The following is a 144,179-nucleotide window of genomic DNA, read 5'->3' as shown; positions in this document are numbered from 1 at the left end:
AAAATAAAAAAAAAAAAGATCACATCAATAAAAGCTAGTACAATACTCAGTTTATTGAAATTACAAAACCAAAACAAATATTTCAAACAATATTAAGAACTTTCTCAGTTTTCACAAATCACGTTTTCAATTCATAAAATACCAAACCAAACCGAGAAATCATCCAGCAAATCACGTCTTTAATTCATAAAAATCCAATTTATTCAACATATTCTCATAAATAAATTCAATCAAAACTAAGGCCTGGTTTTGCATATCTTAAAAAAGACAAAAAAAGTCAAAAGGTTACTCAAAAAGTTAAAAATTATCATTATTCACCAAAAAAAATATTAAAAAGTTAATTTAAAACATAATTACATTTCAGACAACTCTGCTATCCCACAAGCGGAGCTGCCTTTTTTGAAAAATTGCACTTATTTAGGTGCACAAATAACACGGTGCTCTTCGGCCCGTAGGGGCCCATCACGGGCGGGTCCTGTTTTAATAATCTGAACCGTTCAATGCATAGAACTCGTCGAGTACTATATGCCTGTAAAAAATCAATTTGATCGGATATCAGTAACTATATGATCAAATCAGCTAAAATTTATAAAATGGATGGTGTTATAGTTAACGATTGAAAAAAAAACTAATTCGATCAGATAGCTATCAATATCTGATCAATATTATTTTTTATAAGCTTATAGTACTCGACGAGTTCTACATATTGAACGGTTTTAATTAGCAAAATGAGACCCTTGGTGGGCCCCACGGGCCGAACAACACCTCCAATTCAATGCCCGAAAAGTAAGGAATCATATCCTAGGCTACACTCTGCCCACGCAGTCCTGAATTATCCCACCGTATCGCCTATTCCATCCCAATCTTCTCCTATACACTAATTTATACAATTTTTTAATACATATTTTTTTCATAAAAAGTCAAAAAGTTATCCCAAGTAACCATATTTTTTTCCTCAACTTTTTAGTCTAAAAAGTCAAAAAGTGCACTTATTTAGGACACCCCAAACAACCCCTAAAGAAAATTCTAAAAACACATAACAATTCTTCAATTTATAAAATTGACACAATACATATCTATAAACCATACTGTGTGTATCAATTTCGACCACAGTGCCAATTAAGCACTCAGCTGGAGAACACTGGCAGAATAGATTAAGCCCGAACGACCTGTCACAAAAAGAAGAGATTCCGGCGGTTGTTCATCCACCCGGGGGCACTCCGACGATCAAGTTAGTTATCTCTCAAAGATAGCAAAAGTGCTTAACTCACTATTCAGAGCATAAAAAGCATGTCTTAGACCCATGAGGGTGCCTCTCTTTTATAGCCAACACAAACCTAGTCCCAACAGAAGCCTAGCTTCAATAGACTTAGGATTACTGCTAATCTTGGACTCCCAGTAGGATTGGGATAAACTCTCTAAGAGTCTTATCCTTACCCAAACTGAAGTCTTCTCCCATTCTAGGACTCTTGTCCCTTATCCGCTTATCCCAGATTCTGGTATTCTCGCAGATAACCTCGGCCTAGCAGAGATCATCTCGGCATCATGACCAGGACACGTGGCACCCCAGCTGGCACTTCGGTGACACCTCGGCCACGTGTTGTCATTTAAAAATTATGTCCCCACAACTGCCCCTAGGTTCTATTACCTCGGCAACCTGAGGTGATGGAACCTATATCATTCATTCCTTTAATCATGACCCCGGTTTAACTTCAGCTTGTAAATTTTTCTTAAAATTTCAGGAAGTGTTAAACATGACCTCGGTTTAACTTTAACTTGTAAATTTTTCTTAAATTTCAACAAGTGTTAAACATGACCTCGGTTTAACTTCGACTTGTAAATTTAAATTTCAACAAGTGTTAAATACATGCTCGGTGATAGTGCATGTTGTGCTCGTTTCGAGTTTCTGTAGTTTCGGCTGAGTACCTTGCCTCTGGGCCTCAGAACTCTTTGCGCTTTGGCTTGGTTTGTGGACCAAGCCTTGTTTCTCTTCCCTAAAGGGAGGGAGAGGTCTTGTAGACCACCTCTTTGTGGTCGTAGACCACTTTTCTCGCTTGGAGACTAGTTTCCGGTTTTCGGAGTCTTCCGTCGCGCGCCTTGACTCAGGACAGCTTAATGTTCTCCGTTTGGCGTGGTTTTTGAACCACACCTTGTTGCCTCTGCCTAGAGGGACATTGTGGTCTGGGAGACTACTTTTGTGGTCGTAAACCACTTTTGGTGCCAGTAGACTAGTTTTCGAGGCTTTCGGCCGCGTGCTTTGCCTCCCAAACTTTCGTCTCGCATCCTTTTTGGTTTGTTTTTGGTACAAACCTTCTTTTCCTTGTTTGAAAGGTGGTACAAGGGTGGGAGACCAGTTCTTCCCCTTGGAGACCACTTTTCTTCTCGCCAGCCAGTTTTCTGGTCTGCCAACTGGTCTCCTTGGTCTTTGGGCCATCTTTTCTGGTCGGCCACCATATCACTGCTTTGTTTTCATGCTTTAGACATCTCCTACCCATGGCCGACCACTTTTTGTCTTGGGAGACCACTTGTAGTGGTCGGCCGACCACTTCAATTAGCTAGCCGACCACTTTAAGTGGTCGGCTGCTTTTCCTCAGCTTTTTTGAGATATTTTTAGTCCAGTCGTGCCAGCTGGAAGGCACCAGAGCCATCCTCCATACACGTGTATGGAGGGATGGCCTTGAACCCTAAGCTTGTCCAACAAGTTTGAGCTTTGTTCTCTATAAAGGAGAACCCCTTCCCTCATGCCTTAGGTTGAGAATTTTGTGGTTGGAGCTATACATACACATTTGTATCTATCTTGCACCTTTGCTTCATTTTTGTGCCTTAAAAGTGTATATTCATCATACTTTTGCACACAAACACACACTCAAACACCATACTCTTGGAGCTGAGGTCCTTTGAAGTTGTTTTTGAAGTTTTTGGACTGGTTTTGGTTCAAAAAGAGTGTTGGAGTTACAGTCTTAAAGGTGTTCATCAAGGGTGAGTTTCTAACCCTTTAAACCCTCATCTTTGCTTAAGATTTTAGCCCTACTTGCATGCTGATTTAAGCTTAACTCTTAACTACAAAAAGTTATGATTTTTGGTCTTTAAAATGTTTGTTTGAGGTCACTTTTGTGTTGGGGGTAGTCTACCCCCTCTTAGGCCTTGTTTTGAGTCATCCCTTTTGGCTCTTGTTCTAGCCTTTGCATGACCTTTCTACCACTGAAATCCAGAGGATTTTCAGTGGTGGAAAGGTGGTTTTGGGGTCCTAAATAGGAGAGGGTCATCCCCTCTCCTTGTGTCTTGAATACTTACTTCATATACCTCATGTTTGAGCATGTTTGTTAAGCTTATGTTGGTCATATCTTAGCATGTATTTGGGGTTATTTTGGGATGGCATGCCACTATTTTTGGTTTCCCTGATCACCTCATGCATGCTTAATACACTTGTAATGTAAATTTCATAAACTAGTCTTGTATGCTTCATGAAGTAGCATGTCTTTCTAGCTTATGTTGACTCCATTTCAGTAGGTTTTTGGTGTTTTTTTAGCATGCCATGACTCTGTCTTGGGTGGGTTTGATGGCCCCTCACATGCTCCATGCACTTGTAGTGTAATTTCATGAAGTAGCCTAATATGTACCATGCTTTAGACTATCATTTTAGCATGTTTTTGGCTTAATTCTAAGAACCTTTTGTCCATGTTTTAGCATGTTTAAGCTCTGATTTGTGTTGTTTTGGTCATGCATGCCATGCTTTGTATAGCTATAGTGCATTCTAGCTTGTTAGCTTTGTGTATCAAGTCCACTAGCATGCATTGCTTGGCCTATTTGAATGATTTGGCATCATTTGAAATGTGATTTCAGTCCAAGTAGTGTGGTCATACACTTACACCTTTCACTTATTCAATGCGTTGGAGTGTTTGCCCTTTATGCCTTAAACATAAATCGTTGCGTATGCCTTCATGCCTAAGCTTGTGAGCTATCATTTCAATGTGTTTTTGGGGTTATTTTGCCATGATATAACTCTAATTTTTTTTGGTGAAGCCATCTCATGCTTGGTCTTGGTAGGTGTAGTGTAATCCACCTTATTTGCCTTGCATACTCCATGTTTTGGCCCTTCATGTTAACCTATTTTGGCTTCCTTCCATACATGTTTTAGCATCATTTAGACATTCTCTAGGACTGTTTTGGGTTGTATTTTCCATATGCTTCATGAATTGCATAGCTGTAGTGCAATTGGCCTTACTAGCCTTGTGTTTTGATGCCTCATGCATGCTATCTTTGAGCTATTTGGATGGTTTGGCATCATTTCTCATGTTATTTCAGAGCATGTAGCATTGTCATGTTCCCACTTCATTCACTCTTTAAGTGCCTTTGAGTGTTGTGCATTTGTTGCCTAGCTTATGGACCAATGTGTATGCCATCTTGCCTAGGTGTTTGAGCCCCCATCTCAGCATGTTTTGGTCTTTGTCCATGGTTGGTTCATGCCTTTGTGCCATGTATTGCATGTCTCTAGAGTAGTCCTCTTTGCTAGCTTTAATGCTTAAGGACCTTTGCATGCTATACTTGTGTTGATTGAGTGATTTGGCATCATTTCATACCTTATTAGAGAGCTTATAGTGTTGTTACACTTCCATATTTGTCACTCCTTGAGCACTCTTAAGAGTTGTGCTCTTAGGCCTAGTTGATGGGCCGATGCATGGGCATGCTTGGTTTTGCATTTCATCCCTTCGTTTCATCATTATGGCCACTGTTTTGGGCATGGCTGAGGTCTGCCCACATTCGGTTTAAGTCCATTAAGCATTGTGTATTCCACGTTACATCGCATTGTGCATGTTATGTTGTTGTTGGCATTGTGCATGCTATGTTCTTATTCGCATTGCGTATGCCATAATCACATTGCATTGAGTATGCCATGTTATTAAATTGCATTGCATTTTCATATTGCATACTTGTCCCTTGCATTGCATGTTTGTATGCTTAAGATGCATTGCCTGTTTGCATGCTTAAATTGCATTGCATTTCCATGTTGCATGTTGTTGCATTGTGTTTGGAATAGGTGTTAGTCCAAACACGAGAAACAAGGGACATTTCATACTTGAAGTGATGAAACGTGTCGCAATTCTCGGTCACCGACACTCTTGATCACACATGATAGAGTTCAAGGCTTTATGTGTTTATTTGTGTATTCATTTCAAATTGAATTGTGCAACTTCACTTCTCGGCTATCATGCATTGAAATGCGCGATTGGTGGCCCGAGGGTCGACAACCGCACTCCTTTGAGCTTATGAAATGATAGGGAGGGTGGTTGTGCACACGTATCTTGCAAATACATTGTCATGCCCTTTCTTGCTCTCTGTTGCAGTAAACTGGAGAAGTGCAGCAAAAACTGGCCGACCAGCCAGAAAAACTAGCTGGCCGACCACTTTATCTGGTCTACAGCAAAGAAAAGTGGTCGACAAGTGGTCCCCCACATCAACAACTGGTCGGCCATCCTTCCACAGGTCCCCAAGGTGAGTTAGAAGCTTTCTGGAGCTTGGTGCAAGGTTCTGAGGACAATTGCAAACAGAGGCAAGTTGGGGCATCGCGATGGATTTCCGAACGAAGCGACCGGGCATGCATACTCTTCTCCCTCTAAGGCTCCTGATTTACTGCTTTACTTAGCTAGTTTACGCTTTGGTTTAGTACTTAATTAGTTAATGCACTTAGCTATTCAATTTGTGTTGTAATAGCTTAATTAATTAACTTGTTAGTTAATTAGTTTTGTGATGTAATAATTAGTTTAATTAGCTTAGATTAGCTAGTTAGTTTCTTATTTGGACCCTCCGTCGAGAAGGCCAACTGTTGTAATATGCGTGCGTGTGTGTGATGCATGTTTTCCAACCTCCATTTCTTTCTCCCTTTTAGTTAACCGCTTACGATGGTTAGTTTTAGAGCATATTTCGATTAGCATTCCTTATGCTTGAATGCATGCATTCATTCATCTGTCTTGCATGTACCGGGCTCGGCGTATCATACTAACTGCATTGTATTTCAATTCCAAGTTAAATATATGTATCGAGTTGCATTTCATATGCCATTCTAGAATAGCCGAGCCTATTTTAGCTGCATTTTTGCATGTGTTGCATTAGCCATCTTAACATGAACTAGGATCATGCATGATTTCTAACTAGTTCTTTGTTTTGGCTCGGAGTACACTGTGAGTGTTTACGCTTTAGCATACTGCATGTGTGTTAATGTTACCATAAAAGCATGCTTGCCATGAGACTAACTGCTTATTTGATATAACTGCCTGAATGCCTACGGGTGAAGGTTGGATTGCTTGAATTGGAACAATTCATTGAAATCCACGATTTAGCCTACTTGCGAGTAGCAACTTTAAACCGTTTTCAAACAAACATACAATGTTTTGTTCCAAGTTAGACGATCTAGTCTATACTTATATGTTGTGCGCATCACATAGTAATTTTAGGTTAATATCCGGAATAAGAACACATGTGTTTTCAAAAACAAAATATCATGTTAGTAAAGGCCGATCTTTGATCAGGCGAGAGGGGGTGCTTATTGCATGACCTTCCCCTCTCGTACCCAAGTTCCCGAGCCGAGGCAACTTTGGTGATAACGGACACGTGGCCTTAGGCATGAGTCAGGGTTTCCTAAATTTCCCAAAAATAAAATATTTAGATGGTGACTCTGTATCTGGCAAAGCAATCCATGTTTGGCACTTCTTTCTAAAAATCAGTTTTCCAAAATGATTTGCTGGATTTGGACTCTTTGGTGATTTATCGGTCTCGCATTGCACTTTGTGAGATTAGATTCAGAACCGTGATACAAGTCTAAACTTGTAGTAGCCTAAAGAACAAAACAGATTTCGCGCCCTCGCAGCGCGAAGCCGGGGAGTTCTCGAGACACGTCTACACTGCCATTCCCTTCATCTCGTCGTCCCTCCGCAGACATCTATCTTTCCATACCTGGAGGTCGTCCTCGTTATAATACCCACTCCGGTCCGATTTCTTTGGTACGCCACCCTCTTAGCCGACGTTCTTTCCTCTGTGATTCTTATCACGAGTCTCTTCGTTGCAGTTGTCTTCTTCGACGTCAAGGTCAATATGTTTCCCACTCTCAGTAGGGGTGTCGTCCCCAACCTTCTCTTTCTGTCCGTCGTTGGCCATCTATTCTCTTTTCGTTCCTACAGACAGCGCCAAATTATGTGTGTCAATTTTCGACCACACTACCAATCAAGCACTCAGCTGGAGAACACTGGCAGAATAGATTAAGCCCGAACGACCTGTCACAAAAAGAAGAGATTTCGACGGTGGTTCTTCCACTCGGGGGCACTCCGACGACCAAGTCAGTTATCTCTCAAATATAGTAAAAGTGCTTAACTCACTATTCAGAGCATAAAAAGCATACCTTAGACCCATGAAGGTGCCTCTCTTTTATAGCCAACACAAACCTAGTCCCAATATAAGCCTAACTTCAATAGATTTCGGATTATTGCTAATCTTGGACTCCCAGTAGGATTGTGATAAACTCTCTAAGAGTCTCATCCTTACCCAAACTAAAGTCTTCTCTCATTTTAGGACTCTTATCACTTATCTGCTTATCTCGGATTCCGGTATTCTCGAAGATAACCTCGGCCTAGCCGAGATCATCTCAGCATCATGACCAGCACACGTGGCACTCCAGCCGGCACTTCTGTGACACATCAGCCACATGTTGTCATTCAAAAATTATATCCCCACACATACATACCTATAAAATCGAAACAATACATACCTATACAAAATTGAAACAATACATACCTACAAACCAGCAGATCAATTCTTCAATTTATAACTCCAAATCGCACATAACAAATTCCAACAGATTTCAACTCAAAAGGCCTCAATTACGAGTCTGTCAAAATTGAGAAATCACTTTACCTATAATAGTGAACCAAGCCAAGAAATCCCTCAAGATCTTTCGCGAATTCGAATCTTCATCTACTTTCATAACTGACTTGTTTCTCTTCCTGGTAAATACCGTCAATGCTATTATATATACACTTGTTTGGATTAAAGGGCAAAAATATTTTTTTACCTATAAATATGACTTATTGGTTTAAAATTTTTTTACTAAAACCTAAGTTACTATTAAATATGTCGATTGAATTTTTAAATAATTAATCAAAAAATAAATTACTCCCTCCGTCCCATAATATTAGTCCCTTATTCTATTTTTCATTGTCCCAAAATATTAGTCCCTCTTCAAAAATCAAGTACAAAAATAATATAAATTTCCCATTTTGCCCTTCTTTTAAATTCATAAACAATATAAAAAGTACAATTATGACATTGATATTCTCAAAAAAGTGTACTATCAAAGGGTAATTTTGAAAAACTAATTTTTTAAAAGTACAATAATTGTACTACTAAAAAAAATTGAATTCCCCAAAAGGGATCATTATTTTGGGACGGAGGGAGTATCAAAATAGGTGAACACCGTAGACTTTGAGAGTCTTTTCTCTCACTCTCTGAGGGTCGTGTTTAGAAGAACAGCGTCTATAAAGTTTCTCACCAAAATTACATTTTTTATTTTTTTGTTTTAATACAAAAAGAACCAACAAAGCCTTTTTCAATTTAAAAAAAAATAATCTTCTCTCTCTTGGTCCGGCTGCTGCCTCCCAGCGCTGACTTGTCCTTTTTTTTTCTCTCTCTCTCGCAACTCTCTCCTATTTTCCCTCTGAATTTTCTCGGCCATTTTCCAGGAAAATCCGTGGAATTCTGCTGTAATTCGCTGCCTGTGAAATTTCTCAGCTCCTCTTTTGCTCTTGATCATCTGATATGGCAACCAATTTCTTATTCTCAGGGGACGATCATAATCTCTTTGATTGAGGTCAGCTATTGTTGACTCAATTGGTCTTTTTACTCTATTCTTGTTTAATTATTATTATTATTATAGCTTATTTTTCTTTTTTTATCTAGACCTTCAAATTTATGAAAACTGAAAAAAATAAAGCTAGTTTCTTCACTTCATTTCTTCGATTTTGTTGCTTCTCACTTGAACCCTAGTTTACTCGATGATTTTCTCTGAAGCTCCAATAAAATTTAGGAACCTTTTATAGTCTCAATCTTGAATTTTATTTTGTTCTTTTAAACAATCAAAATGTAAACATAATGGGTACTCCACAAAATTGAGCCTAATCCATTATCTTGCCTTCTCCTTTGGCATGCCAATGTTTTAGTCTAAAAGGCCAAAAAATCATTACAAAAAATCAAAAAGTCTATAATTTATATCAAAAAGTCAAGATTTCTTTTTCTCTCTACCTTTTTCGTAAAAAGTTAAAAAATCATTTCAAATATACTAGTTTTTTTTCTCGTATTTTAACCAAAAAACTAAAAAAATTACTAAAATAGTCTGGGAACAAGGCTTAGTTGGGATTTTGATCAACCTTAATATGAAACATAACATTCAAAAGATTTCTTGGCAGCCCAATATTGGGACTGTTTGGTGCTGCTTGTAGTTTTTTTTTGTAGTTGGGGCATCGTAGTTTTTTTTTTTTTTTTAATAATTATTTTGGGAGTCTCTGCGGGCAACGTTTGCTTATAGTTTGTTAGGAAAAATAGTTTAAATAAGTTTTAAAAAAAAAAGAAAAAAAAGAGATGATTATTTGGAAGTTGAGAGACGGGTAATTTTGGGTTTTGTTTTCTGATTGTAGCTTTCATCTTACAAGTAGCTGAACCAAACGATTGTGTATGGTTATAAGTTGTATTGACTTTATTGTCCGTTTTAGTGCAGACGGAATCAAGTGTAGGTGCTGATGACAGAGAAAATGGCTGGAAATGCAAGGCTTTGAGGAGTTGAATTGGGAAAATTTGGGCACATGGGACTACCAAATTTTGGTCTTTAGAATTCTTTTGCTGATAACAGGATGGTATTGGGTGTGATTGTTGATCCCGGACTTGGGCCAGCCGCAGAATTCCTTTCGCAGATCGTTCAGGCTATTATTGATATTGTAATTACTTCCAAGAATGTCTTCATTGAGAAAGAGAGTTTTGCGGAACTTGCAAATTACTTGGAACAGATTGTTCCTTTCCTAAAAGAGATGATGAGGAAGGACATCAGTAATTCTGATGGCTTAAACAATGTTATCACAATTCTTAATCATGAGGTCAAAGTTGCAAAGCAATTAATAGAGGAATGCAGTAAGAGAAACAAAGTGTATCTCTTAGTGAATTGTCGGTCAATTGCTAAGCGCATAGAGGACACTACAAAGGAAATTAGCAGGGCACTGAGTCTCCTTCCTTTGAGCTCATTGGATATTTCTGCAGGTATAATTGAAGAGATTAGTCAGCTAAGTGACCTCATGCAGACTGCAGAGTTCAAGACAGCTTTAGCAGAGGAAGAGATTCTGGAGAAAATAGAGTCGGGAATACAGGAGAGGAATGTTGATCGTTCATATGCCAATAACTTACTGTTTTCGATTGCACAGGCTGTTGGAATTTCAACTGAGCAGTCAGTGTTGAAGAAAGAATTTGAAGAATTCAAAATGGAAATAGAAAATGCACAACTGAGAAAGGACCAGGCAGAAGCTATACAAATGGATCAAATAATTGCTTTGCTGGAAAGAGCAGATGCTACCTCTTCTCCAAACGAGAAAGAAATCAAGTATTTTAACAAGCGGAATTCTTTGGGTACTCAACCATTGGAACCACTCCAGTCTTTTATTTGCCCAATCACTAGGGAAGTTATGGTGGATCCAGTGGAGACTTCTTCAGGGCACACATTTGAGAGAAGTTCCATTGAGAAGTGGTTTGCTGATGGGAATAATTTGTGTCCGTTGACCATGATACCTTTAGACACATCAATTTTGCGGCCTAACAAAACTTTACGGCAATCAATTGAAGAGTGGAAGGATAGAAATACCATGATCACCATTGCTTCCATGAAACCAAAACTCTTGGTGGGAGAGGATGAAGAAGTACTTCATTGCCTGGAACAGCTGCAGGATCTCTGTGAGGAAAGGGACATACACCGAGAATGGGTAATATTAGAGAATTATATACCCATCCTTATTGAACTTCTTGGTGCCAAAAGTCGAGACATAAGGAACCATGCACTTGTCATCCTCTGCATCCTGGCAAAAGATAGTGATTATGCTAAGGTACCCCTCGTTGTGATTCTAACTGTGTGCATGTGTGTTCGATTTGCGCATGCGTCTTTGTGTTTGTGTTTCTTTTCTTTTTTTCTAGCCTGAAGCCCTAAATACTAAGTACATTCAATCTCTTTGTGATATGACTTCCTGTGTATCTGCACAAGAATGAAATGCAGATAGCTATCTTGTATAGGCTTGTTAAAAGGTTGAGTTTAAATTAATTATTATAATTACAAATTTGATATTCAAATAAATATATGAATTGGATGCAAAGGATCCTTCTTATGAAAAAACATTTGTTAAATGGATCTTTATAACTTAATTCAAATTGGATCTTATTAACAAGTGCCCCTTGTGTACAAGAAAAAGTCAAATGAAAAAAACAAGACACTTTTCAAAGCATTTTTCATTGATTTCAAAACTCTTTTTATAACCTTTTCATCATTTCCAAAGCACTTTTTACACAATTTCAATATTAAACAATGCCGTAGGGGCACTTTTTAGAATTTGCCATTCAAATTTATCCTTGCTGAAATAGAAATGGAAATCTTGTTTCAACCTATGCTATATGGACTCTTTTAAATGTGTGAAGTACTCATGTCAGACACTCGACACTAGGTGTCCAATAGGAGTGATGGCACATTCATCCATCAAACATGTTTAATAATTCAAGTTTACCATATGCCTATGCATAAAACTTCCATAATATGCACAAAATACTCTATGTTATGTTGTTAACACCATTTTGCCCTAGAAAACTAAAGAAGAATATTAAAAAATATTAATATTTTTCTGTATCCTCTTGTCCTCAACAAGATGAATTTGATGCTAAGACAACATATTTGTACTCGGCACCACTACCCGAGTCAGTTCAACTCACTGAAATAATCCCATTTTTCTTTAATTAGATATGCAGTAGTGACACATTCACCCAGCAGGCAGAAAGCATGTTTAGTAATTCGAGTTTACGATATTACTAAGCATATAACTCCCGTATGACCTGTTAAATGTTCTCTGTTACCTTGTAAGCACCATTTTGCCTTAAAAATTTAAGAAAATAGTACGAAATCCAAACATTTTTCATAGCCTTATGTTCTTTTGTATGATAATTAGATGAATCTGACGCTTAGACACATACTCGCACCTGATACCCATACCTAAGTCCATGAAACATCGAATTCAACTCACTCAAATAACCCAATTTTCTTGCAATAGATATGGATCGTCTTTAGCTGGAAAGGTTAGTTTATGTTCTTAGATTTGATTTTGTGAAATCGGAACATAATGCAGGAAAGAGTTGCAAACGTTGAGAATGCAATAGAATCTATTGTCCGCTCTCTTGGACGGCGTATTGCAGAAAGGAAGTTAGCAGTGGCATTACTGTTGGAACTGTCTAAAAGTGAGATAGTACAAGACTGCATTGGTAAGGTTCAGGGTTGCATCCTCCTTTTAGTGACTATGTCAAGCAGTGATGAGAGTCAAGCTGCCAAAGATGCAAGGGAGCTTCTGGAGAATCTCTCATTCTCTAATCAGAATGTTATCCAAATGGCGAAGGCAAATTATTTTAAACATTTGTTGCAGCATCTTTCTTCAGGTTCTTTCCTTAAATCAGACATTTTACCCTTCAGAAATATAATTATATTTCAGTATGTTATAATGGCATTCTACTAATTAAAACTTTACTTGGAATTTGTTGAATGCTAAAATTTCTGAAAACCTTAATGAAATAAACTTGCAGGTTGTTAACAAACTGATGTGTTCAAAAATGAGGAGTACAGCCTCAAGTGGACCCTGAATCTTTTTCTCTCTACTTTTGCTGGAAAATTAGATAATAATAATATGGCTGACAACCGCACCACAACAAACCTTTGTCCCGTATGAAGCACGGACACCTCCCCGAGGCCTACATACGTGTCCAACGCTCTCCCTTGCGTGTCCCCTTTTTTTTTTGGAATTTTTCCAGTCGGACACACGATGACACGTTTCAAACACGTGTGAGGTGGATCAAAGAAGCCCTAAACTTGTTGGGGAGAGAAAGAGAGAGAGAGAAAGATCGAGGGAAGAGATCGAAGAAACCCTAACTTGTTTCGCAACTTGGTCTTCTCTGTTCTTCTTCTTCTCTTCATCTTCTTCTCTGTCTTTTCTTCGTCGTCTGTCTTCTTCTTCTTCTCTTCGTTTTCTCCTCCTCCTCCTCCCTCTTTTGATTTCATTTCTCTCCCTTTCTGCCTCTCTCCCCCTTTCGTTTTTCTTTTCATTTTTTTCTTTTCCTTTTTTTTCTCTCTCCCCTCCCTTTTTTTTTTTTCTGAAGTCGTCTCTTTCCCTTCCTTTATTTTTATTTATTTTTTTTGATATCCATATTTTTGTTGAACCTAAAATTTATAAAACAAATTATTTTTATTTGAAAAAAAAATCAATATTTATTAAAAAAAATTAGGTAATGTGCTTATTAATTTTATTTACTGTAATTTTATAGGAACCAATGATTTTTTTAAAAAAAATTAGATATATAATAAATAAATAAATTATATATATTAAACGTATCCCTAGCGGGTCGTATCCCTCATTTTTTGAAAATTTGCTTCTCTGTTTGTCCGTGTCCGTGTCCGTGCATCATAGTTTGTCCCAATTACTTGGATTTAGCTACATGCATCCATTTCCTCCAATTGATACTATTTGCAGTCATATCCTCAATCATGACAATCGTGTCCAAGTTCTCCTAGGCCTTAATTTCTTTTACCACCCTTCATTCAGATCAAATGATTCCTTACAGGGTTGTTAATTGGTCTATGAACCACATGACTATACCATCTCAAATAGTTTTCCTCATCTTATGTTAATAGGTCTATGAACCACATACTTCTTCCAAATGGATCATTTTCTTAAATACACAGGTCCTCTATCTCAACATTCTCATTTCAGTTACATTCATTTTTTTAACATGTTTTTTCTTCACTGCTCAACATTCAATACCATATATGATAACATCTTATATAGCAATCCTATACAATTTCCCTTCAACTTAACAGAAATCTTACATTCACACAATGCTCCTAATGTACTTCTCTATTTCATCCCTCTCACCCTAATTCTATGGGTAATGACCTCCTAAGACGGGATCTTTCCCATGCATACAGAACAAGAAGCCAACTCCATCTCCTTTGGCAAGCTCAGAGGCACCCTACCCTCCACTGCCACCCTGTCTCTATCTAGGGATTTCCCTGGCTCTCTCCAGCTCCATCTAAGGTGCCACTTTGCTAGCTAAGTATCTTCCCAAGACTTCTTCACCGCAGCTACCACAACCTTGCACCTCCACATTATACTCCACTAAGAAAGAGTGATACTCACTCAGCATGGCACCTCCAAAAGGGTAGCTGTTATTGCAGCATCCTCTTGAAGACAAGATGTTGTTGTAGCCTCTCAATGACTTCCATCCTTTGATGCTTTGCCAGAGGAACTTTTCTCTGTAGTCAATAGGCTGGCCACCATGCATCATACCCAGCAACTCTTGGTAAAACTCTTCTAGCATGGCAAAGAGGTTTGGGGACCTCTTTGCCTTCCTCATTCCACAGCTACCCCTACCCTTACCCCAGCTGATTCTGGTAGGGGCGCTCACCCTTGGGATGGGTCTGAAAATGCTCACCCCAAGCAGAAGTTGTACCAAACACTTTGGTGCAGACTCCTAATATATATATATATATATAAAGAAGTTATAAGCAGCCCCTATAACCTGCACCAAACTGGGTCATTATTGGCTTTGGCAACAAAAGTCACAGAGCCCTTGGGCATGTTTGGTAGATCTGACCATGGGCCATTGATGCGAATGTGACCTAACACACACTCTTGGGATGAACCTGGTTCCACCAATATGTTGTTATCCCTACCACTTAACAATAATGTGTTAAAAGGATACACAACAACAAAGTGATTACCATCGTTGGCTCATAGAAGCCCTTTTGAGCCAACAGATCACATATGGCGGAAAGCATGTTATGGTGGGAGAAAATTATAGGATTATTTTTTCTCTATTCTTCTTGGGGTTTTGCTTGTGGGGACAATATTCAATTTAGAGAGTTTGGGTTCTTGATTTTGTTCTGTTGGGTTTGGATAGTTGATTCCAATATTGTCTTTGCCCACAGATGTAATTCCAATTGGTGTGTAACTACATCAAGTATTTGTGTTTTGTATTTGTGTTTTGTATTTGTTCTTTCTATCTTCTTCTTCTTCTTCTTCTTTTTTTTTTTTTTTTTTTTTCTCACAACAGCAATGCATCTTAGAGTTAGTTGTCCTTGGAGATTATTATTTACATCAATGAATTTTCAATCATATGTTCTCAGCATTGACCCAATCTCTACAATGCAATAGCATATATCACGTGGCCAAACATCTAACACGTGTATGAGCTGATTGATTGATTAAGTGAAAGTCATATACATGCTCATGGTATATTCTTATGCATTCATATAAAGCTGCACATGTAGTCTTAACATGAGACCTAAGGCATCTGTTTTTGCAGGACCAGAAGACGTGAAGCTAATCATGGCAAGAACTTTGGCAGAGATGGAGTTGACTGACCATAATAAATCATCTCTGCTTGAAGACGGCGTATTGGGTTCACTTCTTCAATTGGTCTCACATGGTGATACTGAGATGAAGCAAGTGGCTGTTAAAGCTCTTCAGAATCTCTCAACCTTACCAAAAAATGGGCTGCAGATGATAAGAGAAGGTGCTGTTGGCCCATTACTTGACCTTTTGTGCCATCACACATCACCACAAACTTTGCGTGAACAGGTAGCAGCCACAGTTATGAATCTTGCCATATCAACTGCGTCTCAAGATTTGAGTGAGACACAGGTGTCATTGTTGGAATCTGATGAAGATATCTGCAGACTATTCTCAGTTATTAGCTTGACGCGTCCTACTGTACAGCAAAGTATTCTTCGGGCGTTTCATGCAATGTGCCAATCTCCCTCTGCTACTACTATCAAGGCCCAGTTAACACAGGTACACATCTTTCTGCAGAAGAATGTTTTCCCCCTTTTAGAAAAGATGACGTCATTTGGGTTAATCAGGAAGGAAACAACTATGAATGTGCATGAGTAACACTCCGTTTGGATGTGGTCTAAGTGGGGCTTAATACAATAGGGTTTGGGGACTGAAACTGAGATCTGGGCTTGAGCCATGAATTAAATACTCAAAACCCTTCAAAAATGGCCAAATGGTAGAATAAAGGATGTGGGTTAAGTGGGGCTTAATAGAATAGGGTTTTTGGACTAAATTAGAGTTTGTTTAGTGGCTCAAGCAGTGCTAAATGAACAATAATTACACAAGCACTTTGACCAATATCTCAAAATAAGAAACTTTGACACTAGACCACACAAGACTACAAACTAACAAGAATCACATATTATTGACTCAATGACCTAATCTAACATGAAATGAGATCCATGGAGACATACGACAGCCCATTTCTTGAAATTTTTAAAATTCTGATGTGCTTTAACTCTTGAAACATAAGAAAACATGAATAGAATAAACCAACAGAAAACTAGATTTGAATAAACATAAATTACAACTCTAAACATTGCTATAGAAGCTTTTCATAAGACTGAAAATGCTCATGATATGGTCAGCCTTTCTTAGATGTGGCATCATGTGGATTTCGTGGGAAACTGGATGAGAAATGAGTATGCAACTGAAATGCAAAGGCATATTCAGAAGCATGGCAAAAACCTTATCAAATCCTTTCAGAAAAAGTATATACAGATTCAACTTTATTTATCAAAACAAGATATATATATACAGATTCAACTTTAGGAAGCATGTAAATGAAGATTTTTGTTTTTGATGACTGAAAAATAAAATCTACTAGAGGCCTGATCTTTTCATTGTGTTAGGAACAACAGGTTAAACATAAAATTTTGTCACGTGACATTTGAGCTGGGTAATAGTGCCTAGATGTCTTTAAGGGTGTTGTGTTGACATTTTGATAAATCAGAAGAGAAATTTTACAAAATATGGGTTTTCTTTAAAGAAGAAACATTTCAAAACTCAAAAGTAGTGTAGCAAACATGAGGATGTCAACATGCTCTCTAAGCAAAGGACTAAATTGATATGACCATTTAAGGTAAAATTCAGCCCAAAAAAAGAATATATCAAGAACTGGCTCATCTAGTTAGGTATTATGCTTCTGAGACATGTGACCTGTCAGTATTTTTACAGTGAAAATGATAGAAACCCTAAATCCAAGAAAATAGCTATAGGTCTAATCTCCATTTATGGAAGAAGCTACTGTTTAAAGCATTTTCATCTCATTTTAGCATACTTGCTCTTTCTTTGCCCTTTAGCCTGCCAATGTCTGTCACGTGAAAAGGCCAGCAAGACGGCAGCTATTGGTTCTGTTTTGATTTCCTGATATTAAGATTCCGTGAAGATATGAAATCTAAAGCATGACCTGTTTTGTACTTTCTTGATCAGCATTTACTGGTTTCAGTTATGGTTTCACTGTCCCATCCATCCCCGATATGATTATATTACCAACCCTATCAGTGCATTCTCCATATTCTCAGTGGGATATAATCATTGTGTCAAAGTATTAAGTCGTATCTCTTTGATTGCTTTTGCAGTGCTCAGCTGTGCAAGTACTGGTTCCGTTATGTGATCTTGATGGTAATATAAGGGCTAATGCTGTGAAGCTACTCTGCTGCTTGACAGAAGATGTTGATGAAGCGACCATCTTGGAACACATGACTCAGAAATCAATTGACACCTTGCTCAGGATCATCAAAACTTCTAGTGATGAGGAAGAAATCGCTTCTGCAATGGGTGTCATCTCCAACCTCCCCAAACGCCCCCAGATCACTGAGTGGCTATTGGGTGCCGAGGGTCTTCCTTTAATTTTGAGGTTTCTTCAAGCTAGTAAGAGTAAGGGTTCCCATAAAAATCAGTTGATAGAAAATGCTGTCGGAGCCATATGCCATTTTAGCAATCCAACAAATCAGCAATCACAAAAGCAAGCAGCTGAAATTGGTCTGATTCCCGCGTTGGTACAGTGGCTGGAGTTAGGTACCACGTTGACAAAAAAACAAGCAGCTTTGTCTCTCGCTCAGTTTTCCGTGAGTTCCCTTGCACTGAGTCGGCCTTTTCCAAAGCGCCATGGATTCTGGTGCTTCTCACCTCCGCCAGAAGCCGTGTGCCCAGTTCATCGAGGAATCTGTACCATAGAGTCATCGTTTTGCCTCGTGGAAGCTGGCGCTGTGGAACCTCTTGTGAGGGTTCTTGGCGAAACCAATCTTGATGTCTGTGAAGCTGCTTTAGATGCACTATTGACTTTGATTGAAGGTGAAAGATTGCAAAGTGGTAGTAAGGTGCTAGCCGAAGCAAAAGCCATACCGTCAATAATAAGACTACTTAGTATTTCGTCCCCTGGATTGCAAGAGAAAGTTCTGAGGTCTTTAGAGAGAATTTTTCGACAGGTGGAGTTCAAACAGAAGTACGGAGCCTCAGCTCAGATGCCTCTAGTTGACTTGACTCAACGAGGGAATAGTAGTACAAAGTCATTGGCAGCCAAAATTCTTGCTCACTTGAACGTTCTTCACGACCAGTCCTCTTATTTCTGATGGAAGATAATGGTTTGACGCTTATTTTTTAACAAAATTTAAACAGTTTGATAAAATCCCACTGATTCTTCTATTTTCAAGTCATGGTTCTGTGTGGGAGGAATGTACCATTGTGTCAAGGACAAAACATGTCTTTCTTGTAAGACTGCTCAGCTGCAATGGCATAGAGGCCTGAGTGACCTGAACTAAAGAAAACCGAGTTGTTGAGAGATCTTTCATGGAAACTATGCAGCACAGGATAGATGATGTTGGGTTGATAGAAGCTCTCGATATGTTTGTCTGTGGAAGGAGATGATTAATCGAGGAAAGACCACCATTGATCGACTATTTAGCTGAGCTCTGAGGTTCATGTGAATTTAAGTTTGAATTCTTTACCCTCACTGATCATTTTGATTCAGTTGTATATGTAATTCATTCGGTAGTTTAAATTGAAGTCCATAAATTCTTCTGTATTATGAACAAAATTCTATAGTAGAAACGTGGTTTATACTGGAGAGAGAGAGAGAGAGAGAGAGAGAGAGAGAGAGAGAGAGAGAGAGAGAGAGAGAGAGATTAAAGTAGTGATAATTTTATTTTTTTTCCAATTATGATTCTTTCAAGGCTGTTAATTGGAAATGAGTAGGTATCTGAACTGTTGCAATACAAGCATGTTGATTGATATTCGAGGAATCTGGTGTCAAGAAGTGACTTAGAAAATATGAGAAAGAAGAACTCCGAAAATATGAGGAAGAAGGAATATATTTCTGTTATATTCAAAACTTCTTATCTTACAAGACCAAATGACACTCCTTATATAGGAGATATTACAAACATCATTATAACCCATTATATGTCACTTACATATTATATATTACCATTTTCTACAACTATCATATTCTATACATGCCACCAACACCACTATCATATTATATACATGCCACCAACACCACTATCATATGCCACTATCTTATTATCTACCACTATCATATTCTATACATGCCACCAACACCACTATCATATTATATACATTAACACAAATTTTCAGCATTCCCCCTCAAGCTGGTTTGAAGATATCTTCCATATCCAGCTTGCTAGTCAGCTTATCAAATTGCTTCTTGTGTAGTCTCTTCGTTAGCACATCAGCTAATTGTTCACCTGTTGGAAGGTAGGTCATACAGATTATGCCAGCATTGATTTTCTCCTTGATGAAATGTTTATCCACTTCTATATGTTTTGTGCGATCATGTAGAACTGGATTATGAGCTATAGATATAGCTGTTTTGTTGTCACAATAGACCTTCATAGGTGTCGGGTGAGAAAGCTTTAATTCTTCAAGAATTCTTTTAATCCACATTACTTCATAGATTCCATGGGCAACAGCTCTGAACTCTGCTTCTGCACTACTTCTAGCTACCACATTCTGTTTTTTACTCCGCCATGTAAGTAGGTTCCCACCTACAAAGGAGCAGTATCCGGATGTTGATCTCCTGTCTGTAACACTTCCTGCCCAGTCTGCATCTGTGTATACTTCAACTTGAAGATGTCCATGTTTCTTGAACAGTAAGCCTCTCCCTGGAGTTCCTTTCAAATATCTTAAGATCTTATAAACGGCCTCAAAGTGCTCTGCCCCTGGTGAGTGCATGAACTGACTTACCATGCTGACTGCAAAGGCAATATCAGGCCGCGTATGAGACAAGTAAATCAATTTCCCTACAAGTCGCTGATATTGTTCCCTCTCTTTGACTTCTTCAGCCTTAGTAGCTTGTAACTTCAAGTTAGGCTCGATCGGAGTCTCTACCATCTTACAACCAAGCATACCTGTTTCTCCAAGGAGATCAAGAACATATTTTCTCTGATTAACGAATATACCTTCCTTGGATCTTGCAAATTCCATTCCGAGGAAATACTTGAGGGCTCGCAGATCCTTAATGTGAAATTCTTTTGCGAGTTTCTCTTTGAGGGCTGCTAACTCTGCTTCATCATTACCAGTTAAAATGATGTCATCAACATAAACAATCAAAATTGTAATTTTACTGTTTTTTGAATGTTTATAAAATATTGTGTGATCTGCTTGACTCTGCGAGAAGCCACAACTGATAACTGCCTTCCCAAAGCGTTCAAACCACGCTCTTGGTGATTGTTTGAGTCCGTATAATGACTTGTTCAATCGGCATACTCTGTCGCTTCCAAGTCTCTGCTCAAATCCCGGCGGTAGGCTCATGAACACCTCCTCTTCAAGATCACCATTGAGAAATGTATTTTTAATGTCAAGTTGATGTAGAGGCCAATCTGAATTTACTGCAAGAGATAACAGTACTCGGATGGAATTTATTTTAGCAACAGGAGCAAACGTCTCCTGATAGTCGATTCCATAAGTTTGAGTGAAGCCTTTAGCCACCAGTCTCGCCTTGTATCTCTCAACGCTTCCATCTGCGTTACATTTTATCGTAAACACCCATTTACACCCAACTGTTTTCTTGTCTTTGGGTAGATCAACTATCTCCCAAGTACCACTTCTCCTTAAAGCATTCATCTCCTCCATGACTGCTAATTTCCAATTCGGATCATCCAATGCTTCCTGTATATTCTTTGGAACAAACAAGTGTGAAATCCTAGATATGAAAGCTCTATGGGTTTTAGACAGTCTTTGATAGGAGAGGTAATTTGCAATAGGATGTTTAATGCAATTTCGGACACCTTTCCTAATTGCTATAGGAACATCAAGGTCGGAAATAGAAGGAATAGGATTACCTAAAATTTCGATGCCAGAACTCGGGTGGACATTCGGGTCATTAGGATGGACATTCGGGTCATTATTCCTCAGATGAAATCGCTTCCTAGTATAAACCTGAAGCTCAGGATTTAGATCATTTTGTAGTACTTCTCCCCCTAAACAAGAATCTTCTTGACTAGGCACCATAGAACTTGGTTCTCTTAAGTGATCATTATCAGACAGATGTGGTGTTTGTGTAGGATAAATGACATTGGGGAGCGGGATAGAAATATCCCAAAAATGGTCTTCTACTCCACTTGTCTCCCCCTGAAGAGAAGTGTTGGGGAAATAGGATTTTGTTTCCACAAATGACACATCCATACTCACATGAAATTTCTTAGTTTGAGGATCGAAACACTTATACCTCTTTTTGTTTGAGGAATAACCCAAAAAAACACATTTTATAGCACGGGGGTCAAGTTTTGAACAAAATTGACTGGGAACATGAACATAGGCAGTACATCCAAAAACTTTGGCGGGTAAATCAGAAAACAACCTCGTGTCAGGAAAAAAAGTTTTGAGACAATCAAAAGGTGTTTTGTATGTTAACACCTTTGTAGGCATCCTGTTTATCAAATAAGAGGCTGTTAAAATTGCTTCACCCCATAAATATTTAGGAACATGCATGTAAAACATTATAGCACGTGCTACTTCAAGTAGATGTTTATTTTTTCGTTCTGCAATGCCATTTTGTTGAGGGGTATCCCGACATGTAGATTGATGAAAAATCCCCTTTTTTTCCAAAAACTCACCCAACTGCTCATTGAAATATTCTGTTCCATTATCAGAATGTAAAATACCAATTTTGGTTTGAAATTGGTTTTCAATCATATTGTAAAAATTTGTGAATAAATTTTTCACGTCAAATTTTTTATTCATCAAATAAATCCAACATAAGCGGGTATAGTCATCAATAAATGTAACAAACCATCTTTTACCAAAAAGAGTAGTGATTTTAGAAGGGCCCCAAACATCACTATGAATCAAATAAAAAGGTTTGGAAGCCTGGTAATGTTTTGGCAAATAAGTAGAGCGATGAAATTTTACAAAAATGCAACTTTCACAATGAAAAGAAGAACAATCAATCTCTTGAAATAATTCTGGAAATAAATGTTTCAGATAAAGAAAACTAGGATGTCCTAGCCTATAGTGGCATAGCATTATTTTTTCTCGAACAGAGATTGAACTAGTACTATTAAAGCTCTGAGCTTTTTTATTACTAACAGGTACTTCATCAAAGTAGTAAAGACCTTCAAGCATCCTAGCACGCCCAATCATCATCCCCGAGTTCTAGTCTTGAAATTCACAATGGGATTCAAAAAATGTAACACGACAATTAGAATCCTTAGATAGTTTACTGACAGACAAAAGGTTACAGGCTAAGTTGGGGACGTGAAGAACAGCATTAAGATTAATTTTCTCAGTTAGTTGGTATCAGAGTAGCGCAGCGGAAGGGGTTGAAGTGGTTTCGGACGTGACTTCCGACATGGCTATGACGGTTTTAGGGCTGCTGTGTTTTTTGTTGCTCTGATACCAACTTAGAAAATATGCGGAAGAAGAACTCCGAAAATATGAGGAAGAAGGAATATATTTCTGTTATATTCAAAACTTCTTATCTTACAAGACCAAATGACACTCCTTATATAGGAGATATTACAAATATCATTATAACCCATTATATGCCACTTACATATTATATATTACCACTATCATATTCTATACATGCCACCAACACCACTATCATATTATATACATGCCACCAACACCACTATCATATGCCACTATCTTATTATCTACCACTATCATATTCTATACATGCCACCAACACCACTATCATATTATATACATTAACACAAATTTTCAGCAAAGTGCTATTCTTGAAACAATTGGTAATTTTTTTTTTTTTTTCTTTCTTAAAAACTCGGGATCTAGCTAGCCTATTGGATCGACTATGGAATGAAAGAGCTAGTCTGATAGCCTCAGAATGGAGATGGGTATATTACATCCTTTTTTTGTCTTGACTAAGGTCTCGTTTGGCAACAGGTTGGTTTAGTTAAAAAGTCAAAAAGTTATTAAAAAAATCAAAAAGCTAATAATTCATACTAAAAAGTTAAAGATTTTATTTTTTCTCTATTTTTTGCACATCTTTTTGTAAAAGTCATCTCAAACATATTAATTTTTTTTAGTTCATATTTTAGCTAAATAGTTAAAAAGTTACTAAATTAGCTTGTTTCCAACGAGGCCTAAATAAGATTGATTAAAAAGTCAGATTTCCTTGCTATGGTATTTGTCAACATACTATTGGTGTAATGAGTAGCTTCACTTACATACATCATATTATGATTGCACATCAATATTATGAGTCCATCATTTTTTTGGTCCCGACTCATTACACGTTTGGTAAGATGATCTAAGTGATTTTTTTTTCTTAAATTACAAATTTGAAAAATTATTACCAAATTTTTGGAAACAATTTTTATTTTCAAAAATTTTAAAACAAAAACCAAACCATACATATATTAGGAGATCCCAGCCCAAGCCGAGTTCTACCAAGTATTTTAAAATTTCAACACAACAACGTTACAAATTCATCCTACACAATTTTAGGAACCAAAAAATCCAATCTTTATAGGTAAGCTATTAAGTGTGGAGATTCAAATTGTTATGAACCAATTGAAGCAAATCCATGCCCACACTCTCAGAAACGGCATAGACTTCACCAAATTCCTCATTGTGAAACTCCTTGAAATCCCAAACATCCCATATGCCCACAACCTGTTCGACTTTATTCCTAAACCAACTCTCTTTATCTACAACAAGCTCATTCAAGCCTACTCTTCTTATGGCCCTTACCATCAATCTTTGTCTCTCTACTCCCAAATGTGCCATCAGGGCTTCTCACCAAACCAGACCTCCTTCACTTTCCTCTTTGCCGCCTGCGCTTCCCTCTCTTCCCTGCGTCACGGCCAAACGCTCCACTCCCGCTTCCTCAAATCAGGTTTTGAATTCGACATCTTCGCGTTGACAGCATTGGTTGACATGTATGCTAAATTGGGTATGTTAGCATTGGCTCGGAAACAATTTAATGAAATGAGAAAGAGAGATGTGCCCACTTGGAATTCTATGATTGCTGGCTATGCAAGGTTTGGAGATATGGAGGGAGCGTTAGAATTGTTCATGGCAATGCCTGAGAGGAACGTGATATCGTGGACAGCAATGATATCTGGGTATTCACAGAATGGGCAGTACGCTAAGGCCCTAGATATGTTTTTGGAAATGGAAAAAGGGAAAGGAGTAAGGCCGAATGAGGTGACTATAGCTAGTGTTCTTCCCGCCTGCGCAAGTCTTGGGGCGTTGGAGATTGGGGAGAGGATTGAAGATTATGCAAGGGAAAAAGGGTACTTAAACAATTTGTTTGTATGCAATGCTATCTTGGAAATGTACTCCAGGTGTGGTAGAATCGATATGGCAAAGCGGGTGTTTGATGAAATCGGTTGCAAGAGAAACGCTTGCTCTTGGAATTCAATGATCATGGGCTTGGCTGTCCATGGACAATGCAATGCAGCTCTTCAACTCTTCCAAGAAATGCTGGTAAATTGTTATCCTATCAATATTGATTTGTTGTGTAGATTGTACGTTCTTGGATGCTTGCTAACATGTTTGTCTTCGTTATGTGATTGCTAATGGCAGAGAGAAGGAACTGCACCTGATGATGTCACATTTGTGGGAGTTCTATTGGCGTGCACTCATGGAGGCATGGTTGAAAAAGGACGACAACTTTTCCAATCAATGGAACGGGAATTCTCAATCTCCCCCAAACTAGAACACTATGGATGCATGGTTGATCTTCTAGGTCGTTCAGGAGAATTGCATGAAGCGTTTGATCTTATACGAAGTATGCCCATGAAGCCCGATTCTGTTGTATGGGGAACTTTGCTAGGGGCGTGCAGTTTTCATCGCAATGTTGAGCTGGCTGAGAAAGCAGTGGAATCACTCTTTGAGCTTGAGCCATGGAATCCAGGAAACTATGTGATTCTTTCCAATATTTACGCATCAGCTGGACGATGGGATGGAGTTGCGAGACTGAGGAAGCTAATGAAATTTGGCCGGATAACGAAGGTGGCAGGGTATAGTTTCATTGAATTGGGAGGACAAATTCATAAGTTCATCGTAGAGGATAGATCACATCCACAATCTGTTGAGATATATGAGCTTTTAGATGAAGTTTCAACTAGATTGAAGTTTATTGGAAATACAACTGATTTTGATTCTATGATTGAAGAATCATGCATAATGGAGCAAGTCTGCTAATTTTCTGTGTCAGCAAATTTTGTGAAGTCCACATTCATCAAACAGTACCTATCTATTGCCAACTCTTGCTAGGTGTAGGAATTCAATGAATTTGATAGTAGGATGGATGTTTATTAAACATGATTGGTAACATTTATGTATACAATTTTTAGTTTGTGTTACAAAAATTTAAAATCTTAAACAAAAACTTGTTTAGTGCTTATTTTCGTTTTTTGAAAAATTATAAATTGTATACAAATTTACTAAATTTTTGTAACAAAAAAAAGTTTGTTTCATTTGTTTAAAAACCACTCCAACCACACCCATGGCCCGTCACCACCTCCACCAGCCACTGTCATCAGCGACCTCCAATCACCACCTTCCGCAATTGACAACCACTTTAGTTGTTGGTGACCACCTCCAACCATCACTTCTCACCACCTACACCGTCAACCAATTCCTCCTGCTGAAAACCACCTATGGCCACCACCTCCAAACAGCCAACCACCACCTTCGGCCACATCTTCGGTCATCAGCAACCACCTCCAGCCACTCCCCTCACTTACTTTTAAAACGCATGTGTACCAACTATGTTTTTTTTTTTTTTTTTTTTTAAATAAACATAAACATGTTTAGCATTTTCTACAAAAAATTAAAAAATAAATAAACAAAAAGTGTATACTAAATGTTACCAAAAGGAGCCTAAGTATTTGCAATAAGATTAGAACCCATTCCATGAAGTGAGTTTAGAGAGAAAATAACAGAACCTGGTAAAGTAGCCACTGCTGAGGTACACAGTTGAACAATATTTTTAAATTCCCATTTTCGTTTAAGCTTATCTTTGTGAACGACTTACCTTAAAAAAATCTTTGTGAACGAATTGGCATATCTTTCTGATATGGAACATGGTATTGTTAAATAGAAAAAACAAACACTATCTAATAATATTCTTAATACATCCATGACATTGTTGGCTCTAATCCCTCTCCTCCAGTGTGAAACTTGCTTTTATGCCAAAATGTAAACCGAATGACATTTTATGCCTTCTTCACCTTGGTTCTCCATCTCCTCCTCCTCCTCCTCCCCACAAATTTGAGCAATTCATCGATCAAAATCACAGGTGCCGAAACCAAGATAACCAGAAACCATTCATTCAGAGTCAGTGGAACGATACCAAACACATCGGCTAGGAAAGGTACATAAAGTATTAGGCAATGGAGCCCAAACGAGACTGACATGGCGACAAGAAGCCAAGGGTTCCTCCAAGGTGGCATTGTGACTAAGCTGTTGTCTTCAGAAAGGGCATTTAGGGAATTGAACATCTCAATGGCCACCAAGACAGAAAGTGAGAGAGTCATCGCTTTCACTTTACCAATGGTAAAATAGTCACAAGGGTTTGAAAAGGTGATCACACGGCCACCACCAACCATGAATGGAGTCACGGTGAAATTTGACCATGATGAGCATTCTCCCCAGTTCCGAAGCTCAGAAAATTCAACGAGTGAGTGACCGTCACTTACAAGATTTATACCCAAAACCGAAGCCTGAGTGTACCACAAGATGAAGATGCCAACCGTTGCAATGCCCACATAAGAACCTATTACCTGCAATGCCACGCACTCAAGGTACTGAGAGTCTGATACAATGAATATTACATGAAAACTTGTTCACTCAACATGTAATGCACAATCCTAATGCAAAAGAATAGTGATTCAATGAGTAAAGTGGCAAAGTTTGTTGCAAAGTTGATATCCAATGAAGTATTTTACTGAGGAAACCATCTTTAACTATAAAATAATACATTATGTTTTACTCTAGAAAACAATACCTTCTGAAAATTTCTGCATGTTATCAAATCTAGTCCTAGGTATATCACAAGAAAATAAACAATCTACAATGAAATACTCATCTTAACTTTCTACATGATATAGCAATAGGAAAAAAGCTTACGTACAGTTCCGTCCATGTAAGAGGTGCAAGTGACCAATTGGAGTAAACTATGTGGTCATCTTGCCCAATCGATTATTAGACTAACTTATTATGTGTCGCACACAAGTATGGACTAATTTGCAAAAATTGGAATACTTTGATTTCATGTTTGTCTGAAAAGAGGTTTTGAATATGTACCACTTAAAAAAGTGATCTCATATGTACATTACTCAAATCATCCCAATTTAAGTAATTAGCCTTCATCCACAGGCATTCAGGGTCCCACAACAATGCAGGGTTTTAAAATTTTCCTAATTGGGCAACATTACTCCTATTGTGGTCACTAGTACCACCTGCATGCATGAAGCTTACCTAATTTTTTTTCCATGGCAATAATAATACCTTGCAAGACCATCAATACTCTTGACAATGAAAACAGTAACTCATCTTTAGCAAGTTAAAAGATGAGAAACTAAAAATGTGTGCCAGCACAATAACCTTTGACATATAAAATCAAAATAAAAAATAATCACTGTGTTTGGTTTGAGCTTTCTGGATTAAGTTTTTTGAAAACTGAATTTTTTGATTTTCGTGTTTTTTTGTTTTTAGTGAATATTTTTAAAATTTTAAACATTTTTTTTACTTTTTTAGATGCACCTTACTTAGATGTGTTTAAAAAGTAAAAAAATTGTGAAAAAATATTTTAAAAAATTAAGAAATACATAAAAATATAAAAAATGTACTAAATTCTTATATTTTTGGTATTTAGTGAATTTTTAAAAGATTTTTTTTACAATTTTTTTACTTTTTAGGTGTATTTATGTTAGGTGTGTCTAAAAAGTAAAAAATTTGCATAAAATATTAAAAAAATTCAGTAAAAACAAAAAAACACGAAAAATAAGAGTGTAGAATTTTCTGAAAACTGTTTTTAAAAAATGGGAACCAAGCAAAGTAATAGTAATGAACACTAACCATGTACCGGAACAGAATCCAAGAGTTAATGAGCACATCATCACTTTTGCGTGGTGGTTTCCGCATTATATCTATGTCAGCAGGGTTGAATCCCAGAGCTGTGGCAGGTGGGCCATCAGTAACCAAATTGACCCAAAGAAGCTGCACCGGTATCATACATTCTGGAATTCCTAAAGCAGCAGTCAAGAATATGGATATAACCTCCCCAACATTAGACGATATCATGTACCTGCAGATAAAGAAAAATGATTAAGCTTTGATGTTAACTACTCAAAACAAAAATGAGAGCTCGCAAAGCGAAAATATACCTGATAAAAGCTTTCATGTTATTATAAATAGAGCGACCCTCTGCCACAGCAGAGACAATGGTGTTAAAATTATCATCTGCCAAAACCATATCTGAAGCTTCTTTTGCAACCTGGATGATTCACATAAGAATGACATATTCAACAATGTCAACCATCCAATGGACAATGTAATATGCTTACTAAGCCACATAATTTATTTTGGACTCAGGTACGAGTATCAAGTGAGAGTGTATTTCTAGCTATCAGCCCTTGCTAAACCTAAGTTAAGATATGGGGGACATGTATCCACAAGTTGAGTATGTGCGCGTAGACATGTTATAAACATTTAAATATATTGTATATCTATCATAATTTGTTATAAGATGATGTTATAATTTATTTATACTAGAAATTAAATGGGATTTAGGGAAACAATAAAGATTTTTATCCCCATCCACGTGAGAGGATGAAAATTTTTCTTTCCTATCAAACATAAGCTGTTGTTTCTTCAATCAAAGAGAGTCGGTATTACCTCTGTGCCAGTGATCCCCATGGCAATTCCAATATCAGCAAGTTTCAGTGCAGGTGCATCATTCACACCATCACCAGTCATTGCAACAATTTCTCCCATCTCCTTTAGCATCCTTACAATTTCTTGCTTGTGCCTAGGCTCCGCACGTGAGAACACTTTCCCTCCAGGTTTTGACAAAATTTCAATTTGCTCAGAAGAGGAAAGAGCCATGAATTCTTTACCCGTGAAGCTTCTCCCCCTAAGATCATCACTTTTACAAAACAATCGAACTTCTTTACAAATAGCCTCTGCAGTCAACTTATTATCGCCAGTTATCACCATGACTTTAATCCCAGCTCCTCTACAATCATCGATTGCTTTGTGAACTTCATCACGAGGAGGATCCTGTTCAACTCAGCCGTTTATTACAAGTTTCCAAAGTAACTGATTAATGTCAACAATGAAAACTGCTAGCCTGTGTACTCACCCTCAGACCGACAACCCCCACAAAAACTAGGTCACTTTCAACGGAGGAGTAGGAAGCTGGATCGAGTAACTTCTTGTGAGCGGGATGAGTGTCATTATGATAGTCTGAAAATTCTCCCAAATCGTCCTTGTATGCCATTCCCAAGCACCGCAATCCTTTTGAACTCATCTCCAAATGTCTCAACAATAGTAGTTGCCTACAAGGTTCATCAATTGGGACAAGTGATCCATCTGCAAGTTGAATGTGAGAACTGCGCTCCAATAGACTCTCAACAGCACCCTGCATATCACATGTTAATAGAAGTGCAGATCATGAGAACTCCATTCTAAGATTTGAAAGTTCATTCTGTAAATTTAAATAATAATAAAAAAATCAACTCTATGAAGTCTCGATATTAAAATGGCAATTCAAACAGGTATGGCTATAAATAGAGTCAATGGGAGAAAACAAAACCATGTAACTGACCCCTGGTAATTGCAATTAAAGTTTGTTGATTGAGTGCCAATTGAATAAATAAAGTTTCCAAATAATGCTACAGAAGGAAAAGAAAGATCTAGACATCCCAATAATCTTTTATTGGACAATTACGCTTCGTTTGGTTTGGGGGATGAAAAATTTAGAGAGGAAGGTAGGAGGACAGAAAAGGTTACCCTAGGAAAAGAAAACTGAATTCCCCACATCTGTTGGTTGAGTCAGTGACTACAAGGAAGAGAGGAAAGGAGTGTTTCTTTTTCCCGCAATAGCCTTACATACAAACAAAAAGGTGATGTTTGAAATACAATACATGATGGAAAAGGATCCTCTTTTTCCCTCCTCCATCCAATCCCTTTTGTTTGGAAGGGAAACAATGTGGCCAGATAAAACTCCCTCCCTCCTCTTTTATCTTCCTTTCTAGAAACCCAAATGCTCTCTCTATTCCCTCCAAATAAATGAAGCATTACACAGCAAAAAAAAGTAATTCCATGTGCTAAAAAAAACAAGTAAACAGAACTAACAGTTACCTTGACAAGTAATCGATTGCGTCCAGTTGGTTCCCGGACAATAACACTCATTGACTTGCGAATGCGATCAAACTCTAATGTGGCAAGCCTCTTCGATCTTTTCGTCCACCATTCACAACAACCTATATTAAACATAAATAAATAAATGCCAACAATCACAACATACCCAGAAACAGCATAAAGATCAGTCTTGTGCTCACCCAATTTAACAGTGTTGGAGTCAATCAAATAGTTCGCAGCAAGCTGTGTGTCACGGATCTTGTTCCTAGCCTTGTTATCTGGAACTCCCATCTTCTCAACCAGAACCTTAAGAGCTGCTTCAGTGGGCAAACCTGTCGCTCGAAAGAGATGGCCATTGCAAAATATACCAGCGTCATTGCAGAGAGCACATATTTCTGCCATGGCTTGCAAGTTAGCATCCATATTGTAGCAATTCCAATCAACAATCGCCCCATCTTTAGGATCATAAGTTGTGCCTTCAACACGAAAAATTCGAGATGATGTTGTCTTTCCGCCTAAAGTGAAAAATTCCATCACGGACATCTGATTTGTTGTCAGAGTCCCAGTTTTATCAGAACAAATCACAGTTGTACATCCTAAGGTCTCCACGCTAGGAAGCTTCCGTACAATCGCATTCTTCTGTGCCATTTTCCTTGTACCCAGAGCCAAACAAGTTGTGATTACAGCTGGCAAGCCTTCTGGGATGGCAGCAACTGCCAGAGCAACAGCTATCTTAAAATAATATGTGCACTTCTCGAAAGAAAATCGAAAGTTTGTAGGCCATCCATTCACAAGATCCCAAGTAAGGAAATATTTATAGTTAATAACCCACACAATGAGGCAAACAAGGCCTATAGCAGTCGTAAGCCTGTTTCCAAATTCATCGAGCTTCTTCTTCAAAGGGGTGTCAGTTTCTTCCAAAGAGGCCTCGTGGATTTGCATCTGTATCTTCCCAACTTCAGTGGTCATTCCAGTGCTCGTGACCACACAAATGCAACTACCATTCACGACTGTTGTGCCAGCAAAAACCATGTTTTCTTTGGCTTGTAATTCACAGTCATCCATGAAGATAGGATTGGTGCCTTTTAAAACAGGCATGGCCTCTCCGGTCAATGAGCTCTGCTCCACTCTTAATGTCGAGGTTGTCAGTGTTGCAACTCTCATGTCAGCAGGGACTTTGTCACCGACCCTCAATTCTACAATATCTCCAGGAACAAGTTCTCTTGCTGGCAAATCGGGAACCAAATATCCATCCCTCAAAACCTTGGCTGATTCACATTGCATCTCTCTAAGGGCTTCAAGTGCTTTCTCAGCGTTGGTCTCTTGCCAAACACCCACAATAGCATTAAGTACTAAAATCAAGACAATCACAAATGGCTCCACATAGGCTTCGAAGACAGACTCGCCAGTTTCGTTTCCGTGCAAGTAAGCTAGAATGAAAGATATGAAGGCTGCAACAAGAAGAATCTTCACAAGCATATCGTCGAACTGTTCTAGTACTAGCCGCCATAGGGGTTTTCCCTTCTCTTTCTGAAGTTCATTCCAACCATACCTCTCACGCCGCCTTTCAACCTCATAAGTGCTCAAACCCTTGTCTAGTTTCACTTTGTACTCTTTCAAACACTGCTCAACACACCATGACCACGCAGAGAACGGTTTTTCATTCATTGATGCTTCCATCTTGAGTACAAAATATCCCTCTAACTAGAACTTATGCATTAATTGCCTTAAACCCATTTCAGTCCCTACACAGGAGTTTATTATACACCAAAAAGAATTTCAGCAAAGCATGAAATATATATTAATATTTGCATAGTTTGAAATTTAATAAAAACAAAAAACCAAACAAACACAGATTCAAACAACAAATTAAACAAATACTAAAATTTTAGAGTATAAATTATGTTCAAGTCTACTTTAAAGAAATTGAAACAAAAAAAATGAGAGTCATCTATCTGATCTTAAGAACATCAAGAAATTGATGTAGACCAACAAAATAAAACAAAAAGCAAGACTTATCACAAGGCAATTTCTACATATATGAAGATAAGATATATCTCACAATCAGTACATCCAACATCTTAGTTTTAAAAAAAAAAAAATATTATTTTGTAATTTAAAAAAACCAACTCACTCAAACAAAAGGAAAGCCCTAGTAACCAATTACCTGCTAAAGACCAGCAATATCCAAAACTAACAAATCAGAAAGACCCAACAAAAGGAAAGAAAAAAAAAATTTTATTAAAAACTAAAAATTAAACAAAACCTCCAAGCCAATCACTAAGAACACCAACAAAACTGAAACTATAGAACCACAGAAGAAGCAGCATAAAGAAACAAACAACAACTACACATAGAACATAAATGAAATTCTTACAAATAGAAACCCAACTGAAAAGTATGGGCACATAGAGACAAGCCCACTTCACAATTGGCACAAATACAGAAACCCAAAATATATACTCACAATTGCGATAAAGGGTCAAAGAGAGAGAGGCTAAAACTGAAAAAGATGAGAGAAAAGATGACAATGGAGGGACATGTAGTGGGAATTGTGTACCTAAGAAGGAAGATAGAGATGGCTTTGAGACAAAGCAAAGTAAAAGAGGAAATTCTTTGGGGCCTCTGACTGGGAATTTTCTCACTTTGAATGACATTTGATTTGGAAACTGTAACTTCTTCAGTTTGTTCTCTTTCCCTCTCTCTCTCTCTTCAAACTTTTCAAAGATTGTTGTGCGCTTGTGCTTTTACTCTCGCTCTCTCTGGTTTTTTTTTTTTTTTAGGTCTTTACAAACAGAGTAGGTAGTTTTTGGAATTTTCGGATCTTGTTAGTCTATCCGGTTAGTTATTTTAAATTTTAAACATGAAATTATTGCTCAAATTACGCTTTGACCCTTACGGTTGCAGACGTTATTGGGTTTTGATTTTTAAAAAACAGTTTTTAGAAAAAATTTACTTTTTTATTTTTTGTATTTTAGGTTTTGTTTGTTATGTATTAAAAAAGTCAAAAAATTAAAAAGTCACTATCCTATTTAAAGCACATCATTTTATTTAAATCACATCACCTCCCTATCACATCACTTCAAACTCAACCCAAATTCAGCTCTTATTTCATAAAAAGTCAAAAAGTACGCTTATGTAGAACCTTCCAAACCACTCCTTAATATTTTTAATATTTTAAGAATTTTTTTAATTTTTAAACACACCTAACATAAATACACTTAAAAAATATAATATTTATGACAAAATATTTTAAAAAATTAATAAATATATAATATTTACAAAAATAAATATATTTGTATATTTATTAATTTTTTAAAATATTTTTTCGTAAATATTATATTTTTTAAATATATCTAAGTGATTTACATTTAAAAAAAATTACTTAAAATTTAAAAAATATTTACTAAAAATAAAAATATAAAAAATACAAAATTCAATTTTTCAAAAACTAAATACTCCCTCCGTCCCAAAATATTAGTCCCTTATTCCATTTTTCATTGTCCCAAAATATTAGTCCCTCTTCAAAAATCAAGTACAAAAATAATATAAATTTCCTATTTTACCCTTCTTTTAAATTAATAAACAGCATAAAAAGTACAATTATGCATTGATATTCTCAAAAAATGTTCTATCAAAAGGATAATTTTGGAAAATCAACTTTTTTCAAATGCAATAATTGTACTACCAAAAAAAGTTGGATTCCCCAAAAGGGACCATTATTTTGGGACGGAGGGAGTATAAAAAATTAAAACCAAACACTCCCAATTGAGCTTACTGTAAACATGAAAAAAATGACACTCATAATTTTGTAGAAAAATGCTTGGAGCACTAATTAGTGCTCCCACTAATTAGGTGGCAGTGGATCCCGTCATTAATGATGTGATATTTTGGTCTTGGAATTGTATTTTTTTTTTTTACTTTTTTAATGTATTAGTTCTATTAGTGGTGATATTTTTAGTGGGATAAATCATTATTGAATTTTGTATTACGTATTTAAAAATTATAAAGAAACATGAAAATTTATGATGAATAAAGAGTATCACGGCATGACGCCCCAATCGTTAAATAATTTTCCTGAATAAAGCTTTGGACCCCCAGTGGGGGTACTGGGGTCACCTCCCATTGGTCCAAAAAAAAAACAGTTTTTTTTTTTTTTTTTTGAGTTTTCAGCCAATCCCAGGCCGACACGTGACACTGGGGTCACTGGGGTTATCCCTAGTGGGGTCTGTAGCATTGCTGTAATTTTCCTTTATGGTTTTGACCTCGTACGGATTGTGACGTAATCGCACCCGACCACGCAGCCACGCAGTCCTTGTGATTTCAGACAATTTTTTTGTTTCATTTGGTTTTCAAATTTAAAATTTTAACCTTTGAAATAAAGACTAGTTTGATAAGGGATAAATTACACTAACACCTTGAAATTTTTATTTAACATAAATTCTTCTTACATTTAAAAAATTATATTTATTTTTTGATTAAATTAAAATGACATATTTGTCTTTTACACTTTATACATGTAAAATAATAAAATAATACAGATATTTTGTTTATATAATTTTAAAGAAAATAACAATTATCTTCTTTAGTTTAATTCATACAAAAAATTAAATTTTTTTATTTTTCAAGTTTTTTATTTTTACTGGTTTTTTTTCAATATTTTAAGTAATTTTTTATTTTTTAAATACACTTAATCTAAATATATTTAAGAAGTATAATATTTCATGATTTTTTTTTTGAAATTTACTAAATACAAAAAAATATAAAATATAAAAATTTAATACATTATCTTATTTTGTTGTATTCAATAAATTTTTTTTAAAAAAATTATACAAATTTTATCATTTTTAAATACATCTAGATTAAATTGATCTAATCTAGATATAATGGTGGAAATAAAAATGAAAAATCATATTCATATATAAAAATTTATACAAAAGTATCATAAAAATGTTGTGATAGTGATATTATTGTAAATGATGAGGATACTGTCCTACATCGCCTTAGAGGGACTCCTACTTCCTCCTTATAAGCGTACTGGTCCCTTCCACCTTGTACAAGGCCTTTTCCACCGAGGAGGAACAAAACCGTGAGGCTCCAGGTAAAGCAAACAATATATGCAGGGACGTGAGAGGCCAGGCACGCAAAGTTTGGCACTAGAAGGAGGGCGATTCGACAAACTATCCCGTTGTTCGTGGCCCAGTCTGCTAGGGAGCTATGACGAGGACACTGTCCCACACATTGCCTGGCTACTCACACCCCTGCAGATATTGTTCGCTTTGGCTGAAGCCTCACGATTTTGTTCCTCCTCGAGAAAAAATGCCTCGTACAAGGTGGAGGGGACCAATACGCTTTATAAAGTGGAAGTGGGAGTCTCTCTCAGGCAATGTGGGATAGTGTCTTTATCATAGCCCCCCCGTGGACTGGGCTGCGAACAGCAGGAGAGTTTGTGGACTGCCCTGCTTCTAGCGCCAAACTTTGCATGCTTGGCCTCTCACGCCCCTATAGATATTGTCTGCTTTGGCCAGAGCCTTACGGGTTTGTTCCTCATCGGGAGAAAAGGCCTCGTACAAGGTAGATGGGACCAATACGCTTATAAGGTGGAAGTGGGAGTCTCTTCCAGGCGATGTGGGAAAGTGTCCCCATCAGTAAATATAAATCATATCTATGGATTTTTTGTTTTAAAATGAAAAGACCACCATTAAGCTATATAATTGTGTTTTAAAATTCTGTATAAAATTTATATTTATATATCATCACTCAATAAGAATGTGTTCAGGTAGAATTTAATAATGGAAGATTGTAGAATGTAATCGTGATGATAGGAAGAATAAATGATAAGAAAAAGGACAAGATGGCCATTTAGAAAATTTTAGGACATGACATTAGCAATCCAAAGGGCAATTTGTAATGAGATTACAAATCTTGAGAAGAAGAATGTAATTTTTCAAATGTGAGAGAGGGAATCTGTATTAAATAAAAATCTCAAGAGGTGTCAATGTAATTTACCTTTTGATAAATAAATAAATTAGTATTATTTTCATTTTATTTTTTGTTTTGGAGGGACAAATATATTTATAATTACATTAATAAGTTTAAAATTAAGAGTGAGCATGGCTCCAATTGATTCTGTTTAAGAGTAAATAAGGATCAAACTCTTACTTATCGTTCATAAAATCTAGAACCAAATTAAAACATAAAAAATTTAGAATCAAACTAGACTGAATCAGTAAGCCACGATTTGATTCGATTTAAAATTACGATTTTAGAAACATTGTTATCATTTACAACATGATCACAAAATATCATTCACAATCTAAAATTATTTAATTATTTAGAACTACTTCTACCACTGTGTAAGAATACACTTGTAAAAATAAAATGTTAAGTATATGTATTTTATATAAATAAGATATTTGAATATTTACTGTAAGTAACAAATTATATATATATATATATATATATATTTAGACGGTCTAATTCGATTCTAAATCAAATTTGTATGAGCACAGAATAATTTTCTCGTAGAATCCTGTTGATCAAGTTTGCATTCTTCTAAACGTTGTTATTTTACTACCTGAAAACACAAACGTGAGCTAACCGGCAGGAGTGTGCTGGAAACCTATCTGATGCTTAAGTCAGCAAAATAGACAATAGACATAAAAACTCTATGTATTTGAGAGTTAGAATTGTGATACCTGTACATAGGTCATGTTATGAGCTTTTATAGATTCTGTCTGGCACCATCCTAGTAGGACTAACACTCCTTAGCAGAGTTTTCTTAGGAATTATACTCCCAAAGATAATGCCTATCCTGATAAAACTCACTCATTGCTAACCAAGTGAAATAGTTGCAACTCTTACCTCGACTGGTACCACACCTAACCGAGCTTACACAGCTCGGTGCTGCTTAGGCAGTACCATGGTAGTCCTAATTATGAGATGGTGCCCTGCAGAGCTACCCTTAGCTCGGTCCTCCTTCTTACTAACACCTCGGTCTTCTGCAAGGTTTAGCCTGGGATAGCTAGGTCAGGCCCCTGGCAGCCCATCTCTGACCGACTTGATGCCTAGATGATCCAGGACCGTGCTATCCAAACACTTACTCCGGCCCGTAGTTCGGCCCAATGTCTAAGATAAATGGACTTAACTTGGCCATAAATTACCCTCTCAAGATTTGTAAGTACAAAATTACCAATCGAATCGTGAAGTATGAATAACCCATTTTAGAAATCATGATCTAATCTTACATTAATAAAATCAAATCAAATTGTACAGTTTGATGTCGATCAAACTAAGCTACAAATTTTTAATTTTTTAACTCCATCCTATTTAAAATTATGAATCTCTAAATATTTCTCTTGTAAACAAGCTATTAAATATTTTTCATTGTTTAATATTAAGATACGTACGTTGTAATGTTGGTAGGCGTCACGTAACACTCAAAATATTTTAAGACGAACCGTCTTTGTTTTCGTTAATTTTAAGTCATTCATTGAATCATTGTTTTTTATTTTTTTTATTTTTTTAAATATAAATTATGGGAAGAAGACACGTTTTTGAAACTTTTCAACTGTGTTTCAAGTTTTAAATTTATATTTCATTTTTTTAATCTTTATTGAAAAAAGGCTAGTATTCCGATCAGTAAACAAGTAATATTAGAGATTAAGAATTTAAACATAAAATAATAGCGAAAAAAATATGCGTGCTAAAATCCAAACATACAATCAATTCTAATCTTTCTCTTGAAAATATAGAAATAAAGTTGAAAAGCACATAATTGTTACTGAATTTCATATGCAGCAATATCGCGATCCAACCAAGTCAGAGAGCACATAATTGTTGTTGAAATTCATGAAAGATTTTTCACCTTTGGATTACACCTAGAATAAAACACCACACATTAATCAATGGATGAAAAATTTTCATAATACATTTCATAATATTTTTTTCATAACTCCTAATATTACTCTTCACACATGCATACACTTTATACAGGGGAGCCCTATCTCCTTTTAGTTGTTTCTTCCATGTCAATCTCATTCCCTTTAGGAATGATACATTATCTAGGATTCTTCTCTTAGGATTAACCTCTTCGAAGAGTCTTAACTACAAGTAACCTAGGAGTCATTCATTCCTTTACCAAATATCTCAACCAACTGGGAATTTTATCATCGGAGAGACCAAAGACAAATAAATATTTTTTCACCATATATACAAATATATATATATGTATAATATGATGTATAAATTATATATACTCATAAAAAAAATTCAAATATATAGAAGTAACATCTATTAGGATAAAGAAATTTTTAAAAAGAGAATTTAAGATAGTAAAAAAATGAGATATATATCTTTTATATTGAGAGACTATTTTATTTATAAAATAAGATATATATATTTTAAAAGTGCTACACATAATTTTTCACAGAAACAACAAGGCCATGACTATCGATAGTTTTCTCATAATTTCATCCCTACAACCAGTTACATTCCTCCATGTGGCACCTCAACCTGAGTTCATGCCTTGGTTGTGACATTTAGCTTTTTAGGCTAAAATAGTACGAAAAGAAAAAAATAAGCTAAAATAATCAATAAAATAAAATATTACATCAAATCTATAATCATTCACTTTTTCTCTTACAAATGTCACAACCAATTACAAAAAAATTCAACCATTTTCTTAAACATAACTATTCTAGCCTACTAAAATAACTAAAAACTAAAATAGCCTATTAAAATAGTCAACTTTCTAAACACCCACAAAAATTATGTCCTCACATAAAATAATGAATAGTCCAAATTTATTTTGTGAGTCTCATCATACAATAATTGAATTTAGAGATCACAAATTACATTTTGAAATAATTCTATGCGTCTAAGTTTCTGGTCTATTGAGGGTAACTTGAATGGTTAGTCCTAGGATTTTATGAAAGAGGTCTAAGCTTCAACTCTCTTATCGTTTGCTCAATTTATATTGAGTTTACACGTTTCACTCCTGTTCCCGCATATAATTTTTCTAGATATTTTTCTATGTACATTTAGTCTCTACCATTATTGTGGATAAGTATTGTTAAACTACCGCCCTTGAAAGGTAGCTTGATGGTTAATCCTTACGATTCTTTTAATGATATCTAAGTTCAAATTCCCTATAAGTCCATATATTAGTTTTCTAAATATTTTCCTGGTTTGAGTTCCTAGATGATGTTATCACCGGATAACTTGAATGGTTAGGCCATAAGATTTTATTTAGGAAGTTTAATGTTGGGATCCTTTTTTTCATTTTTCCGATTCATAGGATGAAAAGACTACCTAAGTTGAGTTTCAAGTCATCAAATAAAATAAAATAAAATAAAAGAGTAATGTTATACTATAACCAAACCCAAACCCCAAAAAATATATATAAAGTAACAAAATTTGGAAAACTGATTAGGATTAAAAACTTGTGTTCATTTATTTATTAAGCATAAAAATTGAAATAATCTAGAAGAAGAAGAACAAGTCCAGGTGTCTATTTTAGAAAATGCAATGGTTGTGATGATTTCTTTATTCCTCTTTTTTGTACCAATGCTTGTTAGAAAATGCAATGGTTGTGATTTCTTTATCCCTACCAATGCTTGTTAGAAAATACAATGGTTGTGATTTCTTTATTCCTCTTTTTGTGTACCAATGCTGCTTGTGACAGCATATTTGCAAAACATATTTTATGAACAAACCTACATTCCAGGAAAGTTCATGTGTTCACCTGCAACACACACACCCATTAATTTTTACTTTAATTTAAGATTTCAACAACTAGAAACCCCGTTACCATATACAAATAATATTTTCATAGCATGGGGTCTTGAAAAAAAAAGCACTTTAATTTGATATTTGCTTTAAGCAAAACAAACAGAGTATAGTGGAAAGCAATTATAGGATACAAGCTGTCAAGTTGTTCGTACCTTCCATATGTTGTCTACCTTATTGCCTTTTTCTATTTATCACTCTTCTTTTCCTCTCTTTTGGTTGGTTAGTACATCTGTCCAAATCATTTAAAAAAAATAAAAAATGAAAAAAATTGTTAAACATGAATAATATATATATATATAAAATAAAAAAAACTCATTCAAACTTATTTGTCAATATATATTTTAACAATAATCTTACATTTATCACATTTTTATATTATGATTTGTTATTATTTGATGTATCATGTCCACAACTATTATTATACAAGAAAATTGTTGAAAAATCCAAACTAAGGAGGTTTATAAGGCATTAGGTCCGGTAGATTTATTTTTTTTTATTGGTGATATATTTACCTTTTGTGAAATAGTTTGGTGAGAAATCTTATGTTAGTTTTGAATGACATTTTGTTTCTAATTTTCTATTTACTTTTTTTATCTGTTGACATTTTTTTCAATATGTTCAAATTTATATCTATCTGTTGAAGTTCTAATCTGTTGATTTTTTTATCTATTCAATTTTTTTTTATTTGTTCATTTTCCTTATCTGTTAAAATAGCAATTCAATTTTTTTTCTTTGTTAAAGATTGATCTGTTGAAACACTCTTTTGTTTAATCTGTTGAAATACTTATTTTTATATATTCAAATTTACCTTATTTTTCAGAGTTGTCGGTCTATCAACATACTAAGAACCAGTAAACCAACACCAATCTATAGAGATCTGGAGATCGCTGCAAGAGAGATATCGAGATAGGGCTTAGATCTAGACGAAAATCTAAACCAAACTACAAAGTGATGTTTGGGGATGAGAGAGAAAATTTCAGAAGTTGATGCCGAGAACCACTGTAAGGCGACGGAGATCAGACTGGCTTCACCTACTTCATCAACGATAACGGCGGTCCACCTTCTGAAATAGCAAGGCCAACCTCCAGTTCTCCGTCGACGGAATCTCTTGTTTCTTCAAAGCCGACAAGTATGCCACCGTTCTTAAATACCTCGTTGTTGAGGTAGCTTTCTCCCCAATCATCATTTATATCGACATATATCTATATAATTTGATGTGTATATGGCTCTTATATGAAATTCTCTGAAATTTCTATAGATATATTTCTCTATAATTTGATGTATATGGCTCTGATTTGAAAGAAGAACAAACAACAACAATAATAATCTGTTCAGAGAGAAGGTGGTGGTCGCGACAATCTAGAAAGCGACGGTATGGGCATGGGAGATTGTCACGACCCAAACCCGCCCTTATGGGTTTAGCATCGTAACCGGCCAGTAATCCTTGGATTATCGAAGGCCTCTGAACATAATAATATATATAACAGGGGCTGTGGAATCAAATATACAAACCTACATAGTCCATAGAACTGTGCAGACATACATGAGATAGGAAATTTAAACTTTTCATATACATACATACATACATACTGATGTGGCGTCAAAACTACAGTAACCTTACATCACCCAACCCACTTACACAAGATTTCAAACGTGTTCAGACCAGTCATAACATTTAGAAAGTACAAAAGTCCCAAGGACACAAAATCTTGGGTAGATCTCAAAAAGGAACCTCCATAGGAGGCGTGATGGCTGGCTGACACCAAAACTTGCCAAGCAGCATCTTAGGCCTGGTCACATACTTGCTCACCTACGTACATACAAATAATACAGTGAGCTAAAGCCTAGTGAATAATAACTAGGTAAAGGATTTTAATGAATGATGTCCAGCACAAAGTTAGAATTCAGAGTTTATACCAAAAACGTATTCTTATCAGAAACAAAGTCCTAAGTATATTCAGATTGCAAATCAGAATTGGATTCAGATACATGCTCATATTCATATTCAGATTTTGCATAAGATCATACGTGGTACACCCATTAGCTAACATATCAACTTGGTCCTGAGACCCACATACATAGTCGGTACCGACGACCATAAAGGTCCATATTTTGCACGCAAGTAGCCATGGTATTGTTAACCCCCAGGCAAGGGCCGCGTAAATATAGGCCTTAGTATTGTTACCTCGGGGCAAGGGCCACGTGAATATAAGCCACAGTATTGTTACCCCTGGGCAAAGGCCACGTGTATATTGGCCATGATATTGTTACCCCAGGCGAGGGCCACGTGAACTAAGGGTGCCACAAGTACATTTTAGAAAAATGGACATTTATTCATAATTCACGAAATAGTATTTCAGAAACGGATCGTATCATATCAATCAGAAAATACTTGTAATTAAACATAACTTTACAGAGTTATTACTCACAGTTAACAGATGGCTCCAAGTAAACAAGTAGAGTAGGCAACTCACTTATCCCGAGGCGCGTGACCTACATAACATGACAGTGACATACATTGAAACACACGCTCGAATTGCACATAACACATGTTCTTGTCCTAAGTGTGTTTCTAGCCTTTATCCTCATTATAGTGTCTTAAACATGACCTAGGAATGCCTAGGATGGAATGAGGATGCAACAATGCACTTGAAAGCATTTTTCGAACTTTGCTAAAAACAAGGTCCATGCTCGAGCGTGGCTTTCCTCGCTCGAGCGGACATGCAAGAAGTGAAGGTTCGCTCGAGCGAACTGTAAACTTTGAAAAAGTACTGATTGTTTGCTTTTTATGCTCAACGGATGCTCAATCCACGCTCGAGCGTGAGACTCCGACCCTCGCTCGAGCGTGACTTCTGTCGCTCGAGCGTGCTACAAAACATATGAACTTCTGGATACATGCATTTCACGTTCGAGCGAGCTTCCAGTCGCTCGAGCAGAAGTGCACGCACTCAGAGTGCTCGCTCAAGCGTGGATGCAAATTCTAGAATTTCCAGATTTGATCTTCAAGCTCAAAACTCAAATTCAACACTTCAAAACTCATTCTCTTGGGCCAAAATTCTGGAAATCATTTAGAAACTACAAAATATCATTGTTTGAAGATCATTTTATGAAATCAAGGCCTAAAAGCACGCCCATTGTTCAAAATTTCAATTTAAACTTTAAGAATGTTTCGTGAACATAACATGCATGGATTTTCTTGATCTTGAGCTTCTCAAAACATGATCAAATGTCACAAAACAACTTGAAACTTGATGATCTCCCTAAATTAAGATGAATTTCAAACATATATGAGAGAATTCTTGAAAATCATGTTTAATTTGTAAAGGAATAGACATGCATGCATGGTATGGTCCTTCTACCATCTTTATTAACTCAAGTCTTGCTTAACTCAACATAATCTTTGTGAATTCATGTTCTAAACATCATAATTATATAATCTAAGTGTTGAATTCATACCTCAACCTCTCAAGTAAGATCTAGATAATGAGCACACTAAAATTCCAAGCTAATTCTTCCCAATTTCAACAATTCTAGCAAACCCCTTGATTGAGCTCCAATTTCTTCTCTCCCTCCCTCTCTCTCACGTTTTGTATTAACAAAGAGTAACTTGAGAGTATATGAGTGCACAAAGAAACCCACTAGTGCCTTAATGGCTTGGGTAATGGTGTTATTAATTGAGATAGAAATAAGTAGTATTAATTTAATCTAATTTAATCATTCTAAATCGAATTTCAATTAAATCTACCATAAAACTCTAAAAATCTCAATTAACACATAAGTCAAGTCAATTTCTGAATCAGATGCCGATAAAGCCTTCAATTCACAGAACAAAGCATAAACATGGACAGATCTTCCTACAACAACAGATATAGACACAAATAATGCAACACACACAAGCAATTTAGTTCAGAATTTCGTCTTAATTACTTATTAAGCATAATTAATTATGGGTTAGCGCTAATCATTGGTCGGGGTTGTTACAGAGATGAAGAGAGAGAGGATTGGATTTGTTTTCTGACTTTCCACCGATTATCATATATATCTATATAATAAGGCAAGAGACTTTTTAAAAATATACCAAAATGTATTAGAGATACATTTAACATTAATGGCCGAGATGAATTTGAACTATACATCAATGGTTCAAATTAGTTCAAATCAGTGATGATTGCCGCCTATATACCTATCTACCCACGTCTGACCCATCCCCACACCCACACCCACACCCACACCTTTCCTCTCTATCTCTTTCTTTTGCTCTCTCACTCTTTGTTCTTCAACAGAAGCAAAAAACCCACCCTCTCTATCACAACTGACGCTCCTCCACGTCTCATCCCCTCTCTCCCATGTCTTTTAAAGGCTACCCACTCCCCCTCTCTCTATCCTCATCCTTGATTTTAAACTCTCTTCCTTACATAGTCACAAACCTTCTCTATCTCTGTCCAGCTCTCTGGTTTCGGTTCTAGATAGTTTTTGTTGTACAACCTCCAACAAATGGGTTTCTATTTCACTCTTCAAATGGGTTTCTATCTCTATTGAATAAATTGTTTCTAACATATGAAATGGGTTTTGATTTCTCATGAATATATTGTTTACAGACACTGTTCATCTCTTGAAATGGATTTAGAAATTAACTGTTCATCTCCATCATGCAGACACTGAAGGTTTTGGTTCTCTGTAGAGGCTGAAGAGCTCGCCGGAGTAGTGGCGGTGAAGAAGGAAGGAGATGGTGAAGGGGAGGAACCCTCTAGAATGCCGGTAATGGAGATTTTTCTCACTCCTCCTATTAGTCCAGCACCACCTCTTAATAGCTCTTGAATCATTTTTTTCCCCTTGATCTACAACAATCCAAATATGTATATATATCAGTACATATGTTAGAAACAATATATCAGAGGATGGAGAGGATGGTGGTAGTGAGAGAGAGAGGAGGTGGCAGTTTTGGTGGGTTGATTTTTTGATAATTGGGTTGGGTTGGGTTGGGTTGGGTTGGGTTAATTATTTTTTGTGATTAAAGTAGTCATAAAAAAATAAAACAAATGAAAAAATTAATAAAATAGTGTTGGAATTATAATTTTTCTTCCCTGTTTTTAAATGGAGACCCAATTATAGTCTAAATAGAATTGAATGGAGGAGATTTTGATGGTACTGCAATATATATGTACTAAGCAAGAATATCAGAGGTAGGATATATACAGAGAAACTCTGATTCCTGAGTCTGAGCATTTTATCAAAGTCGTTGTAAGTAAAAACTGTGTGTTCTCCGTTGCAGACATTACTCATTGACGCAGACATCTGAGGTAGATTCAATTTGTGTGAATATATTATATATATGGATACGTGTGTCTGTGTGTGTGTGGCGTTTATTGCCTTTATTTGACCAGTGGCTTGCTTTTGTTATGTAAAATATTAGTTTGGTACTGTTTTGGATGGGAGGGAGAAAAATATAGGAAAAGAAAATGTGATTAATTATTTGGTACTATTTTGGATGGGCGGGAGAAAAATATAGGAAAAGAGAATGTGATTAATTTGCATTTGATAAAATAGTAGTTTGGTTCTCTAATTTTCATTTGAATTTCCCTTCCACACTCATTTTCAAAGTGTGAGCACTTTCTCTCCATTTTTCTAACAGTAACTTTTTTTTTTTTTTTAAATGATCAGATGTCTAAGTTAGTTTATGCATACTTCGACTAATCCTGAGACCCAGGTAAAGCGTCCACTCCACATAGATCGAACACATCTCGAGCAAAGTCTATAGGCATGGCTCCAAAAAAATAATAACACTTAATGACAGTTAAACTTGAGACTTAGAAGGATGCAAGTAAATATGTTCTAAAAGCTTTAAAAGAAAAAAAAAATTATGAAAAAATTAGATTTTTCAAGAGAGCCTCTAAAATGCATCTTAAAAAGCACTAGCTGCTTTAAATAGTATTGGGATTAAATTTAAATTTAAATAGTGTTGGGGTTAAATTTAAATAGTGTTGGGATTAAATTTATAATAAATTTAAATAGTGTTGGGATTAAATTCATAATAAATTTAAATAGTATTGGGATTAAATAGTGTTGGGATTAAATTTAATTTTGTCAAATTAAAAAATAAAAGTTAAATAGTGTTGGGATTAAATTAAATAGTGTTGGGATTAAATTTAAATTTAATCCGTGTTGGGGTTAAATTTATAATAAATTTAAATAGTGTTGGGATTAAATTTAAATTTAAATAGTGTTGGGGTTAGATTTAAATAGTGTTGGGGTTAAATTTAAATTTAAATAGTGTTGGGATTAAATTTAAATTTAATCCGTGTTGGGATTAAATTTAAACTGATTTATTATAATTGATTTATATAACAGTGAAATTATTATCATTTTGAATTGATTTTTTTGTAAAGGATGTGATACAAATATTAATAATTTATGTTAATTGATTTTTTTAAAATATGTGTACCAATATTATTTATACCCAGTGTGTTAGTGTTCCCCTTCAATTACTAAGCATTTGTCTACACCATTAACATTTATTGTATACAATTTTTATTTATTTATTTTTATTATTATTATTATTATTTTATGGTTAATTGATGGAATGCTTTCAATATATTTCAGGGAGGAATTTAAGGATGAGAAGATGGTTGATGTGAAGTCATTACACATTCGAAACTTTCTCTGAAGTTGAGTTTGTTGGTTAGTGCTTTGCTTTGCATTTAACAATTGTTAGGATACTCATATCCAACAATTGTTTCTCTATCTTCTTTGATTGAAATTCATTGATTACCTAGGGACCTGTGTTAAAAAGAAATGTAATCCTAGATTTAATAGTAAACCACTTGATTATCTTTTCGTCTATTGTTATTGGTCGGTTTCAGACAAAATAAATTTAAAAACTATGCCAATATACTGTAAGAATGTGATGGATTGCAGTCCTCTAAATCTCCATTATCAAATTTTCACAAAATCTTAAAAAATGGTCAATTATAAATATGCCCCTCATGTTTGTAAAATATTCTCTCTCTCTCTCTCTCTCTCTCTCTATGGGAGCTTGCATTTTAAGATTAGTATTCAGAGTTTGGTAATGAGGTGCGGTGTTGCCTTTGAGTCAAACTTGGTTCTAAATTATGACACAATGCAATTATACAATTGGATTTGTTGATTGAGATTTTATTTTATTTATTTATTTTTATTTTTTGTCAGTCAAACTTGGTTCTTATGTAGTTATAATTTTATTACCAGCAGTAGCACTAACTGGTGTGCATTTAAGTTTTAATTTCTTTTAAATTGCAGAGCACTGACTGGTGTGCATTATTTAATATTTTAATTTTTTTTTATATTTGATTTGTTTGGAATTGTAGAGTACAATCTGTTAAATATATTTTTATAACTGCATTTTAATCTTAATATTATTTACACCGTGCCTTTAGGCACGGGCATACGCTAGTATATATATATATCAATGGGTAGTTTGGTCATTTTACAAGAAATTGTCCTTGTGGGTGTGGATCTTTGGGTAAAGAAAATCCATAATTAGATTTAAGGACCTAGTGCCCTTGTTGTAAGGTTAAACTACCAATAGGTCATAATAATTAAAATTAATTCTCTTCAAGCCCTATTGAAAATAAGTCTTAGTAAAATTATCACTAAAAATAATTTTTTGTGACGATTTTTTTACATATATCGCTAAAATTTGACAATTAGTAACTTTTTTTGTCACAATTTTTATAAATTGTCGCTAAAACTAATAATTAATGATGTTTTTCTGTGACAAATTTTTCAAACAATCGTTGCTTAAAAATTAGTGTCACTTTTTTATGGCGATTTTTTTAAATTGTCGTTAAAACTTAAGATTAGGGACATTTTCGTGACAATTTTTAAATTTTTGCTGAAAATTAACAATTAGTGACGTTTTTTAATAGCGTTTGACAAAAAACACCATTAATTCTCACAGAACCTATTGGATAATAAGTCTACCTATTAGGACTTACACATAAGTCCCCATTGTTATAATAAGTTCTAAGTGAGTCTCATTAATATTCAATCATTAATAATTATGCCACATCATATGTTATAATTTTTGTTCCACGTACTTTTATACAAAATGTACACGTCTTTTAAACTTTTTAATGTGTCCTAAGATACATATTAACAAAATCTATAAAAATATAATAATTTTAGCATTACTCTTTTTGCAATTATGATTCATAGTGATAGCATTATTTTTATTTCTAATAGATAAATATAAGGGAGACACACCATTCTTTTTGTCTGAATATTTTTATATACAAATTCTATTGTTTGTATAGTATTAAACAAATGAGCAATGTTGTCTTGGTTATATTTGATTATGACACCTTATATTATACTAACTTCATTATGTGATGAGCTAAATAGAATATTAGGCCTCGTTTGGCAAGTGTCCCTTTTAGCCAAAAGGTCAAAGAGTTACTAAAAAAACCAAAAGCCAACAATTCAAATAAAAAAACTAACAATCCATATCAAAAAATCAAAGATTCCCTTGTCTCTCTACTTTTTGCACAATTTTTCGTAAAAAGTCAAAAAGTCATTTCAAACATACTAATTTTTTTTACATCACATTTTAGTCAAAAAGTCAAAAAGTTACTAAAAAAGCATGTTCTCAAACGAGACCTTAGTATTGAAAAATGCTTGGGACCCCTTTTTTGGAGACCTCCACAACCCCCTTTGAATATCAACCATTGATATATGTGTGGGATCCATTTATGTATCCAAAGAGAGTTGTGAGGGTCCCAAAAAATGAGTTTCAATCATTGTTGATTAGTATTGACGTGTTTTAAATAAAATGCAGAGCTTAATTATGTGATTAGCATCATGTGATATATCATAATACCAAGATGTGGTAATGCACGAATTATTTATCTCACTCTTTGTTCCATTCTATGTTTCATAAATATCTCATATTGTCACGACACCAAAATCAAAAACTAACAGAATATAGAACAGAAGATAATACAGAGTATGGAATAGATTATCTCATTGGATGTTGCCACCTAGCATTAATAAATAAACACAAGTTTTTAAATGAATGCATTTTCAATTACAACTACTAAAAGCTTATAGTTCATCTTTAACATGCCAGTTGATGCATAAATATAAATAGATCAACGACACCAACGTTCAGTGGATATACCATGATGAAATGGAACTGTGAAAAATCATTGAATTTGATCCAGAGTTAAAATTGAAATAAAAAGCAAATGCACTTTGAAGACATTGATGGTTACATAAAGAGTAAAATGTGGTTCAAAAGCAACAATTAATGTTATTTCTTACTTGCAAAAGTATAATTGGATTTATCCCTTTCGAAATACAGTAATTCATGGGCCACGTTTGATTCGCAGATAAAATTAAGTAGGATAAGTTGTTCCTAATACACAATACCGAGATAACTTGTCTTGTAGAAGGTATTTTAGCCATTTATGATAAAAATCTTATCCCAAAAATAAGTTGTTTTATCCCCGTTGGAACAAAAGAGTACTACATACACAAGAAAGAAGACCCCCTAAATTTACTCGCATCATAAAATTTGAACCGAGTGTAAAATAATTTTATCAGAAAATAATTTAGTCTTTTTCCACCCCTTATCTAGCCTTGGAGTTCTAAAATAGTTATTTATGTTCCATCACCATGTATGAGTTGGTGTATTTATTGCCTTTCCTTTTCTCATTGTTATGCTTTTAATTGTTTCACAACAAACTTGCATTCGCTTTTAATTGAAATAGCATTGTCAATGGCCTTACATGCATGTGGGAAGTTCTAGTAGTGATGCATAGTAGGGCAAATCTTACCTATTGAAGTAACCTCTTTAGCAAGCTTTGTTTTGCTTCTTTTCATTGTAATTGCACACTAATTGGAAATTTTTTTGCATTTGATACTCTATGTTTTGGAATTACCTTTAACTACACTTTTTGAAGTAAAACAAGATTCTGAGGAGTTTTTAGAGCAAGCTGTCCGAAATGGGCTCAGGAATAAAGATGTCCTATTATTTTATTCTCCTTAACCAACAAAGAATTAGTTTATATTCTCTTAAATATTTTGTTGCTTAGCTAGCAAGTATATTTTTCCTTGATTAGAATACTCAATATTTTCTTTTATTATTGTTTTCTTGATTAGCAAGATAAATTCCTTTGGATGTGTTTGGTTTTTATATTTGACAAATAAAATGGAAAAGAGAGAGAGAGAGAGAATGATTCCTTCCAAAAAATATTTTTCCCTCCACAACTCTTTAATAAATTCAAGATTCAAACACATCATTAGTCACAAGTAAGAGCACATTGTTGTGAGCTGTCTTATATTTATTGTATGCTCAAAGTATTGTAAAGAGCCTTTTATGGAGACGGAGGGCCAAAGGCCATACGAAGCAAAAGAAAGCTGCAGGATATTCTTGTAATCCTTGTTGAATTTTGATCATTTCTTCGTTGTGGACGTAGGCATCTCACCGAACCATGTATATCTTGTGTTTATATGTATACTTGTTCTCTAATTGTTGTTTATTATGTGATTGAAATCGCGTTTGCATAACACATATTAATCATCCCACTTTTATTTTTCACTAGGTACCCTAATGTTATTTGTTTTCATTATTTTCCTAATGATTATTTTCAAATAAAGAACCAATCATAAATATTCACCTAAGAGATGATACAAAAATGTGACAAAAAATTGATGACAAATAATAGTTCTCCCATTGATATCAGGGCATATAAGTACTTTTACAATGAAAATTGAGAAATTAGGAATGCTTTGGACTTTATGTGTATATTTTAGTTTGTAAATAAGAAAATAAAATATAGTAAAAGAAGCAAAATTTCTTTTTGTTTGATTAAGATGAGATCAAGAAAATGACACATAATTAGATTTGTTTTTTTTCAAATCCAAAATTCAAACATCTCATTACAACATTCTCTTTTGTATGTCTTCATAACAAACTTGTATCATGCCACTGAAAACACTTTACTTGCAAATAAATAAATATAAAAAAAAAATGAAAACACTTTTATATGAATCTTGAGTTTTGCTATGGAAAATAAATAAATAAATGAATCAACTTGTTTGCAAAAAATGAAACTTCAACAAGGGTCCAGAGCATGGCTTGACCATTAATTCTTGTTCCCCACGTCTTTGAAGTTTCACCAAAGGAAAATAGAAATCAAAGTTAAATGTCTTTTCGACTTGTAATACAGAGCATCACTTCCAAAGGTAGGGCTGGCCTTGACTTTTTCTCGACCGTCGCTTGTAAAATCGTTTGACCAACTCTAGTCACTGAGCTTTCTTCTTTTTATGAGTCTACTTTTTTTCTTTGGGAGATTTTTTGAAAAAAAAATAAAAATTGCAAGTGTTTGTATCCCAATTAATTTATAAAATATTTTTATATTTTAATAAATTTTATTATTTGAACATTTGATCTATCAAATAATAATTCTCATACTTAAAATATTTTATAGACATTTCTACCTTTACAAATATTTTTTGAACGATTAGCAATTTGGTGATGTGAATATTCATATTTTAAAATTTAAAATGTTTGCAAACATAGTTTTTTTCATTGACTAAAATAATCAAAAAATTAAAATATCAATTAAAATAACCAACATCCAAACGAGGGCTTAATCATTTAGTTGAATAGATGATTATGAAAGAAAAAAATAATTGATTAATGCATAAATGAGACATTTTATCTTATTGATTATTTTATATTTATCATCCCAAACACCAAGGCTATTTTTGTGTGCTAAAGTGTATATTAATTGATAAAAATAATATTTAATTTTGAAAAAATTCTATGATGGAGTGTATATCATATGTCCCCTAATTATGAAATTGGTAGTATTTCGTTATGACCTATTGAGGTGTTATTTATAACTTGGTTTTGTACATTATCTTATTAATTATGACTTATTGTGATGTTATTTATAATATTATTTTGATTATGGCCCAAGAGCTCTTTATTTATACCTTATGTGATGTTTTATTATAATTTTTTTTTTTTTTTAATTATGACTCTCAAAGACTGAATTATTTGTTGGAAATGGTAGAAAAATTATGGGTAAAACCAGAATTTTTTCTTAAGTTTGGTCTATTTTTTAGGTGGGCCCCGAGTGTCGATTTACTCGGGTCAAAGTGGTAACGCGTTCTTTGCCGCGTTGTGATTCACGTGGTATATTTGGTTGCTCAAAACCATTACCGAGTGAATGGAAAATTGAAGCCAAAGTGTGCTCCATGGAAATGGAGTTTTGGTGGAAATTCCTTAAGGTTGTAAATTGGCTTGTCCCACATTGATTTGGTGGGAAGTTTTGAAAGGGTTTATAAGGCTTGGGTGAGATACTTGGGGTGTGCCCCAAGGGGTACTCAAGTGTTTTAGAGGGAGAGATTATGGGCAAAATGGGCTAGACCCATTGGACCCAAAAAATCATCACACACGCGCGCGCCGCTGCCACCGTCCGTGTGGTTGGGCTTCTAATCTTTTTGGGTAAAAAACATTTGAATTTTATTTTATTTTTTGGTAAAATAAAATCCATAATTCAAATTAAACTGATTTGGATTTTCTGTACATCCAAACAGGGCCATTCCCGTTTTCAAACAGAAATAAACTAGTTTGGAATTAGTGCACACCCAAACAGGGCCCTTCCCGTTTTTGCTATCTGTTTGAATTGTTAACAGATTCAAATCTGTTTGAATTCAAAACTAACAGGTATCATACCTGTTCAATTTAAAACCAAGAGCCACCTTTACATCTATAAATAGGACCACCCTCATTTGATGTTATTCATTCAGAAATTTCGTATTTCACCTCTACTAATTATATTCTTCATCTTGCTGGATTTTATTTCTGAAAGAAAGAGTGTAAACACTTAGTGTGTTCGTAAGGCAAACAATTTGTAGTGCTGCTATTGTTTGTGGTAAGATCATTTCATCCTGGGAGATAGACGTCCAAATTCTGAAAGCACCGTGGAGAGGACGAATCTGTCTTAAGGACACAGTGTCAAACACTGGACTTGATCAGAAAATAATTCGAACAAATTAAATCAAGTAAGTTATTTAATTTATTTTCAGTGTTGTTTTTATTTATTAAAATCAGATTTAAATTTTGTTTTTGTAACAAAATAAAATCTGTTTTTATTTATTTATTTATTTTTATTTCGAGTTTGATTTTTGTAATCAAACAAATTCTCTCATTTTCTTTATTTCTTTAAATTCTAATTGTTGTTGTGTACACAATAGAATTAAATCTTTTAAATACAGTGAAGATTGTCCAACAATCTTAAGACAGAATCCTTTTTTGGTATCTTCATTGTATTTAATTTTCTGTATTTTCAAAGTAATATTCTGGTTGGAAAAACAAATAGTGTTTTATGCTATTTGACAGATAGTAGTAATATACTGTCTCTTTTCTTTGACAACTAGTAGTAATATACTGGTGTCATTAACAATTGCAGAATATTATTTGGTATTACAGAAAATTATTGTGATATTTTATTTTTCTAATTTTTGTAACAAGGAAAATAAAATTATTTTGTGGTTATAATTTATTTTCTGATTTTAGTAACTAGAAAATTAATTTGTGTTTTAATTTTTTCTGATTTTTGTAATAAGAGATTATGGCTACTACAACTGAAACTGCATCTGGCAGTGGTACTCCTATTGTTACACCTACATCGGTCCCTATCCAGAACCATGTTCATGTACCAATCAATCATGGAGAAAAATCAAAAAAATTTAACGGTACCGAGTTTAAGAGATGGCAGCAGAAGATGCTGTTCTATCTTACGACTCTTAATTTGGTCCAGTTTCTCCATGAAGAGGCTCCAGCACTTAAAGAGGGTGAAAGTGATCGGCAAGTTGTTGCCGCTGTAGATGCTTGGAAACATTCAGATTTCCTGTGCAGAAACTACATCCTAAATGGCGTTGACAATATGCTGTATAATGTATACAGTCCTCTGAAAACAACAAAAGAATTGTGGGATTCTTTGGAGAAGAAATACAAGACAGAAGATGTCGGCACGAAGAAATTTGTCGTCGGTAAATTTCTGGATTTTGTTATGGTAGACTCCCAAATGGTAATATCTCAAGTTCAAAGTTTTCAAATAATTTTGCATGATATTCATTCAGAAGGTATGTCTCTTAGCGAGTCATTCCAAGTCGCTGCTTTAGTGAAAAAGTTACCACCGGCTTGGAAAGATTTCAAAAATTATTTAAAACATAAACGCAAAGAGATGACTATGGATGAATTGATTGTAAGATTAAGAATTGAAGAAGATAACCGAAAGGCTGAAAAGAGGAATGGGAAAAATCCTATTGAGTCCAAGGCTAATGTGGTAGAACAAGTTCATAAACCACATAACAAAAAGAGAAAGTTTACTGGAGATGGTCCTAAACAAAGCGATAGTAGCAAGAAGTTCAAAGAAAAATGCTATAACTGTGGCAAAACTGGACATCGAGCTTCTGATTGCCGCCGCCCTAAAAAGGATCATGGAAGTACAAGTAAGAAGACTACCAATCAGGCCAATGTAACAGAATTGGATTACATCTCTGACGGAATGAATGACATCAACCTCTCTGCTATGGTGTCTGAGGCTAACTTGGTTGGAAATCCCAAAGAGTGGTGGGTTGACACTGGAGCAACTCGTCACATTTGTGCGGACAAGAAGATGTTCACTACCTACAATGAGGCTGCAAATGGTGAACAACTTTTTATGGGAAATTCTTCTACTTCTACTGTGGCTGGACAAGGGAAAGTGATCTTAAAGATGACATCAGGGAAAGAACTAACCCTCAATAACGTACTGTATGTACCTGACATCCGGAAGAATTTAGTTTCTGGGTCTTTGTTAAGTAAAAATGGTTTTAGGCTTGTATTTGAGTCTGATAAATTTGTATTAACAAAGAGTGGTATGTATGTTGGTAAGGGATACATGAGTGATGGTCTCTTTAAGTTGAATGTAATGACAGTTGTACCGAAAGTTGCTATGAATAAGAATAACACATCTTTTGTTTATATTCTTGAGTCAAATTTATAGCATGGTAGATTAGGACATGTGAATTTTGATGCTTTGCGTAGATTAATTGGTTTAGATCATATACCAAAGTTTGAAATTAACCCTAATCATAAATGTGAAATTTGTGTAGAAGTGAAACTAACTAAGGCTTCATTTAAATCGGTTGAAAGAAAAACCGAACCTCTAGAATTAATTCATACTGATGCATGTGATTTAAAATTTATTCAAACTAGAGGAGGCAAAAAGTATTTCATAACATTTATCGATGATTGCACAAGATATTGTTATGTTTATTTACTTAGAAGTAAAGATGAAGCCTTAGAAATGTTTAAACTCTGCAAAACAGAAGTTGAAAATCAACTAGGTAAAACCATTAAAATGGTTAGAAGTGATAGGGGTGGTGAATATGATGCACCATTAAATGAATTTTGTGCACAACATGGCATTATTCACCAAACTACAGTCCCTTATTCTCCACAGCAAAATGGAATTGCTGAAAGGAAGAATAGAACCCTCAAAGAAATGATGAATGCCATGTTACTAAGTTCAGGTTTACCACAGAACTTGTGGGGGGAAGCAATAGTGTTTGCTAATTATGTTCTTAATAGAATACCCCACAAGAAAACCAACAGCACTCCTTATGAATTGTGGAAAGGTCGACCACCTTCCTACAAATACTTAAAAGTGTGGGGGTGTTTGGCAAAAGTTGAAGTTCCTGTTCCTAAAAAGACTAAGATTGGACCAAAAACAGTAGACTGTGTGTTTATTGGTTATGCTCAGAATAGTAGTGCATATCGGTTTCTGACTTATAAATCAGAAATACCTGATATAAATGTGAACACTATTATAGAGTCAAGGAATGCTGTGTTTTTTGAACATGTCTTTCCTTACAAGAAAGGACAGGAATTAAGTTCACAGAAAAGAACTTATGATTGTACACAAAGTCAGGAGACTAATGACAATCAAACACAGGAGACTAGTAATAGTCTCGACCAACAGGATTTAACTAATGATGAACCAAGACGAAGTAAGAGAGCGAGAACATCAAAATCCTTTGGTCCAGATTTTCTGACATACTTGTTAGAAAATGAACCTCAAAGCTTTAAAGCAGCAATGACAGGTCCTGAAGCACCTTTGTGGAAAGAGGCTGTTGATAAGGAAATTGAATCCATTATGCAAAATCATACTTGGGAATTGGTGGATCTTCCACCAGGTTCTAAACCTCTTGGATATAAATGGATGTTCAAGAGAAAAATGAAAGCAGATGGTTCAATTGACAAGTATAAAGTAAGACTTGTTGTTAAAGGTTACAGACAAAAGGAAGGTCTGGACTATTTTGACACATATTCCCCCGTGACAAGAATAACATCCATTCGCATGCTTATTTCTATAGTAGCGTTGTTTAATTTAGAAATACATCAAATGGATGTTAAGACAGCTTTCTTAAACGGTGATCTAAATGAAGAGATCTATATGGAACAACCCGAAGGGTTTGTAGTATCAGGGCAAGAAAAGAAAGTTTGTCGACTTGTAAAATCCCTTTATGGATTAAAACAAGCACCTAAGCAATGGCATGAAAAATTTGATCATGCAATGCTTACTAATGGGTTTAAGATAAATGAATGTGACAAATGCGTCTATGTTAAAAACACTGACCAAGGATATGTCATAGTTTGTCTTTATGTGGATGACATGCTTATCATTGGAAGCAGTCAAAACATGATCAAATCAACTAAGCAGATGCTTAACAAAAGATTTGATATGAAAGATATGGGGGTCGCAGATGTTATATTAGGAATGAAAATTACTAAAACATCTGACGGATATGCATTATCTCAATCTCATTATATTGAGAAAATTCTTGATAAATTTATCAAGGATGATTTGAATTTAGCTAGAACACCTGTAGACATCAGTCTTTATTTATCGAAAAATAAAGGTGATGCAGTGTCTCAGTTAAAATACTCCCAAATCATTGGAAGCCTAATGTACCTAATGAATTGTACTCGTCCTGATATAGCTTATGCTATCAGTAAATTGAGTAGGTACACTAGTAACCCTAGAGAAGACCATTGGAAAGCGATCATTTGGGTTTTTAGATATCTAAGATTTACTCGTGATCATGGTTTGAACTTTACTCGATATCCAGCAGTACTCGAAGGTTATTGTGATGCCAATTGGATATCGGATACTAAAGATTCAAATCCACTAGTGGATATGTCTTTACTCTAGGAGGCGCTGTTGTTTCTTGGAAGTCCACGAAACAAACTTGCATCGCACGATCCATAATGGAATCTGAGTTCATTGCTTTAGACAAAGCAGGTGAAGAAGCAGAATGGCTTCGTTACTTCTTAGAAGACATTCCAATGTGGCCAAAACCTGTGCCAGCTATTTGCATTCATTGTGATAGTCAATCTGCAATAGGCAGGGCACAGAATCATATGTATAATGGTAAGTCACGACATATTCGTCGTCGACATAATACCGTAAGGAAATTGTTGTCAAACGGAATAATCTCAATAGATTATATAAAATCTAAAGAGAATATTGCGGATCCGTTAACAAAAGGTTTGACAAAAGAGCTAGTGTATAGCTCATCGAAGGGATGGGATTAAAGCCTATTACACAAGAGTCGTCATAATGGTAACCCTACTTATATGACTGGAGATCCCAAGAACTAAGTTCAAAGGGACAACTAAGTTATGTATGGCTCACCAGAAATCACCAAGGGATTAAAAATTCCCTACCCATTCCTATGGTGAGAGTGATATCTGCAACATATGTTGTATGCAGGGGTATAAGGATAAGCTTTGCTTTTAATGATTACTTATATCTTGATTAAGGTATAAAATCAAGACGAGTATAAGGAGATACTCACAATAAGAATCACCTATATGAGTGTTGAACTGGGGCCGGTTCTATGAGAATGAAAAGGCTAAATTCTCTAGAAACACTTATGAAAACCAGGCGCGTTCAAGGCCAAAATGAACACAACAGTGAGAACCACGATGTGTTAGAAGATATTTTGTGTGAAATCTATTGTCTTGGCTTACACAAACGGCTGAACAATTCAAGGCATCGCGTCCATTGGTTAGCCAGTAAGTCCGATAGGTTATCACTAGGGAAAGTTCAAGGCCGAAAACTACCTATCCTGATGCAAGATATTTTCGACTTATACTCTTTCGTTAAAGTCTGCATATTGTTGCATTTCCATTGTCATCAAATTCCATTCATGTGGGGGATTGTTGGAAATGGTAGAAAAATTCTGAGTAAAATCAGAATTTTTTCTCAAGTTTGGTCTATTTTTTAGGTGGGCCCCGAGTATCGATTTACTCGAGTCAAAGTGGTAACGCGTTCTTTGCCGCATTGTGATTCACGTGGTATATTTGGTTGCTCAAAACCATTACCGAGTGAATGGGAAATTGAAGCCAAAGTGTGATCCATGGAAATGGAGTTTTGGTGGAAATTCCTTAAGGTTGTAAATTGGCTTGTCCCACATTGATTTGGTGAGAAGTTTTGAAAGGGTTTATAAGGCTTGGGTGAGATACTTGGGGTGTGCCCCAAGAGGTACCCAAGTGTTTTAGAGGGAGAGGTTATGGGCAAAATGGGCTAGACCCATTGGACCCAAAAAATCACCACACATGCGCGCGCGCCGCCGCCGTCCGTCCGTCCGGTCTAGGAATGGCAACGGGGCGGGGCGGGGCCGGGGATCACCCTCCCCGTCCCCGATCCCCGATGGTGAACATTGCCCCATCCCCGGCCCCGATCCCCGACGGGGAACCTATTACTCTCCCCATCCCCACTCCCGATCGGGGATCGGGTTTCCCCGACCCCGAAAATTACCCGGCCTAAATTTGTTTCAACAACATGAATAACAACATTAACAACAACAACACAGATCTGAGATCTGAGAGGCACAAAATCATCAATATCATCAACATCAACAACAAATTATTAACATCAAAAAAAAAAAAAAAATTGATAGAAAAAGACACAGATCTCAGAGGACGACGGAGAAGGGAGGGAGAGAGAGAGAGAGAGAGAGAGAAACTAGATCTGGTGGTAATCGATCGATCATGCAGCGGCCAAGATCGCCGGTGATCGCCGGTGACAGAGGGAGGCGCGGCGGTGACGGAGGGAAGAGAGAGGGACAGACCAGTGGCGAGAGAGAGAGAGGGGAGCAGCGTGAGTGAGTGTGAGAGGCTTTGAGTGACGGATGGAGGATCGCCGGTGACGGAGGGAGCCGCGGCGGTGACGGAGGGAAGAGAGAGGAACAGACCAGTAGTGGCGAGAGAGAGAGAGAGAGAGGAGCGGCGTGAGGGATGATGAGAGGCTTTGAGTGTCTGTGATGAAACCTAACCAAGACAACATATGCATATATATATATATCCAGGGACAAAAGGGTAATTTCAGCTCGGGGACCATGCGGGGCGGGGCCGGGCCGGGGCCGGGCCGGGGCCGGTTCTGAAACACATATCCCCGTCCCCGGCCCGGATATCATCGGGGATGAATTTTTAAATACCGTCCCCGGCCCGTAGGGGATATTTTTCGGTGAATAACCGTTGAATTCGGGGTCGGGGGGTCGGGTCACCGTCGGTCCGGTTTCAAATTGCCATCCCTAGTCCGGTCAGGCGGGCTGGGCTGGGCCTGGGCTTGGGCGCGGGTGCGTGGTGTGTGGTTAGGTTGGGCTTCTAATCTTTTTGGGTCAAAAACATTTGAATTTAATTTTATTTTTTGGTAAAATAAAATCCATAATTCAAATTAAACTGATTTGGATTTTCTGTACATCCAAACAGGACCCTTCCCGTTTTCAAACAGAAATAAACTAGTTTGGAATTAGTGCACACCCAAACAGGGCCCTTCTCGTTTTTGCTATCTGTTTGAATTGTTAACAGATTCAAATCTGTTTGAATTCAAAACCAACAGGTATCATACCTGTTCAATTTAAAACCAAGAGCCACTTTTACATCTATAAATAGGACCACCCTCATTTGATGTTATTCATTCAGAAATTTCGTATTTCACCTCTGCTAATTATATTCTTCATCTTGCTGCATTTTATTTCTGAAAGAAAGAATGTAAACACTTAGTGTGTTCGTAAGGCAAACAATTTGTAGTGCTGCTATTGTTTGTGGTAAGATCATTTCATCCTGGGAGATAGACGTCCAAATTCTGAAAGCACCGTGGAAAGGACGAATTTGTCTTAAGGACACAATGTCAAACACTGGACTTGATCAGAAAATAATTCGAACAAATTAAATCAAGTAAGTTATTTAATTTATTTTCAGTGTTATTTTTATTTATTAAAATCAGATTTAAATTTTGTTTTTGTAACAAAATAAAATCTGTTTTTATTTATTTATTTATTTTTATTTCGAGTTTGATTTTTGTAACCAAACAAATTCTCTCATTTTCTTTATTTCTTTAAATTCTAATTGTTGTTGTGTACACAATAGAATTAAATCTTTTAAATACAGTGAAGATTGTCCAACATTATTATGATAATTAATATTACAAATGTCATAATTTCTATAACATTAACAAATATTTTGCACACAAATACGTATATATATTCATATCTCCTTTTCACTCTCTCCGTAGTCACAGTTAACAATTTTTTAATTTATGACTTCAACAAACACTATCGGAATTTTCAACTTGTTAGTTATTTAACTGTGATTTTCTAAACCCAAATAACAATCTAATTGAATGCATTGGAGATGTCCTAAGGGCATCCGACACTGAAATATAATTTTTTTTTTTTTTTTGTTGGTAGGTTAAAAAAAATAGAGATAAAGAAGAAAGAGATTTGAAGGGAAAAAAAAGAAGAGAAATGAGGGGGAAGATAAAGAGACTACCTGAGCTTCTGTTTGGGAAGATGGATTGGGTTAGGTTTGGGGCTATTTTAGCCACAAAAAGATAAAATAGGCTTTTTAGCCCACTAAGACAAAATATCACATCCAACCCATAATTATTATATTATTTCTCTCACAAAAAGTTTAAAAAGTCAAAAAATCTTTTCTAAACAAAGCTTTTTAGCTCTAGGCTAAAAAGCCAAAAAGTCAACTGACTTCCCAAATGAATCCTGAGAAAGATAAGCAAAGGGAGTGATGTAAGACAGAGGGAGGAGAGTGGGAGGGAAAAAGAGGAAAGAAAAGGTAAGGAGACTTGAGAATAGAGAGGGGCAATTTCGTCCTTCAGTTTAGATAATTGGAGTTTTTATTTGAAAAATTCTATTTATACCACAATTTTATCTCTTTACAACTATTTTCTTATTACACCATTAAAAAAAATTGAAATTCTCATTACACTCTTTATAATACCAAAACAATCCTAAATTAAACCCCTTTTCAAAATCTCAACAGATTTTTCTCATTACACCTTTTCTTTTTGAATTACTTCAGTGTTATATTACTAAACAAACTATATTTGTCTAACCATCTGTTGCTGCACGTTTACAGATTCACTTTCCTTAAAATATCATTTTAAAAAAAAAAGAAAATTATGATGGCCCTGTTCGGTTATATATTGTCAAACAATTTAGATTATTCCGGTACTATGTTGCCAAATAAACTAGATTTGGTCAGTCATCCATTACCACACGTTTACATATTTATTTTTCTTAAAACATCCAGTATCTATAAAAATATGAAGTGTACAAACATCTATAAAAATATTCAAAAATATGTCAATACAAATATCTTCAAATATGTCAATACAAATATTTATAAAAGCACATTAGGATGTTATCATAATCCATCTATGTTAATAGTTTCGATAGTCACTATATTAGAGCTGACAAGTGTACGAAATTGATCAATACAAGTAGTACATGCTTTTTCCCATCCATTAGCACACGGGTGATGAAAGTGTATCCAATTATTTGCTATCGGAGATACTGGATGATCAAGAAGCAGATAAATCTAATAAACCTCATTTGTGTAGTCCATTAACAATGCACTACTGTGGATGTTGATTTCTGACCACACAACCAAACAGGAAACTCAGCTGGAGAGCACCGATAGAATAAATTAAGCACGAACAACCTATCATAGAAAGATAAGAATCCGGTGGTGGTTCGTCCACCCCGAGGACACTCCGACGTTCAAGTCAGTAATCAAATATATCTCAAAGATAGCAAATTGTGCTTAACTCACAAGAAAAAACTTACTGCTCAAAGTATATCACACATACCTGAAACCCACGGGGGTGTCCTGCTTTTATATCCAGCACTGACCTGATCTTTGTAGAAGCCTCACTTCAGTGGACTCAGGCTCAATACTCATCCTGGACTCCTAGCTTGATAGGGATAAACTCCTTGAGAGCTTTATCATTATCCAGACTGAGATCCTCCACTATTCTAGGACTCTTGTCCCTTATTTGCTCATCTCGGATTCCGGTATCTCCGCAGATAACCTCGGCCTAGCCAAGATCATCTCGACGCATGACCAGGCCACGTGGCATCTTGGCTGACACTTCGGCGTCACGTTGGCCATGTGTTGTCATTCACAAAATATGTCCCCACAACTGCCCCCTAGATTCTATTACCTCGGCACCCTAAAGTGATGGAACCTATATCGCTTGTTTATATATTATATTAGCTAAAATTCATTCTTTCCTTCAACCGAGATCATGACTCATCGGTTTCAAGTACCCAGGACTCAACTGTCCATCTTTACCAAGGATCAAAAACCAAGAGTCAAGTTCTTTAAATATCTCAACCGAGATCCCTCCTCTAGCTGAGGTTATGGTATAATTATTTCAAGAATTCCAAGAGTTCCAGCTGCGCATGAGTTGTCACTCATGGTCTCCTCAACCGTTTTGTCCACGTGTCCATTTCCTCCTGGTTCGTACCTGACATGTGTTATCAAGTCGCGTCGCTTCTGCTCACGTCGCCTAACAAGCACGTCATCCAAGGCATATTCATTTCATTTCGCCGCCTTTTTAGTTTTAACAAAATTCTCTCTCTTTCTTCATTTTCTAATTTCACATTCTCGCAATCTCTCTCTATGCTCAAGCTTTTCTCTTTCTAAAATTCTGCCATTGTTGTATCTTCAAGCTCTCTACAACTATTCCGTATGTTTACTGCCGGCATACGTTTCATCATTTGGCTCCGACGGTTCAAGCTCTTTGACTCTGGTGCACTTGTTCTCGGCCTCATTCAGTAAGTTCTTAATTTCACTTCTTTCTTTTTTTTTTTCTTTTTTTTTAATATATTTTCACTCTTGTATTGCTCCTTTGATGTATTGCTTTTTTTAGCTTGCCGTATGCCCCTTTTGCCGCATTCTTTGTCATTACGTCTTGCATTCATAGCTGTATCATGGATCAATGTCTTGAATCTGTTATATGTTTCGAAGTTTGTCACTGTATCTCTGATGGATTCAATAGTTTTGTTACATTGCACTGGTCATATTTTGTGCTCTTGAATGTCTGGCACTGATCTTGCCATATCTATGTTTCTGGCTATAGTTCTTCTTCGTTTGATTTTCAAACTTTGCTTGTCTTTCACTCTTTTTGATTCTGAATCATGTTTCGTTGATGTTCTTCTTGTTTGTTTCCAGATCTTTGGCCTTTGATTCTTGTTTTTGTAGTTCTAGATTTGGGATTTGTTTTAGAACCCACATACCTTTGAAAAACTGAAACAAATTTCCCTTCAGATCTTCAAAATCCTTACCTCAATGCTTCTTTAGGATTTAGCTGAGGTTCTAAAACCCCAGCCAATGTTTTTCTCCTGAAGTCCTTTGCAAAACACCTCTAGCCGAGATCACAGGTATGTTTAGGTGGAGGGTAGACACCCCAGCCAAGCTAGAGTACTTCCGACAAGAGTTCTTCATCCCAGTCGACGTTCAAATCAGGTTGGCTAGGAAGGAGGATTATATCATGCCTGATGGAAACTCCATGCCCTTCCCTATAGTTGCGCTTATAGAGTGTGGACTTCGATTCCCTCTAGACATCCTGTTTAGGGAAGTTCTTCACTTCTACAAACTTAACCCTATGCAATTAGCCATCAATTCTTTTAGGATCATTAATGGCATCGTCGTGTTGGCACGCTGACAAAATGTCAGAATTATCCTTTCTAATATCTAGTACTGCTACACCATGTGTAGCCTCAAAACAAACAACAACTACACATACTACCTCAAGTCGAGATCTACACAATACAAGTTGATAACCGATGTCCTAAACTCAAATAAGGGCACGAGGGATGACTACTTGATTGTCTTGGCAATTGGGAGTTTATGCCAGACGACGAGCTCTACCTTTTCCCTTTGCGCCGAGAAGTATTTAAGGATGATAAGGGTAAGGACTTAGTCCCCCCAAAGTTCTTTCTTCAAATTACTTTAGCATTCTTTTTGTTACTCTATTATAATGTTCTCTTTTTATTTTTGCAGCCCTTCCTCAGCCCGAAAAGAACTTTTACCAGTACTACATGCCGAGCAAAGACTTGGTTCGCCTTCTCGGCTTACCAACTGAGGCACACAAAGCTCCTCTTCTTCTCAACTACATCCCTACCGACCACAGTCCATTGCTAGACGTCCCTAAAAGAAGCCAAACTCCACCTTCTGCCACAACTCCTCCAACAGCCTCATTTCCAAGCCAGATCAAGCCTCCACCTCTGACCCAGCAGACCAGCCATCCATTTTCTGCCCCCCAGTTGATTCCTCCAACTCAACACCAGCGCCGATGCCGAGCTCCTCCAAACGTACCCACCGGCAGAACTCGCCGTCGTAAACACCAAGATTCTGACTCATCGACGCACGATCCAGCAAACCCTCCAATCGCCTTACCAGCAATTCATTTTGGCTCTAGAGTCACCGTCGCCGCTACAGTCGACGAAATGGGCCACGCCAAAATAGTCCCCGACGACCTTCTTACCGACATCCCTGGGGTGGTGTCTATCCATTCTTCCTCCTTTTCTCAGTCTCAGCTGAAGCCCAAAGTCAAAAGAGTGAAAAGGGCCAAGGCCAAAGCCACCTCCACCAAAGTCAAGTTCGAGGACACAGTGCCAATTTCCAAATTGGCCGAAATTGAGAAGACGACTTCTGCGGTCGAGAAGAGGCCCGTCGAGCCTGAAGCATCTGACCAATATCCATCAAAGAAGTCGAGGTTCGAAGGTGCTGCTCCACCTGGCTCTTTCCGCTCCAATGAGCCCTAGACCCCGGTGGTCATAGTCGGAGACCGACCTTTGCTAGTCGGGGACAGTACACTTAACTCTGTGGAAGTTGGTGATGCCCTCTCCATCGCCGTTCTACTACCGGCCAACATCATCTGAATGGCTGACTTGACTGAATATGAAAACTATGCTTTGATGATGCAGCATTGTGTTTTGGTAAGCTTTCATGCCTTCATTTTTATCTTGTTCAATTGCCAGTTTATTTTTTCCTTTGCTTGTACTTTAGCCGAAGTCTCTCTGATTGTCTTTTTCTTTTGCAGGCTATTTAGCAAGGTCACTCCCTCGCGGTCAAAACCGAGGAATTCAAGAATAAGGTGACCAAAAATACCAAAGAGGCAACCAAACTTTTTACTTCTCTGAACCAGGTCGAGGTTCGTATCCGAGGCCTATTAGATCAAAACAGGGCTGACTTGTCTGCCCAAAGTAAGGTCAAGAAGCAAGTCGAAGCGGTCGAAAATGTTGCTGAGGTCGCAAAGATCGAAGCAAAAGAAGCAAAAGTTAAGGAGGCCAAGGCTCAAACCGAGCTCCGAACGACGCTTGCCACAAAAGACGTTAAGCTCAAAGTTACAAATGAGAAGGTGTACGCCGAAGGGGCAGCCGATGTCCGGAACGCCTACAAGAAGCAAGTCAACCAAGCATGCAACAAGGGTTATACCCTTGGATGGATGGTTGTGTTGAAAGAGTTGGCCATTCCTGATGACTCACCTCTTCACGACACCAACCAACTTAATTTACCATTCCCTCCCACTCTAAGCCACTCTGAAGACGAGGCTGAGACAGAAGAAGATGCCGAGGCCAACAAATCCGAAGAAGTGGCAGCTTTTGGAGTCAAGTCCCCAATTCTGAATGAGCAAGTCTTAGACTTGACTCAAGACGATGAAGAGGATGAGGTCCCCAAAAGCACCACTATTGAGAGAGCCATATCAAAATCCAATATATCTTTAGCCGAGAAGAGTCTGGACCAGACGCTTCACGAAATTGATGTAGAGATAACGGCTAAAAAGGAAGAGACTTTGCCAGTCGAGGCCGACACAACGCCCATAGTCGAGGTTAAGCAGTCCGTCACTAATGCCGATGTTTAGTCTCTTTTTTCTTGAACATTTTCTTTTTTTAGTAATTTGTAATCCTTTTGAACAATGTTAGTTTTCAATTTGGCCAATGTGCCCCCCTTCCTTGTAGTTTGAACAAGTTTCCTTTTTAAATACATGTTTTCTTTTCTTCTGAGTGTTGAATGTATGCTTCCATACTCAGAATATTTTTGCACTTCCACAACTTTCTTTAAGTGATTACTTCGGCTTAGAACACCATGGACAAATATTACCTCGTATCCACCTATAGTTGGTTAACTCAGACCAAGCTACCTTGGAGTTCACCTTTTATTGTGTTCTTGGTCAAACAACACCTAAAAATATTTGATTCAAACATTTTTACAAGTGTTCTTCCATTACTTATACTTGCTGTCTTCTAGCAGGACTTCACCATTTCAATCCTTCCAAGCCTGACAGCTTGGTCGGTTATCTCGGGTAATGAATACCTCGGATACCACTTCCCTTATTATCTCGGCTAACTTTAACTTGTAAATTGTTTTGAATTTTCAACAAGTGTCAAGCCCAGTCTAACTTGTAAATTTCTTCCAAAAATTTTAACAAGTGCCAAGCTCTCAAGCTTAGTTATCATTCCTGCTCCCTGCCCCCTAATGTGAACCTAAGTTCCACTTAAGTTTACATTATGCGTTTATGGTCTTTTGCCAAAGTCAGATTCAAACAAAGATTTAGCCGAGGTGTTCGACCTTGGTTTCTCTATTAATCTAACTAAAGCGAACTTAGTTCCATTCTGCCAACACATTAAGCAAATCAAGTTCAATTTTGCCGATATGGCAAGTCTAAGTTAATTCAACTTAGTTCAACTCTATCATATGCAAGTATAATTCAACTCTGCCATATAATAAGTCTAAGTTATTCGTCATGTTTTATTCGGAAACATCGTCATAGGACTAGTCACTTCTATCGCACAAATTTCAAATTCATAAAAATCAAACTAGCATTTTATTATTACTTCGGCTAATAAACTTCGAAAAATAAAAAACTAATGTAAAAAAAAACTTCAAATTGCAAGTATTCTAGGGTCTTGGCAACTCTTTGCCATCAGTGTCTTCAGGCCGATATGCCTCACTGCCAGCAACCGAGATAATTCTGTAAGGCCCCTCCCAGTTTGGGCCAAGTTTGCCTTCCTGTAACAACCCCTATCCGTAATTAGTCACTAATCCGTATTTAATGATGTTAATGAGAGGATTAAAATAAATCAGGTGTTTATTCTGCACTTTGTATGATTTTGGCTTTCTATCTGTTACTTATAGAAATATTTGTTTGGAATTCCAGTTTGATATGTAAATCGAAAGCCTTATCGGCATCCGAAACCGAAATTGACTACACCGATATGTTATTTGGAATTTTTAGAACCATATGGCAAATTTTATTAAAAATTGATTCAGTCTGATTAATTAAGTCATGTTTTGTTAGCCTAATATTCTAATTAATGTGTTTTAGCACCATAATCATATATTTGAGATATAAGCTCATTTGAGCTTTTTTCTTTCATCTCCCTTAAGTGGAAAAATCTGGTGAAACATTTTAGAGAGAGAGAGAGCACAATTCTAGAGAGAGAAAGGAAGAGATTGAAGAAGAATTGAAGGCTATAGCTTGAATTGGTCAAAGATTGTGCTAGAACAAGAGTAATTCAAGACTCTAGGTAAGATTACAACCTCTAGATTGTGTAACTAAGTCATTTAGCATGAAATTTCTTCAAGATTATGTGTTTAAGGGTGTGTATTGAGCTTAGAATGAAGATTTGAGTGGCAATTCATGCATGCATGTACATTTTCTTACAATTGAGTATGATTTCCATGAATCTTCTCTTGCATGTTTGAAATTCATCTTCACTTGGGAAAATCATCAAGGTTCAAGTTGTTTTGTGGTGTTTGATCATGTTTTGAAAAGTTTGATACAAGAAAAATTCATGCATGTTGTGTTCATAAACATTCATCATGTTTTAAGTTGAAATTGTGAGTTTTTAACAAACCCTTGGGCCATGATTTTATGAAATGATCCTAAATTCTTCATGTTTTACAAGTTTACTATGTTATCTCAAGTTTTGGGGCCCAAGAGATGTGTTTTGAAGGTTGGAATTCGAGCTTTGAGCTTGGAGGTGCAATCTGGAAATTCCAGATTCTGCATCTACGCTCGAGCGTAGGAGTTCACGCTCGAGCGACCAATCTGAGTGCGTGCACTCCGCTTGAGCGACCAAAAGTCCGCTCGAGCGTGAATTGCAAGCTCCCAAAAGTTTCATGTCTTTTACAGATCGCTCGAGCGAAGGAATGTGCGCTCGAGCGACCATTCACATTCTGCATGTCCGCTCGAGCGAGTAAAGCTACGCTCGAGCTTGAACCTTATTTTCAGAAATTTTGCCTAAGTGTTCCAAGGCATGTTTTGGCATCCTCATTGCATCTTAGGCATTCCTAAGCCTTAATTAAGCCATAGTAATGAGGTTATAGATTAGAAACACACTAAGAAAAGAATGTACCAAGTTTCGAGACTGCTAGTGTGCGTGTTTTAGGCATTGTGATAAGAAAGAATAAGAACCAATGTAATGAAAGCTAAGTCTTAATGGCCACTTGAATGTGTAATGATAAGGCATGTTTGTGTTATGAATTTTGTGATTGTAAGTCAAGACTCGAGGACTGATTGACCGCTTACTAGAACCACTGTGAGTAACGTTATCGTAAAGATACGTTCATATGAATTATGTTCTAAATGAAATGTGATAAGTTTTGATTTCTGAAATGATATTTGTTTTCGTGAATGAATATTCAAAGTTTGAAATCTATTATGGCATCCATAGATAGTCCCAAGTCATGGGGGACGACATGAAAATGCGGGTCCATGACATACAAGTTTACGAGATCTCGTTAGCCACTTCATTGTGGTGATATGTGTTTAATCGGTATCCGGAACTGATTACTCTAGTCAGAAGACGTTCTGTGATGTGTTCTATAGGATGTACCATTATTATGTTCTGATATGAGGATGATTATGCTATGATCTGTTTTTCGCTTATGATATGTTCGGATTTTGTTCACCAACCCCTTTACCTTAATGTTATTCATTGGGCTTTAGCTCATTGTGTGTATATATATGTATAGGTGAGCATTCTGGAGCCCGAGCCTAAAGGCTTTTGTCTGGATTTGTGTTTTGTTGTCAGCCAACCATTGTGCCTCACGTGGAGGTTCCCGAAGTGTCCTGTGTTCAAGTTCTGTTGGTTCTATGTATATGTATGACTTGTTTTAATTCTGTTGGTTGGACTTAAGATACTGTAATATGTGTGGGTATAATGTATGGTTGACTACCGGTTATGTATATAAAGTTTTAAATATTCTGTTTCATGTAAGTCAGCACAGCTCATTGGACAACTATATTTATGTATTTGCTTCCGCTAGCCTCTTAATCTTGTTAATCTGTTCAAAGGCCTTCAGTAGTCCAAGGATTACTGGCCGGTTACGATGCTAAACCTATAGGGGCGTGTTTAGGTCGTGACACTTCCCTAGGGTCTTTCTTATTGCCAACGACTTTTCTAAGAACGAGGTCCCTAACCTTGAACTTCCTTGGGTTAACCTTCTTGTTATAAGCCCTAGCAAGCTGCTGTTGGTAAGCCACTAGCCAAATTGCTGCTCTATTCCTCATTTCTTCCAAAAGATCCAAATCTTGGGCTAAGAACGCCTTGTTAGTTCCATTCTCCACTCCCTGGGTTTTGATTCTAGGGATGCCGACTTCCAATAGGATAACTACTTCTGTGCCACAAGCCATGGAAAAAGGAGACTCCCCAATTGATCTTCTTGACATAGTCTAATATGCCCAGAGCACATTAGGCAACTCCTCCACCCGCTTCCCCTTTGCTGTTTCCAGCCTCTTCTTGATCCCATCCAAGATATTCTTATTGGATACTTCTGCCTAACCATTGTTCTGAGGAAAACTCAGAGTGGAGTAGTAGTTCTTGATTTTGTACTTTGCACAGAAGTTTTTGATTAGCTTACAGTCAAACTATGTACCATTATCTGCTATTGTTGCCCTTGGGATCCCAAACTTGGTGATGATATTCTTCTATATGAAGTTTTTTACATCAATATCTCGAATCTTTGCAAAGAGTTCAGCCTCTACCCACTTTGTAAAGTAGTCAGTTGCTACCAATAGAAACTTCCTTTGCCAGTTGCTTGCGGTAGTTGTCCAATAAGATCCATGTCCCACTAGGCAAATGGCCAAGGGCTGGATACTGGGTTCAAATCTGCTACTGGTTGATGTATTAAAGGTGTAAACCTTTGACACTTCTCGCACTTTCTGACGTAGGCTTCAGCATCTTTCTACATGTAGGGCCACTAGTATCCCTGAGTGATAGCCCTATGAGCAAGTGAGCTGCCCTCAACATGGCTTCCACAGACTCCTTCATGAATTGTATATATCTCAAAAGTGGTCCAATAAAGGATCTCCTCTAGAGATGGCCATCTGCTATTAGGCTGAACCTGGCCGACTTCAACCTGGTCTTATGTGCCTCTTTTCGGTCATCTGGCAGTTTGTCATCCCTAAAGAATAACACTATTGCATCCATCCAATTTGGACCCATTTTTACACACATCGTTTCGTACTCTATGATCTAGGGCTCTACACTTGGGCTTGACAAATAATCAACCATTATGGTCCTTGCCCCACCTGATTTCATTGCACTAGCCACGTTTGCCAAGGCATCGGCGTGACTATTGTCATCTCGGCTAACTTGTTGTAGCTGGAAATTTTCGAATAAGAAAAGCAATTTGAAAACCTCTTTAACATAGGTTATCATTCGTTCATCTCGGGTTGCATACTCGTCTGTTGCCTGATTCACAATAAGTTGGGAGTCATAAAAGACTATCACCTCATCGGCTTTCATTGCTGCTCCTAACCTTAGTCTTGCAATTAGTGCCTCATACTCTGCTTCGTTGTTTAAGGCCTTGAACCCTAAACAAATTGATTCCTCTATCATTCGCCTATCTGGCGATATCAAAACCACCTCTGCCCCTACCTCTACTCATTGTTGATTTGAACTTCCATCGACGAACAGGCGAAAAGAGTTGTCGATGTAGATATTGCAGGATTTCGGTTGCTCTGCCTTCTTCTGTCTTGCTAGGGTGGGGTTCTTTGGCCCCAATTGGGTTTCTTCTGGATCTCCTAAACATTATAAGCCGCAGCTTACCAAAGCTCGACGTGGGTTTGCTCCAGGTGTGAACTCGGCCACAAAGTCGACCAGAACCTGGCCCTTGATTGATGTTCTAGGCTTAAACTCCAAGTCGTATTGGCCCAATACTACTGCCCATCTGGCTATTCTCCTTGTCAGATCTCCATGCCGCAACAGGGACTTTAAGGGATGCTCAGTCAACACCGTAATCTTGTGGGCTTGGAAATAATGATTCAACTTTTTAGAAACCATTACTAAGGCCAGCGTCAATTTTTCTAGGGCCAGGTACCTGGTTTCTACACCTACTAAGGTTTTATTTACATAGTATATTGCCTTTTGTTCTCCCTCATTTTCTCGAATTACTACCGCGCTCACTGCGTGTTCTAAAACTGCCAAATATAGGAACAATTCTTCTCTAGGTACTGGATTTAACAAAACTGGAGCTGTTGTCAAGTACTTTTTCAAGTCGGCCAAAGTGACTTCGCACTCTTCTGTCCACAAAAAATCTGTGGCCTTCTTTAACAAACTAAGAAATGGTTTACACTTATCAGAACTTCAGCTGAAAAACCTATTCAGGGTTGCCGCCTTGCCGGTCAAAATCTGGACCTGCTTGGCTGACGTCGAGCTTTTTAAGTCAAGAATAGCCTTGATTTGATTTGGGCTTACCTTAATGCCCCTTCTGGTGACCAAGTATCCCAAAAACTTTCTAAATCCGACTCCAAATGCACATTTAGAGGCATTGAGCCGAAACAATATGCTTTCAGGATATCAAAAACTGCCTGTAAGTTGGCCAAGTGATTCCCAAGCTCCTTGGTTTTCACGATCATGTCGTCAATGTACACCTTAACTGTCTTCCCAATCAGGTGTTTGAACATCTTGGTCACTAGCCTCTGCTAGGTTGCCCCTGCATTCTTCAACCCAAAAGGCATCACTCTATAGTAGTATAGCCTTTTTGGGGTGATGAAAATAGTCTTCTCTTCGTCAGGGGGATACATCACTATCTGGTGGTATTTTCTATAAGCATCCAAGAAGCTCATCCTCCCATGCCCTGAAGTGGCATCCACCAGCTGATTAATTTTAGGTAAAGGGAAACTGTCTTTGGGACAAGCCTTATGCAGGTTAGTGAAGTCTACGCAGACCCTCCACTTACTATTCTTCTTTTTCACAACAACAGTGTTGGACAACCAGGATGGGTAGTTCACCTCCCGAATGGCCCTGGCTTCTAATAGCTTGCCCACTTCCTCCTCAACTGCCTCAATATGCACTAATGCCGGCCTCTTGCTAGCTGGATGACATGTTAGCCGACTTGTCTACATTGAGCATATGGCATGTGACCTCAGAGTTAATGCCTGGCATCTCATTTGGTGTCTAGGCAAATACTTCTATGTTGGCCCGTAAGAAAGCCTTTAACTCCCTTTCCTCCTCCTCAGCCAAGCCCGAGCCAAGAAGGAAGAAGCGCTCTTCATCCTCTTCTTGGACCAAAATCTTCTTCAAGGCTTCCTCGTTCTTCTCGGCCAGTTCTTTGCCAACATCATCTAGGACTTTCAGGTCCTCGTCTTCGATTTCCACTTTTTCTGCCTCTCGCACATTGTAGTTGTATTTCATTGTTTCCATGGAGCAATTCTTTGCCTACATTTGATCCCCTCTAATTTCCTCAATCACCTATTCAGTTGGAAATCGTAACAACTAGTGTAGCGTTGAGGGAACATCCCTCATTGCGTGCAACCACGGTCTTTCCAACATAGTATTATAAAGGGAGGGGGTATCAATTATGGTAAATTCTGTGTTAAAATTCCTGGTGCCTACCTGCACCCCCAAATTTATTTCTCTTAGAGGCCATGTTGGTGTTCCATTGAACCCAACCATTGGGCTGTCAGACTGCTCCAAATCATCCCGGTTAAAGCTAAGCTCCTTGTAACATCTGACATACATGATGTCACAAGAGCTGCCTTAGTCAATTAGAATGCACCTTATCTGGCATTTTCCAATCTTGAGGGTCACTACCAGAGCATCGTTGTGTGGATGTTGCACCATGTCTAGGTCTGCCTCAGTAAAGGTCACCATGGGTCCCTAATACTCATTTGTCCTAGACCTCTTTTGCTAGACCTGATACACATGCTGTAAGTGCCTCATCTTTTGGGTCTCTCCTCTCATATCATTCTCATTAACCTTCGAATGAATTACATTGATCACCCAAGGTTTTGCTTATTGTGATTGTGGCGGTAGTGGTGCCGTTGGTGCCGGGGGAAGCCTTGCACGCTCTTCTCTCATTTTGGCCTCATCTACTAGGTCCTTCAAGTGACCTTGCCTGACCACCAAATGCGTCTTCAAGGCTCTGCACCTTGAGTCAGGTGTCCATCCTCATTGTGGTAAGCGTAGTGTTTCCCAAGGCTCCTTTCCATGAACTCACCAAGAACCTTCTCTGGCGCTCTATAATACAGCTGGTTCCTGATTCTTTTTAGCACTTATAAACCGGAATCCGGAACACAGCAGTGACTACCTATGCAGCCCTCAACCCTGTTTTTTACCTGTTAAAACCAGTATTACCTTGGCCTCGCTTCGGCGAGTCGTTTCTCTTTTCCTGTTTCGGTGCCTTCGTTCTCGGTGTATTCTCTTCTGCTCTGGCATATTTCTTGATTCGTGCCATGAGCTCCTCCATACTTTTTGGTAGAGTTTTTGCCAACGACTTCCGAAGTGGGTATTCATCCTCTAGGCAGTTCTTAAAAGACACGACCGCCAGCTTCTGGTTGCATCCCGATATTCGATTGAACACTTTATAATACCTTTTGGCATAAACCCTGAGGCTTTCACCCTCGCTAATTTTCAGAGTCATCAAGGAGTCTATCATTAGTGGCTGCAACTTGTTTGTCACAAACCTGGACACAAACATCTCGGTCAGGCCTTCACAACTCTTCACAGTTCCTTTTGGCAACTTATGAAACCAATTCAATGCGATTTCCCCAAAGGATGAGGGGAACACCTTGCACAGCAACTGTTCATTCCCAATAGACAAAGCCATTAAATTCAGATATAAGCCTACGTGAAAGTTCGGGTCGGACTTACCGTCATAAATCTGGAACCTCGGTATATGGAACCTTTTTGGGGCCTCAAACCTATCCAACTCCACTGAGAACAACATTCTTGGCTTGACGGAGGATGTGACCTTGGCATTCTGCCACTTCTTCTGGAGGTAGTCCCTCAAATCCTTCTTAGTCCGACCAGGAGCTCAGCTGTTAACGGATTTTAGTCTTTTTGGTGCACTGCTCCCGGTGTCGTTATGTGTCCTCTTAGATTTCTCTTCATTCACCGTATCAAAACACAGTCCCTTTCCCTGGATATGCTGGGGTTCTTGACATAAGTTCCCCTGGTACGAGGCGTCCTCTGCGAGTCGCCTCTAATCAACTCTCCTCGTCCAACGTCCCGTAAAGGCCAAAGTGAGGGCTCCTTTTCCTTGCCATGCTGCGGGACTGCTGGGATTGTTTTCTACCTCCCTTTCTAGGCCTCAATCTTGGCCCCTGGCATCGGCGTGTCCTGCAACAGAAACAACAGTTGCATGACATTGTTCTGCATCATAAAGTTGACAACCGATTGTAGATCTGCCAACTTGTTGGCTATTCCTGTCTCTCTTCAGGTATCTATCCTTTCATACCTGGAGGTCATTCTCGTTATAATACTCATCTCGGCATGTTTTCTTCGGGGCGTTACCCTCCTTATCGACGTCCGTCTGCACAAGATTCGAATCCTATGCTCCTTCATCACGGTTTTTCGCTCTTGCATTAGGGTCTGTATGTTCACCACTCTCAATGTGGATGTCATCTCCAATCTTTTCTTTTTGCCCATCGTTGGCTATCTATTCTCCTTAAGTTCCCACAGACGGTGCCAAATTGTAGGTGTTGATTTTTTACCACACAACCAAACGTGGAACTCAGCTGGAGAGCACCGACAGAATAGATTAAGCCCGAACAACCTGTCACAGAAAGATAAGAATCCAGTGGTGGTTCGTCCACCCGGGGGCACTCCGACACTCAAGTCAGTAATCATATATTTCTTAAAGATAACAAATTGTGCTTGACTCACAAGAAATAACTTATTGCTCACAGTATATCACACATACCTGAAACTCACGGGGGCGCCCTGCTTTTATAGCCAACATTGACCTGATCCTTGTAGAAGCCTCACTTCAGTGGACTTAGGCTCAATGCTTATCCTGGACTCTCAGCTAGATAGGGATAAACTCCCTGAGAGCTTTATCTTTATCCAAACTGAGATCCTCCCCTGTTCTAGGGCTATTGTCCCTTATCCGCTCATCTCGGATTCCAGTATCTCTGCAGATAACCTCAGCTTGACCAAGATCATCTCGGCACATGACCAGGCCACGTGGCATCTTGGCTGACACTACGGCGTCACCTTGGTCACATGCTGTCATTCACAAAATATGTCCCCACAACTACTATTCTTATTGCAATGAGTATAAACATAATGCTTCAAAATAAAAAACAAAAATGTTAGAAAAATAAAACTGGAAATGTTCTGCAGTGAGTTACCAGACATGTACTTTTTGTTTGGCAGTAGGTTATTGAACAAGCATTTTTTGTTTGGTAGTGAGTTACTGAATATGTATTTTTTGTTTGACAGTGTGATTCTAGGCTATTTGATTTTGTTCAGTTCTGATACTCCGAATAAAAACCGAACAACTCTCTTCAAAAATGAAACGAAAACGTAAAAAAGAAAAAAAAAAACTCACTATTTTTATTGGTCATTCACCACCATTTCTTCATCCATTTCTTTCTTTTATGATTGAAATATTGTGATTCTACTTTTTAAAAGTAGATGTATAGTACAAAAGAAGAAATGAGAAAGTAAAAAAATAAGTGGGAATTGAATTGTAATTAGTGTAAAGAGATAATCAAATTTATTTAATTTTTCTCTTTTATCCTTAAAGGTAATTTCACATATGGACAAACTTGAAGAAAAAAAAAAAATCTCAAATAAAGTGTAAAAAAATAAATATATTGTATAAGTAGAATTTCTCTTTTTATATACCCACAAAAAAAAATTCACTTGAGGTTGATCCCAACTTTTGTCCTCAAAATATACTCTATTGCTCAATTTCATAGAGAGAGAGAGAGAGAGAGAGAGAGAGAGAGAGAGAGAGAGAGAGAGAGAGAGAGAGAGAGAGAGAGAGAGAGTCTACACATTGATCAAGTGCTGCTTGAAAATGTGAATGGATTGATTCAGTAATTTAGATAATTAGACATATAATTTAAAATATATCAATAAGCTTACAAATCGACTCAACTAGTCAAATTGCCTTGCACTTGTCCACACATAACCTAATTCTAATACCATTAATAAGATGATATCCATCCCTCATTTTAAGAAAAGTATAGACTATTGTGAGTTTTTTTTTTTTTTTTTTTTTTTTTTTTTTTTTTTAAGATATTTAAAAAAAACAATTTGAAGAATTGACCCACTTTTCAATTATTTGATAAACAAACTTAGTTTTTGAAATCACATTTTAAAAATGCGATTTTAAAATTGAAATTGCATTTTCAACGTACAGTTTTACCTGAAATCGCATGTTGAAAATGTAATTTATGAACTTCATTTTTTAAAATTGCATTTTTAACATGCGATTTCAATGTGAAATTGCATGTTGAAAATGCAATTTCAAAAACTAGGTTAGTTTCCCAAATAGTATGGAAAATGGGTTAATTCTCTATTTTTTTTTTAGAATATTAAAAAAAAAAAACTCAGATTATTGTCAGAGTACCACGTGTCTATATTTCCTAACTAATTATTATTTATTATGCCTTGTTTCTCAATCATCCAACATAATATCCTACTAACCCACTTTCTCCACCAAATATAATATTATAGATTATCACATGTATATATTTCGAAATTATTGAATAATTATCTCTCATTTTTACTACATATATTCCTTTGCCAACTTTCATTGTTTTGTGTATTAACTTGGAGTTTTTTTAAAAAAATATTCTATAAAAAAAATATATATATATTTAGAGAATTGATGCATTTTTGAAATTATTTGAGAAACTAACCTACTTTTTGAAATCGCATTTTGAAAATGTGATTTGGAAATTGAAATTACATTTTCAACATGCAATTTCACCTTCAAATCGCAGGTTGAAAATGTAATTTATGATGACATGATGAAATTACATGTTGATAATGTAATTTGAAAAGTATAATTTGAAAAGTATAATGTATTTTCAAAATGCGATTTCAAAAACACATTAGTTCTTAAATAATTTGAAAAGTGAGTCAATTCTTTAAATAGTTTTTTTTTAGAATATTAAAAAAAAAAAAACTCTATTAACTTGATTAGCATCGTGTATTTTATTAACTTGCAAATTTTGTATTGAAATTGGAAATAAATAGTAAAATTTGATTAGAACTGTGAAGAAAATCATGGATCATATTAATAACAATCCATTGAAATGTCAATAGGAATAAGAAAATGTCAAAAAAATTAGCATTTAAATATAATTTTTATATATTTATTACACATTTTGTACATACTTTTTACACATTTGTCAAGATTATTAACAATCTAAATGACTATTTTAAACATTTTTCAAAATTTAAAGTTGTATCCTCACTAAAGTTGAGTTTTTATTTTTAATATTCTAAAAAAAAAATCATTTAGAGAATTGACCCACTTTTTAAATTATTTGAAAAACTAACTTACTTTTGAAATCGCATTTTGAACATATAATTTCACCATGTCATAATAAATTGCATTTTCAACCTGCGATTTCAAGGTGAAATTGTATGTTGAAAATGCAATTTCAATTTGAAAATGCGATTTTAAAAAGTAGGTTAGTTTCCCAAATAGTTTGAAAAGTGGGTCAATTCTCTAAATAGTTTTTTTTTTTAGAATATTAAAAAAAAACCTCCACTAAAGTTGTATATTAAAGCTTAGTTTGTCATCTCTTAAAAAATTTAAAAAGTCAAAAAGTCAAAAAGTCACTATTTTATTTAAGTCACATCATTATATTTAAGTCACATCACCTCTCTACCACATCACTTTAAACTTAATTTATATTTCATAAAAAGTTAAAAAGTACACTTATTTAGAGCATCCCAAATCACCCATAAAGTTGTATCCTCATGGCTTTTTCCATCTAAAAAAATAAAAAATTCACACAATCTATATCAACTGCTAATTTGAAACCCGCAAAATATTAATGGGCTATTTTGATGATGGGAAGAATTGGGGTGGGTTAGGAGTTTGGGCTTGCCCAATTCAACCCGATCCGACCCGACCCGCAATGTGAACCGCCCAACACCGTTGAATTATACGCATAAAAAATTCTCCAAGTATTGATCATCTGACGGTGAACAACGTGCCACGTGTAAACCATTAGGGCTTTATTTGGCTCTTTAAATTTCAAACCACCCCCAACTTTATCTCGTTTCTGTCTAGGGTTTTTCTGCATCGAATCGCAGCGCAGAGGTACGTCTTCAAACCTCTCTCTCTCTCTCTCTCTCTCTCTCTCTCTCTCTCTCTCTCTCTCACACACACACACACACACACACACACGCACACACACAATTATGTGTGTGTATATATAACTAGGGTTTTGATCTGGTAGACTTAAAAAGGAAATCAAATTTTTGAAAGCTTTGATTTCTTCTGGTTGGGTTCCGAAAAACTGATCACTTAAACAGTTGATCGATTCTTGTTGGTTTCGCTTTTTTTGGTGTCGATGTATTCTGTTTTCTCAGGACCCAAACACAATTTCATTTGGGGGCTTTTTAACCCTTCTACTTTTTTACTTTTTTACCTTTTTTTTAAGCTCAAAATTAAACAAAGAGTAATGCTCGATTTTACTTGAATGTAAACACTTAGGGTTTGAGTGTGAACATTTGGGGAAAATAGTCTCAGGTAGTGTGTAGTGTTGAGTAGAAAGTGTGATTTGTGATTAATAATTCTGGGTTTTACCATAGTTTGGTAATAAAGTTTTTCTATGCAATACTTTAGAAAAGCGTACCCATTTCATTTCTATTGAACTGAAATCATTTGGGTGATGCATTTTTGGGGTTTCTGAAGGTATTTTGGGGGGGCAAAGTTGTGAAGATGAAGCCAGTATTCTGTGGTAATTTCGAGTACGAGACTCGCCAATCAGACTTGGAGCGAGCCTTCTCCAAGTTCGGGAGGGTGGATCGTGTCGACATGAAATCTGGTATATTATATTACATGTTTCCATGATTTGATTGTTTATGACTTTTGTTCTCAACCTTAATTTGTTTTGTACTTTTCCGTTGGATTCTCTGGCAAAATTTTATCCCGTTTAACCAAATGAGTGCACACATTGCCATAAAAACTAGATGGACTTGGATTATTTTATTTTATCTTACAATTATATTGTAGACTTGTAGTTGAGGGACTTTGGTTGTGATGTGACCTTGATTATGTGATGTGACCTTGATTATGTGCTGCTGTCAGTCAGTTATCAAGGTTTGGGATTTTTGTTTCTTTGTCCAAATTCATGATGTTTCTACTTTTTGTCTTTCCAATATTTGCTTGAGTTTGTAGGAGTGGCATCAGGTCTGTTGGATTATAATTTGTTTGTTGAGGTCTCCGTCCATTTTGACCAACTACCTAATTTTCTAAACATCTTCTTCCTTCCATATCTAGATAATTAAATTAAGACAAAAATTGGTGTTACTATACTAAATTTAAGGGTTCATGCTTAGGTGGTGTTGTTCCTTCAATTAATAGGCACAAGGTAGCTTTCACGTTGAATATTTGTCACACCATGGATCATTGGATATGGGTATATGGCTACTTGTGTAGCATGTATATCCATTATATGTATCCTGGGCAGAAATTAAAATGGAAGTTGAAATTTCATTGGAGGGCTATGTATTTAAGTGTTTGTTTTGACGCAGGAACATCTACTAAGGGATAATGAGCTTCTATCTTGGCTTACCAACTTCTCTGCTATAAACTTCTAATGCAAAGGAAACCCACCTGCCTGCTTGCACTCCTACTACTAGTCACAGATGGGCTCGTTCTACATTTCATTCACTCGATCATCTGTCACTCCATCTGTCACTCACTTACCTCACTGCCTAAAGCTTCCATTTCACAAGAATGCTTGTGGTCAGATCTATCATCTTGCTATGCCTGCTACCACTAATCTTAAGGAGATCAATGAATTCTATCATGCCATGCCTTCCATTACTGAATTCGTTCTGTTTGAATGGTGAAGCATGCTTAGCAATGACAACTCAGAACTGAAACTTTGGATTTAAACGTTTAATATGCTACCATGATCATGATTTAGTTCATCATACAAGGCCTCTACATCCTTAAGTTCATCAGCTCTTCTCGTATTTTCAGTTCTTCACATATTTGCAGGTGTTGTATTTATTTATTATGGCCTGGGAAAGAGATCCTGATTTGGATGATGTTACTGCCTGCTGGGTGGTCTCGGATGAGACTCGTGTAATATACTTCTGCCACTGATTTTGGTTTTGTTATTGCAGGGTTTGCTTTTGTTTATTTTGAAGATGAGCGTGATGCTGAGGATGCCATTCGTGGCCTTGACAATGCACCATTTGGATATGACAGGCGCAAGCTGTCAGTGGAGTGGGCTAGGGTTCGTTGGTTCCCCACTAATTTATCTACCTTTTTTTGCACCTCCTTGTTTCTATTGTTTTCCTCGTATTTTTTTAACTGATCAGTTCCATACCCTTATGTCTAGTGAAAGCTCAATCATCATTTTGTTCTATTTTGATGAGAGTGCTTACTTCCTTGTAGGGTGAACGGGGTCGTCATCGTGATGGCTCTAAGTCGATGGCAAACCAGAGACCCACCAAAACCTTGTTTGTTATAAACTTCGATCCAATCCACACAAGGGTCCATGATATAGAGAGACACTTCGAACCTTATGGAAAGGTTCTCCATGTCCGAATTCGAAGGAACTTTGCATTTGTGCAGTTTGAAACACAGGAGGACGCTACAAAAGCTCTTGAGTGTACACACATGAGGTAAAGTGATGTATTTGTTTATTGTGCTGCTTGGATAATTGTCTTGATACCTCTGTTGTGAAAATTTGACCTTTTTTTCTTTTTATCAGCAAAATTTGACCTACTTATATGTGATGGGTGTCCATTTTTGCAGCAAGATATTGGACAGAGTGGTTTCTGTTGAATATGCTCTAAGGGATGATAGTGAGAGGGAAGACAGATATGATAGCCCCAGGGGGGGAGGTGGTTATGGTAGGCGGGGAGATAGTCCTTATAGGCGCTCACCAAGTCCAGTGCATCGCAGGGGTCGACCAAGCCCCAACTACGGGGGGGTTCGCAGTCCAATGTATGACAGGTACAATGGTCCATCATATGAAAGAAACAGAAGCCCTGAATATGGCAGATATCGGAGGTAGGCGTTTACCGTCTGCATTCTGCAGTTTATTTTTGTTGATTGTTTTTATTTTCTGGAAGTGGTATTAGTGTGCTTCTGAAATTGTCTTTTGTGTTTGTATGTACTTGCAAGTTTGCTTTCATTTTTTATGTTTCGTAGGCTCGATGTTTGTTGACATTTTTTTTTCTCTTAATATTTTCCTTGCAGCCGCTCACCTGTGCGAAGGTCAAGAACATGAGAGATCAACTGGTTGAAGGAATGATGGTGCTCACTTGTCATGTTAGTTTGTGGTTGTTTGCAACAGCTTTAGGTATATCATGTAGGCTAGTAGCTAGTTAGAGTGTTTGTTTAGTGTGATGTTTTGTATTTGAAGTTCATGGATTTGGTGGATGTGGATCTGCCATTGTCATTAGTAATAGTAGATACCGTAGTAGACGCTGGAAATGTTTATATTGGATGAACTAGCATGAGCATCTATCCGCTGTTTAAATATAACAAGACTGTTTTGAAGTTCTTTGCAAGTTTGTACATGTTAAAATTGCCTCTATATTGCTTGCTTTAAAATTTCCTTTTGATCTATGTTGTTGTCGTACATTGTGAATATTTTCTTTGCTTTTATCATTTGGTACAAGACAGTGTATTATCTTTCTACTTGTGAAAAAAGGGCAGTGCATGATTTTTGGAAAAAAAAAATAAAGAAGCTGCTTTTTTCATTGCATTAGGTACATGTACTTCTGTGATGAAATCTGTTGGGAATTTTTTTTAGCGTGGTTGCCTACTAGCTGTCATTTTTATGGTCTTCTATTGCTAATCTTTGCGGGTTATACATGTTTTATGTCGAAAATCCACAGAATTTTTGTTTGTGTGTGTTGATCAATCAATTGAATTAACCCATTTTTACCTTCCCACAAGTAGGTTTACCTTCTCGCCCTCAATTGAATTAAGCCATTTCATTAAAATTTTTTACTGCATTAAACTCAGTTATGTGATTCTATTCTATCTTGCTCTTCCAGAACATTTGTGCTGCACCAGCTATTCTTGAATAGTGTTGACTAGTCATTTACTGGGTTGCATGTTGGGTTGAATCAGGGTGCTTTTTATTATTATTATTATTATTTTCATTTTTGATATTGTTGTGGAGTTAAAATATTGAGTTTTGACAGAAAATTTCATGAATGCACAAATCAAAATGCTCTGTAAAATCCCTTAGGCAATAGGCATGCATGAGTTTCATCATTTAGATCAGTCCTTGAGTATACATGTAGTTGTGAACAAATATATAGGATTACATAATCCATTGTCTTTACCATTGGAACTTAAGCAGAGGATTGTCCCAACTCTCGATCAAATGCTTTCTCGAGCCATGTTTCTGCATCTTGCATCATCCCGGGGCTGAGCCTCACCATCAAGATGCAGAATTCTCTCTCATTGAGTGCTCCGTCTCTGTCTAGGTCTCCTTCTCTCACCATCTCTTCTGAATCTTCTTTGCTCATCCCCTCCATGCCCAGGAGCGCCGAGTTCTTCCTCAGACTCTCTGGTGTAATCAAACAGGTTGCACAGTCTGCTAGGAGCCGAAAGCCTCTGCAGAGTTCTGACACAAAGGTGTCTCCATCTAGCTTCTCTGCCATCACTGGTAACAAATCTTCGTACTCGCATGCTGTAGCCTTAGTTTCCATTCTGTTAGCTGGTTTGTGGATTGAATGTGGTATATAACACATTACCTAATGTCTACTACTATGTTCTTTCCACAATTTTTATATATACCTGTGATGTGTTGTGAGATTTTATTCTCTCTCTCTAACAGTTTCCAGGAAAGTGTGTTGGAGGTGGGGTTGTGGATGTTGCCTGCTGGGCCAGACGTAAGCGTAGGGGATAATTTGGTTATTTTGTCCAATGTTTTAGCTTCCTATGAAGCTTCCTTTCTCATAAATGTTTGTATTCTTGTTTGTTCTTCTCTCTCCATTGTGTCTGACTTGCAATATTTTATTGACATGACCAAACAGAGAGTGATGGTACGGTTTTATTTGCCTCATCATTATGCAACTCTCTTTATCATATTAGGTGTTGGACCATGTCTAGGTTTATCTGTTTGTTAGATATTCAATGTAAAACCAATGAGAGTCAAATGTGAACGACATGGATGGATTGAAAACCTAATTAGTTTCAAAACATGTTTCAAAGCTTAGTTTCTTTCAATCTTAAATGAGTTTTTAATGAGTTGAACACAAGTCCAATTAGAGTATCTTATCTTGGTTTATAGCTTGGTTTGTTTTTGTAGTCCTTTGACTCTCCACTAATTCATTATCCACCTAACGTGGAAAAATTAAATTGCAATTGATGGTAATTTTTCGAGTAAATTGATGCAAATAGGCTCATTTGTATGTTCTCACTGCTAAGCTTGTATGATTAAAGTCTATTTCTTGATAATTGATTAGTGTGGCATTAGTAATTGATTAAAGTGGAAATCAAAACTTTCCAACATGTTATTATCCTAGAAAAATCACGAAAGTTGAGGCATTGGCACTTTGGTTAGAATGCAACATCCTAGTTTTGAGAAACATCTAAAAAAAAAAACATCCTAGTTTTGTGCCTATAAAGCACAGGGCAACTTTTTAACAACAAAGAAATGAAGTCATGAATTCTGGGAAAAAATGCCAGAAATTTATCCAGAATATAAAATGGAAGGTTGAGATTCATTCATATAGTGAGGGATGAAAGGGGTAAGTTGATTGATGGCCTCAGCAGGAGCTGGAAGGTCTCTTCTTTGTTGCAGGGTGAAGCTTTTGCATGCAGTAGTGCATGTCAATTTGCACTTGCTTGTAACCTCAACTCAGTCGAGATTGAAGGGGACAACAAGACTGATTAACTTGTGTGTCTCTAACCCAAGGGTGGGTGGCATTGTGGTTAAAGCTTGGGGTTTAAGCCCCAAGGTCACATGTTCAATTCCCCTCTCTCTTGAGAACATTTCCTAGGCGAAGCATTGTTGGTTAAGAGGTTGGACCTCAAGTTGTCTAATCAGCACTTGGTGTGGGTTCAATGTTCCCCTGCTCTGTGAGTCTTGACTTAAGCAGAGCTTGTCTTGGGAGGTCGGGACAAGTTCTCAGGTTATAGTCTCCTCGCTTGAAACGGATAACAGGACACTGGAACGGATAACAGGACACTCTGGTGATCTCTGCAAGGGGCGCTGCCTTGGACCTGCGGGAGGGTAGGGAGGATTTTCCTGTAACAAAAAAAAAAAACTTGTGTCTTTGAATCTGTCCTGCCATGGGAGTGTGGAGCAATTTTCAAAGACGTCAAGAGGCTAGCAGCTCCAGCAATCTTCTCGTTCAGGTGAAGGCCAAGATCTGCTAACAAAGCTTCTCACTGGGAGGCCCAAGCTTCCCTCCTTGGCTGTCTACCTCCTAACTGGGTTGCAAATCCACCACATGCTCTTGAGTTGTTTCTTAGACTGTCTTAGCCTTTTGTTTTTTTGTTTCTGCTTTGCTTGTAATTCTTTGATCCAAAAAAAAATAAAAAAAAACGTGAGTATAAAGTTTATGAGTTTAGTTTTAGGGTATAGAGATTTTTTCTTAACGGTGGTGTTACATACACCAATTAATGTACGGGATTGGAGATGCTACTGCGCGGGGTGCGCAACAGCATTTGTTATGTGGCGAAATAGGCTCATTTAGGGGCCTATTTTGATAATCCGAACCATTCACATTTTAGAATACATTAAGTAGAACATACTTGTAAAAAATCAAATTAAGTGGATATCCTTTACCCATTCATTCACTCACATTTCTATCTACAAAAATAAATAATAATTGTGATTTAAAGTATTAAAATGAATACAAATGTGAGTGGATGAATAGATAAACGATATCCGATTAACTTGATTTTTTGCAGGTATGTTCTATTTGATGTATTCTAAAGTGTGAACGGTTCAGATTATCAAAATGGGTCCTGAAATGGACCCATTTTGCCGCACAGCAGATGCTGCTGCGTATCCCGCGCAACAGCATCCCCAAATTCTTAATATACACACTAATGTACCAACTAGTGTAATGTCATTATTATAGATTGCACTTATTATACAAATTACAAATACCTAAAATTTCTAAAATTAAGTCACATTATTGGTTAGTATACTAATTAATATATTTTGGCAAGTGACTTTTTTAGCCAAAAAGTCAAAAAATCACTAAAAAAATCAAAAAATCAATAATCTATATAAAAAATTTAAAGATTCTCTTTTCTTTCTACTTTTGTCACATCTTTTCGTAAAAAGTCAAAAAATCATTCCAAATATACTATTTTTTTTAGCTCATGTTTTAGCCAAATAATCAAAAAGTTACTAAATTGGTCTGCTCCCAAACGAGGCCCGTATATATAGCATTATTCTTTCCCTAATTGTGGAATTGTATGAGCATTTATTGATAAGCATGGAACAATATTTCAAGTAAATTTTAATTTGTATTTGGATTATGAATTTAAATAAAGATAAGTAAATTGTGAATGAAATATATTTCAAACATTGCCAAGAGACAGCATAATACCTCAACAAATTGATTTCAATTCCAATGCAAAACGTGATTTGTTTTAGAAGATTTAATCATTACGAACTAAGAGATTGAAATTGGCTCTTATTGAGATTCAAATCATTACAATTGAAAGTTAAGAGATTCGCTTAGTGAATGAATTGTCCCTTATTGTTCTGAGTACCGTTTTTCTTTTTTTTTTTTTTTTTTATCTTCTTTCTGTGGATTGTAATATATATATATATATATTATTTTTCCTTTATAAAACTATATATGTGTGTTTTTTTTTGAAAAAAACTTTATACTAAAAAAAATACAGGAAGATTATCATATCAATTTGTTTTGGGTTTTTTATTGGCCGGTCCTACCTTTTACACGTATTTCCCTCTTAGTCCTGAGTTTTGCTCTTGTGCACCAACAAGTCCTGAGCCCTTTTTTTTTGTACCATTTTACCCTTCCCTTGTTTTGGCACGTTTCTGTTTGAATTTTCTATCAAAATATTGTGTTTGTGATTTGGATTTTTGTGGAACTTCACGATTTGCTACTGTATTATTGTGGAGCTTCGTGATTTCTGATTTCGCGCTTGGTGTATCTTTGCGATTTGTGATTGCGTGCTTGGTGAATCTTCCTATTTGCGATTTCGCGTTTGGTGTATAGTTACATTTTCTGATTTGCGATGTTGTGGAGTTAGGTCGACTGGTATGTTTGATTTTGATTTCAATTTCAATGTTTTGGTTCTTTTTAGTTTGAGTTGGTGATTTTGATTTTGTGGTGATATTATTGTTATTCTGTTGTTTCTGTTGTGATTGAATTTGTGTTTTGATCATGATATTGAAAGCTTTGAGATATGTATATGTTGATTGAATTTTAAATTTTTATTTTTTTTGGTTACGAAATTGTGTTGATTGAACACAGGTGTTAGTTTGTTATTTTATACAGTGATAATTTTATCACTGTGTATTTTGGGGGTGTTATTGGATTAACTTTTTCAACAGTGATAAATTTATCAGTGAGTATGGGAATAGGAGATAAAAAGGTTGCATAATGTAATGGTAAGATTCAAATCGAGTTCCATGTCTAATAAGTGTAAGCCTTATTCACTATTCTTGGTCTTTGGTGGTGTTAACTGTTAAAGTTATCAGTGTTGGTTTTTGGATGTGTTTGAGTTGGTTGATAATTTTATCACTGTATTTGATTTTGTTTTAGGGTGTTTAAGTTGTTTGCTGAAATATAATTGTTGTTTGTTGTAGGATTTATAGTGATGGAGAATTGTTTGTTTCTTATGTACAAGTTTAGAGGTGTGACATTGGTTATCAAGTATAATGATGGATTTAATTTCAAGGATTTAGTATATAAATTGTGTGCAAAGTGGAGTGAGCTAGTTGGTAGTTCTTGAATATATCGCATTCAATGCCTGGACATTCTTGCTGCGGTCTACAAAGTGAAAAGGATTTGGAGGTTATGGTTGGACTGGCACTTTCTTGTGATATTCATCGTATTGATGTTTTTGTAAAGTGTTGTTCTTTGGGTGAATGTTATATGATTTGTGATGGTGAAGCTAGTAGTAGCAGTAGTAGCAGTAGTAGTAGTAGTGTTGTTTGTAAAACTGATTTTTTGCCTTCATTTTATTCAAATCAACAGAAACCTTTGCTCTCTGATGGGTGGGTTAATTGTATGAAAGGAGTGGGACAAAGGTTTGCTCAAGGAGTTGTTGAATTTCGAGATGCGTTGTCAAAGTATTCTATTCATTCCGGTTTTAATTTTGATTTTGTTAAGAATGATAAGGATTGTGTCACTGTTCATTGTAAGAGAAGGGCTGATTTGGGATGTTTATGGAGCGTGCATGCTAGAGTGGAAAATTATACTAAAGCTTTTGTTATTAAACAATTTGATGATGTTCATACTTGTGGATCTTCTTTTCGTACAATTAAACATGCTAGGATAACTTCAAGCATGATTGGTGGGCTAATTTCAAGTGATATTCGTAATAAGGCTTTGACATCGGTTAGTGAGGTAGTTTGTGATTTCAAGGACTATTATGGAACAGAAGTTTCTTATCGGCGAGCTTGGATGGGTGTTGAAAAAGAAAGGGGTCTTATTTTTGGTGACTATTCATCATCATTTGACGATCTTTGTTGGTATGTTGATGCTGCTAATGCTTGCAATCCAAGGAGTGTTTTTTATATGAAATTTGATATTGATAGTAAATGAAGACATTTCAAATGCTTGTTTTTTGCTTTTGAGGCATGTATTCATGGTTTCAAGTATTGTCAGCCTATGTTGATGCTTGATGGAACTTTCTTGAAAGGAAGACACAAAGGCTGTTTATTGGTTGCTACGGCAAAAGATGGTAACCAAGGTATATTCTATGTCTATTTGTTATTATTATTAAAACAGTGATAATTCTATCATTTTTGTTACTGGAGAGTGTTGATTATTGAGTATGGTCAATCTATTAGTGATAAATTTATGTTGTATACTTTTGTTAAATTTTTATATTTATATAGTGATAAATTTATCTATGGCTGGTGCTATATGTTATATACTTTGTGTTTTGATTTTCTTTGTGTAATTTTTTGTTATTTGTTATTGATAACGTGTATATATATTTTGTTTGTAGGTTTATATCCGTTATGTTTTGCTATTGTCGATAGTGAAAGTTATGACAATTGGCATTGGTTATTGTCAAAGTTATTTGTTATTTTGACTCCAGGGAGGGATATTGCGTTTGTTACTGATTGGCATGGAGGTTTGCTGAAAGCTTTAGCTGAGGTCTTTCCGTTTTCTTCTTATTCTTTTTGTCTAATGCATTTGAAGACAAACTTGAAGACTTATTTGTCAGTGAAGAGTTGTGAATTTAAAGAGTATTTGCTCACTCTTTTTAGTAGATGTGCATATGCTCCTACTATTGAGTTGTTTAATGAGCTATTTGAAGAATTTAAGGGTCGTTGTGGTCGTAGTATTGAGAAGTTTCTTGAGGATTTGCCTAATGAGTGTTGGTGTAATGCTTATTTTCAAGGCAAGAAGTATGGTGAAATGTGCACAAATGCTGCGGAATCTTTTAATTCATGGATTACGGATGAACGCCATTTGTTTTCAGCTAGTCTTGTTGATGCTATACGGGTGAAACTAATGGAGCAATTTTCAAGAAGGAGAGAAGTTAGGAATAAGTGGAATCGTATTGTTTGTCTTTTTGCAGAGAAAAAGTTAGAAGAAGCTTTTAATGATACAAAAGCATGGATAGTTAAGAAATGCAACGATGACATTTATGAAATCCAATTAGATCATTCAGTTATGGTTGATATTGGAAAACGTTCTTGTTCTTGTTGATTGTTGGAAATTGATTCTTTTCCTTGCAAACATGGTTTTTGTGCTATAAAGAGGAGTGTGAAGGATTTGAATTGTTTTCTTGATGATTACTATCGTATTAGTAGTTATTGTGATTTTTATTCACATTCTATCTATCCAGTTCCTAGTATGTGGAAGCCAAATATAGTTGTTGATGATGACGTTGTTTTACCTCCTCTTTGTAAGAGACCAGTTGGACATCCAAGAACAGAGAGAATACTTTCTAAAGGCAAAATCAAGAGAATTAGGTGCAGTAGGTGTGGAAAGATGGAAACTCATAATCGGAAGACATGTAAAGAAGTTTTGCTTTAGTTGTATTGATTTTAATTGAATTACTTTGTTGAGAGTTGAGAGGTGTTACTTGCATTGAATGATTGAGTATTTTTTGAAAGATGTATCATTTTGATACTTGCATTGAATGATTGAGGAATTTGTTGAACATAAATTATATTTTTTGCTGATATTTTTACAGGATTAAGTTTCACAAATTTATATTATTTGATTTGGGTTAAATGTAGTTGCTGTTTTTGGTGTTTCATACAGTGACAAATTTATCACTGGTTGGTTTTGACAAGTTGGTGGATTATTTTTTTGTAAGAATGATAAATTTACCATTAATGTGGTTCTTGAATTTTTTTATTTTCAAGAATGATAAATTTATCACTGATTGTGTGGGAAAAGTTGATGGTTTATTACATTTATGTCAGTGATTGATAAATTTATCACTGTCATATTCAAGCAAATGTTCTTTTCTACAGTGATAAATTTATCATTGTTTGGAGTTATCTAGTTTTTCCAAGAAAAATTTTCACAATACAAAGGTGTAGATCAAATCTCTAGAATACATAATTGCATATCTGCTGTGTTAACTGCTTTAAAAAGTAAAAAATTTTAGATCAACTACCATGTTTATCTGGTTTAGCAAAAAGTTCTCGGTCTGCATACTGTTTTGTGGTCACTCAGAAGCAAGCTTTGGATGTTTGAGTTGTTTAACTGAAATATCAAATGGTTTTGATTATTCAGAAATCACCAAGGATGGCATGTTCTTACATTCATTCTCAAACTTGGGAATATCTACAAATTGTAACAGTATTTTAATTTCCAATTTGAACAATGTAATAGTACTTGTGTTTTAATTTTCAATTCGGTAAATTTTTTAATTATTTTTTATAGTGTTTTGTTTACTTGAATTGGGGAAAAAGAATGAGAGAGGGAGAGAGAGAGAGAGAGTTGCTGGTTTTTTTGTTTGAACAGTGGTAAATTTATCAGTGTTCACAGTGATAAATTTGTTGAATCAGTGATAAATTTATCAGTGTAAACAAAACACTATAAAAAATAAATTTATCAGTATAGTGACTCCAAACCTGTTATTAACCTTTAAATTCAACACAAATATTCATATTAGAATCAATATTTTGAATGAAATTTGGATAACAAAACTGATATCAAAAGCCAGATCTGGTAACGATATGGCTAAAAAAGACTGAATGTTTCATTGAAGCAAATTTGACATTGTAACAATTAAGCATTGTCCATAACTTTGACATTGTAACAACCAAGCACTGTCCATAACTTTGACATTGTAACAACTAAGCATTGTAATATTCATTAGAGGAAAGTAAGAACCAAAATCATCAAAATACTGGTAACACTGTAACAAACAAACAAACAAGCAAAATGTATACAGTATTGACATTCTAACAACCAAATGAATCAGTATTTCCTTTTGTTTTCTTCTCTTCCAGATCTGTTGATTATTGCAGAGGCAAGTCATCAATGTTTTCCTCAGGTATTTGTTGTTGAGCAACTTGTTGGTCAGTCAAGAAGATAGTTAACATATTGGCTCTCAATTGATTGCATTCTTCCTTGGAAAAAGTAGGCATTATGTTGTTTTTGGAAACATATTGCCTCATGATATAGCAAACAATAATTCCACAATCAAGCCTACAAAAACATTTTGAAAACAAAATATTATAATTTGGTTTTGTTGCTTTTTTTTTTTTTTAATAACAGTGTTTTGTTATTGATAAACTTACAACGTGTCTTCTTGTTATGGGTTGTTGATGACGCTCTCTGTCTCCTGTTGAAATTTATCAAGGTGGATGAGAGTTGGCTTCTCATCCTTTATGTACTTGTCAATAATCTCTCTTTGCAACATATACATTTGTATAATTGTTCTATTAGAAAGTCAGTTGAAACAATTAATGAGAAACCATGTATTTAAAGAATGATAAATATGTTACTGTATAAATATTTGATGTATAATAGAGCATGGATCAGGATTGATGTATTGGATTAATGGTAAGTTTGATAGTGAAAACATTTTTACCACTTCATTTGCGGCATTGAAGTGTGGATCTTTAGCCATTGCTCCCCTTGGTCTGATGGAATTGTAGAATTTCCATGAACCTTCTTCAATGTCAAGGACAAATATTGTCCAGTGAAAATTTTGGTGGATTGGGAAGAGAAGGTATCTTGCTTTCATGGCTTCACGCATCATTTTGTTCAGCATTCTCTTTCTTGCTTCCTTATCTTTTGTTGTCAACAAGTGCTAACAAATATAAATAAAAAAATAATGTTAATTTAACTTTAAGCTTTTTTCGAATTAAATAGGTAGTGAGTATGAAACTTTTTGTCACTGTGATCAAAATTTTATCAATCCATATCAAAATTCATCACCGCATTGCAAAATTCATCTATACTACATATAAAAGGGAACACATTTATTGGTGTCTTGAGGCCTTTTTTTCTCCTCCATGTGAAATGGATCTTTATATCCCCCAATATATCTATACTATTCTTCTCTTTCATTCTGTAAATATTCATAGATGATCTGAACAGGCTATATATCCATACTGCTTATTTCAAGTACACTCATGTGAGTGTGCACATCTACTAATATATATATATATATATCATGATTCTCTCCATTCCATAGTTGTAATGAAAGATTTCCATTATTTAATAAATTACATCAAACAAGAGCTCTATGAGGCTTCACCACTAACAAAATGAAAGTGAACTATATCCTGCAACATTATAGCATATAATCCAGCTATTTCAATTTCAACACATCTCAATATTTGTTGAAGTTCTTAATATCATATGTAGTAGTTTCGAAAACCCAAAAAAGTGCCCAAAATTTGTAATCAAAGACTGGGATTTACTCATACTGTGGCGCCACAATAACAATGTCAAAATATACAACAGTGATTACAAAATTTGAGTTAGAAATTCTGGTTTGGTTTGCTTGACTTTTTGTTTCATATGTCAAGCTTTGAATTAGGAAACAGGGCCAATTGAAGAGGGAAGGTAATGTCATATGTTTGAAACTAGTTACTCAGTTAAGCAAACAGAGGTTATATGCTGATAAAAAACAAAACAAGTGTTGTTCCTCAGTAAAGCAAACTAGTTACTTACATGGCAACTTGAAATGAATATGAATGATGTTCCTTGTTTTTGTGCAAGCAAGTGTTCTGTATATGCGTCTCTTACCTATGTTGAAAACAAAAAACAAAATAAGGAATTAATATAAATCAAACACTATAATGTTATTTTAATGAGTTACAAATTCAACTTACAATGCCTGCCAAATCTTGACCCTTCAATATTTTGTCAATGTCATTTAAGTAGACATAGGTTGGATGGTCAGATCCTTGCCATACTAGCTCATCCCTGAAAAAAAAGGTTATTAGTGTTGGAATAATAAATTTATTAATATTTTTGGAATACTTGTTACTTATAAATTGAATATGAGTTACTGATAAACAGTCGACAAAAGTGAACTACATGAGTCAAGAGAGAAGACTGTTACTTTTTCTTTGTATTCGCCTAATGTGCAATGGGATTTTGCCTTGATTTTTCTGGTAGGATATTGAAAATTTCATTTGAAATTTTCAATTTCTTCATTGCAGGCTGCTCTTGTGTGTGTTTTTCTTCTGAGTACTTGTTTGCCTCAGCCAATGTTGCAATTCTCTCATGGAGTATTTTGATTTCTTCATCTTTTCTTTGCATTTGATTTTTTGTGCTTTTGTGCTGATCTTGCATTTCTTTTTTCAACTTCTTGAGTTGCTGCTGCATGTTATCATTTGCAGTTTGAAGGATGTCCCTTTCCATTTTGAGCATGCCATCTTCTATCTACTAAAAAACAAGTACTTCTACCAGATTTGGATCCACTTCAGCCTCTTTGTCAACTTTGTTTCCCTCACTCTTTTGTGATTCAAAGGGTACTGTTTTCATTTTCTTTTCAGGGCATATTTTGTGTGGAATTGGTTCTCATGTTTCATGTTTGGATTTGTCTTCAATGAATGTTTGTTATTCTTTTTCAGAATTTTCAGTCTGATTTTGTTATTGAAAATTAGCATCTTCATCTTCGTCTTCATCGTTATCCTCAATTTCTTCTAGCAGCATTCGGTATATTTTTTTCTCTTTATCTGTGTGCTTCAAATTATTCTCCTACATAGATAAAAATTAAAAAAATGAATGATATGATACAAATTTCAGAGATAAATTTCTCATAGCAAGTTTTATCACTCAATTAGGAAAATTAAACAAATCTATGATTGTTATAGCAAATTTTATCACTGAACTAGGCATAGTAAGCAAATCTGTCATTGTATAGCAAATTTTATCGTTGAATTAGGAAAAGTAATCAAATAAATTAAATATAAGACAAAATGTCTAATTCAATTCATTTTTACGGATAAGTTTATCAATACAGAAATCTAATCAATTCTAGTTGAATATAAAGTGACACAAATAAAGTAAATATGAAACAAAACTCATGCACAGTAGACAAATAGAAAAACATTCACTACGTAAAAGAATTTATCACTCAATTAGGTATACTAAGGGAAATTTGTCACTTAATTAAGCAAATTAAATAAATTTATCAGTGTGAACAAAAATTTATCACTGCATAAGAAAATCTATCATTTGTTTAAACAAAACCAAGGTTAGCATTGCATACCACAATATCTTTTAGATCTTGCAAGGATGAACTTGCCAATTGCTGTCCCAAACGTGTGATGTTCCATTTAGTAAATCTTGGGATTGCATTTTTGGCATTGGGTTTGATGGTGCTTGTGTGTTCGCATATCCAATACTGTTGAAGACAAAAAAAAATTGTTATAAACAAGTATTTAATAAACGTAAATATTATAGTTCATAAGTTATAAGTGAGGTATTTACTTATCAATACGACCATCACACATCCGGACACTTTATCAATTTGGTTGATGTTTCTTTCTATTGATTTTGTGAGATGTTGCTTTGCTGCGTCGCACCAATCATAAGACTTCATTTTGTCAATATCCTCAAGATATTTCATGAGCCCCCAACCAATTGTAGTGCCAGTACCAGGATATAACAACAGCAAGCAAATCAAGAGGCACACAAGCCTCACAACATCTTCTCTGTCTTCCTTCTTCTTGCTTCTTAAAAGTTTGGTTATCAACTTTTGGATTGAAGCACTTGTCATTCTATTCTCTCTTATTTTCCTTCTTTTTACCAGATCTATGTCATCTTTTCTTCTATATACAAGATTCATCTTCTTTTGTCCACATGCAATCCCAAAAATTAACTTGAAATCATTTTTTTTCAACTTTAGCTTCTTCCCTCCAATTTGAAATGTGGTTCCATCCATTTGGTATGTTTGCAAGATTTTTGCAACCACATCATCATATTTCATTGAATCTACTTTTTGCACCTTCTTTTTTGACAAAATGTCAACTAGAAAGAAGAATGGAGTCTTTTTCAATATTTGGAAATGCTCAATTTCAAGTTTCGTGGCATTGAAGAATCTGATGAGGGATAGCATGTTTGAGCGGTACACATACTTTGCTTCACGGTCATGAATTTGATCATTTCTTGTTTTTCTTCCCTTTATTTTCTTCTTGCCTTTTGGTTTGTGCTGCTTTGGTTCTTGTTTGTTTTGTTGGGGCTTGGTTCTTGTTTCGGCTTGTTTCTATTGTTGGTGTTTGGTTATTCTTTCTTTTTGTTCTCCTTGTTTTTGAGCTTGATTTTCAGGTTCATCCTTTTGCTGTCTTTGTCTTTTCTTCCTTTGTTGTTGTTTGTTTGTTGTTTCTCTTGTTGCTGTTTCCTTTTTGTTACCCTATTTTTTTTTTTTGTCTCTTTGTTGTCTTTCTCTTCTTGCTTTTGTGTTTGTGCAGTTAAAGATCTTCTTTCTGGCATAGAAAATGTCATGAGAGAGCTCATAACATCTATATAAAAGAAGGATATCAATGACGTAGGCAAACCATGCAAAATTTGTGGATATATGACAAAATTTATCATTTAATTAAGCAAAGAAACACTGATAAAACTTGAATATATTCATAATTCCTCTGTATTCATTTTGTTAGCTAGCAAACAAAATAATTCAAACAATCAAAGAAGAATAAGAAGAATTATGACAAAATTTATTACGTAATTAAGGAAACAAAGCTTATACAGTGAAGAGTTCTAATAATGACTAGCAAAACAGACCACTCAATTGGGGTTGGGTTAGATGCATGTGGCAACAGTTGGGAAGGAATTCATTGCACCAATTCACGTGTGACATCTATATAAGTCGCTATTGTGGTTGCAATTGTTTGTATATGCAAATTATTAGTTCGTATCAAACTTTATCGCTGCATAGCAAAATTCATCACTCAATTAAAGAAATAAAGGTTATACACTGATAAAACTTGTTTCTTAAATAATTTCGTAGCACAGATAAAATGCCTAAATAATTTTCTACCAGAAATGTGACACCATGAAGATTAAGAAGAATTATCAGTCGAGTTAAAATTTATCACTGCATAACAAAATCTAATATTTGTTTAAACAAAACAAAGGATATCAATGGATACCTCAATATGTTTCAGATCATACAAGGATGACTTTGCCAATTGTTCTCCCAGATGTGTGATGTTCCATTTTGCAAATCTTGGGATTGCATTCTTGTCATTTGGTTTGATAATCTTTATATGCTCACATATCCAATACTATTGAGGACAAAAAAAATGTTATAAATTAGTATTTAGTAAATGTAATATTATAGTTTATAAGTTGTAAGTGAGGTATTTACTTACCAATAAGATGATCACACATCCGCACACTCTATCAATTTGGTTGATGTTGCGTGCTATTGATCTTGTAAGATGTTGTTTTGCTGTGCCACACCAATCATAAGACTTCATTTCATCAATATTCTCGAGGTATTTCATGAACCCCCAACCAATTGTTGTCCCAGTACCCGGATACAACAAAAGCAAACAAACCAAAAGGCACACAAGCCTAACGACATCTTCTACATCTTCATTGTTGTTGCTTCTCAAAAGTTTCGTTATCAACTTTTAGATTAAAGCACTTGTCATTCTGCTCTCGGCTATTTTCCTTCTTTGCACCATAGCTACCTCATTTTTTCTTCTGTATGCAAGATTCATCTTCTTCTGTCCACATGCAATCCCAAAAATTAACTTGAATTCATTTCTTTTCAACTTCAGTTTCTTCCCACCAATTTCAAATGTGGTTCCATCCATTTGGTAAGTTTGCAAAATTTTTGCAACCATATCATCATATTTAATTGAATCTCTTCTTTTAACCTTGTTTTGACTCAATGTATCAACTAGAAGTGAAAAAGGTGTCTTTCTCAATAGTGTCAAATGCTCCTCTTTGAGTTTTGCTGTCTTGAAAAATTTGATAAGAGATTGAATGTTAGAACGGTAGACATACTTTGCTTCATTATCATGTATCTGTTCAATCCTAGTTTTTCTTCCATCAATCTTTTTCTTCTCTCTTGCTTTGTGGAGCTCTGTAGCTTGTTTCAGTTGTTCCTGTTTGGGCTCCTCATTGTCAATGTTAGATTCAGGTTTAACTTCTAGTTGATTTTCACTTTCATGTGTTGTTGGCTCTATAACAAACTCAACTTTTTCAATCTTTTTCTTCTTTGAGAAACTTGTTTCTCGACGACGTAATCTTTTACGATGACTAGGAACATCTGTATAAAAACATTGAGCATGAACATTGAAAATTAAGAAGAATTTTACCATTGAACTAGGCAAACTAAGAAAAATTTATCACTCTATTATGCAAATTAAGCAAATATATAATTGTATACCAAAGTTTAGATTCCAAATTTTAAAAGAACATGCAGTATCATGATGAAGATGAAAACAGTTGATAATTTATCACTCAATAAGGTAAAGTAAGTAAATTTTATCACTCGATTAAGCAAAGTAAACAAATCCATTATTATAATAAATTCTATCACTCGATTAGGCAAATTAAGCAAATCTACCTTTGTTATAACAAGTTTTATCATTGAATTAGACAAAGTAAGGAAATTCGTCATTGTATAGCAAATTTTATCACTCAATTAGGCAAAGTAAGCAAATCTGTCATTGTATAGAAAATTTTATCACTGAATTACCAAAAGTAAGCAAATGCATCATTGTATAGAAAATGAACATAAAGATATGATTATTATAAAGTTGAATATCACTCATAAATTAATACTGTATGGTACAGATTAAAAATAGTTTCAAGTCGAATTTTATAACTCAATTATAGTTATGAAAGAAGAAAGAAAGCAAATCCATCGTTATAACAAATTTTATCACTTAATTAGAAAAATTAAGCAAATCTATCATTCTTATAGCAAATTTTCTCACTAATTTGGGCAAGGTAAGCAAATCTGGCATTGTATAGCAAATTTTATCACTGTATTAGCAAAAGTAAGCAAATCCATCATTGTATAGGAAATGAACATGAAGATGTGATTATTATGAAGTTGAATATTGCTTATAAATTAATACTATATGGTACAGATTGAAAATAGCTTCAAGTCGAATTGTATCACTCAATTATAGTTATGAGAAAAGAAGGGAGGCAAATCTATCATTATAACAAATTTTATCACTAAATTAGGAAAATTAAGCAAACCTACCATTCTTATAGCAAACTTTCTTACTGAATTGGGCAAAGTAAGCAAATCTGTTATTATATATCAAATTTTATCACTGAATTAGCAAAAGTAAGCAAATCCATCATTGTATAGCAAATGAACATGAAGATATGATTATTATGAAGTTGAATATCAATCATAAATTAATACACATTGAAAATAGTTTCAAGTCGAATTTTATAACTCAATTATAATTATGAAAGAAGAAGGGAAGGAAATCCATCATTACAACAAATTTTATCACTCAATTAAGAAAATTAAGCAAATCTATTACTCTTATAGAAAATTCTCACTAAATTGGGCAAAATAAGCAAATATGTTATTGTATAGTAAATGAACATGAAGATGTGATTATTGTGAAATTGAATATCACTTAATTATAGTTATAAAAGAAGAAAGGAAAATGAATATGACTCACGTTTGATTCGCATGTTTGTTGAAGATAAACTAAACAAGGAATATAGATCGAAACGGTGGAAGATTTGCTGGAGATCTGTTTGGAATCAGAATATAGATCGAAAGAGAGGTGATTTCTTTGAAAACGATGGGAGATTCAGGGAAAATCTCTTCATTTGTTTCGATTTCCAAATTGCAAATCGCCTCAGAATAGTTTCCAAATCGGCTCAGAATGGTTTCCAAATCAGAACAATTGAGAAGGAGTGTGTGTGTCACGCGCACAGGGGAGAGCTCATGATATCTTCTTTGCTTTACACGTGTGGTGTGACATTGAGGGGTAAAATTGGAAACTGAAATAGGACAGGACTTGGTGGGTATTAATTTGTTTCTATGGGACCAGCTGGTAAGTCTCCTATTTGTTTTTCCTTATGAAAGTTATAAGTTGAATAAATTGGAGTCGACGGGCTTAAATTGGACCGGTCCAGAATATGGATTGGAGCTAAACCCAGTTTTAAGATGGCAATAAATAATTTACCCTCTAAATATCCATGAAGATCCGATTGAAATATATGAATTTTTCTTTTTTTTTTTTTCCTCCTAAACCATCAGGTCGGATAAGTGGATTTCTTAAAACCTCCACTGTGGACGGGTTGGGAAGGGTATCCACCCATTTCCCCGTATGTTGTCACTGCTCTATTTATGACTAGGATTCTAATTCTCACTCTCTGTCATCCTCTCACTGCATCAACGGCGATTTGTGACAGTGGCAATCTAGCGGTGGCGATCTCCGTCGGTACTTTACCACGGTGATTCTTCGGCGTGGTGTTCTGTTTCTCTTTCTCTCTCTCTCGTTCAAATACTGAATGTATACACTGGGTCTGAAAATCCTAAACAACCTAGAATCCTCATTTTTGGGTTTGCGTGTGTGGTTTGATTCCTTGAAATCATAAATCATATCATAAGCTTTTGTTTCGCATTTGGGTTTTTCGATCTGATCAGAAATCTGTCTCTGATTCAATCCCAATTTTCCCTTTGAACTCAAGTGGAAGTTGAGTTCCTCATTCTTAGCCGATCTGCAACGGCGAAAGTCGATACAAAGGTGTCCCCAAATTCCCCTCTTTCCCAATTCATATTTGACACGGGTAAGCCCACAAAGGATATAGCCCACCACTTAGGGCCCAATACATAATTCAAATACTAAAACCCAACGTGCTGGAGCTCAACATGGCATTAAGGACAATGACATCTAAACACGTGGCAAGAGAAGGACAAGCCACATAAGCAGACAAAAATCCTGCAAAGTTATTGCACTGCACATCAGCCATTAATGAAGTCCCTTACAGCATTTATTGCGATAACCCTTCCCCATTGAGACAGAACGGCCTCACCATGAACAAGGCAAGCTAGAGCATAGACTTTCGGCCAAGATAACAGGTTGGAAGGGACAACGAAATGATTACTAGAGGATATAAGCAGACGTCGAAGACAAGAAGAAGGTTAAGCTTTCTATCACTAATCTATCTCTACACTCCATCTCTCTTTCTAACTTACTCGTCAGAGGATTCGTTGGGGGACTCCCAGCTCCCCGTTGAACTCTTGTGCAGGTCTCTCCGTGGGCTTGGTACCTCAGGCTCCAGTTTGGGAAGCGTGGATCAGTCCGACCTGTTCCATCTGGAACACGCTGTATCATCAGTTGGCACCGTCTGTGGAAAAAGAAATCATTTTTTACTCCGCGCGCCAGTTGTGCTCATTGTCACCGGAAATCCTTCCCCAATAACCCTTTCCTGCCACTCACCAAGGTGGGTGGTCACGACTATATCCATGGCTTCTCACCACAATGTTGCCGACCACCAAGCCGACCCTCCCAATCCAAACAACCCACCGTAGTATTTTACTGAGCTTACCAACAGTATTAACCGCCTGGCTGAGCAAAACCAAACCCTGATTAATGCTCTACTCCAAAGAAACCTTCATGTGCCCCCTCCACCACCTCCAGATATCCCACCCAACCAAGAACGAGCCCCGAGCCATACTATCCAATAGCCCCATCCACCCAACTTGGAAGGCTTGTGACCCCCTCCCCCAGATATAAACCTGCCACCCCAGGTCCCACCTTCATCGGTCCAGGCACCCACACGCAAGGCAGAGGCCAGTAGTGTCCAGCCCCCGCTACACTCCGGGGGTGACCATGTTCCACTCTGGGACACGAAACTCCAAGCCATAAAGCTCCAGCTCCAAGGAGTCATGCAGAACATACAGCATAAACCATCTACCACAGCCAACTCACCATTCATTGCCTTCATCAAGGACAAATCCCTACCTCCTAAGTTTAAAATGCCCTCGATTGACTCTTTCGACGGTACAACGGACCCAGTCGATCACTTGGAGACCTACAGGACCCTCATGATTCTCCATGCATTCCCTGATGAAATCATGTGTCGGGCTTTCCCCGTAACACTTAAGGGGTCAGCTCGACTGTGGTTTAGTCAGCTACCGACGGACTCTATCTCTACCTTCCAACGCCTGAGTGACTCCTCCCTTAGCCACTTCATTGGTGCCCAGCGCCAACGACGTCCGGCAACTCAACTCCATAACATCTGTCAGATGGAGGGAGAGTCGCTGCGTAGCTTCGTCACCCGCTTCAACACCGAGGCCTTGCAGGTGGCAAAAATTGATGACAAGGTCATTCTCACGGCTTTCATGGCCGGTCTACGATCATCTGACTTCCTTTTCTTCCTCTCCAAAAACCCCCCGACCTCCATGGCAACCCTACTTTCCAAAGTCCAAAAATACATGAACGCCGAAGATTCCCTAACCACCCGACAAGATCCTACAGCCAAAAACCCAACCCCCAAAGAGAAGAGAAAAGACTTAGAAACCAGAAACACCCAATACACTCACCAAACACCTCAAGTATACCGACCGACCACCCCGAGCCGACCGGTCAGCGTCATCCCGATCGCCCAGCCAGTTCGAACGATACACCCCCCTCAACTCCCCTATGGAACAAGTCTTGAACCAGATTCAACGAGATTATCCCCTAAAATGGCCCCAATCGTCACGGTCTCCTTCCAACCGTCGAGACCCGTCCAAATACTACCGCTTTCATCAGAACCATGACCATAATACGGAGGAGTGTGTTAACCTCAAAGACCAGGTCGAGGGCATGATATGTTAGGGACGTCTCAGTCGGTTCACGGAAGCCCATTCTCAGCAGAGGCAAAAGACTGAACCCATCAGAAACAACCGCCGCCGCACCCCTCATCGATAACCTCCACAACCTAACCAAGGTCATGATCGCCCTCCACAGCAACCCCGGGCACAAGGTAACCCTGCCCCCTCTGTTAGAGAGATCAGAGTTATTGCTGGCGGGCTTGCTTGTGGAGGACCATCCCGCTTGGCTTAGCGGGCAGAACTCAAAAAAATAAGGCAGGGCTCGGATAAAGAAGTTGCCACAGTGGACCGCCTTTCCAAACAGCCCATCCAGTGGATAGAGCCCATCATCTTTACGGAGGCCAACTGCACAGGCATCCGTTACCCCCATGACGACCCCCTCGTTATCTCTACCCTCCTCTCCAATTACAAAGTCAGACGGGTTCTCGTTGACAATGGCAGTTCTTCAGACATCATCTTCCTAAATGCCTTTCGCGAGCTCAAGGTTGGGGAAGAAAGTCTGTTCCCTCTCCAAACCCCATTGGTTGGTTTTACTGGCGATCGGGTGACCTTCATCCGCTCCATCGATCTTCCTATCACAATTAGAGAATACCAGCGGCAGACTACAAAGTTGCTCACCTTCCTTGTTGTCGACTGTCCCTCTGCTTACAACATCATCCTCGGCCGCACCGCCCTAAATGCTTTCCAAGCTATCACATCCACTTTCCATCTTGCCGTCAAATTTCCCATCGACCTTGGGGTCGGCACAGTGAGGGGAGAGCAGACCGAGGCCAGAGAATGTTACGTCACTTCACTTAAAGAGGTCAAGCTAAATGAGGCTATGATCATTGACGGGCTCGACGTCAGAGACGAAGATGAGCTGGTCAGAGGGGAACCAGTGGAAGAGCTTGTCGACGTCCTCATCGATCCCACCAACCCAACAAAAACTGCCAAGATCGGCAGCCAACTATCCTCTCAGGCTAAGGCCAACCTTACGGCCCTCCTGATTGAGCACAACGACGTATTTTCCTGGACCCACTCCGATATGCCAGGTATTGACCCCTTCTTCATCACCTATTGTCTCAGCATTGAGCCCTATTTTGGACACTTCCGCCAGAAGCAGCGCATCTTTCACCCGGAGCCCAATACTCTTATTGCTTCTGAAATAGATAAGCTCCTTGAGGCACAGTTTATCACAAGCGTGGACTACCCCATATGGCTGTCAAACGTGGTCCTGGTCCGTAAAAACAACAGCAAATGGAGACTCTGTGTCGACTATTCCGACCTCAACCGAGCTTGCCCCAAAGACAGTTATCCCCTTCCTCACATAGATCTGCTTGTTGACGCCATGGCCGGTCATCAAATGCTCAGCTTCATGGATGCCTTCTCTGGGTACAACCAAATTCTGATGCACCCGTCTAACCAGGAACACACCTCCTTCATCACCGACCAAGGAACCTACCATTATCGTGTGATGCCATTTGGGTTGAAAAATGTCGGAGCCACTTACCAACGGTTGGTCAACGCCGTCTTTCATCATCAGATAGGCCGGAATATGGAAGTATATGTCGATGACATGTTAGTCAAGAGCAAACTCTTCACTGATCATCTGGCCGACCTGTGAGAGACCTTGGCACCCTACGAAAGTATCAAATGAAGCTCAACCCGGAGAAATGCGCCTTCGGCGTAGGATCTGGAATGTTCTTGGGTTTCATGGTCAGTCAGCGGGGCATCGAAGCTAACCTCGAAAAGATCAAGGCCTTGATAGAAATGCAGTCACCCAGAACGGTTAAGGAGATTCAGAGGCTTACTGGCAGAGTCGCCGCCCTCAATCGCTTCATTTCCCGCACAACGGACAAGTGCCTCCCCTTCTTCAAAGTTCTTCGGCAAACTTTTGAATGGACGACCGAGTCTAAAGAGGCTTTCCAACAATTGAAGCAGTGCATGGCTAACCCTCCCTTACTCTCCCAGGCGCTCACGGGTGAGCCCCTTTTTCTCTATTTAGCCGTATCGAGCACCGCAGTCAGTGCGACCCTCATCAGGGAGGACGATTCAGTACAGCGGCCAGTTTATTACATTAGCCGAGCTCTCAGAGGCGCAGAACAGAACTACCTATTGCTAGAAAAAATGTCCTTGGCCCTGGTCAGCGCCTTAAGACGACTCCGGCCTTACTTCCAAGCCCACTCCATCGTGGTCCTCACTGACCAATCTTTGAAAAAGATAATGCAATAACCAGAACTGTCCGGCAGACTTATGCAATGGTTGGTCGAGCTCAGCCAATTTGATATCTCCTACCGATCTCTAACGGCGATCAAAGGGTAGGTTGTTGCCGATTTTATCCTGGAATTCACCAATCCCACTCCAATCACGGCTCCCCCGCCCCTGCAATCCCACACTAAGGCAGAAAACCCCCACTCTTGGACCCTCAACGTCGACGGATCATCCCGCAAAGAAAGGCAGTGGGGCTGGTCTCATCCTTACCACCCCTGAAGGTGGCTATTTCAAGTGTGCTCTCCGTTTTTTGTTCGATGCAAGCAATAATGAGGCTAAATATGAGGCATTGATCGTAGGTCTCCGCCTCGCCAGAGACATTGGTGTCATCCATATCCAAGTGTTCAGCGACTTCCAGCTCATTGTCGGACAAATCATGGGGGAATTCGATGCCAAGGAAGACACAATGCGGGCTTACAGAGATATTGCACTCCCTCTTGCTCGTCTCTTCAATAATTTCCACATCAAGTACATCCCTCAGACGAAAAACTCCAAGGCAGATGAAATGGCTTAGTTAGCTTCTGCCAACCAGTCAGACATCAGCCATGGCGTTCGCCTTGAATACCTGGCCCACTCGACCATTTACCCACCACAGCAGCAAGTCCACTTCCTCCAAAATGAACTTATCCCATGGGCGGCAGCTATCCTGCTATTTTTGACAAATGGGGAATTGCCCGCCGACAAGCACCAGGCCGCCAAGGTCAGGGCCCGGTCGTCCAATTACATTCTCATTAGCGGCCTCTTGTACAAACGTGGCTTTTCACGCCCATACCTGCGATGCCTCAATCCTGCTCAAGCGGTCTATCCGATGAGAGAAGTCCATGAGGGTATATGTGGTAATCATTCAAGTGCCAGGTCACTAGCCCACAAAATACTTCGCACCGATTACTTCTGGCCTACTCTCAATCAAGATGCCACTGAATTCGTGCTTAAATGTGATAAGTGCCAACGCTTTGCCAACATCCCTCATGCTCCTCCTACAGAATTGATCACACTCTGCAGTCCTTACCCATTCGCCAAATAGGGGATCGACCTAGTTGGCCCATTGTCCACCGGCCGAGGCCAAACCAAATTCGCAATCGTCGCCATTGATTTCTTCACTAAATGGGTGGAGGCGGAACCCCTTGCCACAATTACCGAGCGAAACACAACCAGATTCATTCTGGCAGTCGATCGTGTGCCGATTTGGCATCCCTCAAGCCATCGTCTCCGACAACGGCAAACAATTCGACAATGCCAAGTTCAGGAAATTCTGTGCAGAACTTCAAATCCAGCCATGTTTCTCTTCCCCAGATCATCCCCAAGCCAATGGCCAAGTTGAGGTTACCAACCGTTCTCTTCTGAAAATCATCAAAACTAAGCTGGAAGCTACTAAGGGATTCTGGGCTTAGGAATTACCAAACGTACTCTGGGTCTACTGCACTACTGTTTCCTTCTTTATTTCCTTCGTTGGACTAAAGCTACACTTGGGAATGGGGGACTACTGATACGGGTAAGCCCACAAAGGATATAGCCCACCACTTAGGGCCCAATACATAATTCAAATACTAAAGCCCAACGTGCTGGAGCTTAACATGGCATTAAGAACCAATGACATCTAAACACACGGTAAGAGAAGGACAAGCCACATAAGCAGACAAAGATCCTGCAAAGTTATTGCACTGCACATCAGCCATTTATGAAGTCCTTTACAACATTTATTGCGATAACCCCTTCCCGTCGAGACAGAACGGCCTCACCATGAACAAGGCAAGTTAGAGCATAGACTTTCGGCCAAGATGACAGGTCGGAAGGGACAACAAAATGATTACCAGAGGATATAAGCAGACGTCGAAGACAAGAAGAAGGTTAAGCTTTCTATCACTAATCTATCTCTACACTCCATCTCTCTTTCTAACTTGCTCATCGGAGGGTTCGCTGGGGGACTCCCAGTTCCCCGTTGAACTCTTGTGCAGGTCTCTCTGTGGGCTTGGTACCTCAGGCTCCAGTTTGGGAAGCGTGGATCAGTCCGACCCGTTATATCCAGAACACGCTGTATCATCAATATTAGCTGCTGGATTTGAGATCTTCAGTGTTTTGTTTTTTAATGGGTACCTGAAAAAATTGCAAATTTCAACTGGAAAAGTGCTTATTTGACGATTGATATTCTTTGTTGTTTTATTTTATTTTATTTTATTTTTAGCATGTGGTTGTTGATGAACACACTATATGATTGATAATCATTGTATTTAATGTGCCAAAACCAAAGACAAACAACTAACCTATATTCTCAAAGCTTACAAACAACATATAATCAACTCAGGGTTTTTCAATGATTATGTGATATTGTAGCATTGATTAGCAATTACTTTTGTGTTATATACATATAATTCTATATACTGCTTAGGATGCATAAAACTTGATTAATGTATGAGGCAAATTAACACACATAGAATTAGAGGTCCATGATTAATCAAAATGATTCAGAAACTATGAGCTACAAGCAAGAAAACACTGTGAGTACTACACAGTCAAGGTTTGGTCAGAGAAGCCCCCTCCAACAGTAAGGTCAGAAATATGGAAAGAAAGTCTTAAGAGCAAAAGGAATATATTGGTCAGAGAAGCCCCCTCCAACAGTAGGCCATAAATTTACTCATTTCAGTATCAATTTGATATATTTCGAGGGTCTTCTTGCATGGGATTTATTCTTTGAGTTGTTAGATTGTTTGGTTGGTATTTGATTGATTGATTTATTTATTTATTTATTTTGTATTCAGTTAAGATTCAATAATAATTATGTATTAATAATTAGGATTAGAAGTTGTAAAACTTGGGAGTAAATTTTTGGCTGTGTTTGGAAATTCAGCTCTAACTCTTTTTTGAGCTTCAAAAGGAAAGGCTCATATTTGAAGTTTTATAGTTACTCCTTTCAATTATAAAACGGTTCAGTATTCCAGAAACTTTGGGTGCTATGATCTACCCACCCCAAGGTAATTCAAAAATCTACATCAAAACCCAATAAATCTCTGTTTCTTGTATTCAATCCATTCTTTGTTTTTCTAAACCTCTCTATTTTTTCATGAAAGTGAAGGAACAAAGTTTTGAATCTTGTGTTTGGTAGTGAATAATAACCAATATGTATAATGTGTTTATCTTAGTTTCCAGTTTCCTTGGCTGCTCCATTTATAACTATCTATCTATATATATATATATTGTTGGTGAATAATAACCAATATATACAATATGTATATCTTAGTGTTCCTGTGTATGAGTGAGTGCTATAATTCTTTGAGAAAGCGTAAATGAGAGAGACAATGGACAATGGACAATGGAATTGCACCTTAATGTTGTTTTGAGGTGGCTGCATCGAGCAAGAGATAGACAGCCTTGATCTGACATTTTGATAAGTTGAATGGCTTGTGATATGAAATTGGCTGCTCAATGTTGCCATGGCTGCTCTGTTTCTTGTTTCGCAACTGAAATGGGTTTAAGCAACCTACCATAGCTATTTCTAATTTTCAAGATAGAGTAATGCAAGAGATACAAAAAAAAAATTTTATCAAATGAATGACTAAACGTCCGTGGAGTCCACTTTTTTGTGAGCCTCACACTCATGTGAAAGAGGTTTGATCATTCATTTGGTAGTAAATTTGGGAGCGTATACCATTTTCCTTCAAGATAAGGTTTCTGTGCCATTTGTTTTGATAAGGCCCAGTCCAAGTCATGTGGGCCCAAACTCATCAAAGCCCCGGCGAGTCCTAGTTGTGAATCCCTACCAAAATAAAAGCGAAATATCAAAACCCTAAGCCCTTGTCTCCCTCGCTCTCTCTATATCTGCAGAGCAGACATTTTTGGTTTCGGCTTGTAACAGCAAGCAACAGCAGGCTCAGCAGCCATGGTATCTCTATCTCCTCTCCTTCTCTGAAACCCTAATCAGAGTCTCTACCTACCTCTTTATGATTTTTATTCGCTTAACATAACATGTTGTTGTTGTTGTTGTTCTTGTTGTTGTTGATAGGGTATCATTTTAACTTTATTCTAAGATTTTCTAGTTGTATCTTTCTTTTTGGTAAGCATACAATATATTTTGCACTGAATTGAGAAATAACTCCATTACAGTTATAGGGTGGGTCTGTGCTTCAAGCTTAGGCAGATGGAATTCTGCCCAACTTGTGGGATCTTGTTGCAGTATGAGTTGCCCCATATGAGCCGCCCTGCCAGATTCTTCTGCCCAACTTGTCCATATGTCTGTAATTTAGAGGCCAAGGTAATTCACCTAATAAACCCTCTAATGGATTTTTATTTTTTATTTTTTATCTTTTTCTTTTCTTCTTCTTCTTCTTCTAATGATAGTGTGTCCATTTGAGCATTTTACAGGTCAAGATAAAGAGAAGGCAACATTTAGTTAAGAAAGAGATAGAACCCATCTTCTCCAAAGATGATATGAAGAATGGGCCCACAACTGAAGGTATCTGTCTCATATATATATATATATATTTACCTCGAATATTGATCTTGCTTCTTTTCTTTTTATTTTCCATTTGGGTAAATTACACTTGCCTGCCCCGAGATTTCTGATAAATACAGAATCCTCTCCTGTGATTTCAATAATTACAGAAATTTTTCTTACTTTAACTAACAATATCGAGATTCTTCCCTTTTTTTTTACTGCCGTTCACACAATTAACCGAAATTGCTGAAATCATCAAATATAAACACATGCAAACATATTTTGATTTCTAGCAAAGAAAATAAAATCCAATTAAATTAATTTCTAAATTTGTTTAACAGATATATGTATATATGTACACACATTCAAACATGGGGACAAATTTTCTTTTTCTTCTAGCAGATATATATAGATACATACAAATATATAAACATGGGAACAATTTGTTTAACAGAAATATGTATGTATAGATATATACACTTGTTTGGATTTCCAACCTGATACTCATTATTTTCAGCAAAGAATGGGATTTCCAACTTGATAACTCATTTTTCTTAGTTTGATTGATTTGGTTTTTAGTTTTTTTCTTTTTAATTGTAGTTATTGTTCATAACGTAGAATTGAAACTTTTTCTGAGCATTGTTTTTATTGATCTCTTTGTGTGTTTCTCAAGTGGTCTGCAATTTCGCCATGATTGTTGTAAAACCAAAGGCAACTTGATAGAGTTATTCACTTTTATGTCCACGATTCTTTGGGGATTTAGTTGAAAATGGTGCTCATGCTTGTGGGCTAGTGATATGAACTGCCAAAGATCATAGCATTACAACCTAATAAATACTAATAAACTTGTTCCAACAGTATTTAACCTAAATAATAAAAATAAGACTCAAAATAACCCTCAACATGATTGTACAATGCACAAGGCATGCTATATGTGCAATTCCAATTTTGCCCATTTTTCTTGTTTTGCATCATGGTGTGTTTTCAACATCCACGGGCTGCATAACAGTTAAAAATTACATGTTGTAAACATTGATGATGCCTATTCCAGGCAAATATTTAGATTGTGTCACGAGGCAAATAGTTAAATTGTGTACTCTTGTATTTTTTTTCGTCCTTGTACATTTGTTTTCTTCTTCTCTTAAGTTGTTGCAAAACCCTAATTTGCTAGACATGAAAATGTGTGCAAAATAAACTTGTTAATGATAGATTAGCTGTAATATAAGAGAGAGCTTAGCAATGAATGCATCTGCAAACAGTAAAATGTACCTATTGAGGATAAAATTAAATAGTTTGCTCAAGATGATATTACCATGTTTAAGAAACCAACTCTGGGTAGGAGTTATATGGTCTAAGTGAAAGGTTTATGGCCAAGAGAATGAGTAGAAACAGTCTTCAATGAGGTTTTGAGAGAGAGAGAGAGAGTCACCAATGGTGTAGCAGTCATTTAATCTATATTTACCATAATTTTAAAGACTTAATAGGATGTAAGTTGACAGAAATATCAACTACCGTAACCTGGTGTGTCCTAACTTAGGGTTGGTTTTGGATGTTCTAGAAAAATGCACTTTTTGACTTATTGGCTTATATGGGTTGGGCTTGGATTAGGTTTGATGTGATGTGTTAGAGAGGTGATGTGATTTAAATAAGATGATGTGACTTAAATAGGATAGTGACTTTTTGACTTTTTGTATTATTTAGGTTATGCCAAACTTGGCCTTAATTTATGAGCTAAAGCATTATAATGCTATGGTATGGCTTAATTAATGCCCTCTTTTTCTCCTGTTCTGTAGCAACGTGTCCAAATTGCGGGTTCGGGAAGGCTGTTTTCCAGCAAATGCAGATCAGGTCAGCTGATGAGCCTATGTCAACATTTTACTGGTGCTTGAATGAGAAATGTAGGCACCAGTGGCGTGAAGACTAAATGTTGCTGCTGTCTTTCATTTTGTCGAGTCTTATTCACTTTTGGTTTTCCAGTTTTGGATTTCATCAGATAATGTTATTAAACATCTTTTTTTCTCGGATATGCAGGGGGGTTAAGCATAATGCTCCCCATATCAATTTTTGAAAACTTAAAATAAAAAAATAAAAAGTGAATTTTCAATGAAATCAAATAAAAGATCGTGGCATTTTGTTCCATTGTCTTGGTTGAAATTTATCTGGTGCTGGTTGAATTTCTTTTTCGTTTTTTGCTGTACTAGTTCTGAATTGTGAAATTTACCAGCCTTTTGCTGAAATACTATGGTGACAAGCCTTTTCTTGCCACAGAACGCTTTTGGATCAAAACTGTTGAAGCCATTGTTGCTATGCGTCAAAAAACTTGACTGAGGAAAACTAAATGAACAAAAAAAAAAAGATACACATGGCTTTAAACTGTTATGCTTGTGTTGGGTTCTCTTCTTGTGAAATTTCATGCTTTTGTCATCATGCATGTTTGAATTCTAATAGCCCAGTGTGAGAGCTACAGGACAGTATGTGTTAACAAGAATGTTATACAAATTAACAATTTTATTTTTTATTTTTTACTTACAGATGTGTCACACAAAGATAAAACTTTGGAATTATGAAAAATGAATAATATGAAAAGAGCAGCTCACGTTGGTAAAACAAGTTTTTAAATTTAATTTTGTATGTAGCATTACTCAACCAATGAAGGCCTCGTTAACATATTTGTTTTCATTGGTTTTGAAAATAAAAATGAAAATTTACTTGGTTTTGTTTTTGTTTTCAAAAAGTATACTTCATTCCAAGATTTTTATAATTTTTTGAAACGACATAAAAAAAGAAGGCTCCGTTTGGTGGAGTTTTCAAAATCTAGTTCCACACTCTCTTTTGAGTGTGGTGTTTGTTTAGGGTTTTTAAATCATAATTCTACACTCATTTCTCAAAACTCAATTCAAAACATAATCATTACTTTTCAAAACTCATAACCAAACACATAATTCAAAACTCTTTTCAAAACTCCATTCAAATCAATATTTTAAAAATATTTTAATTTTGTTAAGATTTTAAATATTTTAATATTTAAATATGTTACGATTTTTTTAATTTTTTAATTTTTTTAATTTTTTGAATATTTTTAAATATTACGATTTTAATTTTTTAAATTTTAAAATATTTTATAAAAATAAATTCAAACTCTATTTTATAAAAATATTTTTAAATATTTTAATTTTTTTGTTATGTATTTGGTTACGATTTGAGTGTAGAGTTGTGAAAGTAGTATGGAGTTTCGAGTTATGTGTTTGGTTATGAGTTTTAAAAATAATTTTTTAATTGAGTTTTGTTTTATGTGTTTGGTTACGATTTAAGTGTAGAGTTGTTTTTAAATTTAAAATATTAAAATTTTAAATTATTTTAATTTTTTAAATATTTAAATTATTTAAATTTTTACGATTTAAAATTTTTGAATATTTATTTTAATTTTTTACTTATTAAATTTTTTAAATTATTTAAATTATTTAAATATTTATGATTTAAATTTTTTGAATATTTATTTTGAAAAAAAATTATTTCCTTTGTAGTATTTTCAATTAAAAAATTGATTAATGTTATTTTTTGTTAATAATAAATTTTTTAATTGAATTTTAAAAAGAGTTTGGTTATGAGTGTTGATCAAAATTTTCAATAATGTGAAAGTAATGTGTTTTGTTATGAGTTATAACAATTTGAATTAAGTTTTGAAAACTCTTTTCAAAACTCATAACCAAACAAATTTTCTTACTTTACATGTCAAATCAAACTTTCAAAACTCAATTCTACACTCAATTCCACACTCAATTCAACACTTTATTCAAAAACCATAACCAAACAAATTTTCTACACTCAAATCATAATTCTGAAGCACACAAACTCAAAATACAACTCATATTCTCAAATCATAGTTACAAAGTTCTACCAAACGGAGCCGAAGTGTCTTCACTTGTTTTCAAAACAAGTTTTCACTTTCTATTCTCCCCCACCTCTTGCCGCAACAAGCCAGCACCGACCTCCAGCTATCTTCCACTAGCCTTCTGACCACTCCCATGACACTCTAGTGGAATCCGGATCCTCGGTAGCCTTTTCCTGTAGCCTTCTCCTGTAGCGCCCCAAAACGACGCCGTTTTGGGGCAACTTTTCAAGAAAAAAAAAAAAGAAAAAAGAAAAGAAAGAAAGAAAGGAACAGAACTGAGAGAGGGGGAAGAACCAAGAAGAACAGAACTCGGGGAAGAACCCATTAATGGCGTCGAAAAATGGGGTTGTGTTCGAAGAGGAGCAACAATCGAATTTTTTTTTTTTGTGTGTGTCTCTCTGTTTTTTCTGATTTTTATAGAGTTAGGATTGATCTTCCCGCCATTGAAGTCCGATAGAGGCAAACCAGGAAGAAGAAAAGATGAAAACCAGGAAGAAGAAGAATAAGAAAGAAGAATCACAACAAAAAAAAATCCACACCCAGTAAACCACTTAATATTACAAATTGCAAATGATCTGTTTGCAGAATCACAACACCCATTACAAGTGTACACCTACCTCTCTCTCTCTCTCTCTCTCTCACACACACACACACATATGTACATATATATATATATATAGATGAAATTGTTTTCATATGAGCTTGAAATTGTATTTCGAAAATTTCATGCATCTGATCTTTGAAGTTCTCAAACCCACTTTGTTTTCAAATATATGTATATATCCAAAAAAAAAAAAAAAAAATTCATGAATGAAACCCACAAAATATACATACATATATATATATATATATGTATATATGAAATTGTTTTCAAATATTGATATGAGTTTGAAATTGTATATGAATCTGATCTTGGAGTTTGAAATTGTTTTCATTTCAAACCCACTTCGAAAACTTCATAAACCTGAAAACCCACTTTGTTTGAAAACCCACTTTGTTTTCAATTATATGTATATATCCAAAAAAAAAAAAAAAAACTTCATGAATGATTTGTATGTTCCAAAACAAACCCACGTGATTTTTTTGTTCCGATCTCTTCAAGGCGATGCTATTTGTATGATTTGGATCAAATGGTCTCAGATCTTATTTTTTGTATGTACAGATCAAACAAAAAATATGATTCGGAACAGAAAAAAATGTTGAGGAAATCTTACAGATCGTTTTGGATCTCTTCAATTGATTATCTTGCCAATCTCTTCAAGGCGATACAGATCGGAACCGTTCCTCATGTCCTTCATCTGCTTCATCCGTGCTCCTCTCCTTTCTGAGTTTACCCACTGTTGCATCTTTCTTCTTCCCCCTTTCCTTTCTAAGTTCTGCTCTGTCTTTCTTTTTTTTCTTTTTTTCTTGAAAAGTTGCCCCAAAACGGCGTCGTTTTGGGTTGCTACAGGAAAAAGCTACCGGAAAAGGCTACCGAGGATCCGGATTCCACTCTAGTGGCCACCTCTATCCATCCACCCCCACTGCCTACCACTACATCCATCCACCCTCTACTTCCAATCACCTCACTACTAACAACTCATCAAATATATTTCTTTATTTTTGTTTTCAAAACAAAATTTTGATTTTTAACAACCCCTCCCCTCCCCCCCCCCCCCCCCCAAAAAAAATAAAAAATAATAATAAATGATAACATTATCCAACCAGACCTTAATTATTCACTGTTCAAGCCTAAAATTGTATGGCTTATAAATAAAATCAAATGTGAAATAATGATATAGTGTCAAAGTGATGAGCAACAATGTGAACTTGAAGTAAACAATTAACAAAACATGACCACTAAATACACTCTAAAACTAGGTAATCAACTTGATCTTCCCTTCCCAAGTACATAAAAGGGATTCACAGAAATCATGAGTGCCACAGAAACAAGCAACATGCAGTACAGGAATGTTTTCCAAACAATAAACTTACAAACCCATACGTAAGAATGTTAAAGCAAGTTGCAGACAATGAAAAAGAAAAAATTCGCTTCACAGCCCAAATCAATAAATGAATTCAGAAAGCTAATAACAAGTTCTTATTTTTCAGTGAACAGCCAGCTTCTTTTTGATCATCCATCTCTTCCTAGTTGCCTCAATCGCTTCCTCCCTCATCCTCGAGAGGTCTCGGTACCATTGCTGATATTGTGTTTCAATTGCTTCAAGCTCCAACTTCAGCTCAACATCCTGATCTTTCTCCGACAAGGACAGAGATGACCAACAGCTTGTAAACCTCATAACTTTAGAAGTTCCAAAATCAACAAAGGAGGACAATTCTGAGCTCTTTGCAAATTCATTCAACAATGTCAAGTCTCCAGCACTATCATTTCCCTGTGAGTTTTCATAGTAAAAATCCCTGAACTCTATCTCAGTCTCATACCCACTAAATCCTTTGGAGCTTTCATCGATTCCATAGTCGATAGATCCACCCATTTTATCGTTCTTTGTTGGAGCATCTTCAGCCATTACCCCAAAAGAAGCTGAAGCTTGTGATTCGTCATCTTCCAAATGTGCCAAACTCGGAGAACTTTGAAGATCAGCATTAGGACTAGAACAATCAGAGTTCTTATGCGAGCTATCTTCCCCAGCTTGAACACTTTGAGCTCGACCTTGTTGAGTATTAATTTTCAACTCCATTAATTGGGGTGAAGCACGACATGTTAGCATTGTATCCCATGGATTTTCAATTGGTTTTGGTTCATTGGCGGTTATTGGTGAAGACGGTACACATGGACTTTTCATTCCACTCATACTGTAATCTGATGAAGGTTTCCAACCGGGTCGAATTCTCATTATTAAGTAGTCGATGAACTCGGCAATGAACGCTACCTCATGATCTGCTAACTCTAATTGTTCAACCATCTCACCCGCAACCGAGAGTGCAGTGTCAGAATCGAGGTAGAATAAAAAGTGTATATTCCTTACTCGGCCTGCAAGTAAGAAAAACTATCAGAAATTATTGACTATGGCCCATTTGGTGTAGCTTTCAGAATATATTATAGATTATAGCTTTGAGCAAAACCTTTTTAACATGTTTATGTTTGATGCAATGGTTGGATTATAGATTTAAATTGCAGAGTTGTTTGTTTAAAGAAGCTGTCCAGTAGTTTTTTATTGTATAATTGTCTTTTTTGCCCTTATTAGCCATAGAGGTTGGAAGTATAGGAGAAATAAGGGGATGGATTTTTTATATAGGGGCATAATGGTAATTTTTGAGAAATATGAGGGATATTTAAGTAAATTTCTAATTAAAAACAGCTTCTCATACAAGCAGAAAGCTGAGATGCACCCCCCTAGCCAGCTTTTTAAAATCAGCTTATTTGACCTTAAATCAGTTGAAATAAGCTTTAATTATTTTGCTATAAGCTACAACAAACATGTTATTTCAGCTTAACTGAAGTAAAAAGCTAGAAGTCACCCCCTATGAAGCATGAAGCAGAGTAAAACAAGTGAAAAAAATCATAAACTTACCACCCGAGTCTGCAATTCGCAAGGTCAACGACACTGAGTTGTCATCATTTTTTACCCCCCTCAACCTAAATTCATTGTTCTGATGCATCCTCTTGAATTCTACGACTGGGTTACGTGGACTCCCGCTGTTGGAGTCTGTACATACAGAGTTGTTATATTCAGGATCAATATCCATGGAATGGGGTCCGGAGTTCAACAAACTTAATGATCGAGAAAGTTGGTTGGGTAACTTTAATGGGTCACGAACGGGCTCCTTTAGAGTCTCACAATGAAGAAATGGATCTTTAAGAAGTTCCTTAGCAGGCAACCTTTGAGGCGCCGGAACCAGACATTTCTCAATGAATTTCCTAACTTCAGGATCATTCACCTTGCCAAGGGACGCAGGTTTAATTCCCTGTAATCCAACACATTGTTCAATTGTCACGTAAATGAATTTCAACTTTCTTGTTTCTAGTTTCTACCAACCCAGAAAAATGAATGATGAAGCTAAAGATGGGTGAACTTACAGAGGTAACCTTTTTATAGATTTGTGCTGGATTTTTGCACTCACTATAAGGATACTCAAAAGTAACCATTTCCAACATGCACATTCCAAAAGAATATATATCCACCAGTTCATTATATTCCTCCTCGTACAGCTCCGGAGCCATAAATTCAGGAGTTCCTAATGTGAAAAATAAAACAATTTCAGCACTCTGAATAAAGTTTTATTTTTATTTTTTAAAAAATAAATAAATTAAAGAAAATGTGCTCCTACCAATAACACTCTTAGCAGTAGGCTGCTGCATAACAGTTGCCAATCCAAGGTCTCCGATTTTAATTTCTCCATGGTTTCCATTAACAAATATATTGTCACATTTTAAGTCCCGATGAACAATTGGTGGGTTCTGACTATGAAGATAGTCTAAACCTCGGAGAATCTGCCTTGCCCAATTCTTTATAGCCTTCATATCAACATTTTTATGCTTCTTACGAAATCTGATAGACAAAATATACATGATTACTTCAAGAACACTAACCGGTGAAACAAATGAATGAACTCATAAGAAACGATAAAGATGACTTACTGCCTCAGACTACCAGATGTGAAGAGTTCAGTGATCATGTTGATCGTCTTTTTCTTATCATCAATCCATGAATCGTAGAACTTGATGATATTTTCATGTTTCAATGCTTTAAGAAGATGAACTTCGGAATACAGTTTTTCCAAATCCTCTGGCGACTGCAACATGTCATCAATCCTCACACGGTTCCAAGCTACTTCTATTCCATCAATTTCATCAAAACCCTTGTAGCTACAAAGAAGAATCAAGGAAACAAAACAACACCATCAACAGAGTTAATAAAAGTTCCTTTTAACAATATATTGATATTTTGACCATAGCTAATATGCTGAGTTGTGAAAACATCAATGAAGGATAAAGTTTTGGAGCCATACACAGTCTTGAATGCACCCCTGCCCAAGACTTCATTATACTGCCAAAGAACAAAAATGACAAGATCAACGCCATACAAATAAGGACTCGATGCAAGAAATTGAATACTCTCATACGAACAAAATATGGCACATAAATCAAACCCACACTTTCTAAAGTTTGGTTGCCTAGAAGACCAAAGAAAAGCAAAGACGAGGAAACCATAAATTAATCGGTTTTCCTCGTAGTTGCACGATGCGAGAGCGAGGAGGAGCAAGGGCCCATAGAAGTTTCCTGCTAATAAGGTTTTACCACTATTTCCATTTTAGAAGAGTAAATTTTAGCCGAAAAGCCACTATAAATTATCACATCACTCTCTCTACTTTCTCTACATCTTTTCATATAAAGCCAAAAAAGCCAACTAAAATAACGCTGGCCAAAAAATCATATAAAAGAGTTAAACATTTTCTTAATTGAAAAATTAAACCTTTTCCTGGAGGTCCTCTAGTTTCTCAATTGCCCAACAGAAGACAATGAACCAACACATCAACACTTATGAGAAAGGGGAAACAATAATCACTCACATTTGACAAAGAAAGGAATAACGGCAACCATGAAATACATTAATACAGGACAATGGAAAAACATTAACCATAACAACATGTGCAAGAGCTTGAACACGAGGCTGCAACTTCAATACAAACACAACCCATCACAGAAAAACACACACTTCAATCACAAAATTATAAATTATACCAAATTCAAATTCAATAAACAAGAACAAGACAATGCAGTAGATAACCCGAAACACATACTTGAATAATAAAAAAAAAAAATTAGAAATGATACCAAATTCAAATTCGAATAACAAGAACAAAACAATACAATGCAAATTCAAGAATTGACAAAAAGGTGAAGATTACCCGAACGTATCGACCCCGGGGATCTTTCTCTACGTAGTCAGCACCATCAGATTTAGGAGTAGAAGGAGGCTCTGCAGAACCAGAGCCAGAATGAGACAAACCCAACAACCCAGTACCGGAATTCATCATTCCGGCGAGTAACCGAAGAGCTACCAAGAAGAAGAAAGAGAAGAAGAAGAAGAAGAGGAAGAAGAAGAGAGAGAAGATCAGGGTTCAAAGCCTAATCAAAGGACTCCGAACTGAATACAACAGGGGTGATCGGAGACAATGGTCTCGGAAGCAATGGAATAAGGGTCGAATGTCGATCGAAATTGGGACCGACATTTGGAAGGAGCAACATCGAGATCCAAAGAGCTCGATGCTGATGACGATGACGATGACGATGACGATGATGAAGAAGAAGAAGAAGAGGATGGTGATGAATTAGAGGCGAAACGAGTCATGACAGAAAACCCAAATGCCATATGACAAAGATTCGATCCCTCCTCATACCAAACCCAACACCAACCTCAACTTACTCCGAATCACCATTTTTGTGGGTTGTGTGTTGATTTGGGTCATTCAAAATCGAAACCCAGAAAGTAGTTCATGTTGATGATGATGGAGGTGGTGGTGGGAGAGAAAAAATGGAAAAGAAAATGGACGGGTTGAGGGAGAGAGAAAGTGGGAGGTTTGGGGGAAGAGTTGGGAAAGGAAAGATTGAGGATGGTCGGATTGATTCTAGGAGAGAGAGAGAGAGAGAGAGAGAGGTGCGGAAGACGGGGAAATAACGAACACTTGGGTGGCGCTGGCTGATTTCAATCAAAGTTTTGACTCCAAAAAGGTGAACATTGGCCGCGTATAGCTGCACTTTGTTTTAAAAAAAAAAAATTATAAATCAAATATCTAAGATAAATTACACTTACCTCTTTTTGAGATTTTTATTTTTATTTTTTATTTATTTTTAGAAAGGTCATTACAAATAAAAGTTAAACAGGTTCAGTCCGAATAATCCTGCATAATTCAGTTGGCACCTCATTCCTTCAAATTCTCTTACCGGTCACATGACCCGCTATACGAGCTAGTCCATCAACAGCCTTATTTCCATTGCGCAACACATGTGAGCAGCAAAAACTGGTGAAGCAGCAGCTTGTATACACAACACCTTGGAGAATATGGCCAAACGAGGAGAGCACTTGATCCTCATAGTGGAAAGCTTTAATAATGGATAAAGAGTCCCTCTCTGAGTGAATATGACGCAGACCCAGTTCTACTCCAAACGCAATCGCACTTGCCCCTGCTAAAGCTTCAGCACAATCCGCATCAACCCAATGTAGAAGTCGTTCCGACATGGCTGCAAGAACGTTACCATGTGCCTCTCGAACAATCACACCCACCCCAATGGCCTCCAAAGCACCAAAAGTCGCCGCATCGAAATTAATCTTGAACACACCCACTGGAGGTGGCCTCCATCTTGACAGACTAGGACGAACCCTCAATCCTTGAACTTGGGCTCTGACTTGACAGAAGTCTTGTAAATAAGCACACACTCTCTGCACAATCACCGTCGCAACCCGCTTAACATTGTTAAATATAGCTTGGTTTCGAGCAGACCACAAGCCCCAACATAGTACAAAGAACAACCCCAAGCCTGCCTCATCAACTTGTTTCTCAATCTCAACTACCCAATGATAAAAATCATACCCCATCCCAATAACTGTAATGAAAGCTAAAGGGCTAGCAGTCCATACTTGTTGCGCCACGTCACATTCCTTAACACAGTGCACTAAAGTCTCCACAGCTTCGTTACAACAGTCACACCCAAGTTCAACACGCACTTGGCGTTGCCATAACCGGTCCCGGGTTGGGATAATATTCAAGCATGCCTTCCATGCAAAGCCCTTAATCTTGTTCGAAATTTGTAAGTACCAAACCCCTTTCCAAAACCGGCGTTTGACTTCCCCTCTATTGGATGATTCCGGATATGATCCTGTGTGGGTGATTTTCTGACCACACTGCCGGCTTAGTATCTAGCTGGAGAGCACCGGTAGAATAGATGGCACCTGACTAACCTGCAACAGAAAGAGAAGACTTCGGTGGTGGTTCGCCACCCGGGGGTACTCCGACGATCAAGTCAGTACTCAATATCTCTCAAAGATAATCCATTATTCAACTCACAAGCTTGAGCATAAAAAGCATACCTTAGACCCATGGGAGTACCTCTCTTTTATAGCCAATACAATCCTAGTCCCAATAGGAGTTTGGCCCTAATGGGCTTAGGATTACTGCTAATCTGGGACTCCCAGTGGGATTAGGATAAACTCTCTAAGAGTCTTATCTTTACCCAAACTAAAGTCTTCTCCCAATCTAGGACTCTTGTCCCTTATCCGCTTATCTCGGATTTCGATATCTTCGGAGGCAATCTCGGCCTAGCCAAGATGACCTCGGCACAACGACCAAGACACGTGGCACCTCGACTGACACGTCGGTGTCACCTTGCCACGTGTTGATACTCAGAAAATATATCCCCACAACTGCCCCTAGGTTCTATTACCTCGGCATTCTGAGGTGATGGAACCTACACTGTTCGTTCATCTGTGCCCCTCTGTCTGAGATCAAACTCGCCGACCTCAAAGTTCCCTGGACCTTACTGTCCACTTGTGTCAAGTATCAAGATTCATGCCTTCCAGGCTACTTGAGATCGCACCTCCTAGCCGAGGTTTATGGTTCCATCAATTCGTAAACTCCAGAAGCTTTGCAACTGCGCATGAACTACCATGCATACGCTCCTCAACCATTTTGTTCATGCGTTCATCCATTACTGGCTTATACGCGCTATCAGGTTTGCGTCGTTTCTGCGCACGCTGCCTGATAGGTACGTCACCCAAGGTACAATTCAATACTCCTTTGTCACCTTTTTGAGTTTTCAACAAAGCTTTCTCTCTTTCCCTTTGTCTTCTCATTTTGCATTCTTTCATGTGCTTTCTGTGCTAAAACTTTTCTCTTTTCAAAAAATATCCCCAATCCTTCATCGATCTCTTTTCAAGCTTTCTGCAACTGCTCCGTTCACACTCTCTAATGGGTTTCCTGATTTCCAGTCACCTATTTGACTCCGGCGATCTTTATATCGGCGTTCATTTGGTAGGTTCATAAATTCTCACTTTTTATTAAGTTCAACCTTCTATAACTCTTCTGATTTACTTTGAATCTATTTATTTGCCATCTGTGGCCTTCTGTTCTCGTCTGTCTTCAAGTTTTTGATTTTTTATTGCTAAAATGCCTGGAACTGTTCTTATCATATCCGCTTTCTGTTGCTAGCATCATGTCTGGTTCATTACTTTCTTGTTCTTCATATACTTACTTAGTGCCTGCGTACTTGGCTTTATTCTTTGAACTTTGTCATTTTCTTGACTCTGATTTTTCTCTTCTTGTTTTTCTTGTTGTATTTCCAGATTCTTGCCTTCGTTTCTGTTTTCTGCATAGTCTTAGAACCACGTCCCTTCTTGAAATTGTTGCCGAGATAATGGTAGAGAAGCTCTCCCAGTTGACTGCCAATGCTGAACCACTTTTTTGCTTCTGAAAAATGTCTGTTGTTGGCCGATGTTAACATTCTTTGCTCCTTGATTATCATTTCTTCTTCCACTGTATTTGATAGCCATGTCGAGTAATTGACTTCTCGAATGGCCCTGGGCTCCAGAAGTCTGTCTATTTCTTCCTCTTCTGTTTCGACATGTATCAACATTGGTCCTCTTGCTCGTTGGATTACAGGTTTGGCCGACCTGTCGACGTTCAGTTGGTGGCAAGTGACCTCGGGGTCAATGCCAAGCAATTCGTAAGGTGTCCAAGCAAATACCTCAATGTTTGCTCTAAAAAAAGCTTCCAATTCTCTTTCTTCTTCTTCGGCAAAGCCTGAGCCAAGAAGAAAGAAGCGTTTCTTCATCCCCCTTCTAGACAAGGATTTTCCTCAGTGCCTCTTCACTCTTCTCGGCTGGCTCCTTGCCGACATCATCTAGGACCTCTATGTCTTCGTTTTCAATCTCTGCATTCTCTGGTTCTCGAATGCTGCAGGTGGATTTCATTGCTGCCATGGAGCAATTCTCCGCCTGCAGTTGATTCCCTCTGACTTCTTCAATCCCATGTTCTGTTGGGAACCGCAGTAGTTGATGCAACGTTGAGGGAACTGCCCCCATTGCATGCAACCATGGCCTTCCCAAGATGATATTGTATGGCGAGGGCGTGTCAATCTCCATGAATTCTGTCTTGATCTTCTTCTAACTGCTCTTGCATGATTCTATACTCAGAATATTTTGCATATCTTATGTACTTTTCCTTCTTTGTGAAATCTTCTCGGGGTGACACACCTCGGTTATGCCACCTGACGTTTTACTTCGGCAAGTACTTGTCCTGTAAATTGCTTACAAATTTCAACAAGGATAAACATATACTAGTTTAATCTCAACTTTGTAAACTTTTCTTAAGTTATAACAAGTGCTAAACAATGATCTACTTGTAAATTGCTACAAATTTCCACAAGTGTTAAACAATATATATCGGCTTAACTTCAACTTGTAAATTCACACAGAATTTCAACAAGTGTTAAATATGACCTCGGTTTAACTTCAACTTGTAAATTCACACAGAATTGCAACAAGTGTTAAATATCATCTCGGTTTAACTTCAACTTGTAAATTCACACAGAATTTCAACTAGTGTTAAATATCATCTCGGTTTAATTTCAACTTGTAAATTCACATAGAATTTCAACAAGTGAAGATAAACAATTATCTCGGCTTAACTTCAACTTGTAAATTGCTATAAATTTCAACAAGCGTTAAGCATTACTTCGGTTTAACTTCAACTTGTAAATTGCTACAAATTTCAACAAGCGTTAAGCATTACTTCAGTTTAACTTCAACTTGTAAATTGCTACAAATTTCAACAAGCGTTAAGTATTACTTCAGTTTTAATTTCAACTTGTAAATTGCTACAAATTTCAACAAGCGAAGAAAAACAATTATCTCGGCTTAACTTCAACTTGTAAATTGCTACAAATTTCAACAAGCGTTAAGCATTACTTCGGTTTAACTTCAACTTGTAAATTGCTACAAATTTCAACAAATGAAGATAAACAATTATCTCGGCTTAACTTCAACTTGTAAATTGCTACAAATTTCAACAAGCATTAAACATTACTTCGGTTTAACCAACTTGTAAATTGCTACAAATTTCAACAAGTGAAGATAAACAATTATCTCAGCTTAACTTCAACTTGTAAATTGCTACAAATTTCAACAAGCATTAAACATTACTTCGGTTTAACCAACTTGTAAATTGTTACAAATTTCAACAAGCGGTAAACATCATCTCGGTTTAACCAACTTGTAAATTGCTACAAATTTCAACAAGTGGTAAACACATTCTTCTTCTCTCTGCCCCCCCAGTGTGAACTTAAAATCCACTTGGGTTCTCATCATACATGTAGCTTCGACCTTGTTGCCGAGGTTGAATTCAAGCCGAGGTTGTCGGCCTTGGTTTCTCTATCGATCTTACTTGGCTCCAACCTGAGTTTGATTTTCGACCTTGCATCGGCGAGCCGTTTTTCTTTTCTTGTTCCGACGCCTTTGTTCCCGGCATGTCCTCCTCGGCCCTAGCATACTTCTCAATTCTGGCCAACTTTAGTCTGATCTTGTGTGTTTCCTTTTTATCTTCTGGGATCTGAGATCTGCTCATTGTGCTCTTCTCTTCTCGGACTCAGGTGCCAAGATCTTATCTTCTGGAATCTTGGATCTACTCACTCAGGTTGAGCTCTTCTTTTCTCGGACCTACTCATCTAGGCCGAGATCATGTCTTCTGGGATCTGGGATCTGGGATTTGCTCACTCAGGTTGAGCTCTTCTATACTTGAATGTTATCTTCTTGGGAGTGCTCATGCCCCCTGTCTTTGCATCCCTTCTGGAAGGGTCTTCGTTCCTTCGCAAGTATCTATCCTTCCATACCTGGAGGTCATCTTCTGTCACGACCCCAAACCGCCCCTAGTAGTTTGGTGCCGTGATGGCCAGTAATTTGAGATTACCGAAGGCCAACTTTCAAAAATTCACACACAACCAGAGTATAATATATATATAGGGCTCACGAGTGCGGAAGCAATAATTTAAAAATACAAGTGGTCCATAAGAGCAGTGCGTAAGTTACATGGAATGGCACACAACTTTACATAATATTACAACTTGAATACAAATACAATAAAGTACAAAATACATTTTACATCTTGATCAAAAGGCTTCTCCAGCCAACATGTGTAAATTACAAGCATTATAAGCCGAGAAGCATGATTTTCAAGACTGTCGACGTGAATACAAGTTAGGCCGACATAACAACAACGCAAAACAAGCTTGCGAGTCACACCTAGGCGTCACCGCCTTCCTGCTCATCACCTACATATATATAGAGAGGGTGTGCTTGGATACTTAGTGAATGGTATTAGAAATAAAGGGGTTTGCATGACTGGTATTCAAGATCTTTATCAAACAATACATAACATAATTAGTGCAAGTCAAGGGATGAACCAAGTCCATCTTCCAAATCTGTCAAGTTTCAAAGGATGCTTACTAACATCATTATAATAAAAGTGATGACATCTCGGCAAACAAAACCCACGCGGTAAACCGTCAGTGGCAACAAGACAAGACAAGGCAAGACAAGGGAGATATCTCAATTCAATGGTGCCGTTGCATTATAGTCCCCTGACACTAAGGACTTGTGCTACTAATGCTTAGAGTCCCCTAGCACGTACGGACTTCCAAACTTTGTGCTACAAATGCTTATAGTCCCTTAGCACGTACAGACTTCCAAACTTTGTGCTACAAATGCTTATAGTCCCTTAGCACGTACGGACTTCCAAACTTTGTGCTACAAATGCTTATAGTCCCTTAGCACGTACGGACTTCCAAGAATGTCATCAAAACAAGATATATATATATATATATATATATATATTTCCAATTAGGAATAACCATTCATGCTTACAAATACTTTCCAAAACGAAGCAAAACAAGACTTTTATCAAAGCATTATAACATAGCTTTATTAAAAATACCACTCACTTAGTTTTTCAAACGTCGGGGTCAAGGCAAGTCCAAATCCTACAAACACATGGCAAAGTCTGTTGAATGCGCTTTCAAACAAGTTTCACGTGCATGCAGATGATCTCGGGAAAACATGCTGGGCAACTACCAGGTCTAGGCCAAGGTTCCACATCCCTTGGCCGAGGTGTGGCCTCGATGGCCACATTCAAAGGAATGAAGTCGGGAAAATCTGGGTTTCCCTTTTCTGAAGAACATGATGGACATGAAGAACAAGAACACGAGAAGATGAATGCAAAGATCGTGATTTGCTATTACAAAATCTGAGATTTCATGCTATGAGTTCAAAAACATGGACCTGGGTACCCATATTCAAGGATCTTGTGAGAACAAACACAAAAACGTGAATCTTAATGTAAACTTTCAAATCAAACAAGACTTTTCCTTCAAAAACACATGAACACTATTTTCTCTTTCTAAAACTAATTTTAAATCAATGCATGACATGCAAAACAGGTTCGATCGTGCAATGCAGCTAGATGATCAATAAGAATGTCAAGAGTAAATCAAGAATCTAACCTCAATACGTGAATCTAATGGTTTGATCTCTAGGAATCGAGCTCGAAGCCCACTCTCTCACTCTAAACTTCTTCTTTTTCTTCTAGAGCTTCTCTCTCCTCACAACAAAGACATATAGCAAAATGATACATTTCTAGGTCTGCTGGCTGACTTAACCCTCTACAGGGGCACGTGGCAGCGGCTGGTTGGTGCTGCCCAAAAAGGTGGCTGAGTGACAAGACAAAACTATGACAAAGTGTGTTTGACAAGCAAGACGGCATGGGCACTCTGGCGAGTAAGGACCTCGGCTAAGAACAAGACATCGGCAAGTAGGGAATAATGACCTCGGCTAGGAAAAACAACACTTGACTAAGCTGTGCCACACCTTGGCCTAGATGTGCCACACCTCGGTCTAGGTCATACCTCTCCGGGACAAGATCACTTAGGTGCAAAAGTAGCATCTCAGCCTAGATGATTCACACCTCGGCCTTGGTGATGGACACCTCGGCCTAGATAATGACATCTCGGCCAATATGTCAGGGCGAAGGTGGAGGTCAAACAAAGTGGTTCCAAGGTAATCCTAGACGGAAGACGACTTCGGCTAAACTCACACCAAGCAAGGTACAAAACATGCTGAAACACTTAAACGAACGAGGACAAGACTTGAAACGCAAGCTTACAAGACAGAATCACATGAATGCACATGAGTATGGTTAGGATAGCGTGAGGGTTATTACATCCTACCCCTCTTAAAGAAGTTTGGTCTCCAAACTTGAGTTACCTTGGTTCGAGAATAACTCCGGGTATCGGACTTTCATTTCCTCTTCCATTTCCCACGTAGCATCCTTGCCGTAATGCTCTTTCCATTCAACCTTCACCATCGGTATTACCTTATTTCTCAATCGCCTCACTTGTTTATCGATGATGCGTATCGGCTCTTCTTCATAGCTTAGGCCTTCATCAACCACAATCCCGAAATGATCGATCACGTGTAGTGGATCTCGTATATACTTCCTTAACATCGAGATATGAAACACATTATGAACTTGACTTAATCTCAGTGGTAAAGCAAGTCTGTAGGCAACCGGGTGAACTTTCTCAAGAATTTCAAACGGTCTAATATAACGGGGTGCCAATTTACCCCTCTTTCCAAATCTTGAGACCCCTTTCATTGGCGAGGTTTTCAGGAACACATGATCCCCTACTTCGAATTCTAACTCCTTTCTTCTCTGGTCGGCGTAACTCCTTTGTCGGCTCTGAGCGGTTCTGATTCTTTGTTGGATAAGCTTAATCTTTTCAGTTGTCCTTTGAACTAAATCGGGGCCGATCAAAGCTTTATCTCCTACTTCGGTCCAGCATATCAGTGATCTGCACTTCCTTCCATATAAGGCTTCATACGGTGCCATGCCAATGCTAGCTTGGTAGCTGTTGTTGTAAGCGAACTCTACTAATGGCAAATGCACTTCCCAGCATCCCTTGAAGTCCAATACACACAGTCTAAGCATATCTTCAAGTGTTTGAATTGTTCTCTCTGTTTGGCCATCGGTCTGTGGATGAAAAGCTGTACTAAACCTCAATTCAGTCCCCAAAGCCTTATGTAAACTCTACCAAAATCTAGAAACAAATTTTGGATCTCGGTCTGACACGATGGACATCGGTACACCATGAATTCTAACGATCTCATTCATATACAACACAGTAAGTCGATCAGCACTGAACAAAGTCCTAACCGGCAAGAAATGCGCTGACTTAGTTAACCTGTCGATTATAACCCAAATCGAATCCATTCCTTTCTGTGTCTTCGGCAAACCAGTCACGAAGTCCATGGAGATGTCTTCCCATTTCCACTCAGGAATCGGCAAAGGTTGGAGAAGTCCTGCTGGCCTCTGATGTTCCGCTTTCACTTGTTGACAATACAAACACTGAGACACGAATTCGGCTATCTCTCTTTTCATATTCGGCCACCAAAAGGTCTGTTTCATATCTTGGTACATCTTGGTGTTCCCTGGATGAATTGTAAATCTAGATCCATGAGAGTCTTGTAAAATCCTTCTTTTCAATTTTGGGACGTCGACCACGCACAATCTTCCTTCAAACTTAAGTACTCCATTCTCAAGGGTGTAACCCAACCTCGGCCTGGTGGTAATCTCGTCGGCTACCTTCTTCAGGAATCCGTCCTCCATTTGCTTTGCCTTTACTTCCCTAATAGTAGTTGGCTCTACTGAAATCATGGCTAGGCATGCCAATCTTCCCACTGACTTCCTACTCAATGCGTCGGCTACCGAGTTTGCTTTACCTGGATGATACTGAATCTGCATGTCGTAATCTTTCAATAATTCAAGCCATCTTCTCTGCCTCAGTTTTAGTTCCTTTTGGGTGAACAGGTACTTCAAACTCTTGTGATCCGTAAAAACTTGGCAAGAGGCTCCATACAAGTAGTGGCGCCAAATCTTCAAAGCAAACACCACGGCTGCTAGCTCAAGATCATGGGTTGGATAGTTCTTTTCATGAAGCTTCAACTGACGAGATGCATATGCTATGACTCTACCCCTTTGCATCAATACACAACCCAAACCCTTATGTGAAGCATCACTGAAAATCTGAAATTCCTCATTACCTGACGGAAGTACAAGAACTGGTGCCGTAACTAACCTCGTCTTCAACTCTTGAAAGGCTGATTCTCTATCATCGGTCCATTCATATGCTGTTCCTTTCTAATCTGATCCTTCTGTCCATCATCGGCCATCTATTCTTCTTTCTTTCCCACAGACGGCGCCAAATTGTGTGGGTGATTTTCTGACCACACTGCCCGTTTAGTATCCAGCTGGAGAGCACTGGCAGAATAGATGGCACCTGACTAACCTGCAACAGAAAGAGAAGACTCCGGTGGTGGTTCGCTACCCGGGGGTACTCCGACGATCAAGTCAGTACTCAATATCTCTCAAAGATAATCCATTATTTAACTCACAAGCTTGAGCATAAAAAGCATACCTTAGACCCATGGGAGTACCTCTCTTTTATAGCCAATACAATCCTAGTCCCAATAGGAGCCTGGCCCTAATGGACTTAGGATTACTGCTAATCTGGGACTCCCAGTGGGATTAGGATAAACTCTCTAAGAGTCTTATCTTTACCCAAACTGAATTCTTCTCCCAATCTAGGACTCTTGTCCATATCCAAGTTGAGTTCCCTCTTCGTTCTAGGACTCTTGTCCCTTATCCGCTTATCTCGAATTCTGATATCTTTGGAGGCAACCTCGGCCTAGCCGAGATGACCTCGGCACAACGACCAAGACACGTGGCACCTCGATTAACACGTCGGCGTCACCTTGCCATGTGTTGGTACTCAGAAAATATATCCCCACAGATCCAATTCTGGACAAAGTCATTTGTAAATGATGAGCCGACCGAACCGAAAACCTCCCATCATGAGTATAATGCCAAATCAATGTATCAGAAGGCAGGCAAGGGCTAATAGGAATTTTTCGAATCACTTCCACATCAACATCAAGTAAATGGGTCTGTAGCTTTCCCAAGTCCTAACACTTATGGTCTGAATCTAACAAAAAACTTACCGTAGTATCATGATGAAGAGAATGAGGAGAAATAGGAAGAAAAGAATGACCCCGAGGCAACCACCAATCGCCCCAAATTTTAACAGTGTGCCCGTCCCCAATTCTCCACCGTAAACCGGCCATCAACAAGGGTCGAGAATTAAAAATACTCCGCCATGTGAAAGAGGGATTGCACCCCAACTCTGCCTCAAAAAACGTCGAGGTCGGATAATACTTGGCTCGCACCAACCGAGCAAATAATGAGTCATGGGACTGAAGGAGGCACCATCCCTGTTTGGCCAACAAAGCACTGTTAAAATCCGCCAACCGGCGGAAACCCATTTCTCCTTCTCATTTTGGGCGACACAAAGCTTCCTATGAGGTCCAATGAATTTTCCGCTTATCGCCAATTTGTCCCCACCAATATCGACACACAATGGAGTCAATCTCAGCACAGAATGTTTCTGGGAGTTGGAAACATGACATAACATAAGTAAGAATGGCTTGAGCCACAACTTTTATCAGAACCTCTCGTCTCACCACCGAAAGATATTTTTCCTTCCATCCACTAATCCATTTCCAAACTCTGTCCTTGATAAAATTGAACACCACTTTGTTGGACCTACCAAGAAAGTATGGTAAACCCAAGTATTTGCCAGAGTCAACCATTCTACCTACATTTAGAAGATGTCGCAAAGTCTCCTTACTCCCAGCATCCACATTAGCACTGAAATAGATGGCTGATTTATCAAGATTAATTTTTTGCCCAGATACAAACTCATACTCCATCAAAAATAATAATCAGATTCTCCCTTCTCTTTAAAAGAGCCTTAACGACGTTAACTTGACAATGGAATTGACTATAATACCCTTCAACTACATTGTGAAAATACACAACTAACCCTTAAGGTAAAAAACCCCTCTCATTCATTCATATATATATATATAGAGAGAGAGAGAGAGAAAGAGGGATTTTACTTAGTCTTTTGGCCATTGTAGGGTTTATGTTGACCATCAACAAAAAAAAAAAGATAGTAGGAAACCCCTGAATCTCATACTCCTTCGCTAATTCACTCTTTCCTGTCACATCCACCTTCGCAAGCGCCACTGCCTAGCCCTTCAGCTCCATTGCTGCCACAGCATACTCCGGCGCCAGAGCTTGATAGTATCCATACCACGGTACGTAGAACTCAACCATCACGTATCGATTGTTCTTTACGAAGTCACTGAAGTAGCTCTCCTTCAAAACGACAACGTCCTTGTCATCGATCTCAGGTTGTTACGAGTAAGCTTTATCTTCCTGATCGAAGCCCAATAAGAAGGGGACTTTGAAGTCATCTTAGTTCTCGAAGTCAGAGAAGTCACCATCGTCATCGTCAGAGAGTGGATCTGATGGTGGTAAGGCGGTAGTAGTGGAAGAGGAGGAAGAGTCATCGTCAGCGTCAGATTCGAGAAAGCTAAGGTCTTCGTCAAGGTCGTCGGTGGTAGTAGAAGAGAGAGCGGTGAAGAGAATGGGAGATGAAATTGAGAAGATAAAAATGAATTGACTCGCCATTTTTGTGTATTTTTGTTTTTTTTTTTTTTGGAGCGAGTTCACACCAATCAGAGTGATTCGGAGATCTAAACCATCTACTGTAGTGATGCAGGGTTCTAAGGAGGTAGATACATAACACAAAACCAAACGACGCCGTTTTACTTCCCTCTAGATGTGCTATTGACAACGTAGGTCAGTTGTGTCTTTTTACAATGTGGTTGAAGAGTATTATGGTTAATTCCACTGTCAAGTTAACATCGTTAAGGCTCTTTTAACAGGAAAGGAAAATCTGACTATTATTTTCAATAACAAGAGAGGTCTGTGTAATTTTTAAAATCGGGGAAGAAGTATCTGTAATTAAGACAAACTCGGGAGAGGCAAGGGCAATTTACCCACATATCTATATATATCTCATTTTTTATGCTTATCTTTAATTACATCAACCTTTATCCGTTTTTATTATATATTTCTTTTTAGTATGCTATCATCTCGAGATAAATTATCTTAATATCCTTATCTTCTGCAATCTCACTACATTTCTAAATTTTTCCATAACAGGTATTATTTGCTTTCATTGTATATCTTTAGATTTTAACCATCAAAATTAGTTCTTATCTTTTATTTATTTTAAACACCTATTATAATCGTAATTATATTTCTATTTTTTTGGACCCTACACCGATCACTCCCTATCTGGTGCCCTTGCCTTCTAACCTCTAACCTTGAAACCTTTGAAATCAGAGAGAACAAAAAAAGAAATAAAAAATGAGAGAGAGAGAGATCAACTAAGAGCAGAAGACTGAGAGAGAGATTAAGAGGGTGTTTTATATGGGTTGAATTAGTATATTTTTAAAAAAAATTATAAAAAATGTGAAATATAAATTAAATTTAAAGTGATATTGTAGAGAAATGATGTGATTTAAATGAGATGATTGTGAACCCCAATAAGATAATGTGCCAAACAATACCTAAGGCTTATTGACTTATTTAAGTCATATCATCTCCTTATTTTTTATATATTTTTTAAAAAAAAAAACAAAAATATTGACTTTTTTTTTTTCTCCAAAATAGCTCTAACAAAGAAAAAGGCCTACTGTTGAGGGGTTAGGGGGTTGGAGAGGTGACCAAAAAAAAAAAAAAAACAGCTAAGAACAAGCGGTTAAGGTGGTTAGATATAAAGATGGGTAAGAGAGAGGCCAAAGCTACCAATAGTGTTGGGAATGAGATTTTGAGAGGTTATGAATAATTTTTTTAGTAATATTTTATAGTAGAATAAAATTATAATAAAAATATATTTCTTTTGTTTTAAATTGTTTGTCCAACAGAAAACAAGAACATAGAAATAGTACATACTCATATTAAAATTTTAATTTTTTTACCAATTAAAAGATTTCATTAAATATTTTTAATTTATGTAAAAATAATTTAATACAAAAATACATTATTTTAAAAATACAATTTAAAATGAAAGTAGTGTATAATAATATCTCCAATCCACTTTTGTTGATTAGACAATATTGTTTGGGTCTATGAAATCTACACGAGTCCTGACTTAGCCTTTGTTTGGCAATGGCTTTTTTAGCCTATGTTTGGGAAGTGAGTTTTGTGATTTTTTTGGCTAAAATAGGCATAAAAAATTGAGAGGGAGATTTATGATCTGGAATTGGGCCGAGGTAATGACCGAGCAGGTTGAGAGCATAATGGTGCATGGAGCCGAGATGACCGGCGATCCTCCCGGAGATGGGCTGCCAGGACTTGGGCCGGGCAGGAGTTGGGCCAAGTATGTGCCGCCCCAAACCATAAAGAAGCTGCTCGACAAGGCAGTGCTCAGTTGGACCGAGCTGCTTGATCAGGCGATGGTGGAACCAGTCAAGCTGAGTGACCGGCGCCCGGAAAGGCGTGGTCAGCCGAGGTAATCGTTTGATTGGCAGGAAGGCCGACCACAGGAGGTGCCCGGGCTCGGCTTTGCCGAGATGCCGCCTAGCCCGGTCCTTCTTGGGCTTAGCCAGTGAAGTGCTTGGGTATGAAGCACAGCACGACCGTAGATAGAGCAGCTCGGCTGCCGAGCTCCAGCTGAGAAGGCAGGCAGTTGAGATTAGGTGATGTTTAGCAAGGTTTACGCTGACAGATGGGATAGCGGAGCCACGTGTCAGGAGATGACTGGGAGTGGATATGGGGCGCAGAGGGTATATAAGCATGTCTGCGCCGCCCATACGCGGACAGAGGAACACTTTGTAAGGAACTCCTACACTCTAACACTCCTGTCTCTCTCTCTTTATCCTAAGGTGTGTGCTAACTTGACCGTTAGAGGGGTTTTCCGGCCACACACCGCTGGGTAGCTCACTGCCGTTGTGCTCGCAGGTCGATCGGACAGACAGGAACTTGGAAGAAAGGAATACGGGCTTGCCTGAATATTCGCTCCCCGTACAATTGGCGCCGTCTGTGGGAAGCTTGACAGATAAAACCTTGTCTTCCAGGTTCATCTGATCGCTGTCCATGACGAACAACGACGAGTTTCCGTTGTCTGCCATAGACGGAGCCACCCCGGAGTTCACCCGAAGGAGAGAAGGCCCTCCCGCTATCCATCCAATGGCGAACTTGGGGACGTCCACCGGAGGACAGTCAGGAGACGCGAGGGATAAGCGCGGAAGAAGTCATGGTCATTCATGGAGTCCAGACGGTCACCGACGGAGAAGAGACTCACACGCCAGACGTTTGGAAAATAAGTTGAGGGACCAAGACGCTGTCATCCGGCGAATGGCCGCGGAGATGGAGGATCTGAAGCGGTATGTCAAAGGGAAAGGTGTAGCTGGAGTGGGTGACCACAGTGAGCGCACCCCATCCCGCCGTTCAGGCAGTCAAAGTCAGCGACGCACTCAGTCCATATCTATTACCAGAAGTTACCAAGTTGGTGATTCCGACGCGCATGCAGAAAAGTCTAGCGCGCAAGACAGCACCTACAAACCCTCACGTCCGGTGACGACGTCGAGGTACTCTTACTCCGCTCATTCAGAGGATTTACGGGCGGTCTTAAAGGAGCGGGCTCACCGGCGAGAAGCTCAGAGAATACCGGCTTTCCAGCGGCTATCCTACGGGGTTCATGCCAGCGAAGAGGTCGGAATGCCTCCACCCCGCCAAGAAGTGCCACTCTTTGAAGATACGGACTTAGCCAGGCTGAGTGCCACCCCTTTTTCCCTGGAAATAGAAACAACATCGCTTCCGGCAGGCTTCCACCAACCTAAGTTCACACTCTACGACGGAAGAACAGATCCTTACATGCATGTGAGCCACTTCCGACAGGTTATGGCCGGACATAGGCGAAATGACGGACTTATGTGCCTAATCTTCTCGTCAAGTTTAGGCGAGCTGGGCTTAAAGTGGTTCGAGAGGTTGCCGGAAGGGAGCATACAAAGGTGGCATTAGTTGGCCGAGGCGTTTGTTACACGCTTCAAAACCAACACAAAAACACCAAAGGAAGTCGATCACTTACTAAGTGTCAAGATGGAGCCGAGCGACACATTGAAGGCATACAACTCAAAGTATTGGGAAACCTTCAATGAGATCTTGGATTGCCCGGTCAACCTCGCAATCACGTAATATAAGCGTGGTCTCCCGGTCGGCCATAGACTGCGGGACTCGCTTACCATGCACCAACCGACCTCCATGGGCCAGCTCATGCAGCGCATCAATGAGCACATCCGAGTAAAGGATGACGCGTCAGCATCTACCGTGAAGGAAACTTCGGTAACAACGGACAAGAAGACAGCAGGCAAAGTGCATGCAGTTGGGCAAGAGTCCAGCCGCTCAAGTGACCGAGCAGAGGAATCGGACCGTGGCTCGAATCGCAAAAACCGGGGTAGAGGACGTCGGAATGACCGGGATGACTACCCCCGAGATGACGTAGCGAATGCAAACAGAAGATTGAAGGCACGAACTGGCGTAACCACGGTCTTCAATATTCCAATCTATCGCATACTGTAGGCACCCCATTTTTGACCGACCTTAAGACTCAGACGTCACCAGTTGAGCACTCGGTGATTTTGCATATCGTGCTCGTTCAGAAGTTGCAGAGTCCTGGCTGCGAGCCCTGCCTCCGGACTTCCGAACCCTCTTCTGTGCCTTGCCTCGGTTTGCGAACCAGACTCGATTTTCTCTGTTTCTTTTCCTGAGGGGAGGAAGAGGTCCTGTAGACCATCTCTTAGTGGCTGTGGGCTACATTTTGTGGCCGCGGGCCATTTTGCCCATTTCGGAGTCCGGTTCCCGGTTTTCGGAGCCGTCAGGCCGTGTGTCTCAGTTCGGGACCGCTTAACCATCTCCTATTGCTCCGGTTTTTGGCATACTTCTTATTTTCTCCCTTTTGAGGGACACTGAGGTCTGAGAGACCCACTTCGTGGTCGAACACCACTCCCGGTGCCTAACAGCCAGTTTTCGGGGCCTCGGGCTGCGCGTTTTGGCCCCCGAACCTTCATTTTGCATCGGTTTGGGCTCATTTTTGGTGGAGACCATATTTTCACTGTTAGAAATCTTGTAGGAGGGTGGGAGGCCAGCAATTTTGCTGAAAAGCCAACTTCTTTTTGGTCAAAAGTGGTTCAGCATGAATCCGGGAAGGAGAAAAATCTGCGCGGCTTCACCGAAATGGGCGTAACTCTTTGCACAAAAGGAATTAATATATGAGGCCACCACCATTGGAAAGATTACTTCCAGGGCTTCATTTTGCACTCAAGAATGTCCCAAGTCCAATTCCGGGGGAGAGAGATGTGGTTGGTTGAAGTCCGCTTGGACCGAATCTGCGCGGCTTCACGGAAAAGGGCATAACGTTTTCTACAGGAGGAATTTTAATGCAAGGTTTGCGCCATTGGAAAGCTAACTTCTGGGGCTTCATCCTAGGGGGTGGCCGGCCACTTTTTCTGGCCGGACGGCCACTCTTTTTCTTTGACCTAGCCGGCCGGCTAGGGGAAGTGGCCGGCCGGCCACTTGCAGCCAAAATGTCAGGCCGGCCTGCTTCTTCAGGTTGAGTACATTCCAGCTGTGCCTTGGTTTTCCCCCAAAAATATCTACATCCGGGGGACCCTTTTGGAGGGAAAAAAGGCCTCATTTTCCCTCCACTTTGGCTAGACTCTTCTCTCCATCTCTTATCCATATAGAGAGCCTCCCAACTCTAGAGAAAGGGTTACAAGAGTTGCTTGGAGGAGATAGATACATATCACCCCATTTCCTTCAAGTTTTGGGCTCCATTTCTTCATCATCTTCAAGCTCTACCATCACCACTCCATTCCAGCAGCAAAGGAGGGGATTCCAGCAGCTTAGAGTCACCAAATCTGGTCCAAGAAGCAACAAAGGTATTGGTCTTCAAAGGTAAGTCCAATTGCCCTCTTTTCTAGCTCATTTTGGCACCATCTTTAAGCCATACATGCTTGCTGAGTTGAGCTTCGACCAAAACTGGAAGTGGCCTTATTTTAAGCTCATTTTATTGTTTCATTAAGGGCTCAACCCTGTTTGAGGCCCCCATATTGCACTTGCTTCAATATCCCCTTGTATGTCAATTTTCTTGCATGCTTTGGCAACCCATTATGCTTCCATTTTTGGGCGTTTTACAGTTCTGTAAATAGGCTTATTTTGAGCCCCTCTTCAACATTGAAGAAGAGCTCATCATTGTTTGGGACCTCCATATGTCACTTCATGTTATATCTCTCTTTTGGTCCCCATTTTTGCATGCTTTGGCAGCCTATCATGCTTCTGTTTTTGATCTTTTTACAGGCCTAGAAATAGTCTTATTTTGACCTTCTTAACATGTTTCATTAAGGGTCTTTGGCTGTTTGGTGAATGCTTTGCATACTTTGTGTTATAGCCTCTTTTGAGCCTCATTTTGCATTGCATTTCTAGCATGTTTGTATACTGTTTTGGAGTTTTTACAGTTCTGTAAATATGCTTATTTTTGGTCCCTCTTCAATGTTGTAGAAGGGAATTTTTCAGTTTGGGCTGTGCATATACCACTTGCCTCTTTGGCCACCTTTTGGCCCTTTTTCTTGCATAAAAGCTTAGCCATGTCTATGTTTGTTTTTGGGTTTTTTACAGTTCTGTAAATATGCTTATTTTTTGTCCCTCTTCAATGTTGTAGAAGGAAAATTTTCAGTTTGGGCTTTACATATACCACTTGCTTCATAACCTCATGTTTAGGGCCATTTTTGCATGCCATTGTTGCCCTATCTTTGCTTGCTGTTTGGCCATGCTTTGTACTAGTAAAATGCTAATTTTGGGGCTGCCTTGCTTCTGTCTATTCATTGCATATCCATATTGTGCATGTTTGGTATAGCTATAGGCCATTTCGGGTCCCAAAATTCATGCTTCGGGACTATTCCATGCATCGGGTGTGTTTTCGCCTCACTTCGGGGCTGTTTTCCCCCACATTTCATTGCTGAAAATCCATTAGCATGCTTGCATATCATTTTCCATGCCATTGCATTGCGTATGCCATTGCCTCGGTTTGCGTGCCCGTGTGCACGTATTTCGAGGCACTCCATTTTCATCTCTCAGCCTCTTATGTGAGTGTGGCTGAGGCTCTCTCATGTTAGTATAAGTCCATGTTGCATTCTATATGCCATTTTTGCCATTGCATTGCGTATGCCATTGCCTCGGTTTGCGTACCCGTGTGCACGCATTTCGAGGCACTCCATTTTCATCTCTCGGCCTCTTATGTGAGTGTGGCTGAGGCTCTCTCATGTTAGTATAAGTCCATGTTGCATTCTATATGCCATTGCCTCGGTTTGCGTGCCCGTGTGCACGCATTTCGAGGCACTCTATTTTCATCTCTCGGCCTCTTATGTGAGTGTGGCTGAGGCTCTCTCATGTTAGTATAAGTCTATGTTGCATTCTATATGCCATTTTTGCCATTGCATTGCGTATGCCATTGTCTCGGTTTGCGTGCCCGTGTGCACGCATTTCGAGGCACTCCATTTTCATCTCTCGGCCTCTTATGTGAGTATGGCTGAGGCTCTCTCATGTTAGTATAAGTCCATGTTGCATTCTATATGCCATTTTTGCCATTGCATTGCGTATGCCATTGCTTCGGTTTGCGTGCCCGTGTGCACGCATTTCGAGGCACTCCATTTTCATCTCTCGGTCTCTTATGTGAGTGTGGCTGAGACTCTCTCATGTTAGTATAAGTCCATGTTGCATTCTATATGCCATTCGAGGCACTCCATTTTCATCCATCGGCCTCTTATGTGAGTGTGGCTGAGGCTCTCTCATGTTAGTATAAGTCCATGTTGCATTCTATATGCCATTTCCATGCCATTGCATTGCATATACCATTGCCTCGGTTTGCATGCCCGTGTGCACGCATTTCGAGGCACTTCATTTTCATCCATCGGCCTCTTATGTGAGTGTGGCTGAGGCCCTCTCATGTTAGTATAAGTCCATGTTGCATTCTATATGCCATTTCCATGCCATTGCATTGCATATACCATTGCCTCGGTTTGCATGCCCGCGTGCACGCATTTCGAGGCACTTCATTTTCATCCATCGGCCTCTTACGTGAGTGTGGCTGAGGCTCTCTCATGTTGGTATAAGTCCATATCATATTTTCATGTCATTTGCATTGTGTATGTCATTTTCTCGGTTTGCATGCCCGTGTGCACGCATTTCGAGGCATCTTTTTTTTACAGCATAGTGCATACTAGGTTGTATCTTAGATCGCATTCTATCATTTTCTCGGTTTGCGTGCCCGTGTGCACGTATTTCGAGACATCTCATTTTCATAACATTGTGTATGTTAGAATTGTATCTTAGTTGCATTTCATGCATGTCATGCATATTGCATCATGTTCGGAATAGGAGTTAGCCCGGGCACGGGAAACGAGGTGCATTCCGTACTCCGAGTGACAGAATGTATCTCAATTCCCTAGTCACCGACACTCCGGATTATCCATGATGGAGTTAGGTTTTAGCTGTGTTTTTATGTGCATTCATCCTATATTGAATTGTGCATTTCGACTCCTCGGCCATCATGCCTCGGTATGCGTGATTGGTGGCACGAGGATCGAGGCATGCATATATCTGTGAAAATACATTGCTATGCCCCTTTCCTGTTTTCTGTTGCAGCAAAATGAAGAATCAGCAACTTTTCGGAGCTTGGCGCGTTTTCCAAGGATAACTGCTAAACAGAGGCTAATTGGGGCATCCCGGTGGATTTTCGCGCAAGACAACCCGGACATGCATCATCCATCAGAAGCAAGGCAGTCCCTGGCTTGCACGCCAGTTCTATTTACTTTCTTAGTTCATTCATTAATTAATTAGGAATTTGTAAATTATTTGGACTGTACTATTCTTTTATTCGAGACTGTATATTTATTCGGACCCTCTGCGCGAGGGCATAACTGTAATAAGTGTGCGTGTGTGTGTGGTATGTCTTCCAACCCCACGTCTTTCTCCCTTTTATTTATCCGCTTATGATGGTTAGATTAGGGCATATTTCAATTAGCATACAGTATGACAGCGTGTTTGCATCATTCATCTGTTTTGCATGCACCGGGCTCGGCGCACCATACTAACTGTATTGTATTTTCAATTCCAAGTTGAATACATGTTAGCTGTAGCATTCCATATGCCATGTTTAGAATAGCTGAGCCTGCTATAGTTGCATTTTTGCATGTGTTGCATTAGGCATTTTTGTATACTTAGGATCATGCATGATTTCTAATGTAGTTTCTATTTTGGCTTGGAGTACTCGGTAAGTTCTATGCTTTAGCATCCTGGCATGCGTGTGAGTGAATGCCATGATAGCATGCTTACCATGAGGCTATTTGCTTATGTGATATAACTGCCTGAATGCCTGTGGGTGAAGGTTGGGTTACTTGAATTGGAATAAATCATCAACTATTTGTTTTAAGCCCACTAGATAGTGGCAAAACCATCTTTTCTAAGCCCACCTGCGGGTGGCAAATCCACGTCTTAGCCTACTTGCGGGTAGCACCATCAAACCACTTTCAAATAAACAAACATGAAATGTTTTGTTCCAATTCAGGCAACTCAGTCTATACTTATATGCTGTGTGCATCACATAGTAACCTAGGCTAATAACCGGAATAAGAACATACAATGTTTTCAAAAATAGATATCATGGTTAGTAGAGGCCGATCTTTGATCGGGCGAGCGGGGGTGCTCACGAAGTGACCTTCCCCAATCGTACCTAAGTTCCCGAGCTGAGGCAACTTTGGTGATGGCGGACACGTGGCCTTTGGCACCGAGTCAGGGTTTCCTAAATTTCCCAAAATAAAATATTTAGGTGGCGACTCTGTATCTGGCAAAGCAGTCCATGTTTGGCATTTCTTTCAAAATCTGTTTTCTCAAAACGATTTGCCGGATTTGGACTCTTTGGTTCAGATTTAGAACTGTGACAAATTTGAGAGTCCTGAGCTGTAGTGACCCCAAAATGAACAGAACGGGAGCTCGTTCCTCCCGGGGCATTCGGGGACGTCTACACATACTTAGCGAAATCCAAGACGAGGAATATGTCCAGTTTCCTGCTAAGTTGGGCGATGGACAAAAGGGCTACAATCCACGGTATCGTTGCACATTTCATCGGGAGCGGGGCCACCGAACAGAGGACTGTTTGCCTTTGAGGCAACACTTAGAAGAGCTAGTCGCAGCCGGGCACCTGGATCTTTACATTGATGGGGGCGTCAAGGCAAAGCAGGTTCCGACTGATCCGCGGGGACCGGATGACCGAGATGCACCTCCTCAAGGGGTTGTAAATGTCATCCACGGCATAGTGGAACCGGCGCGTGTTTGCGAGCTCCGTGGTATGATCAAGAAGGCAGAGCACATGCGGGAAGTTTTGTCGGTACAGCCTGCCATCAAAAGGGGGAAGATTGAAGAAAAAGACGTGATTAGTTTCACCTCAAGGGATCTAGAGCGTATCCAGACGCCGCCAAACGATGCCTTAGTAGTAACACTACGCGTCAAGGAATTTGATGTTAAACGGATCTTGATCGATCAGGGAAGCTCAGTCGAGATCATGTATTATGATGCGTTCAAGCAGCTCAAACTCCGGGAGACAGACTTGGCTCCAGCAACTTCGCCACTGGTTGGATTCAACTTACAACCGGAGTGGCCCTTGGGAAAGATTATCCTACCGGTTAAAGCAGGATCCGTGGTCAAGCAAGTGGAGTTTTGGGTGCTACAAGTGCCTTCGATGTACAACCTTATCCTGGGATGGGGATGGCTCAACGCTATGCAAGCTGTAGCATCGACCTACCACCAGGTGATGAGATTCCCCTCGGCTATGGGGGCAATCGAGGAGATCTGGGGGGATCAAGTCATGTCCAAACAGTGCTTCGTGGAGGTGAACGGCAGCCGGGCAGCCAAAGGGTTCGTGCAAATGATAGAAGGACCGGAAGACCGAGAAGTTCTGGAGGATGTGGGCACTAAGGCAGAGGACAAAGCTGTGGAGGACCTGGTTGAGGTGCGACTCGATAAAGAGCGGCCGGATAAGTTCTTCCTGCTCGGTTCCAGCCTTACTGCCCAAGAGAGGACCGAGATGGTTGAGTTTTTGATGGCTAACATCGAAGTCTTCGCATGGTCGCCTTACGACATGCCGGGCCTCGATCCAAGTTTTATCTGCCATCACCTCAACGTCTTCCCTGGAGCAAAGCCAGTCATCCAGCGAACAAGGAGATCGGCACTGCATCACGCCGAGGTAATTGCAGAGGAGGTGAAGAACCTGCTTGAGGCACGAGCAATTCAGGAAGTGCACTACCCTCGGTGGATTTCCAACACAGTAGTGGTGCCCAAGAAGGATGGAAAGTGGCGAGTTTGTGTCGACTATAAGACAGTCAACCGAGCTTGTCCCAAAGATAGCTTTCCTTTGCCGCGAATTGACCAACTTGTGGACTTGACGGCTGGACATAATAGGCTCAGTTTCTTGGATGCCTACCGCGGCTACCATCAGATCACCATGCATGGGCCTGACCGAGAGATCACCTCTTTCATGACTCCAAGGGGACTCTTCTGCTACCGAGTCATGCCTTTTGGTTTGAAGAACGCCGGGGCAACCTTTCAGAGAATGGTGACCAAAATGTTTGCTCCTTTGCTTGGCCGGACAATGGAGGCTTACATCGATGATATGGTGGTAAAGAGCCGACATGAGGCGAACCATTTGTCTGACTTAGCCGAGATATTTGCCATTCTAAAGAAGCATAAGCTGCGCTTGAATGCGTCAAAGTGTGCCTTTGGCGTGGGATCCGGAAAATTTTTGGGGTTCCTAGCCACGAACCGAGGCATCGAAGCAGACCCTACTCAGATCAAAGCTGTGCAAGAGTTGAAGCAGCCCAGCTCGACTAAAGACGTGAAGCATCTAGCCGGGATGGCCGCCGTGCTTAATCGGTTTATAAGCCGGTCATCAGATCGCTGCCGCCCTTTCTTTCAAGCATTGAAGTCAAAGTTCTCGTGGGACGAAGAGTGTGACCGAGCTTTGGCTGAGCTCAAGGAATATCTGTCTTCTCCGTCACTGTTGGTTACACCAGAGCCGGGTGAGGAACTCTACCTTTACCTTGCCGTCTCCCAGCACGCAGTCAGTGCGGTGCTAGTCCGCGCTGAAGGAATCAAGCACCTCCTAATTTTCTATGTCAGTAAGACCTTGCTGCCGGCTGAGACGAGGTACTTGCCGCTGGAAAAGCTTGCGTTGGCGTTGATGATGGCTTCAAGGAAGTTGGCGCATTATTTTCACGCCCATACCATCATCGTACTAACCGAGTTTCCCCTTAAGGCCTTGTTTGAACGGGGCGGACTTTTCAGGCCGAATTCTCAAGTGGGCGGTCAAATTGGGACAGTTTGATATAAAGTTCCAACCGCGCACAGCCATAAAGGGCCAAACTTTGGCCGATTTCGTTGCTGAATTCTCGCCAGGAACTCATCCGGTATGCCCGGTCGATATTGCCGCCGCAGAAGAAGAAGGGACTGCAAGCCTGACCGAGATAGCACAACTGGGTGGAGTTGCCGACGCGGAATTTGCGCACCCCACCGTAGTACCCTCAACTTGTCCAATTCAACCAACCGGTGACG

The 144,179-nt window shown here is 37.8% G+C and overlaps 9 protein-coding genes and 1 long non-coding RNA gene across 18 annotated transcripts; 6 read left to right on the top strand and 4 right to left on the bottom strand.

Moving 5' to 3' along the window:
- Positions 1–8,497: 8,497 nt before the first annotated feature.
- LOC114290109 (U-box domain-containing protein 44) lies at positions 8,498–19,402 on the top strand. 2 transcript variants are annotated; one of them, XM_028234002.2, is made up of 5 exons: positions 8,498–8,857; positions 9,761–11,126; positions 12,408–12,711; positions 15,631–16,118; positions 17,741–19,402. In XM_028234002.2, exons 2-5 carry the CDS (start codon positions 9,894–9,896, stop codon positions 18,731–18,733), a joined length of 3,018 nt encoding a protein of 1,005 aa, XP_028089803.2. In that variant the 5' UTR covers positions 8,498–8,857; positions 9,761–9,893; the 3' UTR covers positions 18,734–19,402. The 2 variants fall into 2 exon arrangements, with proteins under 2 accessions (XP_028089803.2, XP_028089804.2); XM_028234003.2 differs by having other exon boundaries at positions 9,756–11,126.
- A 3,976-nt stretch (positions 19,403–23,378) lies between these two features.
- Positions 23,379–25,983, top strand: LOC114290108 (Pentatricopeptide repeat (PPR) superfamily protein). Its single transcript, XM_028234001.2, has 2 exons — positions 23,379–25,076; positions 25,176–25,983. Exons 1-2 carry the CDS (start codon positions 24,150–24,152, stop codon positions 25,794–25,796), a joined length of 1,548 nt encoding a protein of 515 aa, XP_028089802.2. The 5' UTR covers positions 23,379–24,149; the 3' UTR covers positions 25,797–25,983.
- A 590-nt stretch (positions 25,984–26,573) lies between these two features.
- On the bottom strand, positions 26,574–33,792 carry ECA2 (ER-type Ca2+-ATPase 2). Of its 3 annotated transcripts, none has more exons than XM_028234000.2 (8): positions 33,523–33,792; positions 31,163–32,707; positions 30,963–31,084; positions 29,962–30,240; positions 29,496–29,879; positions 28,985–29,094; positions 28,677–28,905; positions 26,574–27,379 (listed from the first exon to the last, which is right to left on the bottom strand). In XM_028234000.2, the coding sequence occupies exons 2-8, from the start codon at positions 32,640–32,642 to the stop codon at positions 26,813–26,815; spliced, it is 3,171 nt and encodes a 1,056-aa protein (XP_028089801.2). In that variant the 5' UTR covers positions 32,643–32,707; positions 33,523–33,792; the 3' UTR covers positions 26,574–26,812. The 3 variants fall into 3 exon arrangements, with proteins under 3 accessions (XP_028089801.2, XP_028089800.2, XP_028089799.2); XM_028233999.2 differs by having other exon boundaries at positions 33,430–33,681; XM_028233998.2 differs by having other exon boundaries at positions 33,340–33,680.
- Positions 33,793–79,557: 45,765 nt separating this feature from the next.
- LOC114290106 (serine/arginine-rich splicing factor RS31) lies at positions 79,558–83,126 on the top strand. Its single transcript, XM_028233997.2, has 6 exons — positions 79,558–79,689; positions 80,287–80,419; positions 81,729–81,841; positions 82,003–82,232; positions 82,366–82,623; positions 82,813–83,126. Exons 2-6 carry the CDS (start codon positions 80,314–80,316, stop codon positions 82,841–82,843), a joined length of 738 nt encoding a protein of 245 aa, XP_028089798.1. The 5' UTR covers positions 79,558–79,689; positions 80,287–80,313; the 3' UTR covers positions 82,844–83,126.
- Positions 83,127–84,056: 930 nt separating this feature from the next.
- Positions 84,057–84,801, top strand: LOC145820695 (uncharacterized). The gene is made up of 2 exons (XR_014362744.1): positions 84,057–84,238; positions 84,410–84,801. It is a non-coding gene; the product is annotated as an uncharacterized LOC145820695 (long non-coding RNA).
- A 3,574-nt stretch (positions 84,802–88,375) lies between these two features.
- Positions 88,376–90,965, top strand: LOC114290097 (uncharacterized). Its single transcript, XM_028233990.2, has 2 exons — positions 88,376–89,484; positions 89,746–90,965. The coding sequence occupies exons 1-2, from the start codon at positions 89,403–89,405 to the stop codon at positions 90,453–90,455; spliced, it is 792 nt and encodes a 263-aa protein (XP_028089791.2). The 5' UTR covers positions 88,376–89,402; the 3' UTR covers positions 90,456–90,965.
- A 982-nt stretch (positions 90,966–91,947) lies between these two features.
- On the bottom strand, positions 91,948–108,845 carry LOC114290105 (uncharacterized). Of its 4 annotated transcripts, XR_014362743.1 has the most exons (11): positions 108,563–108,845; positions 97,550–98,457; positions 97,328–97,462; positions 95,664–96,658; positions 95,443–95,577; positions 94,288–94,928; positions 94,055–94,148; positions 93,894–93,968; positions 92,803–93,024; positions 92,510–92,650; positions 91,948–92,417 (listed from the first exon to the last, which is right to left on the bottom strand). XR_014362743.1 is itself a non-coding variant. In XM_082917206.1 (10 exons), the coding sequence occupies exons 2-5, from the start codon at positions 97,682–97,684 to the stop codon at positions 94,821–94,823; spliced, it is 513 nt and encodes a 170-aa protein (XP_082773332.1). In that variant the 5' UTR covers positions 97,685–98,457; positions 108,563–108,843; the 3' UTR covers positions 91,948–92,417; positions 92,510–92,650; positions 92,803–93,024; positions 93,894–93,968; positions 94,055–94,148; positions 94,288–94,820. The 4 variants fall into 4 exon arrangements, 3 of the variants coding, with proteins under 3 accessions (XP_082773332.1, XP_082773331.1, XP_082773333.1); XM_082917206.1 differs by lacking the exon at positions 95,664–96,658 and having other exon boundaries at positions 108,563–108,843; XM_082917205.1 differs by lacking the exons at positions 95,664–96,658; positions 108,563–108,845 and adding an exon at positions 99,842–100,344.
- Positions 108,846–108,879: 34 nt separating this feature from the next.
- Positions 108,880–111,811, top strand: LOC114290103 (uncharacterized). Of its 2 annotated transcripts, none has more exons than XM_028233995.2 (4): positions 108,880–109,120; positions 109,342–109,489; positions 109,600–109,690; positions 111,466–111,811. In XM_028233995.2, exons 2-4 carry the CDS (start codon positions 109,376–109,378, stop codon positions 111,594–111,596), a joined length of 336 nt encoding a protein of 111 aa, XP_028089796.1. In that variant the 5' UTR covers positions 108,880–109,120; positions 109,342–109,375; the 3' UTR covers positions 111,597–111,811. The 2 variants fall into 2 exon arrangements, with proteins under 2 accessions (XP_028089796.1, XP_028089797.1); XM_028233996.2 differs by having other exon boundaries at positions 109,040–109,160.
- A 3,610-nt stretch (positions 111,812–115,421) lies between these two features.
- On the bottom strand, positions 115,422–121,383 carry LOC114290102 (serine/threonine-protein kinase WNK8). 2 transcript variants are annotated; one of them, XM_028233993.2, is made up of 7 exons: positions 119,415–121,383; positions 118,515–118,552; positions 118,144–118,371; positions 117,834–118,054; positions 117,583–117,740; positions 117,077–117,470; positions 115,422–116,535 (listed from the first exon to the last, which is right to left on the bottom strand). In XM_028233993.2, exons 1-7 carry the CDS (start codon positions 119,541–119,543, stop codon positions 115,652–115,654), a joined length of 2,052 nt encoding a protein of 683 aa, XP_028089794.2. In that variant the 5' UTR covers positions 119,544–121,383; the 3' UTR covers positions 115,422–115,651. The 2 variants fall into 2 exon arrangements, with proteins under 2 accessions (XP_028089794.2, XP_028089795.2); XM_028233994.2 differs by lacking the exon at positions 118,515–118,552.
- Positions 120,437–121,102, bottom strand: LOC145819465 (uncharacterized). Its single transcript, XM_082913465.1, has one exon. The coding sequence runs from the start codon at positions 121,100–121,102 to the stop codon at positions 120,437–120,439; it is 666 nt and encodes a 221-aa protein (XP_082769591.1).
- Positions 121,384–144,179: the final 22,796 nt, after the last annotated feature.

This window comes from Camellia sinensis, chromosome 2 (genome assembly GCF_055761805.1).
Source record: "Camellia sinensis isolate YWXY chromosome 2, ASM5576180v1, whole genome shotgun sequence".
NCBI classification, from domain to species: domain Eukaryota; kingdom Viridiplantae; phylum Streptophyta; class Magnoliopsida; order Ericales; family Theaceae; genus Camellia; species Camellia sinensis.
This window is presented reverse-complemented; position numbering and strand designations above follow the sequence as displayed.

Excerpts from the sequence above, each read along its gene's own strand:
- LOC114290109 (XM_028234002.2), top strand. The coding sequence starts at position 9,894 with ATGGTATTGGGTGTGATTGTTGATCCCGGACTTGGGCCAGCCGCAGAA. Across the intron at positions 11,127-12,407 it reads AAGATAGTGATTATGCTAAG|GAAAGAGTTGCAAACGTTGA; the intron begins GTACCCCTCGTT and ends AACATAATGCAG. Across the intron at positions 16,119-17,740 it reads TCAAGGCCCAGTTAACACAG|TGCTCAGCTGTGCAAGTACT; the intron begins GTACACATCTTT and ends TTGCTTTTGCAG.
- LOC114290108 (XM_028234001.2), top strand. The coding sequence starts at position 24,150 with ATGAACCAATTGAAGCAAATCCATGCCCACACTCTCAGAAACGGCATA. Across the intron at positions 25,077-25,175 it reads AACTCTTCCAAGAAATGCTG|AGAGAAGGAACTGCACCTGA; the intron begins GTAAATTGTTAT and ends TGCTAATGGCAG.
- ECA2 (XM_028234000.2), bottom strand. The coding sequence starts at position 32,642 with ATGGAAGCATCAATGAATGAAAAACCGTTCTCTGCGTGGTCATGGTGT. Across the intron at positions 31,085-31,162 it reads CTCCAACACTGTTAAATTGG|GTTGTTGTGAATGGTGGACG; the intron begins GTGAGCACAAGA and ends TGTTTAATATAG. Across the intron at positions 27,380-28,676 it reads GGATTCTGTTCCGGTACATG|GTAATAGGTTCTTATGTGGG; the intron begins GTTAGTGTTCAT and ends GTGGCATTGCAG.
- LOC114290106 (XM_028233997.2), top strand. The coding sequence starts at position 80,314 with ATGAAGCCAGTATTCTGTGGTAATTTCGAGTACGAGACTCGCCAATCA. Across the intron at positions 80,420-81,728 it reads TCGTGTCGACATGAAATCTG|GGTTTGCTTTTGTTTATTTT; the intron begins GTATATTATATT and ends TTGTTATTGCAG. Across the intron at positions 82,624-82,812 it reads GAATATGGCAGATATCGGAG|CCGCTCACCTGTGCGAAGGT; the intron begins GTAGGCGTTTAC and ends TTTTCCTTGCAG.
- LOC114290097 (XM_028233990.2), top strand. The coding sequence starts at position 89,403 with ATGTTGATGCTTGATGGAACTTTCTTGAAAGGAAGACACAAAGGCTGT. Across the intron at positions 89,485-89,745 it reads GGCAAAAGATGGTAACCAAG|GTTTATATCCGTTATGTTTT; the intron begins GTATATTCTATG and ends TTTTGTTTGTAG.
- LOC114290103 (XM_028233995.2), top strand. The coding sequence starts at position 109,376 with ATGGAATTCTGCCCAACTTGTGGGATCTTGTTGCAGTATGAGTTGCCC. Across the intron at positions 109,490-109,599 it reads TCTGTAATTTAGAGGCCAAG|GTCAAGATAAAGAGAAGGCA; the intron begins GTAATTCACCTA and ends AGCATTTTACAG. Across the intron at positions 109,691-111,465 it reads GAATGGGCCCACAACTGAAG|CAACGTGTCCAAATTGCGGG; the intron begins GTATCTGTCTCA and ends CCTGTTCTGTAG.
- LOC114290102 (XM_028233993.2), bottom strand. The coding sequence starts at position 119,543 with ATGATGAATTCCGGTACTGGGTTGTTGGGTTTGTCTCATTCTGGCTCT. Across the intron at positions 118,372-118,514 it reads AGGGGTGCATTCAAGACTGT|CTACAAGGGTTTTGATGAAA; the intron begins GTATGGCTCCAA and ends TCTTCTTTGTAG. Across the intron at positions 116,536-117,076 it reads GCGAATTGCAGACTCGGGTG|GCCGAGTAAGGAATATACAC; the intron begins GTAAGTTTATGA and ends TCTTACTTGCAG.
- LOC145819465 (XM_082913465.1), bottom strand. The coding sequence starts at position 121,102 with ATGGGGTATGATTTTTATCATTGGGTAGTTGAGATTGAGAAACAAGTT.